Raw genomic sequence first — 121,896 nt, 5'->3', positions numbered from 1 at the left:
GTGAAGTCCTGGAGAAACTAATGCATAATGCAATAGTTGCTTTGTCCATCTTTTATATACAGTCTGTTTCCACATGTATGACAAGACTGAAAGACGCAGTCTGTGACAGTGTAACTGAGGACTCTCTCTTACTCAGCTTGCACATTTTAGTTTATTTCATATTCCAAATTCTATTATATTAAGTATGTGTTCACTTGCAATTGATTTAGCTAAGGTTTTGCTTGTTTTTTGACACTCTACACAGGACTTTGACTTGACAAATGTCTAACAGTTCCTAAATTTTATAGTGCTGGGCTAAATCAATTGCACTTGTTGCAAAGATGTTTCTTTTGTTTGTTTTACAGATATTAGCATACTTTCATAACATGATTTGTCTTTACAGGAAGCCAATTAGTTGAATGAATGAGTTAGTAACTAATCAGTAATGTTAATGGAAGCCCGTTTCCGCCACTAAAAAAAAAAAGTATCCATAACTCGAAGTTTCGAATTATTAACTTGAAATTTCGAGAAAAGTAACTTGAAATTTCAAGTTAGCGCTGCCAATCAGTAATCTACGTGAATAAGATCATTTCCTTGTTACCTGGAAGCTGAAGCCCTCGGCTACAAATGCTACAGCTAAGCTGCCAGTATTACAGCCAGTTATTAATGGACAAATTGCTGAGTATTTTCAGTGTGGCTTCAGAATGATGATGAAATCCTTGTGTTATTAGCTGAATCACATGGCGTTACTATCAGCAAACGTACTCTCGAAAGCGCCAGTTTATTGCGCTCCGGTTTTGAGTGTGCATTCCTCTGCGCCACACTCTTCCGGGTAACAAGAAAATGATGTCATTCACATAGATTACTGACTGGCAGAGCTAACTCGAAATTTCAAGTTACTTTTCTCAAAATTTCAAGTCACTAAGTCAAAATTTCTAGTTACTTTTTTTCAAAATTTTGAGCTAATAAGTTGAAATTTCGAGTTATGGATACTTTTTTTTCTTTTTTAGTGGCGGAAACGGGCTTCCATAAATTTCTGCTAATCCTATCGTTGACATCGAAGCCAGAATATTCTAAACCACGAAATATTTAGTGTCCAATTATACTTGCGTAATAAGGTGACAGAAGGGTAGCGCTATCTCATACGTAGTAATTTCAATAAAAATATAAACATTTTATAGTGATTTTCATGTAATATTGACTTTTTTAATTCAAAATGCATCTATAGGATCTCAGAGCCTTTTCTTCTGGACAGCACATAGAAAAGAAATGACACCATTTCCTGTGCATATGTGCTCTTTTTTTATTGCAATATCTGCATGTTGACACTTACACTCACACACGCACACACAGTCACGATGCCAATGGTCAAACGAAACAAGAACGTTCTACTTTGAAGCACTGAAAACATGACATGAGAAAACAAACGTAGCAAAATAACCAGCAGCTGTCTACACTTCACATGCACAGACTGAAACGCACACGCACAATCCCATTCGACACTCCACACTCCACGCACACACGCGCACGACTTCCCACAAAGGACCACCAAGAGACGTACTAAAGGTTTGGATGTTCAGAGTGCAGGATATATTTATAGACTTTTTTTTTTAACACTGATGATGCCAGAACTATAAGAGCTAAACTGAACTGTACTGTACACAACACAGACAGGCCGGCCATCAATCCAACATTTACTTTCACTATTACACTAATCTGCTAAAGTCAACATCTCCAGAGCAACAGGGAAGAAGAGTGATACTGATACAGTTTAGACTTAAGTTCATGATATACTTCGTTATGTCTATGTATACTATTTACAGAACATAAACATACTTTATATTTAAAGGGATTACATTTACACATGGAACAGCTTCTTTTTTAAACTGCTATTAAATATTCACTAAAAGCCTCTTTGTGATCACATCTTGATATTCGAAAGGCTTCGGCATTTCTGCATGTGCTCCGTTGATACTGCTTGTGAGGATACACATCATAATAACAATAATTACCTGCAGCCAGACGAGATATGCAACAAATACAACAAAGACTATAGCTTAAAAACATAGATGACTTAAATTCTTAACTCTTCTTTTTTTTCTTTTTATACACACAATTCACATAACAGTACTTTTTTTTTTACAATGATCTATTGTTTTTTTCAGGTTTTAGTTTTTTACAGATAACAGATTTTTAACAGTACAACTTCCAGTGTTTTACTCTGATATGTCAATATGTGTACTTGATGATGAGAATGCCGAGTAGGAGGGAAGTGATTCCGTGGTATTGCCTACAGAAACATGCCGAGTTAAAGAGGAACCCGTTTGTTCCTCTCTTGGACCAGGTGTGTAGTTACATAGATAAATGCATCGATGGATTGGAGGAAGATCTCTTCTTTTCCTGCTCTTCTTCCTTATTTCTGGGTGGCGTCATGTGTTTGGTTTGCTCCTCTCGTTCGCTCTACTCATAGAAGCTCCGATCACTACAAAAGGGAAGAATGGGAAAAGAAGGCAAGCTGTCTTACAGGTTGGTTTGCATCCGTCAACACACTTCCCATTTTAGACTGAACCGTTATAGCAACCCCCACCATAACACTGGAGTCTTTGTTTGGTAAAAGATAAATGAACAGGCTTGAACAGAGTACTAAACAACAAACTGTCAGTGAAAGATGGCGGCAGCGTACGCTGCTTTATCTTCTTTCTCAGCTTCCTTGTAAAGACTGTAATTTACAAAATAAACATCATAATGTATTCGATAAGCTGAGATGATAAACCCAAGAGGACAGTGTTTACTGAGGTCATAGATTAAGTGACTTTTATACAAGCTGATGTCTTTTTGCGAGCAGAAGAGGCATCCCCGCTTTCCATTAAAAACAATGGAGGTTTAAGCCATTAGCGTCACTTTTATGACCAGTTCCCTCCACATTTATCAACCTTTTTAGACTATTGCCCTTTTGATCGCGTGTGTGTGCTGCTGAGTAGATTGGCTCAGCCTCAGTCCTCAGAAACACCAAATAAGTAATTGTAACTGTAAGTGGCTGTCAAATCCAGTCCTTAATTCACTGAGGTCTAAGTCATTGTCAGTGATGACCCTGACCCCAATTTTAACCCTGTGCTTTCAGAACAAGTCTTTGCCATCAAGGAACAAAACAAGGTACCTTGTGGTTTTCTGTAGAACACAGGATTAGGGTTTGGAGCTAGAGTTAAGGTCATCACCAATGAGACCTTAAACCTCAGATAGCCATAAAAAGAAGCAGGACAAAGAGGCTTGATCCTCTCTGGTCACTCCACCTAGTCTGTTTTCCACAAGTGACAGTCCTAATGCATTTGTACAGTAAATTTACCCCCAAATTTGTGCCTTAACTACTTTAAAGTTTGCCAAAACTACTAATGTAACCCTCTGAGATTTAGGTCATCAAAAGGGGCTAACCCTAACGGTAGCCATATCCTAAGCCTATATTGTGGAAAAAGGCAAAACAGACATTTGTTTTTCTCAAAAATATTTTTTTTAGATTTTTTTTTTTCCATTTTACTAATAAACAAAAGTAGATTTATAAAGAATAACATGACTCATAGGATAAGAGACAGGGTTGGGGTTATAGTTGGGATCAGGGGTACAATGTGGAACCGGTGGATTGGCAAAAAACTTTTTAATCAAATATTGATCCCTGCTTGTGTTAAATTTGTGTTACTCACTGAAGTTATATATACTTTTCAGAAAATCTAAAATGATAGGTTATACTGTAGAAGGCTGAAAACATGTAACTCAGATGCATATAATGTAGCATGACCTGATTAGTATATTATCTGCAAGGAAACGTTAGCACCATCCAGCTATACTAACAAGCTGTAGCATAACAAGCTTCACTATACAATAATCAAATGTTTTACTTGGGAATAGATTAACTGCCAAATCTTTTACCAAATCCGGTCTTTTACTCTTCGTAACAGACCGTATCAGTAAGCTAATGTTAGCTTTGTTCATTAGCGATGAAAACGTTACATGAGTTATGGATTTAAACATTGAGTATTAATTCATGTCATACACATTAATTCAATTTTGTCAAACAACCCAGTCTAAACTTAATGTGAACCTAAAAAGGCCTGCTCTGCTCTCAAATCACAACTAACAGTTAAGTTCAAAATATAAAAACTAAAACATGCTAATAATCTTAAACTCTGATGAATCAAAGATTAATAAGCATGAACTAAGGCACCATGGGGTGGTGAAATAAAATAAAGGGTGAGTAAAACTTCGTGCATGACATTTAGAATGTCATGTTAGGCTGATGAGATAATGTTTATATATGTGGATAATAAAAATAACATGCTGATGATATAATGAAAGAAAAATCTGGGACATTTTTAGTTAAACTACTTCATTAACAATAAATCCTTTCTTTTAAAAATTATAACCTTTAATTCATTACAAATAATAATCACTGGGAGCTCTCTTCTATATCTTTCTATATGTTATGTCTATATGCTTTTTTGATTTTACAATAAACTTAGTATAGCCAATTTCAGCTAAAAATAAACTATAAATGCTAATGTGAATGTTGTAATATCTGGCTAAAGGTGTGTTAGCATTTACCATTTCTATGTAATTATCAAACTGATGCCTGACAAAAAGCAATATTCAAGTTAAGAAGCTGTCAAATGCTTCATTTCATTAGTATAAATGCTAATATCTTACTAGCAAGCTACAGCTTCACATTCTAGCCTCATCTCTTTGTTGTTCACCTTACCAGGACATAGCGAGAGCGACCAACAGCTTATATTCGGATTTGGTCACCTTCATTCAACCTGGTGATTGCAAAATAAAGCCATTAGTGTTAGTAAGTGTTGAAAACCAAGTCGCTGATTGTTAGCCTTTTTTTGTGCTATTGGCACAATAGAAGCATCTACTATATCTGCTATATCTGGGAATACAAGATTGAACCTTTTTAAAACAATTGTGTTCTTGGGTATTGTAAATGAGATGTGTTAAGTGTACTCTTTCAGTGATGCTACCAACATCCTGATACTCCTGTTTAAAAAAGGGGTAAACATATGAAATGAAAGCAGATAATGATAATGATAAAGATAATGATAAAAATAAGAAGGTTTAAGCTGATGAAAGTTAATGAAATTATTGCAGAGCAGTTGTACTTACGCCCCCTCGTCTCTAAGCAGAGACAAGAATTTGGTCACTCTGTAATCTGGATCCATCTAGAGACAACAAAATAAAGACAGAGAGAAACTGAAGAGTGGTAGAAATAGAAGGAAAAAGTTCACACTGAGTCATACAGTCACACCAGATATTTCCTAATGACATTAGGCAGTGACACTAGGATGCTCCATTACATCCATAGAACTCTTGCTAAGGCTCTTGTCACTATGCTAGTCAATTCTAGCTAACCCTTGCTTGTATTTGTAATAACCTGATAAATACTGAACAGTTATAGTAGTTTTGGGCCACAGATTGTCTCCAGCAATGTCATCATTTGGAAAATATAGCGGACAAAGTAATTTAGATGGGTACACAAGGCCTCCTCAAGGTCTAGTAAATGGACCGGTTAGAGTTTCTATTGCTAGTTCCCAAATTACTGCCTATCACCAAGCAAACTTTAAACCATCAGTCATCTTGTCTGTCACACTACAGTTCACACACAACACTTTTTCCATCTGTCGCCTTGCTTCTGTACCTGCATTGACATCTCGATGAGCACGAGGAGTTTCTTAATGCCGATCCAGACCCGCTTTCCTTTGAGTTGATGTGCGATGCTGGCCCGCTCTTTGTCTGTGAAGCTTCCCAGTAGCTGCAAAGACAACAAAGCCGATTCAAGCAGCACTTAAAGCCTCTGGTATAAGCTGTGGAAAAACATGCTTTTAATTCAGCTTTAGCAGCTAGCCTTTTATTTTCAGTTAAATCATTTTTTCACAAGATTACATGTTTTTGTATATGCACGCATTTATGCTCTTGGGAATGGGGTGGTTATGCATAATTCAGCACCTTCATCTCTGAGTGCTAGCTTAAGTGCACAATTGTGATTATTTTTATCTTTAAGCATTCAAACGTGCATGCATGCCTATTCTAAAATAAGCGTGATTTTTTTCTGTTGTCTGTACTGTATGTTGTGGCCATTTGTGTGTCTGAAAAGATGGGGCCATCTTACCTCTAAGGCATCGATTAGCTGGTCCCCAGTAGAGATGTTGGGGATGTGGATGGTGGTGCTAAAAGCATCTAACATCTCCATCTCCTGTAGGACGTCCTTCCTGCTGGTGGTGCCAATGATGAGCAGCTTCCGGCCCTGCAGGAGGTTTAAATGACTCATTTCTGTATATTGCTGATTACACCACAAATTACAGCAAATTATCCAGTGATTTTCTCTGCTGATGAATGATTAATTTCTTCATTAAAGGTCTTACAAGCCCAGTGTGGATTTTATTTTTACAGGAGGTTTTTCTGGTTATTAAAAAGTAAGTAAATGTACTACCATACCTCATGTCACAAAACCTTTCAGAAAAACAACATATTCTGGTAAAAACAAACAGTGTTATGTCCATCATTGCCTACAGACACTTTGTAACCTACAGCAGTCAGACAACAGGACTGAAAATATATGACAGAAAGCTACGGCTCGTTTAGGTTTAACCTGTATAAGCTAAAATCATAATAATGTTGAAGGTATCTTGTAAAAATGATAAAAAGCTTCTTACTACATTAAAAAAAATAAACTGGGACTGTTAGTATTTTATGTTAAGGAACAGGAAAAGTAACTAAGTAAAAAATAAAAAATCCAAAACATGGAATTCATGGGTAACACCTCATTATAACACACATTAGTTAAACATTTGGGATGTATATTTATCTGTTCTTTGCTAAGCTGTAACCTAGCTTAGCTTAGCAAAGCCTAATAATGGGGGAAATTAGCTAGCACTTCTTTTGAAAACTAATCAAATCCACATGCCAGTACTACTCTTACTAACTGGCAAACGAACTTTAGAAGGATAAGTGGCATAAGGTGGTGTAACCTACCTACTGGACAGAGACGGACTCAATTTTACTGCCTGTTTTTGAGTATTTATGCTAAACTAAGGAAATTAGCTAGCTAGCTGAAGATACAGAAGAACTCCTTTACCTGTATGCACGAAAGTAACTAATTTTAGCGAATCGCTGACATTGGATTTGCTTTATATTTTTCTTATTATCACCAGAATATCATAGAAAGACCAGAACTATGTATGGGGAAACATACATGTTGGTGCCACAGTCAAAACTAGTTTTTCCTACAAAGACAAAGACTATAGACAATAGAGATAATGTCACTCCATTTTTTATAAAACTAGAGATCTCGATATTGTAGTATTGCAATGAATAAATATTGCGACATTTGATTCACAGCTTATTTATTTGCTAGAACAAGTGGAAAAGAATCACAAGTAAGAGCAGTTTTGTTTGTTCTATTTTTTTCAAACTAATAATAGTAATAATACACATTTGGTGCCTTAGTGAAATAGTTTGGGGGTTTTTCTGGTGGGTTTTGGCTTGCATCTCCTTACACTAAAGCTGCTGAAAAAAATAGGCTTGTTGAAATCTCAGGGAGTTTTAAGTTATCCACAGAAGGATATGGTAGCTAATCACAGAGCTAAAACATATAGACATACATATACATCATATATTTGTTCACAACATTAAAGTGTATATACAGCTTTAGATGAACTCTGACCTTGGGTGGAGCTTTCTTGAGTAGCACCAGCAGAGCCTGAAGGACCAGATTTGAGAAACGCGGACCGATGGGCACATAGTCCAGCAGACGCTCAATGTCATCCACCACAACACAGCTCAGCTGAGACTTATAAGCATCATCAAAGACCTGAAACAAAGACAGGAAGAGTGAAGACAGAAAGGTATTAATGCATGAGAAATGACAATAAAACCTACAATTTTAAATGTAAACATCTGATTATTTAATGAACTGGCGTAAAGTCAAAAAGACACTGCTGCATTTACCTTTTTGATTGCCTGGCACTTGGAGATCTCTGAGTGTCCAATCATCTTGTCTGGAGAGCAAATCTTAATGAAGGGAAACTGTGAGTCCTCTGCAATCTTAGCTGCCAGGGCTGTCTTTCCACTGTGGGGTGGGCCTGTTTGAATGTAAAGGGGAAGGTACAGTTTCCTGCTGATGGATGGACATTTTTCTATTAATACTCCTCACAGGGGTACTAGCTGGATGTGTTTCTGACTTCTTACCCTCCAGTAAAACAGCAACAAGTGGTGTGCGGTCACTGTTCTTGGTCTGCTGTACCAGCAGCTCTCCATCATCCAGAACATGAGTGACTGGGTCGCCCCATTTGATGATGCCATTCATGATATAGCTGGAGTAGTCTTCCTGGTTGGTACCAAATGCCTTAGAACATTTAAAGAAGAGGTATTAGGAACATCGTTTAGCCGTTTTCATATCACTGGATTAAACTGTATTCATAACATAAGATCATGACATCATCTCTGAAAACAGCAGAGACATACTGGTTTGATGTCATTGTTGAGGGATCCCATGAAGTCATCTCTGGTGACCTGCAGCTTCTCTGCCCTTTCCATGTCCACCTCAACCGTAGAGGTAGCCTGGAGATGAAATCATCACATTTAAATTATGACAAATTAATGGGGCAATATCAACTCAATCCCCTGTCATTACTAATCTGAAATATCTACCAAAAACAAAAGTCAGTAAGTTTCAGATTACCATAAAATCAACTAAAGAAAGCAGAAGAGCTACAGTACAGCTGTTGATTTACTCGTTGGTCTATGCTCCTACCCTCATCTATGGCCTTGAGCTGTGGGTAGTAGACGAAAGAATGAGGTCACTGAAATTAACCTCCAATGAAGTGTGTCTGGGCTCTCCCTTAGAGACAGTAATATATATGCGTTGGGTGATATAAACAATGCATTGATGCCCTAAAGCAGGGATGTCGAACTCCAGGCCTTGAGGGTCGGTGTCCTGGAGGTTTTAGATGTGTCCTTGATCCAACACAGCTGATTTAAATGGCTAAATGACCTCCTCAACATGTCTTGAAGTTCTCCAGAGGTCTGGTAATGAACTAACCATTTGATTCAGGTATGTTGACCCAGGGTGAGATCTAAAACCTGCAGGACACCGGCCCTCGAGGCCTGGAGTTCAACACCCCTGCCCTAAAGTGTGTCAGTTGCTGTGGTTTGCAGTAAACTGCATTTCTTGAACAGAGACGCACAGCAGCAAATCAGTAATTAAAATGAACTGATGAGAAAGTTGATCTCCATGATCATAACTACCTAAATTGGCAGAAAGCATATTTGTGCCATCCATTAACTTGGAGGAGGCGGGGTTTATGACCTATACTGCTGCCAGGCACCAGGGGGCTATAGAGACATCTTTGCTTCAGTTTTGGGGAGATGCTATGTTGTCCATGATTTTTACAGTCATTGGTATTTAAATCTGATATCTGATCTGTGTTTTAGACAAAAACTATGGTGTTTCTGCTTCGTCACTACACTAACACAGCGCTACAGTGGGATGCAAAAGTTTGGGCAACCTTGTTAATAGTCATTATTTTCCTGTATAAATCGTTAGTTGTTACAATAAAAAATGTCAGTTAAATATATCATATAGGAGACACACACAGTGATATTTGAGAAGTGAAATGAAGTTTATTGGATTTACAGAAAGTGTGCAATAATTGTTTAAACAAAATCAGGCAGGTGCATAAATTTGGGCACTGTTGTCATTTTATTGATTCCAAAACCTTTAAAACTAATTCTTGGAACTCAAATTGGCTTGGTAAGCTCAGTGACCCCTGACCTACATACACAGGTGAATCCAATAATGAGAAAGAGTATTTAAGGGGGTCAATTGTAAGTTTTGTGGAATTAACGGGATTATTTTATATAACCATCATCTTATCATTGCATTAATTATCATTTCATCCAAGCATTTATTGAAGTTGCTGGCGTTATGTTATAATTTATATTATAGGGGTTATCATAATCAAATATTAACATGTTTATTACAGGTGCAGTATAACTACTTTAAAATGATTGAGTTAAATATATATATATCATAACTCATATGCTGAGTATATTGTTACAGTAAAAAGTAGCTGAGCAAAGGCCTGAATGTATTCAGCTTCTTGTTGCATTTGAGTTTGCCTAGTTACAGGTGACGGAAGGATGTCCAGCCCATGGTGACCTCAAAGGCCTTAGATCATCACCATATTCTTAAGAGTATGCCACAAGGAGGAACCTCTATGTTGCAGTTAATTCTTAAAATACATGAATGTTCTGTACATGCAAATTATGTGCTTGTAAACGCAAGAAGGGGCGTTACAATACCCTGATGTTATAAAAGCAATCTAGAGTGTATTTTGGGTAGAGATGTACAACTGTTTTGCAGTTTGCACCTCTCCACGCTGCGTGCATTCATTAAAATCAATTGTTTGATTGACCTCTTCTGGACCATCATTGTTTTACTCTCATCCTCAATTTCGGACTCGTAACATTTGGTGCATTGGCCGAGGGTTGAGTAGAGAGAGTTGGAGGTTGAGACTGAGAGGGTCCGAGGCGCTCGAACGAGCAGACACGAGTCAGTGGTCGAAGTGAGTGGACATAAGCCGGCTTATTCAAAGGTAAGGCACTACCTGTTGAATTATTTCCAAACAGTGCTGAATTGGACTCTGACAAAATTGAAAGTCTACTCACTGAAAATTACTGGCAAGGGTCTGTTTTGATTTCGGTGAAAATCTCATGAGAATTGAAGTTGAAGTAATGATAATGTAAGGTTAAGTGACAGTACTGATTAAAGGAAATGCAGTTGGACTGCTAAGGAAAGAGAATTTAAAGTAGTTGGACTACTGAATTTAGGATATAGGTCATTTGAAATCTGTATATGGTCATACAGTTATAATTGAATATAAAGCTGGGCTTGGACATCAATACAGTCGGTTTTGTGGTTTCATAGGATGTCTTTAAAATACAAGTAAATTTCTGTAGAACGGAACTGTGGGATGTTCCAGTAAGTGCATTGTCGGAAGGTGACGCTTCCAATTTGTCGGTGACGATCGACATCTTCCTCTGGGAGGGATAGTTCACTTGGCAAGTGTGGAGAACAACGACGCTCCTAAATAGCCAGTGGTTGGACCACTTCACCGTTTGGAACGGTTTATGCACTTTTTTGGGTAGCAAAGCTTGGAGCTTGGGCGTTGGACGCTTTTAAATTCATTTAGGATATTTAGGGATTAGAGCAGATACAGTTTGGAACTGAGACTGTCATTGATGATCAAAAACTTGGAGTTTCTCCCTTGGAGGGTTAATTAAATTTTGTCTAAATTATGTAGGTTGTGCAATTTAAGGCCTTGTAAATATTATTTAATTTATCAGACGTCTCTGTGTTATAATTTCTATGTTTGTATATAGGCTCTGTCTGCCACGGGCACTGCAGCAGGCTGTTTATTTTGAGAGTGTGTCTGTGTTTATGTAAATGAGATGCCTGTGACATATTTAGAGTGACATTTCCTGTTTACTAATGAGTGGCTAATGACTGACTGCAGAGCCTGGGTTAAGGACGACTTATATTGGTGTTTTAAGGGAAGAATTGTTTTTATTTCTACTTTGTTGGCATTACGGTTGTTAATTATGATGACTACTTTATGATACATGTAGAATTGGAGTATGGGTTTTGCTTTACACGTCCTTGAACGACGTAATACTTGTTGAGAGTAATAGGACTCATGTTTTATTGACTCTTTGTAATCACACCGTGTTTTTTGACCAACATTTTATAACAGTTTGTGTAAATACACATGTTGGATTCAGGGTATTGTGTAATGATTGTGTGACTGATGCTACAAAACTGACCTAAAGAATGGTGATGTGTGTGGAGAAGCGGGGTGTGAGACGATGAGAGGTTTCAGTTTTCTTTTTCTTTTTTCTTTTGACTTGCTCTTTCTGATTATGAAAGGCATGTTTAAAATACTCGTATGAAAGCGTATTTCGAGTGATTTTAATTGTGTGAATGCTGTCAGTATTTGATTTGAGTGACTGGGTGATTTGTCTGAGTAAGTGAAAAGGGGAAGTCTGAGAGAGAGAAAGGCAGTGCGTGTGAGACGATTTATGGCGTCTGAAAGAGGTTAGAGCATTTAAAAGGTGTGTATGGAATAAAGGAGTGTGAAATATATTTCTTGTGTGATGAAAAGTAGGATGTGCTAAAGTTTGAAAGTGATTTTAATTCAAGAAATGCATGAGTGATGGTATGAGAGGTTGAGTGTCTTTTTCTCTCAGTTCAAAACACATAAGCATATACACTTGGTTAATTGTTTGGATGTGTGAAAGAGCTCGGTTTAAATGTGTGTGAGGGAAATGAAGGTGTATTGTTTTTAGACCAAGACTTAGTAAAACTAAAGAGGGTTTGTAGACTGTAAATATGAAAAAACAAGTGTTTGATTAATCGGTAGAAACAGGAAAGAGAAATAGGAAATACTGTGCTGCTGTGTGTGTGACAGGAAGGTGTGTGTGTGACTGATGATGTCAGGGGAGCACCCAGAGAAATGGACAGAGTTAAATTCTAAGAAGATGAAGCAAATGAAGCCTTTAAGGAAAAATGCATATATTACTAATTATATGGTTTAGTGTGTCAATACAGGTGGGCGTCTTTCAACTTTGCAACCTTGAGTTCAGCAGCAGAAAAGTAGATTAAAAGAATTGGGAGAATAAGCCAGTTTTTGGCTCGAAATTGTGCGGCTGGATCTCTCACTTTGTCCCTGAAGCGGAGAAGAACTTCAAAGGACAGTTAATCGCCTGATGAAGACCGATAGAACATCGTGGACTTGAATACAGCAGGCAAACGACAGTGCCACTGATCCATTAACACTGATGACGACTGACGACCAGCAGCAGCATGTAAGAGTAATGTAACATGTACTGTGAAAATACAGGCTGGGCAGTTGAACAGTGGGATAAAGAATTGTGGAAGAGCACTGGACATTGAGTGATATTTTGCCATGCTGGGACTTAATCTGAAAGAAAGACTGTAAAGAAACAGAGAAGAAGACAGCAGCTGAGTTGAGACTGTGTTTGCTGGAGCTTTGAAGCCCGAACAGGACATTGTGCAGAGAGGACCAGTGAGAGATGAAGCTGGACGAGTTTGACTGCGAGAATATAGGATATAATTGGATTGAAAATTGAAACCTGAACTCATGAATTGTTTAGGGATGTCCACCATAGCATAACAAAGAGGTAAACATTAGAAAAGGTAAGAATAATGAAAGAAATAATTGTTATTACCTTAATGAATAGAAAACACACATACAAATTGTTACATGTGAGATTATTTTTGAAATGAATCAGAAGTGAGATAGTTTGAATCTAAAGCTCAGTGGTGAAATGCATAAATTAAATATGAATATATAGGATGCAATGAAGAAACAGCTTACACGTAGTGTACATTAACATGAATACATAGAAATGCAATGAGAAACTCAATGAATTAATTTAATGAAGAAGCAGTTTACACCCAATTAACATAAAATGCAGGGAAGAACACGCTTACATGCCTGGCATAATTGGTGTTTCTGACCAGAGACAGAGAAATGGGTTATTTAACCACTGGTGATAATAATGAAAATGTCTTAGTTTTGTTATTTTCAGGAGTAAAGCAGACTTGGACCGGCTCTCCACAGCAGCAGTCGGAAGAAAGTTAGAGGTTAACATCTATGGATAAGTTAAGGCAAGTTTCTGGTTGAATTGTTCACAGCATGATGTGTCCAGGAACCTGAAAAGCAAGCCCCAGCTCCTGGCTGAAGACCAGGAGGGCGGTAATTTAAGGTGGGAAATCAAAATGTGGGTTAGTAACTCGGGGAAAAAGAAAACTGACTGCTTAACTGGAGAGTTGGGAAGAAGTCTGGGAGACTGTGAAGTCATAGATGCAAAATAACATATACCCATACACACACAAACAGAAAATGCATTAACCTTATAAAGACAAGCTCCTGAAGCTTAATGAACAGATATTGATTAAAAACCTGGCTAAGAACATAAGCATATGCAATGAAGATCTGCTTGCTGCTTGTATGAGTGAGAGAATGGTGTGAATGGTTCATAAAATAGATGGAAAAACAAAAGAAAAGTGTCTATAAGAGTGACTCAGGAGTGCTCTTGCACTGAGTGATCAAAACAAGTGATTAGTATAGAAAGAAAATGAAAATAATTCAATAATGTGATAAAGTTTAAACATGTATTTCTTTTGCCAAGTTAAATTGTTGAGATATGGCTGAGTATGGAAAAAGTTTGAGAGCTCGTGTGAATGTGGACAGAGGAGCTTGCTGTGTGTGTGTGATTGAGGCCTTAAAGGAGGGGTAGATTGTTCAGAGGTGCAAATTTGATTAAGAGGTTTATAAATTAGTGTTGACATATTGTGAGAACGTGCTTATATGTTAAGGTTGAATGTGAGTTTGGTAAAGTGCTTAAAGGGGGATCTCGTGTACAAAACGGTGTAGCTTTTTTACGTTTTGGGTGTGTTCTATGGGTGAAATTTAAGATTGTTGAAGATTTTTGAGGTTGTTGTTTTATTTTTAAAGAGGGAGTGTTAATAAACATGGACATGTTTAAGGGGTTTTGTAACAGTGCACTTATAAAGAAAAACCTGTCAGGTGATTTTGTTTTGTACTTTGATGAGCTAATACTCAGCTCTCTTTTTTCTCATTTTTGTTGTAAGCAGGCCTGCAAAAGAGTGGATAACAGCGCTGACAAAGTAAAAGGATTGCCGCGAGCCAATCCAGTCTAAAAGCAGAAAGAACTATTTTCTTAAAAACAAAGTAAAACAGATAAATGAGTTGATGTTGCTGAGAGTGAAGACTGAATATTTGCGAGATAGTCTCCACTGTCAGCAATACCTGATGGTAATGCGTGTGAGTGAATGTGTGGGAATGGACAGGTGAATGGACGGACGAGGCAGACCATAGGTTGGACCGACTGGACACTGACAAAAGACTGGACTAAGGTTGGACATATGACTGATAATTGTTCTGTTTTAACTTTTTTATATTACAGGTTGGATGAAGTGGAGAAACTGAGTATAAAAGGTGATGTTCTGGTTAACACACAGGCTTTTGTTTATAGGATGTTTCAAGGATGTAGGCTGTGGATGGAGCCAAGAAAGGATTTGACATGATGATTAATTTGATTTCATTCCTTAAATACAGGTTTGAAGCTCCGGAGCATTTATACATAATATGATAGGACTAAACTTTTCTTTTAATTCCCTAAGCTCGAGTGAAGGATTTTGAGTTTGTAACACATGAGATGTGTCACAAAAAGGGGGTGTTAATATATGCGATTAGCTACATGAAATGTGCTCTTTTAGGGTTACTAAGCAAATGCCTACGTGACCTTTACCTAATAACCTTTGTGATGATAAACTTGTTTACCGACTTGCTCTCTTGTAGAACATACAGATTTAGAAAAGGGGAACCTCAGCTCTGAGTTCTGACAATAACTCTGTTAAGTTGACAGGAAACACGTCGAGACAGCAATATAGGGCAAATGTATTAGAGCTTGTAATTAAATGTGGGACTTGAAAAGAGGAAGCAAATTTGGTACAGGACGTACTTGAGATGATCAGACGAGAGAAAGGAGAAGAACAGAGCACAAATACACCGAGTTGTTTATATTACAAAGAAGATCAAAAGCTTGTTAGACACAGGTTATAATGGAAGCATAAAAGGGATGAGAGGAACTTTACATAACATAGAAATCCTGCAACAATTCGTAAATTGCCCAAACACAGTGTTCAGACCGGATATGCGCTACCCGTTAAAGGGGGCGAAGAAATCAGGCCTAAGTTTGAAAAATGAAATGGGTTAACTCGATAGAGGATGTTTCCAAAGGTAGAGAAAATAATGTAGGACCTTTTACCAGGAGAAAGCTAATTGTATCTTTTACACTTTACAGTGTGCATTGAGGGAAGTCAGGAATAGTTTAAATTAGGATTGAAAAAATTAAACTAGGTGAAAAGGGGGTGTAGCAAGTAGATTTAGGGCAGTTCACAGCCTGGCGTAAACGCAAGGTGCTGTCACACAGCTTAAGTTATTTGGTTGATTTATTTCATGACAAAATAATAAGGAAATATTAAAATATACAACACGTTGAGAAGATCTCTTATGTTATATTTTAGTGTTTAACATGGAAGATGCCTCTCTGGAGCTTCTCTCCTGATGCTACTCCACCAAAAGAAGTTTATTTATAGAGACTATGTCAGCTCCCAAACAGACAATAATAAACCAAGACTAGCAAAAAACAATGTAAATATAAAGAATAAGAAATAAAGAACAATACAGAATCCAAATCTGAACCAAAGAACAAAATAGTGAAATGTGGATTATTGGGTTTTTCTCTGTATATATGAAGTATTTGTAATGTGTATCTGCTAATGAAGGCTTGTAGAGGCCAGTTTGTATTCACAAACAAGTGCTCAGCCAGACTGAAAAACAGGAAGCTTTAGTGCACAAGGCATATTAATAAATATAGACACAAAAAGAGGAACTCCCCATATAAACAATGTTCAAAAATGTGTGAAGTATAAAGTACCGAAATAACACTATATAAGTCACAGTTGATGATTCTAATGTTAGAGAGCTCTTGCAACTGGCGTCTGAGCTGTGCAGAGGTCTCTCTTAAGACAGGTACTTATGTAGGTTAGCATGAGGTTGAGTTAATTTTATACACAATGCATAATTGTGCTTGTTTAGAGTTGATGTTCTATCCAAGAGGGTTTTAAGCTTCACTGGTGAGAGTGTCCAGGTGATACATGTTGAGGGAAGATGAGAACATAGCAGGTGAATTGCATGCACGCTTACAAACACACATGATTTAAATATAGGCCAGGCCAAAGGCCTGGACTTGATGCAGCTTTCAACTTTACAGCTCCTAACTTGCAGGAATGGCGGGGAGTGTAATGAATGAATGCAAAACATGCTTACAGACACAATCATGACAGGGGTTTATTTTACAGGGTAAAGGTGGACCACAGGTTGCTTTGTTTCTGCTTAGCAACTACTGAGGTAAATGGTGTTAAAGATAAATATGCAATAAGTGAACAGGAAATGTGTGAGGGTGAGCCGGGTGAAACAAAATGTTGTAGATAATGGAAACTTGTCTAACGGGCATTAACAGTAACCTTTGCATGTTATGTATATGCTTGAGGCCAAAAGAGGCGTAAATCCAGATAGAAAACTTTGAAGTGTGCTTTTTAGCGGAGATTTAGGCTGACATGGGGATGGTGTGCATTTTACTTGGGTTGTGTTTAATAAGACTAAAAGCGTTGCTCACACACATAAAGAGTATTGAGATTAAATAAAGTTAATATAATGGATAGAGCCCAGAACAGGATAATACATAAGTAAAATCAAATGCAATGTATGATTTCACTTTTATTGGGAAAATAATTAGCCAAGAAATGTGTATTGAATTCTCCACATACTTTGAAACTGCGCAACTCTGAGTGGGCAATGTAATGAAGCAACTGTTACATATTTGCATTAAACTAGCCAACATAGACTCACCACCACATGATGTTGCCCTGCAGCGGGGGCAGAAAATCATTTGCAAACCAGGGATCTTATGTTGATTATCATATTCTTACTTATGTACACACACACACTCAGAAGAGAAAAATTTCAAAACAAAACAAAAAACAACTTCGCTTAACCTGTCAAGCACAGGAGTAAAATAAAAATCTTTTTGGGCTCTGTTAAAATTTCTTTAGTAAAAGTGTAAAAGGCCAAACCTAGGAAGTTCCGCAAACAGGAAAGTTCCTTGAGTATCAGGAGTTAATAGTCAGGAAACATTTCTCACATTAACGCCTTATATCTGACAAATCATTGACTCATAGATGCAGATAGACATACAAGTGCACATACATCCAGATGTGCATTTAGACATTAAAAGTGTAGAGGCATGTACACACAGATTGGCAAACCGGTACAGAGTCTAACTGAAGAGCTTAACAAAGTAGACGTGGCAGTAGGGTTTGTGATTTGGCCTGATATGATATTGGGAACCAACTTTGAATAATGACAGGAACCTGAGATGAACACAGTAAGTTAGTAAGGTGTAGCAGAGAAAGGTTGTTTGTTTTCTATCCCTTACAGGAGAAGATTTCCACTAGAGAGGGACCCAGAAAAGGAGCGGAGATTACCTAAGCATGAAGTGTTTTCAAGTGGGGGCTGGTGTTTTATTGCTGGACCACCTAGAGGACATGAGGTTGTTGTCGGATTTGCTGAGTCAGGGGGCGGCTAGAGAGGGTCAGAGCGAAGGTAGTGGACCTGGGAATGGTGTAGTGACGTCTTTGGAAGACGTCAAAAGGGGGAATTGTGGAATTACAGGGATTATTTTATATAACCATCATCTTATCATTGCATTAATTATCATTTCATCCAAGCATTTATTGAAGTTGCTGGCGTTATGTTATAATTTATATTATAGGGGTTATCATAATCAAATATTAACATGTTTATTACAGGTGCAGTATAACTACTTTAAAATGATTGAGTTAAATATATATATATCATAACTCATATGCTGAGTATATTGTTACAGTAAAAAGTAGCTGAGCAAAGGCCTGAATGTATTCAGCTTCTTGTTGCATTTGAGTTTGCCTAGTTACAGGTGACGGAAGGATGTCCAGCCCATGGTGACCTCAAAGGCCTTAGATCATCACCATATTCTTAAGAGTATGCCACAAGGAGGAACCTCTATGTTGCAGTTAATTCTTAAAATACATGAATGTTCTGTACATGCAAATTATGTGCTTGTAAACGCAAGAAGGGGCGTTACAATACCCTGATGTTATAAAAGCAATCTAGAGTGTATTTTGGGTAGAGATGTACAACTGTTTTGCAGTTTGCACCTCTCCACGCTGCGTGCATTCATTAAAATCAATTGTTTGATTGACCTCTTCTGGACCATCATTGTTTTACTCTCATCCTCAATTTCGGACTCGTAACAGTTTCCCTCCTCTTTTAATTTTCTCTTAAGAGTAGCAACATGGGGGTCTCAAATCAACTCTCAAATGACCTGAAGACAAAGATTGTTCACCATCATGGTTTAGGGGAAGGATACAGAAAGCTGTCTGAGAGATTTAAGCTGTCTGTTTCCACGGTTAGCAACATATTGAGAAAATGGAAGACCACAGGCTCAGTTCAAGTTAAGGCTCGAAGTGGCAGACTAAGAAAAATCTCAGATAGACAGAAGCGACGAATGGTGAGAACAGTCAGAGTCAACCCACAGACCAGCACCAAAGACCTACAACATCATCTTGCAGCAGATGGAGTCACTGTGCATCGTTCAACCATTCGGCGCACTTTACACAAGGAGATGCTGTATGTGAGAGTGATGCAGAGGAAGCCTTTTCTCCGCCCACAGCACAGAGCCGCTTGAGGTTTGCTAAAGCACATTTGGATAAGCCAGCTTCATTCTGGAGTAAGGTGCTGTGGACTGATGAAACTAACATTGAGTTATTTGGTCATGACAAGGGGCGTTATGCATGGAGGAAAAAGAACACAGCATTCCAAGAAAAACACCTGCTACCTACAGTAAAATATGGTGGTGGTTCCATCATGCTGTGGGGCTGTGTGGCCAGTGCACGGACTGGGAATCTTGTCAAAGTTGAGGGACACATGGATTCCACTCAGTATCAGCAGATTCTGGAGACCAATGTCCAGGAATCAGTGACAAAGCTGAAGCTGCGCCAGGGCTGGATCTTTCAACAAGACAACGACCCGAAACACTGCTCAAAATCCACTAAGACATTTATGCAGAGGAACAAGTACAACGTTCTGGAATGGCCATCTCAGTCCCAGACCTGAATATTATTGAAAATCTGTGGTGTGAGTTAAAGAGAGCTGTCCATGCTCAGAAGCCATCAAACCTGAATGAACTAGAGATGTTTTGTGAAGAGGAATGGTCCAAAATACCTTCAACCACAATCCAGACTCTCATTGGAAGCTACAGGAAGCATTTAGAGGCTGTAATTTCTGCAAAAGGCAGATCTACTAAATATTGATTTCATTTCTTTTTTTGTGGTGCCCAAATGTATGCACCTGCCTGATTTTGTTTAAATAATTATTGCACACTTTCTGTAAATCCAATAAACTTCATTTCACTTCTCAAATATCACTGTGTGTGTCTCCTATATGATATACAGGGAGTGCAGAATTATTATGCAGAATGCAGAATGCAGAATTAAATGAGTATTTTGTCCACATCATCCTCTTCATGCATGTTGTCTTACTCCAAGCTGTATAGGCTCGAAAGCCTACTACCAATTAAGCATATTAGGTGATGTGCATCTCTGTAATGAGAAGGGGTGTGGTCTAATGACATCAACACCCTATATCAGGTGTGCATAATTATTAGGCAACTTCCTTTCCTTTGGCAAAATGGGTCAAAAGAAGGACTTGACAGGCTCAGAAAAGTCAAAAATAGTGAGATATCTTGCAGAGGGATGCAGCAGTCTTAAAATTGCAAAGCTTCTGAAGCGTGATCATCGAACAATCAAGCGTTTCATTCAAAATGGTCAACAGGGTCGCAAGAAGCGTGTGGAAAAACCAAGGCGCAAAATAACTGCCCATGAACTAAGAAAAGTCAAGCGTGCAGCTGCCAAGATGCCACTTGCCACCAGTTTGGCCATATTTCAGAGCTGCAACATCACTGGAGTGCCCAAAAGCACAAGGTGTGCAATACTCAGAGACATGGCCAAGGTAAGAAAGGCTGAAAGACGACCACCACTGAACAAGACACACAAGCTGAAACGTCAAGACTGGGCCAAGAAATATCTCAAGACTGATTTTTCTAAGGTTTTATGGACTGAAGAAATGAGAGTGAGTGTTGATGGGCCAGATGGATGGGCCCGTGGCTGGATTGGTAAAGGGCAGAGAGCTCCAGTCCGACTCAGACGCCAGCAAGGTGGAGGTGGAGTACTGGTTTGGGCTGGTATCATCAAAGATGAGCTTGTGGGGCCTTTTCGGGTTGAGGATGGAGTCAAGCTCAACTCCCAGTCCTACTGCCAGTTTCTGGAAGACACCTTCTTCAAGCAGTGGTACAGGAAGAAGTCTGCATCCTTCAAGAAAAACATGATTTTCATGCAGGACAATGCTCCATCACACGCGTCCAAGTACTCCACAGCGTGGCTGGCAAGAAAGGGTATAAAAGAAGAAAAACTAATGACATGGCCTCCTTGTTCACCTGATCTGAACCCCATTGAGAACCTGTGGTCCATCATCAAATGTGAGATTTACAAGGAGGGAAAACAGTACACCTCTCTGAACAGTGTCTGGGAGGCTGTGGTTGCTGCTGCACGCAATGTTGATGGTGAACAGATCAAAACACTGACAGGATCCATGGATGGCAGGCTTTTGAGTGTCCTTGCAAAGAAAGGTGGCTATATTGGTCGCTGATTTGTTTTTGTTTTGTTTTTGAATGTCAGAAATGTATATTTGTGAATGTGGAGATGTTATATTGGTTTCACTGGTAAAAATAAATAATTGAAATGGGTATATATTTGTTTTTTGTTAAGTTGCCTAATAATTATGCACAGTAAGTGTCACCTGCACACACAGATATCCCCCTAAAATAGCTAAAACTAAAAACAAACTAAAAACTACTTCCAAAAACATTCAGCTTTGATATTAATGAGTTTTTTGGGTTCATTGAGAACATGGTTGTTTTTCAATAATAAAATTATTCCTCAAAAATACAACTTGCCTAATAATTCTGCACTCCCTGTATTTAACTGACATTTTTTATTGTAACAACCAACGATTTATACAAGAAAATAATGACTATTAACAAGGTTGCCCAAACTTTTGCATCCCACTGTATGTATGCTTTGTGTATTAGGAAGTGCCTAGTGACCTTGATATGTCGGTTCATGGCGGTTGACTGCGCTGCCCTGACCAGACCCTCCAGCTCTGCACCGCTGTAGTTCTTAGTTTCTGCTGCCAGTTCCTTGACGTCGACATCAGAAGCGAGAATGTTGAAGCTTCGCATCTTGTTTGTGTGGATGTTTAGGATCTGGACGCGGCCCTTTTCATCAGGAAGACCTAGAGATTAGAATGAGGGTTAAAAAAAGAGTAGGAAAGATCATTAGTATACAGGCTTCTATTCAAAAACATTCAAAAATAGGAATATATATGGCAAAAAAATTATGTATACTGATGAACAAAAAACAAGGTAAAAGTACTGTCTGTGAGCTTCCAACTAGCACTAGCCGTAGACAGTATAAAAGATGGATATAGCTTCTGGGTATTAAAACGTAAGACAACATTCAAATCCCTTAAATGTGCATTATTTATTGCCACCAGGGAGCAATGTCTGAGGTTACAAGAACTGCAAGTCTTTGGGAGAATGACCTTCTTTCTTAACTCTCTAAAGACCTTCCTACTGAGTTCATGGTCTTAGGCACTCATACTGAATAAAAGATTAAGTCGGTTTTGTAAGTCTTGGTCATACTCTTGTTACATCCAAGATGACAACAGTAACAATAGTCATTTCGAGGCTTGAGAAAGGGTCATCAAAAACCATTGGGTGACAGTAGCTACTGTCTCTGGGCACTAGCTTGCTTAATGTGCTAACATTAGCTAGTTAACAGAAATGCTTATACTTATGCCCCAAACATCATACTTTTTACGGTGCTGACTGAATGGCACCGTATGGGTACTACCGAGTACCAATTCACACTAAATCCATTGGTATCAGATTTTAGCAGCAGAGAGTTTGTATTTTGCAATTGCTCAATAAAAAAAAAGAAAAACATTTTAGCAGCAGAGTACATGTGAGTTAAAGGAAGAAAGAAAGGAAGACCATGTAACATCACTCCAGGGCAAGCTTACACTTTTCAAAACCCAGTGTGTAGTGCAAAATACGAAAGCTGACCATGGCAACACATCTAATCTGCGGAAACACCTGGCCAAAGACAAAATACATCTTACAGCGTGTACTGTATTTGATAGCCTCAAAGCCGAGTTCACCGAAGGACCTGCTGCTAACTGTAGTATTTCTGATGCTAACTAGATTTATAAAGAGGGGTGGCTTGTCTAGTAGGATCAGGACCATGAGCTATAGACCGGAGAAACAGGGACTACTTTTTCTGGATAAAGTTGATCCATTTGGCATAGTGCACACTGCGTTCTGTGGATGCGGATTGTTCAGAGTAACAAAGACGCTGTTTTTGGGAAGAGGAGCTGCGGTTGGATTTTCAAAATGTTATTCAATTAAATGGAAAAAAAGATTATGTTAATGTCCCATGCCTCTACATACCATCAGGAGAAAGCCAGGACAGTAGATTTATTTAAAGAAGAAGAAAAAAAAGAAAAAAAGAAACATTTTTTCCAATTGTGACCTCTCAGACTCATCATCCAGGAAACACTGATTTTCCTGCCACAATATGTACTTTGCACTGTGACGTCTTATAGGCCAAGTATAATAAAATGTGTTTGTGTCATTCAGAAGCTTAAAGTGGGTTGCCTTATTTTCCATTTACCTAAATGATTGGATAAGCCCGGGTTTACAGTAATACCACTACTGCAGCCACAAACTACAAACTCTGAAATAATCCACGTGTAATCCAGTTTATATGCCAGAAAAATATCACCATGGTTCTGCTGTGGAAATGATGCTATTTGGATTTAGCTGACATTTTAATGGTTTGGATTAATGGTGCCCCACCTTATAGCAAGCCATTCAAATGAGCACACTGCATCACATTGTATTCCACGTGTGCCTGAGACTTGTACCCAAATGAGGATCAAGTCTTTAGAGAGAAAATGCAATCTCACCGATTTCCATTTTCACCTCAAACCTGCCGGGTCTCATCAGGGCGTCATCGATCAAGTCAGGCCTGTTGGTCATACCTGGAGAGAAGGAGCGAAGGCATGATAACTGTGAACCCAGAAGTATTCATGCTGTTAAAGATGCTACACTGCATTAACTAAATTTATTGTTTAATATGGATAAAATGGTTTTCCCAGCTTTCATGGAAATAAAAAAAATGATTGTTGTTGACTCATATAGGCCTCTTATGTGTTCAAACATAAGGGACTCCTGCTCTCCAACCATTACATATATTTTAAAGCTAGTGATGACAAACAATGGGTTCAGTCATTTCCTCTGATACTACTTACCAATGACCAAGATGTTGTTAAGCTGCTCCACGCCGTCAATCTTGGACAGAAGCTGGTTGACAACAGTGTCGTGCACGCCTGTGCTGCTGGCACCTGTTCCTCTCTGCTTGCAGATGGCGTCCAACTCATCAAAGATGATGATGTGAAGGCCGCTGTTAGCGCCCAGCTGAAAGTCAGAATAACTTTGTAAGTTGTGTATTTATTTTTAGCTTAATACAAGTACAGAAAAAAACACCAAGTATTACTTACCCTCTTCTGTTCCTCCTCAGCCTCGGCAAACAGTTTGCGGATGTTAGCCTCAGATTCTCCCACGTACTTGTTCAGGATCTCTGGGCCGTTGACGACCTTCGGCTCCCGGGCGTTGAGCATCTTGCCAATTTGTCTGGCCATCAGCGTTTTACCACATCCTGGTGGTCCAAACAGCAAGATGCCCTTCACGTGCTTGCAGCCTGGAAGAAGGAAAGTGTGGAGGCATGATGAATGTTAAAGGGACAAAGACAGAGAGGAAGAAGGAATTAAGAAGAATCAGAAAGAAGAAAGGGGAGACGTAAAAAAAGAAAGAGATGGGGCAGGAAAGACAAGGGGAACGACACTGAAGATGTCAGATGATGCCAGACATGCTACGAAATTGTCTAATGTGTTCAGTGCCACAAGGAGGAAGACTAAATTCATAAAATGAGCTGTAAAATCAATATAAATGCTTATTTTCAGTGTGTATCATGAATAAAAAAAGGGTATGGTACAGGTACTGTGGCTTTGTTCTTTCACTGTGTTATTGCAGTATATATTACTTTTTATTAGCATGGGGAATACACACAGTGCATACAACATGCTGCGGTTTTCCCAGCAATGTTTGATCCATAACAACTCACAAGCTGCTTATGTTGTATTTGTTAGGTCTTGCAGAAACAATAGAAACAGATACATTTTCTCACCATCAGCCCGTTAAGGAATGGGGAACAGAGGGTAAGACACAAGAAATACTCCAAGGAAGACAATCACTCTAGCTTAGTACAAATGAGAGAATGGTTTCTCACCCATCTGCTCCACAATGTCAGGGGGAAAGACTCGGGAGGCAAAGGCTCTGCGGAAAATGTCTGAGAATTCCTTGTCCAGACCACCAATTCCCATCTTCTCAAAGTTCCAGTCTGGGTTGATGATTGTCTGTCGTGCCTCCTTGGTCTTTGCCTTGCCTGTTAAAAGATAAAGAGGATGAATCTCAGATATAAGGAAAAGTCAGTGAGGAAAAAAGCATTTAAGCTTTTCTTGGACTTTTACTTGCTGGGCAGAGGTGCTGCATAGAAAATGCTTTTTTCTGAGAATGTGTTCTTGCTGCCATCTTGTGGAGCATTTGTAATTATACCAACATGAATTGTTAGTGCAGCTTGAATTTGCCTGTGTTTTTAGACAGCACTAATCTCTTGAATCTCTTGAAACTCTTTAGAACAGTTCTAAAATAATGCTAATAAAAAAAAGCTTTTTCTTCATGCTTGCTATGAGCAGACTACAAGACAGAACGTACCGACTAGTGTGAGGGATGAATTCTCAGCCTTCTCAAAAATCACCTGGCTGTTGCCCACCATCAGACCGATGTCGATCTGTCAGAGATGAGAGTTAGAGTCAATACTTCTTATGTGAAATTGGGACATTATAGGTAGCATAAGGATTAGCTTGTATTTTAGTCACATGCTAAATAATCATAGTTTCACAAACTAGAAGATGTTGCCTTTCTGCCACTACATTTTAGCCATTCAGTTCTTCTATAATATGTTTTTCACTGGGGTATGCCAAGTAGGTGAGAACTGAGAAAGATATAAATGTGAATGTAACCCCAACCCTACCCGTTAGCTTAACTTTTAAATCCATCAGGTCATTGGTGACTCATCTAGAGTTGGGGTTGGGGTAGGGTTAATGTCCACTGTTTTTAAACAATTTTGCCTATAAAGCATGTGGCTTAAATGTCTGAGATCTAAGTTGTCATCAGTGATGCTAACCCTATGCTATCAGAACATGTTATTTAAACTCTTTTTTAAAACTCCTGAGTTTTAGGGTTACAGTTGGACGTTAGGACTGGGGCTGTTACTGATCACAATGCAGACCTCAGAAGTTTAAACAGCTGTATTTAGATAGGTATGAGGACATCTGCCAGGATAAAATCTTAATGTGTTGTATTTATTTACTTTTCAAATCTGTGGTGATTATTGACACAATTTGCCATCCATTACCCAGAGATCACTCTTCTTCCATTTATCTTCTACATTTTCTGATAATATATCCCTGCCTGTCCTCCCATTAAAACATTAGCTGGGAGAGATCTCCTGAATGTCAGTATTCTGTGATATCCGGTGGATACAACATAAGAGCATAAAAGCACAGATACAGACAGATAAATACAGCAATTACAGCGCATAAAAGAGATAATACAGACAATAAGTGGATTACGCTTCACACGAATCCAAACAGGAAGCCAAAGTCAAAGAAAAAAAGTCCCTATTCTTTGTTATGTTGAGTTACATGCTTGATAAAGGTCTAATCATAAGGTAAATTCATGTCCCTGCTTAGTGTATACCAAAGCAAGCGTTAGCTAACAGGCTTAGCTTAGCGACCATAGTCTATCAGTAACATAGGACAACGTTAACAGTTCAGATCATAGGGAACTTTACTAAGTTTCATTTTTGAACTTGCTAGGAATTCTGTGGTTGTTGTACAGGTTTCCCACCAACCTGCCCCAGTGATTACATCTCTTTTGACTTTCACCTTTGGGCACTATCAAAACAACTTTTTTAAAAAGATGTACCTCCAAAAACACATGTAGTAAATGTGCTAAAGGTAGAATCCATACAGCAGCTGTCTTGTGTCATCAGCAACTTCTTGGTTGCACTGGTGCATTCTTTTGGAGTCATTGTGGTAACATTTATTACAACATATCTTCATATCAAATTGTTTCCTCTCAGAGTCAAATCTTTAGCTTTGACTCTCCAGCCCTAGTAGCTACACTTTATCTCAAAGACATGGAGACATGATATAGAATCAGCTGGATTCATGCATGTTTTGCTTTGCCTCCCTCCCTTTATTCCCAAACAGTCATGACATATGGCTGCTCCTCTCTGAGCCTGGATCTACTGAAGGTTTCTTCCTGTTAAAAGGGAGATTTTCCTTCCCACTGTCTCCAAATGCTTGCTCAAAGGAGGTCATCTGATTGTTGGGGTTGCTTTGTATTACTGTAGGGTCCTTACCTTACGGTACAAAAAACACCTTGACATAACTGCTGTTATGATTTGGTATTATATAAATAAATGTCATGTATATTCACTCAGAGTCTTATGACATCTAAAAACATCACATTACAAAAACCCTGTTGATGACAAAGGTCAAATTACCTTGTCGCATTTTATTTTCTTTTTTTTTGTATTTCCAAATAACAACAGTGGAAGCTCATTTTCTTCCTAAATCACCTGGTCTATGAGTACAGCTACTATGGCAGCGGTAAGTTCCAATCTGGGAATGATCGCAGGTTTGAGTTTATTAATTGCTTAACTCTTCAAGGATCTTTGTGTCCCATCCAAGCCTCATTCAAGTAAGCTTGCAGGATTAGCTTTGATGGGCATGACATTGAAAAACAAATGGAGCTCACATCAAAAAATGAGCGCTGGTGAGTGCCTGGTGAGTGTTTTGTCTCTTAAATTCAATTTAAATTGAAACAGGTCTGTTTCAGTATAACATTGTATGGCTGGAGATCTTTCAACAGGTCTGGCATCCCCATTAAAGTCCAGATACTTGTTCTTCTTTATTATCGTCTCTTTAGGTACTGGAAGGAGAATGGTTCTGCTTTTACTGAGCCAGGTGTTTGACTTGAAATGATTGTTACCACACAGAGTTAATAGGTGCAAATTTCATCCACTACTTATTTAAGAAGATGTCCAGTTAAAAATGATTTAATGCGTTTCTATTCTTTTCATCCACATTGTCTTGTGCACATCGCAGGGAAAAGGTCTGCACACTGTAAACAGGGGAGGATATGACACCAGAGATGTATAAAAGCATCTTCTACTTTTCTAACACACACTTGTGATCGCCACAAGAATCTGAGAAGAATCTGGGTGAGTTGTATGGCTTTGGAATATACTTCAGTCACTATCTTGGGGCGGTAGGTGCAGCTTTGGGGTAGTAGGTGCAGCTTTGGGGCAGTAGGTGCAGTAGGTCAGAGTGTTGTTGGGGAAGAAAGTCGACCCAATATTGCCTCAGTGTGTCACGAGTGTGAACAGGTGAATGTCACTTGTAGTTTAAGACATTTTCCACCCAAAAAGTCTAGAAAACTAAAAAAAAAAGAAATGCACTACATTTAATTCAATAAGCCAATAGGCTTGTTGAATTAAAAAATGCACATTGTACATCCTCCATGAACTTTTGATACATTTCCCAGAAACTGCTGTTCTGCAGAAATACTTTAACTTTAAAGCTTTGTTTAGCACTTTGTTTTCTCTTAGTGAGATCCTGTTTCATTTCATGCAGGGTTTGGAATATCATGCAAATCTTTATATCCCTAAATAGCCGGTCCTGCTGTTACAGTTTCCAGCTGAAGTTGTTACTTCTGAGCTTTTAGAATAGCTTTTTCAGAACGTTTTGGTGTAAGCCTGGCAGCTTGTGGCAGTTATTCAACCTTTGACTTTTTTTGCAGTAGTAATACAAGACCAGGAAGATTGTGATGGCCTCAGTGAACACAGTGAATCAACACTCTTTATATGTGAAATACAGCTTTGAGGTGTAACATTTCTCTCTAATGTGTTTACAAAGGAAACTCAACAATTCATTTTGACACCTTATCCAATGCTGTCGCTGCAGGGTTTGACTACAGCTTGACGAGATGAAGTCCCACATCTTTCTTGGAAATAAAGTTAGAAGGGATTTCTTTGCATAATTTCTAAACAGCACAGCTGATTAAAACAACAAACTTTGCACTTCTTCATGCTTTCAGTCTCTGCACAATTCAAATTGTCTATTCTATTTGTCTAACTATATTTGTGCACATGTCTGTGAAGGTTCTCAGTCATCCAGGTCATCGTAGTCAAAGGAGTTTGCAAAGAAAAGCGTCTGGACTTCTTTAAGTTGCTTGAAGATGTTTCACCTCTCATCCGAGAAGCTTCTTCAGTTCTAAGGTCAAATGGCCGAGAGTCCCAGATTTAAACCCAGTGGGAGTATCCCCCCAAAAGAGGGACAAAGGACCCCCTGGTGATCCTCTAATCACATAAATATATTTGTGCACAGTTTATTAGGGTAAAAGTATGCAAAAAAAAAATCATCATCCCAAAAACATAACCTCCTTTGTAGAGGAGGTAATATTATGAGTAGGGCTTCATTTCTCAAATGCAAATCAATTTCAAGCTTCCTCCCTGGAGTTTAATTATGAAAGCGTAATGCGTTAGTCCAGCACAAACAACAAAGTCCCGCAGGTGCCAGGACTGACTCACAACGAGACTCCCATCCCCACCAAGCGAGCCATAACTGCAGGCACTTCCAGTAACAACCAGGCTATTACCACTCAGTTCCTGTTTTTACCAATAAGCGATTTCCAAGCTGTATAACTCAGAGCCTCTACATCAAAACCCTGATTTACTTTACTTTCCCTGGGATAATTTGGCTGATCTTGTTATTGTGACTCAGTACCTTTTGCTGTTTCTTTCCAGACGCTGGTTCTCCTTTGAGGATGCTGGCATCCATGGCCTCAATATCCTTTACCACCAAGCCAAACAGCTTGTCACAAAAACTAAATACTAGCTGAAAGACAGAAAAGCAGGATGATGGTACATCAAAAGTAAATATCGATATGTGTCAGTCTGACACTTTGAGGTCTGGGAATAAAAACCTGCTGGGTGACAGAAAAAGCCTGGTTGTTGAACTGCTGGATGAACTCGGTGGCCATCTTGTCCGAGTCGTAGGGAGAAGAGTCAGTACTCTTCTTTTGCAGGAAGTCGATTTCGATTGTCATGGCGCCAATGCACTGCTTGGACTTGTCAAAATTGTAGTTGGACACTGATTGGACAAACAAGGCTACAATTACCATCATATTTAGGTTAATGGGTCAAAATCTGCATTGGATTTTTAAAACAAACCCCAGAATATAATGACTCTAGAAGTAAAAGCTGTCACTGGTAACACATCACATGTATGTAACACATGAGGATATAAATGAACAACTAATAATAAACCATTACAGTATAGATTCTAATAGATTTTTTTTTAAAAAAGAGGAATAATTTGCAGTATTTGACATTATTAATAGTTTGCAAAGCCCCATCCTAAAGGGAAACTGTCCAATTTTAGCTGACTGTAGCAATTAAGCTACATGCTTAGGCATTAAAGCCAAAGTGGCCTGCACAAGAAATTAAAGCAAAGATTTTAAAATGTATTTGTCTTATAATTCTGAAATATGGGAAAAAAGCATAAGAAGCTAATGAAAGTTTTTCATTTATTTTTTGTTCCACAGTTCTTAACTGTTTAGCTGCAGTGATCTTTAACAAGCTAATAGGCTAATGCTACTATATAAATGCCTCAGTGATTTCTAGAATTACATAATAATAATAATGATAATAAATGCAAGAATATCTGTAACAATCTAATAGGACAACTGCTATTACATTAGCATTATTAGCTCTGGGAGCTCCAGGAGCTTTTAAAGGATGTGTAACATCACAGGCAGCTTAAGGTATAGCATGCATAATACTGTCAATTATTTTGCAGTGGATTTTTTTTCTGTCTTTTGCCTGAATTGCAGTGCAGACATCACCCTGTCCTGCACTTTATTGGATGTGCCTGAGATTACTTACATTACCTGAGAAAAGTCTGCAAAACCAACTTAGTTCATTTGAAAATGCAATCATGTATGTAATCTTAGTGCCTAACATATTATATTTGAATATAATTGAGTCCATTCTTTTCTTCATTATAGTTTTACACTAATGATTAGCTGCCTGTCTCTGTGGCATTGAAAAGTCAGTATTTATCACAGAAAGTAAACTGTCCCAATTTATGAGTGCATCTATGTGCAGCAGCTGAAAGCTTGACAACAGTAACTACAGTGGCTTTGAAAATCAGCAGCCAAATAAGTGCATTTCATACCTTCCACCTCCTGGCCTATGGAGAGACCGGCCCATTTCCTCTACAGGAGAGAAAAAACAAAGAAGAAAAGCCTGAGCATGTGGCTAACACGTACTTAACAAGTCTGTCAGGTTTTGCATGTGTGTACCTGTGGCAGGCTGAAGGCGATGCTTCCTGCAGCCACAGTGTGATGGGTCTTGACTGTAAACACATACTTGTGGTTGGGTGTGGTCTTCACACTCACATGTCTGTGGAGAGAGATTGGATTACAATTTTTATCTTACATGTTTGTATTTATTACTCAAGTTGAAGCTGAAGGTGTGTTTAAGGTTATTTTTATTTTTTGAGATAGCAAAAGAATGGAGCCTCCAAGCATGGAGGATCCCAGCACTGCCACCTCACATGAACTTGTTAACAGTCAGACATTAAACAGTGCTGCTACGACTTTGGGCAGGTTGGAGTTTCTCTTTCTCCCGCAGCAGGTAGAACTGTGGGCGGAGCTGTATTTCCCGTGCTTGCTCACGCACTCCTGTTTGTCATTCTCCTTCATCATGACGAGATATTTAAGCAGTGGCTGTGGCAGCAGTTCTCTACAAGATCATTGTCTCCACTACAGGGATAACCGCACTCCTTCAAACCTCAGCCTGCTCACCTTCAGTCAACCCTCTCCTGTGCCCTTGGTGCTCACTTATACAAGCAAGCCTCTATTACAGTGACTACTGGCTGACATATTGCATCCCTTTATACCGTCTATTGCTAAGAGCAATCTGCCCTCTTAGTCTATTGTAAATAAATAAAGGTTGCAGATGCTGAAATATGCAATTATTGTATATGTCAAAAAGCATACTATGATTCAGCTTATTTGTATGTGGTTTGTGATTTTATTTTTAATTTATTGCTTCTGCTGTTTGTCCTGAACTGATCTGCTTACTCTCACTTTAAAATGCCAAATGCAGCAAGAATCACATGACAGGCGAAGGCTCGAAATGCTTATCAAGAAATGCAAAAACTAATTAGATTCCCCACTGATATAAAACTGTGTGTTAAGTACAAAACAATGCAAACACACACAAAAAATGAATATAAAGAGATCCTTAGGAGAGGACTGTGAAGAATGTCACAATGCCACCCAACAAGACTGAGGTGAATGTGACAATGAGAGACAAAATTATGCACGAAACAATGCAGCTGTATCTGTTGTATTTGACACTCGACATTCCCACTGTTGTGGATTTCACTGGCAGTAATTACAAACTCCAAAATACAAAGAAAACCTCCCCTAGTTTCATTAAGTGGTCAACAATAACTGACAGAGAAGAACTTGGAATGGGGGCCATAAATCAGGGAGCATCACCAGCTCCAGCGCTCTAGGCCTTTACCCTCCATGTGGTCACACTTTGTAGGTATCTCTTGCTAGAGCAGCGTTATTGGTTCACCAGACACAACCAACAAATGGGAAGAGTCTTTCATGTACTACAGATTCTTCATTGTTTTACTTATGAAGCCCTGTGACAGACTGGCGACATGTCTAAGACAACTAGGATAGGCTCCAGCCCCCCCAGCGACCCTGAAAAAGGATAAGGGGAAGCGGATGGATGGATGGATGGATGGATGGATGGATTGAGGATCACATCAGATTTGACCCTTTTTAAAAGCAACACAATGAACTGTGTATTAGATGTGTAGATTAGGGTTAGGGTTAGGATTCACACCTATGATAACCTCAGAAGCTCAGGGATAGCCGTAAAGTGGAGACCTGTACAGGATGTGGCCCACCTCTTGCCCCATGGCAGACAACAGAATCTTCAGTTTGACCTGAGTGCAGATTTTCATCAGATTCCTGCAGCTTTACTTATCATTGTTACATAATAAAGTGAAATGATAATCATCCACTGCAAGTCACTCCATCAGATCTCTGACTGTTGTCTCCAGGATGAATAATGGGTGATAAGGTGGGTGGTCAGGTGGGTATTTGGATAACTGATTGGAGAGATGCCCAGGTGTGTGCTCAGATTGATAAATGCAACGATGATTAGGTAATAGGAAGTACTCACTGTCCTGACTGCAGATCCTTCTCACTCACCACGGCACAGTTAGTCAGCGACAGCTCGTCTGTCGGGCATCGTGCCGCTTGCATGGTCTGCAGAGAGAAAGACAGCAGAGGAGGGACAGAGACGCAAAGAAACACAAATGTTTGAGAGATACTGGGAATGACCACACATATTTTATTCCAGTACACTTTTTTATATTCTTTTAACATGTGATTGTTATAAGACTTTCCTCCTAGCAGGCACTCTGAGCCTGTGAAATGTCATGTAAGGAAGAAAAATAAACATAATGTATTATAAACTGAACTTTTGAAATATAGGACACTGCCATGATATTTTTCTATTCAGTTGTAACATTATTGACATGATAGCTCAAGTAGATGCATTCCACCTGTTAGAAACAAAGTGGTCCAACCTGAGATACCCAAACAAACAACCTTTATTTGTCACGTACACAATCATACAGAGTACAACATGCAGTGAAATGCTTGTGTCCAAGCTGCAAACGCAGCCACGCAGGGCTTGTTTTTTTTTTTTTAGCCTGGGGGATCCAGCCAGGACCCTTACTGGATACCGGGCGGGAATTGAACTTGCAACTTGTAACTATCACTCCAAACGGTGTGTAGTCTTACCACTACACTATCCAGCTGCTGAGACACGAGGTTAATACCAGGTTGGACAGCCCCTTTGCCTTCAGAACTACCTTAATTCTTCATGGCACAGATTCATTGTCATGTTCAAAAACAACATTCTCAGATGATTTGAGCTTTGTGACGTGAGACATCATCCTGCTGGAAGCAGCCATCAGATGATGGGTCCACTGTTTTCATAAAGGTGTGGACATGGTCAGCAACAATACTCGGGTAGACCGTAGTGTTTAACTGATGCTTATTTGGTCCTCAGGGGCCCAAAGCCCCCACATCATTACAGCCTGAACTGTTGGTGCAAACCAGGACGGCTGGATCCTTGTAATCACACGTTTACACCGATTTCTGAATTCCCCATCTGAACATAACAGCAGAAATCGAGACTCATCAGATCATTTTCTATTGCCCAGTTGTGAGCCTGTATAAACTGCAGCTTCATTTTCCTCTTCTTGGCTGACAGGAGTGAGGAGGAGACAGAGTATAGGGAACTGTTGGACCACACTGTGCAGTGGGGTGGTACCTCCTCCAAAATGTGGCAGAGACAAAGGAAATGGTGATAAATTTTAGGACAAAGTGAACACATTTCCATTCTGGGAGAAGACGTAGCATTAATGGAGAGCTACAGATACATGAGCATTCACCTCAACGAATCACTGGACTGTAAATGTAATACTGAGGACAGACAGAGCAGACTCCACTTCTTGAGGAAGCGCAGATCCTGCTATCTGTTGGCTTGCTCTTATATGAGCCCGTACAGTTAGTTAATGAGTGAAGGATGTTCAACAAACAGTTAAAGTGTACAATAAGAGATTGCTGGTGTTTTCTTAAGTTGCAATGCATCTGACTTCTCACATTTCACCACAGACATCATTTAAATGTCACAGCCTAGCTAAGTGTTGTTGCTGACCATGTCAATTCCTTTCTGACTAGAGTGTACCCATTTTCTGATGGATGCTTCCAGCTGGACAACACACCTTCCCACAAAGCTCCAATCATCTCAAACTAGTTCTCACTCAAACAGTGAATTCGAGCCTCTGCAGTTATGAAATCCCCGTATTCTGTAGAACACCTTCAGGATGTGGTAGAATGAGAAATTGGGATTTGCAACCAACAAATGAGCACACACTTTTCTTTTTGTCTCATTTTTCATCACAATATTTATGTCAGCCATTTGAAACTCATCATCACGTTGTCTCATCATCTTCTAAGGGTCTCCCACTGCTTTACATTCAGTCCATGTCAAATCTCAACCAACCTCCAGACTCAAGAGAGGAATTTTCTGAGTATGAATCTCTTCTTTCAGTTCATCCACTTTTCCACTGACACAGCATCAGTCCTGCTCACAGAAGCAGAGAACACACTGACACGATCTCATTTGAACACAAATTGAAATCCTTTGCAGAGCAACCACGTCTGCCACACAGAACAAAAGTAGGCAGATAGGGAAATTCCATTGCACATTGCTGCAGCATGACCACATAAGGTGGTAGCCATGGTTACTGCATTAAGTGACGAGGGAGAGCCTCTGGTGATAAATGAGTATTGCTTTTGTGCTATGTGAATCCCTCGGTGGCAGCACAGGCTACAGATCTGCACTCACTGTGAACACATGCTTTTGCTTTTACTGAAGCTCTTCATTCATAGAAGTTTGTGACGTATGCTGAGGAAACTTGGTCCTTTGAAGCAAATATCCCAGTTTCAGTGGTGAGGTCTTATGTTCAGATGTCTATGGGTGCCATATTTTGTGCACAGCAATGGGTACCTGGTACATTTTAAGCTGCAGAAGATTTAAGGAGACACCTTTGTCATCCATCGCCTCTTGGCGCTTGGATCAATTTTGGTTGTTTTTTGCCAACTGCAGTTAACAAGGAGGCTGATAAATCTGAAAAAGAGAATTCAGGTGGGTGGGTGCTATGCTGCTAGCAATGTAATGTGAGCAGCTGCAGGGACCCAGTGGAGAGAAATGAAACACCGAGCGTGACGTGAGCTGCATTTTATTGCATTGTTCCAATTTTCCTTTAATGTAAGAAGTGATATAATCAAGTGGCACAAAGAACATAAGCAATATTAGCATTTCAAAATTTCAAAGACTTTCACTGGCAAATAAATCACATTTATGCAAATGGGTAGACTGTACTGCCAAAAATCTTAAACTCTGGCCATGATTTCATTTGGATGATTTGTTAACAGTAAGCATTTTCCTAATTTCACATTTTCCTAAAAAGGGAAAAGTTGAATTAATAATTTACTGTCATAGGAGCATAAATAGTGTCCTCTGGTTACAGGCAGAGATGAGTAGTAACGTGTTACAAGTAACGCTTTACTGTAATTGGACTACTTTTTTTAAGTAATGCGTAAAGTAAGGGATTACTATTGCAAAAAAGTAATTAGATTACTGTTACTTTCCCGTAAGCAGACGGCGTTACAGCATTACTAAACCGTGATTTTGTTTGTGAGAGTGTCTCATGACAATGACGTACGAGCGTGCGACATCTTGTCCAGATCAACAATGGATAATAGTTGATAATAGGAGTGCGTGAGAGAGTACGACCATGCAGCGTTTAAAACTTGGAAGTACTGACATTATTTTAACTTTTAGCCTGTAAAAAGTGACAAAAACATTAGCGTCTGCTGTACACTCTGTGTGAGAAGAAAACTTCTTTGTACACCGAAAAATTAAACTTCAAATCTGAGCAAGCACCGAGCATGCTGCCACAGGAATGTGAAATTCATATAGAAACCCCCACTGTGATGACCGCTGTGGCACCGGGCAAACCTCCACTGGCCCCACTCCTGCTAAACAGGTGACAACAGATTTAAGAGCGACAGGACTTCGTGCTGCTGAGTCTTTGATTAAATTTATTTTCTGCTGTTTTTTACTCGCATCTATTTGAAAGAGTGAGTGTAAACACAAAAACATTATTTTATTTTATATGTTTCAGTTTCAGTTTCAATTTTATTTCTATAGCACATTTAAAAGACCCAGGTACGCTGGAATATGCAGAAAATAGGTTTAAATGTTAAACAAATTTCTTCAAGTCAAAGACAGCTGCATATAATTTCAGTTTTGCTTGGTCAGCTCAATAATTTGCTTAATACATTTGGTTTAAAAATGTTAAAACATGATGGCGAAAATGTGAAATTTGATACTTGACCAATCAAAGACTGAGGCCACTGTGCCTATAGCTGTCTTTGGCTGTCTGTGAGTACACCAGGACTTTGGTCTCAATGGATGGACATAAAAGTAGTTCTACACCCCAGTTCTGAATTGTACGGAAGAGGATTAGGACCAATAGAAAAAAAAAGTGTGTGTGTGTGTTGGGGGGTCAGAATTGTGAGGAAAATCAGATTTCTGACATTAATCTCAAAATTCTGGCTTTTTTCTCTGAATTCTGAAAAATAAAATCCAACCCCCCATTTCTCTTTCCATAGTTCCAAGTTCTCTTCTGTAAAACTGTTTTGCAGCAGGCTGGGAAGCAGATACAGTTGGGTATTGTCAGCATAGTGCGTGAGTAAATCAATCGACCAACCTTTGGAAGCTTTATATGTTAGGAAGAAAAGAGGACCCAGCAAAGATCCTTGGGGTGTCCCAGAGAAAATAAAGTGAAGTTTGGCAAAGGTTTAACCATATTAGCCTACTACAAGAGAATTTGATGGCTCACTATGTCAGTGGTCAATAATTGATGTAATAATCAGGCATTCATGATAGTCATCCATACAGCATTTACATATGTGGACATGGCAAAAAATGACAGAGGGTTGTTAATTTGGCTCATCTGAAAGATTGAAAACAACCTCAGAGTAAAAACATCTTAAACTGGCGTCTTCATCGTCCATAATTAGTTATATTCCAGTATCATAAATGACAGATAAAAATAAAAGGTACCCCTGACTATATATAGTGCAGGAGATGTGAAGCGGATGCTTTCACAACACAGAGAAAAAGTGAGACTGCTGTAAATCTTTTTCGGTAAATGAAGCCTGGAACACTTACTGATGAGTTACCAGCTGCCCTAAATTTCAATGAAATGCTTCATAATTAATGCTCTAGAGATGGAATTCCTGCCACTGCTTGCAGCAGCATATTTAGGAGTCAGGTAAGAGTCACTTAAATTTCTGTAACTTGTTTTTACATTCACCACTTATGCATCTGGCAATTAAGACCTGGCATCAAAAAAGAGCAGCATGCAGCTCGAGTGTTTAGCCTCTTCATCTGGAAAATAGCTGTCAACAGAAAATTGTTGCACTGGCAAAATTCCATATTCAGATCACTGAGTAACAAAACAATCTTTGCCTTAATCTCTTCTCCAAAATTCTACCAAATCCATCTTTAATCTCAACGAGATTTAGGTTCAAGCAGAAATATGACCTCACAGTTAATCGCAATATGGATTACAACGTTTACATGCTCTTTTCGACTCTTTCACATCCACTAGAAAATATAGACAGGCGACATGTTGCTACAATGGTCCGAGTCCACTTAGAGGGAAGCGTCACTGCAAATCCAAGCTTGTCTTGAGCCACCTCTATCCCATGACAGACTTTTCAACCCTTACTAAGATGCATTAGCTTGCATTTTTTTTTAGTTTGTCATTTTCTGTATCTGAATGTGTGTAATACTGCAAAACTGCACATTCTTTGTGTCTTTAAATGACAGCAACATAAGAAAGAGAAAACACATCTTTTAATATTAACTGTTTGTTGCATCTAAAACAAATGAAATGCATTAGATGTAGCAAGATACCAGTAGAAGAGGCAAACGCTGCAGTGTTGGCACTGTGCCCACCTGCACCCCAGTAGTCTGAGCAGACAGAGGTGATTCAGAGCAAGACCGCTGTGTCCAAAACCCTTAAAGGGGCATCTAACATCATAAAAATAAATGACCTCTGTTTGTTTCTAGTGATTTCTATGGTTTGTTGTCATGTTTTAAAACTTACATAGCACCAGTGAGTGTAGCTTTATCGCATATTGTACACTGTAGTGCTCAAATATAAAGAGGTACATGCAGAAAAACCCACAAAACACAAAACTGTGCATACTGTAGTTTTTAATCAAAGCTAATCAAATGTATTTATGAATATTTTTGAGGATTTCTGCTGGTCTGTTGACTTAATGCTACATTTCAATTTACTACTATTTCAAAAGAAATAAGAAACACTAACTCTGTCACCTTTGCTGATGTTAATAATATAGATAGATTCAATAAATGCAAATATTTAAGGCATATAAATTATACATGATGTTTAAGGCCTCGATAAAAAAAAGAAAGTTATGATAATATGGTAGCTCTGGATGAACCTTCCTCGCGCTGCCCTACTTGTTGATATAATCTATTCCATTAGTTCAATGGAAAAACATGGCTTTCCCCCTTTTGATTCAACAAGTCAAAGATGCCGCTGCTATAAATCCACGTGGAACATTTTTTGTTCTATTCAAAACATTTTAAGTATATTATGAGCTTTTTTATTGACTGTGTTTTGTTCCAGGCCCTATGTGGACACAATAACTAAAGCAATGGGAAGTTTTTTTCTTTTAAATGCCAAAATAAAAAATGTAATGCTACACTGCTGCAGCTGCAGTTGTAGTTCATAAAACTAAACTCTGAGCTCAAAGATACTGTAAGCTTTGTGAAGCCAAGAAGAAAAGACAGTTCTCACTCCCGAGGCGTTCCTGAGGAACGCGAAAGGTGACCTTCCATGTTCTTATGCTACACACCGGGTTATGGATGAAATCCAGGAGAATGACGCTCCTGCGGTAATACACGTTCCAGCCATGTATTCCAGCCCGAACCCTAACCTTATCCCTAACCGTAACCAGCACTTTAATGACATTAGATTGTGTTTTCCAAAGCGATTTAAGTAAAATGAACGTACATGTGTAGATTCATTCCAAATGGTTCTCATGTTTCCTCATTTTTGCGATCTCATAATATAGGCACATGTTGGGTGCCCGGAAGCGTAATATACTGACGATTTGTCACCTAGCATAAAATGTTACGCTTTGGGAGTGAGAACGTGTTGAGATGAAACACAAAGCTGGGTGAAAACCTTTGGTGGGGAGGTAAAAAGAGTATTTCATTTTTTTACAGTTATTATTTATTTCTACAATAACTCAGATGTCCGAACTTGTTCAAATGCAGGCGCACTTTACATGCCATACATGTGATGATATAGTATACTGTTTGTAATTTCTTAGATTTTCTTAGATTTCAAAAGCTGCTCTTTTAAGTACAAGTAAGCCTAGACTATCCTCACTAGTTCAAATGTGCACAGAGGAAGCACGATGCATTAGAGTTCATTTGCAAATCATCACAGAGCAACATCTAATCATGGGGGATCAGAGAAAGCCATTTTCTAGTTAGAAGGAATGAAAATGAATTAACTTTCTGGAGTAGAGTACAAATAATGACAGACACTTTGCGGTAATGCTGATGCTTTTAGCAGTGGCAAAGAAATTGATGCATGTGATGCCGTAAAAAGCAAAAACACTTGGAACACAAATACTGTACAAGCTTGCCAACTGCATCTCATCTAGGCTAACCTAGAAAACATCTGTACACAGTGAATATTAAGCAGACTATTTATAACCAAAGGCCATGCCTCTGATCTAATTCATTTTTTAAAGGCTGTCTGTCAAACATTTGTGATAAAATTCACGATGATTAGAAGAGGTGAGTGGGTTGTCTTATGCATACTTCGACATATAAAGTGGAGGTAAATGTGGGATGTGTTGGCCACTTGTTTTAGGTGTGATATCTTCAGGGGTTTCCAAGTCTTTTGCCCAAATTATACTAAAGATCATCTTTAGTCATCTTTATATTCAGAAATTGAAATTCATATGACAGCCAAAGGGACATGAGCCTTAAGAAGACCTTTTAGGTGTAGTAAAGCTAACAAGCTATTAAATGACATAGCTGTACAGTGTTTTCTAAAGTTACAGGAAATGGGAAGTGAAAGCTGTTTTCAAAGGAGTCGCCCCCTGCTGGCCAATAAATTGAATACAGGTTTAAAGTGCTTCACTGTTCAGACCTGGAAACTGCATCCCTCTAATGTGCACAATCTGTAAAATGGAACAATATTTTTACATTTTTGTTTTCTTTAAATTACAGATATTTATCACACGTGCACTGCAGCCCTCAGCTGTTCAAGAAATCTCCCAAACAAGCTGCATGTCAGAATGCACATGTCCAGCTCCCTCGCATATTTGGACATTACCCAGGCTTTAACCTGCCAGTTTCCTAGTACAAAATCTGCATGGTGGCTGAGTGTGCTGACATATAAATCGTTCCAACAGTCCTCAAATCTTTCCATTGAGAGAGAGCAACTGCTTTCAATAGCCTGTTGTGATTACACTAACATTGTCTGAAAGTTAATTTATGAAAACAACAAAACATTCTTCCAAATGAAAAACAGTTATAAAGTGTTGCTGTGATACCCAAAATAAAAACCAGAGTCCATGTATCACATTTCCTCATTGTGTAAGAGTCTTTCTGCATAGGCATACTCACCATTTGCTTTTTGACCTGATGGCCAAATGATTAAGGTGCATTAGGGGTAGTACTAAGCTGTCACTGCAGTACTTCACGGGCCTATTTATGAGAAAAAATGAATCAAATGTGAAAAAGCAACTCCGAGCAGGACATATCAGGCCATCCTCATTTGGATTAATTTGGATTTTGCACTGCAGGCTGTTTTTCACAATCCACTAAATCACTCTGATGAAGACCCTGGATGCACATTTGCAAAGTAAAATTTATTTCTTGCTTTGGAGAACATGAATGTCTGCAGGGATCGCCAAAGTCATTAGGACTTATCCAGGAAATTACAACCAGCTAATGGTAGCAGGTTCCTTATTATCTCTGTTCACATACTGCATCATGAACATCGCAGCAGAAAAATGTGTTTAAGACAAAATGTCCAGAGGAAAAAGAAAACCGCCACTCCTGGTGCTTCCCCTTGTTAGTGTTCTCAGTTTTACAACATTCAAGCGTACCCAGAAAACTGACAGATGTCCTGAGTATATATAGCTACCATATTCTCATGACTCACCCTGTCTAAAGGGTTTGTAAGCTATAATCCATGTTTATGTATTATTATTATGGTTAAAGCATAGCAAGTATTGTGATGTATAAAGCTTTACACAACACAATACCTTGAAAAGAACCCCTTTTGATGTCCATCTCCAGCACAACCTTTTGTCTTTTAGCTCTTTTGACACCTACAGTGCATTTCAAGTACCTCTTCTAGCTTTTGCACTTTGGCCCAAAGTCAGTGTTTATATTTTATTTTCATTCTGCTGACAGAACAACACAATCAGCAACTGATTTAGTAGAAGTCATACCTCTCACTCATTAGTTTCTAACCAACCTGGCCTGCCCATATCACCTGTAGTACTGGCAGCTACCCAGTCATTCCACGGATGGACAGACTCCAACTCTACCTATGAGTTGGAACAGTAAGAAAAACTTGTTCATATGTCACTGCACTGAGCTCAACAATATGCTAAGTCTAAGATCATAGTCATTAAAAGCTTCTGATGAAATGATACATTAATCATAGCTAAAGCCAAAAAGCTCTTCATAAATGTTAAGGAATGACAACTGTTCACTTTAGGATTTTTGGTGTCAGCAAAGTTACCTAAGATGCTGTAAAGCTTGGATCCACCTTACTGTATTATATATTTCTGCAAACTATCTGCCTGCTGAATCAAAATGGTAAGTTCCTAATGAAACGCATCCATTTTGTTCTGGAGACTTGCAGTTTCACAGGGGAGTTGATTAATGGATGCTCAGGAGCTAGCATTTCCTTCCAATCAACATGTGACACCAGCTTGAGTTTGCACTGCAATGCTGCCAAAGACTCAGTGGTTGCCGGTGGTTGCCTCACATCTCTTGAGGTTCAAGCCAGGTATCCAGACACCAGCGGGATGCTGACAGCAGTGACACATGCAACCTATGGAACCGACTCTTCGGTCAGAGAGTGAGCAGAAAATAGCAGATATATCCCACATAAAAGAAGATGGCAGCTCTCTTTGAGAGTTATATACCCATACATACCTTGAAAAATATTACGACCTTGTGGGCGCCAGTGGAGGCAAGCAGAGAGGAAGGACAGAAGACAGCATTTGAGAAGGAGGGGGACTCAGAGCAGCAAGCTGCCGAAGCTAGGTGCGAAGCTGTGGTGGCTGCAGACAGGTGCACTTAAACTGCATTCACATGTATGGAATGACTCATGCATGTACATATGCAGATTACCTGGGGTGGTGAGGGGTTAGAAGTGCATACGGGCCAGAGTTGGGGTTCGCTTAGACTCAATTACAAATGTTTGTAATGCTTCTTGGAACTTTTTCCTAATAAATAAACCCCAAGTCTGGTGGGTTCATCCACAAAATGTTATGCATGTCACAGGACAACATGTCTTCCACACACTGGAGGCAAAGTGCCAACTGCAACACTGTGGTGAGAGATGATGGACAGAGAAAGAAGTCAGCCATTTTTTCCCCTGATGTGTGAATATTAATTTATAATGGATGGATTGTGACATGGCATTAATGTAATCATACTGGTAATGAAAACTTTCACTGCAGTGTGTGGAATGAAAACAACTTCACATCCAATTTAGTCAATAAACAGGTCAATCATGAAGCAAAATTTTGGAAAATGTAACATCTGAAAATTTGATTAGAATTCCTCCAAAGCGATTGCTTTGTTCTGTTATGGCTGCTAGCACTGTTAGCATCAGTTAGCATTAGACAACAGACAAGATATATCACAGGAAGGGTACCAAAGCCACAAGAAAACAGATTAACAGGTCTTTAACAAGCATCATTTGTCTTTAATTTTGCTCCACGTCATCAGTAAACCTGTGTTTGCCTCAGTGAAGCTCTGACCCTCCTATGACAGCTCTTTTAACACAGCAGGAACAGCAAAGGGATACAACCTGCACAAAAACATGTGAATAACTTTAAAGGAAGAAACCTTGCGAGAGCACATAGGATGGAAAACACAATATCATTTGATTTCATACCAGCTCTATCTATCTATCTATCTATCTATCTATCTATCTATCTATCTATCTATCTATCTATCTATCTATCTATCTATCTATCTATCTATCAAAAGCCTTAAGCTTCATTGTCAGTCTCTAACTCTCACTGTGAGACAGAGACTGACAGACTGACTTTGGTCTCAGTAAGTATAATGAATTTTGGACCTCGCATCTGATTGATTTAGCATCATTAAAAGATCAAATCTTATGGGATTTTTTAACTCAAAGTCTCCACTCTATCCCAACGATGTTCTATCAGGTTGAAGTCACATTTCTGTGCAGGTCAGTCAAGTTCTACTAATCCATGTCTGTATGGACCTTGCTTTGTGTACAGTCATGTTGGAACAAGAAGGGTCCATCCCCAAACTGGTCCACAAAGCTGGGAGCATGTAATTGTCCAAAATGTCTTGGTATACTAAAGCATTAAGAGTTCCTTTCACTGGAACTAAGGGACAAACCCAACTCCTGAAAAACAACCATAACCACCCACGCCATAATCCCCCCTTCACCAAACTTTACACTTGGAACAGTGCAATCAAACAAGAACCGTTCTCCTGGCAACTACCAAATCCAGACTTGTACATCTGTCAGACAGAGAAGCATGATTCGTCACTCGTCAAGTATATAACAGGTATTATTTACTTATATATAGTTTTGTATATAGTAAAATTCCCCTCTCGCCTCTGAAGGCAGTCTAGCCTTCAAGCTCAGGTTCTCTACCAGAGGCCTGGGAGTTTGAGGGTCCTGTGCAGTATCTTAGCTGTTCCTAGGACTGCGCTCTTCTGGACAGAGATCTCTGACGAAGGAGCGAAGGATCCCAAATAAAATAAAATTATATAGTATTTTCTAGATGACTGCTTCTTGTTGATTGTTATCCAATTACACTGCTTGAAAAATAATGTTTTGGTGCTGACCGTAACAGTCTGTTAAATTGCTCAAACCAAGAATTGGCAGAACACAATGACTTGCCTCTAGGCAACAGCCAAAGTCACTCGTGGGCTCACATGAACACTACCAGCCATAGCCAAGGCTAAGTTGGTAGGTATGGTTGGTGCAATCAACCCATCAGTTAGAATCAGGCTTATCAAACCACTTGGTGAAATCTGTCCCTGGAATCTCTTGTTTGTACTAGTACAAGACTAGAGACCTTCCAATATTTCGACCTGAAACCATATATATAGATATTAAATACCAGGAAGACCTAAACTGTCTCTTCAAAGAAGCTAGTATGGGAGAAAGATAAATGAATTCAAGAATCCTATTTTCACTCACTGAGATTTTGTCATATCAAATAATTGGGGACAAAAAAACCTCCAATTTGATATTAATATTAATTTCAATTGCACAGATCTGACTCAGGTCCCTGATATCCCCCCAACTGCTTAGAATCAAGTGTGAAGACTTCTGATATGAGCAGGTTTGCTCCCACAGTTCAAGAACATAACATTTTCAGGTGAAAAAGAAGAGATAGTGAGTACTTCTGCTGACAGTATGATTGTCCTCCCCGCTTCTTCCCTTCTTTACACTTTTACACAGTACTCTTTTGTGATACTTCAACCTCAGCTACTTACAGTGTTGGGGATTATCGGAACACATGTACCGGCGTTATGTATTTAAAATCCAAAATATGAGTAACTGTATACTGTTACAGTTACCATTTAAAAAGGTGGTATTCAGAATACAGATACTTTGTTGAAATAAATAGATTACACGGTGGTCCTTCCCTGTTTCATATGTTAGGCTGTACCTTCTCTATTTTTGGTAATTCCACGCTGGTGGAAACCCAAACAAAACACGCAATAAGAGGCTGCCTGGGGCTCAATCTTGTGGCCCATGTCATCTCTACTTGCGGCCTGCATAATGACGTGAACAAATATTTTTTAAAATTATTATTCAAATAATGATTTAATATGAAGGCAACAGGCAGAGTGTTACAGGCATAGGCCTAAAGAATGTAGCCTCATGGGCAGTGTAGTCCGTGCTGCAGGGAGAATGGACTGCCATACCCGTTATGTGTCTGTGAACGCGAGGAGGGAGAAAAAGGAGTCGAAAAGTCCGAGTTGTCACCGAGCAGAAACGGGAGCTGGAAGCATGCAAATATAATAATAACCACTGCAGCCAAAAAGAGTGCCTGATGAGCCCAGTTGTAAGTAAGCTATTAAGACTCGACTGTACACTGTGTTCGTGTTTTCCTTCAGCCTTTCAACGCCTCTCTCTGTCTCTCGCTAGCAAAGTTGACCCAGACAACAAAGTAAAGCTAGTTTTCGGCTACGAGCCCGACACAGAACCCGACATATTAGCCAGAGGTCCCATTACTATGGTTCGGAGCTGCGGACCTGTTTTATAGTTTTGTCTACTGATGTGATGTTATTGTTTGAAACTTCTGTTTTTTTCAAAGTCCCTTTTGGGTGGCTGACTCTCTGTATTTGTTGTAAGTCAAAGTAAAATGTACAAATAAAGTACAGAAACAATTTCTCATTCAGTCTCTGGTCCATTTTTCTGCTGCCAAAACAATGTTTCTATCATCTTTATAAGTGTAACCTGTTAGACTGACGTGAAGAAAAAATGAATCCATGACTTTCTGTTAAATGACTTTGATTTCACTGCACTTCCCTCATCTAATAACTCTGCATTCACTCCAGCATACATCACAACTGTGACAAAAATTCTTTGGTGACTAATTATTTAATAACCCAGATTTTTCTCCATGTTTTTAATAAAGCCAAGTTAGTCTCACAGCACTTTTGTCTTGTTTGAATTAATAATCTGCCTGTGTCTCTCCCATGAGACAACTAGCCAATTGGCTGCCTCCAGTTTCCTTGATTTTTTTTATTCAGAAAGCGTTCTTCTCTTTTGGCAATGTGCCGTGGAAGCAGGGAGTGGCTGAATAACTATGCGGTCACTCCCTCCATCTCCCTCTCATTCTAAATATTCTTCTAATCCCAGCATCCCATTAAATTATTCATCCAGTCAGATGTCTTCTCTGGCAGTCGATGGGTAATGAAGCTGCAACTGCAGTGCCCAAGATAGTGACTCATTAGATAGCTTCGCATCTGCTGTTCCCTGTTGAGCTTGGCTAAGCTATACACTTTCCCACTCAGGGTTTTTCTGTACTTATCAAATAGCACATGTGTCTGAGACATTATCGTATTTTGTGTCCAAAGGTTCTAACCCCATTGGTCATATCTTTCATCCACATCTTCTAGTTAGCTTAATTTTAAGGAAAATCCAATCTGTGAACTTTAAATTGACTTGTTATTACAGTTTTATTTTTTTCCTTTACCCTTATATGTTGTTCCTCTTTTAAATTCATCTAAAAATAAATTCCAAAAGCTGAACAGATGTTGATAATCCTGTTGCCCTAAGCAGTTTACACAGTAAGTTTCATCCAGATTGATTAATTAGAGAAGTTAGAGTATTTATGTATGTATGTTCTCTATGATCAAATAATAAGATATATACTCTCTGTCCCAGCCATCAGAGGGCTAGACGCAGGGTGCAAAACAGGTAGCTAGTCTGTGTTCTTCCATTACAGACCCTAGCCCTAGTTATGATCTTTAATCTTCAGTCTTAATCATTTAAGCTTATCCCTATAAACCTGTCGGTTCAGTCAACAGTACTTCAGAAAAAAAAATCAATGTCAAACAAATTTGTTACATTTGCTTCCCTGTAAGTGAATCAGATGGATATTTCTTTCCATTCAAGTGAAAGACATATCAGTGAAGCCCAGCAGTTAATTCCATCAGCCCTGCAAGCATTTTAAACCTTTACTTGTGTTTTGGAATTCATCATATACACAACACACTTGCATAAGCTCAACCATACAAAATCAAATCAACAAAACTCTTGATTATTTCCTGCCTGGCATCTTAATCCAACACACACAAATTCAATATTTGCTATCGGCCATCTCTGACCGAATCAGGAAATGAATAAGCTGCATATGAGAGCCAGCTCACTTTCCCATTTAAATAAGTAAGTAATTCTTTAAAGATGGTATTAAATCAAGAAGGCTTTGGGGCAATCAGTGCTTTAATTTTTCATTAGCTGTCAGATTTTAATTGTTACATGTGTGTCTGGGGACACTTTAAGATACGAGTTCAATAGAAACTTGAAACAAAACATTATTAGATATTCTTTATGCATAGTATGCGGTTAGAGTTATAAAGTTTTTAAAAGTTATAAAATGTAACTGTTATGTAAAATAAAAATACATCTTAGCAGCAAAGGACTATTGGACTACATGGCTATAATGCGTAGCTGCCATGTTTAGGTTAGGGGCTATTTTGAGTCAGTAACCAATTACTCATCCAGAGTGCTGATTAATCTTTTGCTCTCACTAACATGCTGAAAAATCATCTGTGTTATAAGTAAACAGAGACACAGGCAGAGACAGATGTCCTCACTTCCACACTCCTGCACACATTTATAAAAATGTTCTCAAGCGTTATACTTGAACTCAGTGTTAAGGTTGCTCCCATTTGGTGTAATTGATTTGTAAAAGATGCTTCAGATTTTATGAAGGTTTGTCAGCAATACAATACACTGAGTCTAACATGTTAAAAATGTAATAATAAAACAAAACTTGTCCCACAGTCACTTGTATTTTTACCGGTAATTATGGTGCAGGAAGCCGCTACAGTTCCCCTAAGACAATATTGCCACATAAACTCTGATATAGGAGGAGAAGAAGTCAAAAAATGTTTTTTCCACAAACTCTCAGGTTTTGAAACTGTTCTAGCATCTCTCTCTGTCATTAAAATGACATTAAAACGGACATCCTTGTGCCTTCAACCCAGCTGTGGTACAAAAATCAAGAGGTGTACGACCGGTTGAAGTGCCACAAAACCTGTGTTGTGCAAGTATGTGCCATTAGACACCATACTTGTAAGGTTATAAGGGTTGGGTACAATAACCTCAATTTTATCTGAATTTAGAAGCAGGAAATTTCTGGAAATTTCTGCCACTTGTATCGGCAATCTCTGTTTACTTTAAGTGAAAGTTAAGGAACGTGTATTGACAAGTAAATCATCAGCTTTGCTTTGCTTTTACCACAGCAGACCGATACAGTGTCCACATCACCGCTGATGCCTCATCAATCCATCAGTCAATCTCTAGCTCCTCTCTCCATTCACTAATGAACAAGACCCTGACATCTTTAAACTTCTTCACTTGGAGCCGTAACTCATTCCTGACCCAGAGTGAAGCTCTACATTTTTCTGGTTGAGGACAACGACCTTAGACTCGGAAACATGTCTGCAAAATTGCCCTAGTGCATGCTGGAGGTCACTAGCTGGTGAAGCAAGAAGAACTACATGTCCACATGTACGAATAACAGAGACATGAGCCTGAGGCCACCGAAGCAGAAACCTTCTCCTACTTGACTGTGCCAAGAAATTGTACCCATAAAAGTTATAAACAGAATTGGTGGCAAATGGCAATCCTATGGAGTGTAGCTCTCACTTTACTACCAGCAATGCAAACCAATCTCACTACGGTGTTACAGGGACCTTATGGCCAGTATAGGCCAGTCACCCTGACTCCCATAGGATACTCCAAGGGACATGGTCAGTTGCCTTTTCCAAGTCCACAAAACACATGAAGAGTAGTTGGGTAAACCCCCATGCACTTTCTCATAACCTTGAGAGAATTAGTCCAGTGTCCCACAAGTAGGACGGAAACTGCTCTGCTCTTCCTGGATCCAAGGTTCCACTAGTGGACAGACTATAGTGGCATAGAGCTTCCTGGAGAGACTGAGGAGTGTGATTTCTCTGAAACTGGAGCATTCTTGAAAATGGGGGACCAAATCACCTGGTCTGCCAGTGCATAGGCAATGTTCCCGAATTCCACACAGTGCTGCAGAGGTGTGTCATCCAAGACAGCCCTACAACATCCAGAGCACTGTTTCCTGGCGAGGGAACAGTGAATCTCTTTCCTCCCCAGAGACCCTGTCAGCATAGAAGTTTTTGACCATTTTAGTGACCTCACCCACAGTGATGGGTGAGTCTAAGCATTTCTCCCTAGACTCAGCTTCTACTACACAAGATGTGTTCGTGGAATTGAGGAGATCATCAAAGCTTCATCCCCTTTCTGAGTCGCCTGACAGTATCGCAGAATTGCCTCAAGGCCAACCAGAAGTCCTGCTCACAGTCCTGCTTTAGCTGCCTTTCACTTGGCCTGTCCTACAAAAGTCCCACAAGCCAGCCAAGTTATATAGGGCTCCTTTAGCTTGATAGTTCCCTTCATCTCTGGCATCCACCATCTGGTTCAGGTATTAGCACTACAACAGGCACCAACCACCTTGCAGCCACAGCACCTTGGTTTGAAACACAGTCCACTTGGACTCAATGTTTCCAGCCACCCTTAAGCTACTTTGAAGCTCTGCTGGTGGTGGAAATTGAAGCTCTTGCAGACAAGGGCCTTGGCCAGATGCTCCCAACTCAGCCTAACCACATGTTTGGATACACCAAACATGTTCAGCATCCTCCCTTGTTACCTGACCCAACTCACAACCAGGTGCTAATAAGCTGACAGCTCTGGTCCTCTTTTCACTCGAGTGTCTAAGACATACAGCTACAGGTCTGATGATTGCTAAACTGTTCATCAACCTGTGACCTGGGGTGTCATGGTGAAAAGTGGACTTGTGTACAGCCTTATACTCAAACATGGTATTTGTTGTTGCCCATTCAAGCATTTACGTCTGTCCTTCAGTAATTTAAAACTATATCTCTCATAAATCATGATTTTTAAAGTCTTCCACTAATCCTAAACAGCCACGTATTTCTTTCTTATTTGATACACTATTATAGCAAATTATACCTTGTAACCCTTTTCCTTACTGTGTACCAAACTCTGGGTTGTTTGGGGTGTGGGGCCTATCCCTCTTATTATAGTACAAAGAGCTGGGTCCACCTGAACCAGTCCTCAAACTGGTGCATCACAAACCCAACCCAGAATTACAGATACACTCACATCATATTGTATCTAAAGTTCATTAAATTTCATCACAGGTTTGGACTCATTGCTCCTACGTGGACTTTACAGTAACTGTTACACACAAATTTTAAATTAATTTTTAATTACACTTTGGTAAATAATTATATTGATGATAACAGACAGTAATGAACCCTTAGTAATGTTGCAGTTTATATTTGGGTCATTATAAATTATTATATGAAGATAAGACAAATGAGAGTGTTACCCTTTGATGCACGATGATGATAACTAGTTTCAGTCTGCCACAAACCTTTTCGATGGCTACTGGAAAAACAGAACAATGGCATGACCACAGATGACGCACAGATGGATGATAAGAGTTAAATATTCCAGCAGTTACTGCAGTGCAATTATTTTTTTCAGTTCCACCTGGGTATACTTGTCCACCTGCGTATTTCCTGGTGTGTATTTATGTTTCTCACCGTTTGCACTGTTGTGCATCCATTTATCAGCTGTGAGGTTTAATGTGAGTGTCTGTGTGTTGCTGTGTTTGCTGCCCCACAGCAGAAAGCAACTATCTAAATATAGCTGCAGCTCAGGGCTCACAGAGGAAGGCCCTCCACACATCCAGGGATTAACCATTACTCTGTCTGACTCACACAAAGACACACACTTAGACACTCCCACTCTAATCACAAACGTACAAGTATTTGATGCACGCACAGTATGCATAGAGGAGACATACACATATGTGGCTGTCACACTGAAGGACTGACATTAAGTAATTTTATAATTTAGTTAATTAATATGTAGATAAAATTAAAAATATTCCAATATTCAAAACATCTGGACATCACCTTAGTATATTTAATAATGCTAGAAGGAAAATACACTTTCTGTCAGTTCTTCTGATACATGTGTATCAGGACATAATAAAAATAATTTGGTCTTAAAATAGCAGATGACCAATTACTCAGTCTCATAATTTATTTAATATAAACTAAGTCAAAATGCAAAAGCTGTGTATGAAAAACCAAGTACACCCTATGGTTCAGTAGCTTGTAGAACCACCTTTAGCAACAATAACTTGAAATGATTGTTTTCTGTGTGTTTTTATTGGTTTCTTTTATCAGGGTATCACTGTGGGGGAAGGTTGGCCCATTCTTCTTTATGATATTGCTTCACATCATTGAAGTTTGAGAGTGTTTATTTACGCACAGCTCTCCTAAAGCCTCACCACTGCACTTCAATCAGTTTGAAGTCTTGACTTTACTGGCTCGTTGTAACACCGTGATTTTTTTTTCTTTTTTAGACATTCTATTGTGCATTTGCTGCTGTGTTTGTCCAGCTGCATGACCCCAGTTTTAGCCAAGCTTTAGATGTCAGACAGATGGGCTCACATTTGACTCTAGTATACTGTGGAGGAGTCCTGTGACTGGAAAACAAGCCCAAATCATCACCCCTCCACCACCGTGCTTGACAGTTAGGATGAGGTGTTTGAATTCATGCTATTATGCGTTATGGCCAAAAATTCAGTTGAATTTAATTTTTATTTATATTGCACCAAATCACAACAACAGTTGCCTCAAGGTACTTAAGATAGTAATAATAATACAGAGAAAACCCCAATAATCAGATGACCCCCTTTGAGCAAACACTTGGCAACAGTGGGAAGGAAAACAGGAAGAACCAGAACCTAATTCCTATAGAACAGTAAAGGTTTACTTAGTTTTTTGCACACTGTTAAAAAGATAATAACATAGTGTAATATATCATATTCTAGACTTTATCTGAGCTTGTATTTACCTAATATTAAAACCTCCTAATGACCCGATTATGTTTTATTATGTCCTGAGACATAAAATCTTAGACTTGAATTAAGGTGTAGTTTTGTTTTACTATGACTGTACATATGATGATGTAACATCAAATGTTTTAAATATACGGCAGTGTTTTGTTAAGTGCTGTAAATGAGACTGTAAGCTGCTGACAACGTAACTGTTACAGGCAAGCTGTTAGCATTTTCCCAACGAGCATTACTGTCTGGCCTAAACCTCACTGAAACCACATTAATATGAGTTTCTATTTGAATTAGCATGAAATTCTATCATCATGAGTAGATTTAGAAATTCAATTGTGATCATTACTAAAAATAGATTATTACAGAGATTCGGTTGGGAAAATATGTGGCCTCATTAAAACGCTGCTTTCTTATCAATTGTAGAAGGGTTTACAGTGTTTCCCAAATTACTTTCGATGTCATTACATTCAGAAGAAGAGTTTAATTTTGAATAGGTATCTTTCATTCTTATTGATTTCCACTTCCATCAACATAATTTGCTAATTTAACTCTATCTCCATGACATGGCTCCACAAGAAGAATGGCCAGGAATGAATAATTTTATTGCAAGACTTGACAAGATGTAAAATGGTGAAAGATCCAGGAATAACCAAGATGTACAAAATGAGTGATAGTTCTACTAATCAGAAATGCAGTTCCCATCCCAGATTAATGCTACAGACTCTGAAAGGCGAGTTCCTTGGCAGCGGGATCATCTGGATATGGATGGTATCCCAGATGGATGTCCTCGTTTGCTGTTTGGCACAAAATGTCAAGATTAAAATTTGTTAAGAATATGATAAGAACTGGTGACTACAGAGAGCACAATCCTCTAAGAGATGTGATCAAAATGTGTTTGTTGTCTGTTTGGCTTTGTTCATCACAGTGCTTCCCAAATGATGTACCATAAGGAAAGTTTGGGTGTGCCTTGTGATTTTGTTTGGACCATGCATTGCTAATTCAGTGTACAACTGCACAAAAAGTACTACATGGTAAATTGACTTGTTCTTATATAGTGCTTTTCCACAATACTTGAGCACTCAAAGCACTTCTGACGACTGCATCGGGAGCAGTTTGGGCTGCAGCAGACTGGAGCAGCCAAAGATCAAACCACCAACATTCCAATTAAAAGATAACCTGCTCTACCTCCTGACACATTTTTGCCAAACAAGCTAAAGGAGCAAGTCCAATAACTGTCTGAAGAAGTCATCAAACGGTAACATTGTGCCAAACAAGCTGAAGAAGGTCCTTTTAATGCCAAACATCTGCTCTGAGAGAAACCTGGCCTACTTTAAAAGACCACTGGGTCTGAATCAGAGGCAGCAAGAATATTTGTTGGACTGAGTGAAGGTGTTAATGAGGCCAAGCAGGCGAGTTATACGCAAATGGAGTTTGTTGCAAAGGGGGAAAATGCAGGCACAGAGAGGCTTCATGGAACACACGCTTTCAATGAGAAGAAAAACTTGCATGGCTTGGACTCCACACAGTAAAGAAATAGACACAGAGGTTATTTATAGTTGGCACATCCGATGTTAAGACTCCCAGTCTCTACCGTCCTGAAATAAAAACATCCTTCCAGTGTAAACTGTCAAAATGGTACAAGAACTACTACAGAATAACACAACACAAGTTGAAAAGTAAGACTTCAGACCAACACAGTACCTATTTTATGTAAAAGGCAGAGTAACACAACCCCTCTAGCAACAACCCATCTCCGTGAAGCAGAACACCTTTCTCCTATCCTCGACACAGAGGAAGACTGATTCAGGTATTCAAAATAAAAATAAAATAAAATATTGCGCTGCATTTTTAATGTGGTAAGTCTATGATTTTAGTACCTTAAGGTTCAAATTGCAACTAATGCATTTACTGTAAGGTGATGCGGTGATATTGCACAGCAACGTCTTTTGCGTTGCTCCTTGTAAGTAGAAGAAAGAGAGGAGATCGACAGGGTGCCGTATCTGTTTTGTTTAAAGTGGGCCAAAGGTTGTAAAGCATAACTGTTTGATCAGTAACCTAAAAAAACCCCAGATGAAGACATTTTGTGCAGAATGTGACAGAGAGAGGCTTTGAGGATCCCACCTTAATGATGTCTGCTGCTTTGGAAACTGGGTGTGTGAGTGCTAAAAAAGAGTTGGGAGCAGAGGAACGAATAACAGACTGTTGGGAAATGTCTTCTGAGCAGAAGATGAGTGGGGGAAATTATGAAGGAAACAAACAGCTGATTAGGTTGAGAAGGAGAAGGAGACCACTGGGAAGGAGATGCACATAATAGATGAGCTGTCATCTTCCTTAGCCCACTCACTTGTTCAACTGCACTAGTAGGTGTGCGTTTCTTTCCTCCCTTCGTTGACTGGAATCAATTCAGCTATTGATTCTGACACAATCAAATCAGTGGAGCTGTCCTTGAGAGCACCTACTCAGCGCAGGCTGGAAAGCTCGAATCAGCACTGGCAGCAACAGCTAGATTTTCAATTACATACGCAAAATCATGTGTGAAGGGTTAAATTGAGTTTGGTGCTTCAAATCATCCGTCCAATTTCTTAACCATTCCAACTGGAGCATATCCCAGCTAACAGAGGCACAATACACCCCCATCCACACCTACGGCTAATTTAGAAGCAACTATTAAGCTAACAAAGATGAGAAAACCAAAGCACTGGAGGAAACCCACGCAGGCACAGACAGAACACGCCAGCCTTACACAGAGAGGCCCCAAGATCCGTGCTCTTTTAACCACTGCACTGCTGCGCTGCCTGATGATACGTGCAACCTAAGTGTTACAGTATCACCCTGACAAATAGCTTCCATAGCATGAACATTACATGTCCAGGTCAGGGCTGATTCAGGATCAGCTGTAAGAAAAGCAAAACACAGCCAGACGATTCTAACACACACTAGCTCAAAACACGAAGCACTCCGAGAGCGCAATCCTTTCCCAAGGCAGCTGACTCTCTGGGCAGGATTGTATTTTTTAACAATAATAGTCCTGTATTTTCTTTACATTTATATTCATATTTTGTTTATAATGCAATGAAAATCAGATAAGAGTAGCATGACAGATATTTCCTTTGATTGCACAAAGGGTAAGTGATGGATAACAGCTCGTTTTATAAGATTTTTTGAAAGTTTGACCTTAAAGACCTTGAAGATGAGGTCAGAGGTCCAAAGTCCCCATATATCAGTCCCTATATGCCTATATGTTGTCAGTAGAAACAATGGTGGGAAGACAAATGGTTTTAAATATCTCTATATAGCATATTATCACTTTGACCGTCAGATCAATCTGCTGACCTTGAGGTCAAAGGTCTAAGTTATAAGGCTTTTTATCAGTTTTTGACCAGTAAATCAATAAATACGTTGACCTTGAAGACCACGGTGGATGTCAAATTCTAATCAGCTGTTAGCATGACTCCACTCTACGCACCTCCGGTTTTATCAGAATTAATTGAAAACATTTCGAGCTATCGTGTTTATAGACAGAATGACACGCACGCAAACACTATCAAAAACCGAACCTCATTGGCAGATGTAAAATGTTTCACCCACTTACTTTTGCGCTTGTATTGTAAAACTGACAACAGTCACATATCATGCTTGGATTAAAATTTCCCTGATAACGCTTTTCCATCACTTTTATGTCTTGGTGAACTCTTGGCCCATGCTCATAATCGCCTACATTTAGTTTAAAAAAAGTCGAGATGAGAAGGTAAAAAGTGCATCGTCAGCGACGTTCTGGTCCTCATTAGCTGATATGCTTTGAGGATTTTATCCACAAGCTCAGCATAATTCTCTGCTCTGTGATTGCCAAGAAAATTCTGGACAACTCGCACCACTGCGTTCCCCGTGCTGCTGATTCACTGAACTCCTCGTGAAGCATCAGTTTGCCAACAAAAACACCGCCCTTAGATGTGGCGTCACTTTTCACGAGACCAAACTTATTTCTTAAATTCTGAAACTCATTGACATTTCTGTCCAGTCATCCTAGTTGTCCAATCCTTGGAACATAAAAGTTAAAAATCAAAAATGGGACAGTAAATCAAGCAGTATGGTGCATTTACAGTAACTTTGGCTTTAAGTCTTGAGCTCATGCTCTCTAATCCAGAAGGCTTTATGAGGACCAGATGGCTGGTGAAACTGAATAGTGAGCCAAAGGTCATTAGTTCAATCGGCAAAGGGAACCCAGGTGTCTTATTAAACCTTTTCCTTCCCTCCAACCAATAACCTGACTCGCTGCAAAGTGGCAGGAAAGCTGTTAGGAGGCAAAGGCAGAATATTCCCGCATGAATTCTGATTTCAGTTTAGCATTTAACCTCAGATCAATAGTCACTTACTGCCTCATCATACTGCCCAGGGTCGACACATCTTGTTCTTAAAGGTGATGTAAGGTTTATTATAAGCACTTTGACTGTGGTTATTTATTATTAGTGTGATGCACAACTCTGGGTCCTGCTGCTGACTGGTATTGCTGATAGTGAACCCAGAGGAAAGGCTCCAATGAACAGCTGTTCATTCATTCCTGAAACCTGTTACAGGTTCTGTTTACAAGCTGTGTTTTATGGAGATTAAAAAAAAAAAGTGGGCAAACTCAATAGGTTAAAACATAATGTGGGTTTTGTTGTGATTTTGGAGGTCTGGTGTGGATGCATAAACTAAAGCTGTACGATATGGACAAAGGTATTGAGCCACACTTTTTTTTAATCTTTACACACCTGATCTGTATTGTCAGGCTAGCAGCGGTGTAAACACTGTATCAGTCCGTGACCATAACTTGCTTGAAGCAAGAAACAGCCCAGCCAGGGTTCAGCATCACAGCAGGAAAATCATAGTGGTATCTTTTTTTGTCATCACCCATCTAGAGCAAAGCCAACACAGTGTCAGAAACAGGAGATGAATGCTGGGTTTTTACATATATGCTAACTCGTGCCGACATCTCGTACATTAAAGATTTTTCTCTACTGCCTTCTAACCTCAGAGCTGGAAACACACAAAAAAAGAGAGAGGGATGCACTTAAAAAAATAAAAAATTGCTTGCTGAGTCAGCGACTACACAAGTGTTCCACCTTAAGGTGTACATTTTGCTGGATGACTGTGCACACTGTAAACTGCTTTCATAGGCTTTCTGAATGTTTTGCAGACAAAACCTTTAATGGTTTCTGGCTGATGATAAACAGGAGACGTAGCATTCATGGAGTCCTGGACAACAATCCATCGGAAAATTCAAAAATGCTACAGGCAGCATTTTTCCACCCTTACCAGCAAAGAATCAGAGAAAAGCTGAACCAAGAAAACGTATGAGCTGATGTGTTGCAGTGACAACAGTGATAACAGTGTTGACTGTGTGATCTTCCTACAATATGGTCCCGGTGTATGGTTACCATAGTAAACATGTGAGATGTTAGAGGGCATAAGCGTTCTTGTTTTTCTTGACTAAACATATCCATATCTTGAGTTTGCATGTACTTATTTTGATGTATTTATTTGTATCTTGGTCACCACTGAAATAAATGTGAAGGCTCTTAGCAGACTTAGCAAGTTTCTTTGATAATTTCATGCATGCTAGCTTAACAGATCTAAGACCCTCTACACCTCACTGGAAGCCGTAAACCACTATAATATTCATCTGCATTGTTTTGGTTGATTAATCACTGTGTGGTAATACACTTTAGAACAGGATTCTCTCGTTGAGACTGAGGTTGATGCCATGACCGTTTCAGTTTGGGGAACTGTTTGCTTTGTCCTGATATCCTCTGACAGATGACTTTATCCCCTGAAACAGTGCAAACTGTGCTGGGCACTTCCGAATGAAGGGCATACGAGTGAGTGTGTTTTGCACTGCCAGCTGGGGACATGAAAAATCATGCCGGTGGACACTTCTGACAAGCTGGGTGACCAGGAGGGAGGACGTGCCATCACACACACACACACACACACACACACACACACACTGCAAGCAGACTTGGGGAAATGTGATACAGTATTAAGTGTGGTGAAGGGAAACATGATAAGCTTTGTATTCATTTGTGGAACATGCTCTAATGCAAATACACTGCTCAGTACTACAACAAAGAGGTAGAACATAATTAATGCACAGTAATGATTAGAATGTAATATAGACAGCAGTATGTTTTCAGTATTAGAGCATGATCTTTGTTTTCCTTTTATCTTGTAAAACTAAAGTCAAAAAACCTTGAAAAATTTAAAATTGTTCTGATCTGAACTTGAGGCACAACTTATATACAGATTGGAAGCATTAGATTTTTGTGAATAAAAACATGCACTGTAAAAAGATGATGATGCTTCTAAACAAGAAAAGAAAGAAAGAAAAGATTCTGGGTTCAAATGATTCTCACTAGAAGACAGCAGCAGGGAGCATTTCATGGTTTCCAGGAGTTGAAGCTTTATCAGCATCTAGCTGTGTGTGTGTGTGTGTGTGAGGTACAATAGTATTTTATATCATTGTATAATCAACTCAGAGTGCACTTGTTGCCAAATGCAGTGATCTGATTGGTCAGATCTGTTTATTGATCTGATTAAATAAAACTGCAAATTGGTCCTTCAAAGTTATGCGTTCAGTGTAAACGGCTGATAAAGAACAGGTGAGTCCACAAAAAAAATTTAATGCACAAAATATTTATACAAATTTTATGTGTCAGGCCTGTGAAGGCCTTAAGGTTGTTTTTTTTACACTGAAATGTAAGCTAATTCTTCGAGGCTCGAGAAAGGAAGACATTTTTTCCTGGTGTCAGAGAGCTAGTTTCAATCTTTTAGCGTAATTTTAAGGATGTAACACCCTTAAGACATCTTTATGCACTTCTTTTAGAAAATAAAATAACTGGAAACATCAAAAACTCAGACAGATGCAATGTTGTTTTGTCAGTTTACTTGGAGAACTGAGGTTAGCACAATTAGCTTGCTAGCTAATGTGAAATAAGAAGCTGCTTGTTCTCTTAACAGATGTTTTTTTAAAAGTATTGTTTCATAAAAAACAGCTGAGAATATGGAAATTAAACTAGCCTCTGTTGTCAGGGTAAACTCCAAAGAAGCTGTTTGACAATGAAAGGTTTAAAAACACGTAGCCAGCGCTAACAAAGTCAGAACTTCTCTAGGTGTTAAAAAAACTTAAGAAGCTTTGATTTCAGCTCCCTCTAAAAATGTCTTAGAAGAATTTCCATCTTGAATTTGAATGTTTTTTATGTTCTTTATGGCCTTTCAGCTACATTTGTATTAGTTTGCTTTGGTTTTGAGTCTTTGTGCAGTTTTACGGATCCTTTGTGCTCATTTTATGTCTCTATAGTCGTATAGACTTGAATAGTTTCTATGAGCCTCTTTGTGATGATCTTCCACGTCTTTTTGTTCCTTTATGGTCTTTTTGTCTCTGTGCAAACCGCAGTCTTTGGCCACACGATTATTGTTAAATAATGCATGGGTCTAACTCATGTTAATTTGTTAAAATATAGTACTATGAATTGTTGTTATATGTAGCAATATAATGACAAAAACACGTTAATAACACATAGGCAGATTTCTCATCTAAATCATGGTAAAAAATAAAACATGTGGTCATTTCAGTGCAGTGTTGACTGAGCTCCCTTGAATGCTAAACCTCATAAATCAGGCATCAGTCGGACTGTAAAGACACGATGGTGGTTTGAGTGTTAAAGATAAAATGGTTATGTCATAGCCTGTCATGGCTCAGCAGGATCGGACTGATAGAGGATAACAAAAGCTGGAGCTATCAGGAAACGGTCCCACTGACGGAGGAGGTGCTTCCACTTTAAGTGTGATATAGCAGTCATGTTTTCCACTGACACATGAAATCCAGGCACAAGCAGCTTGAGGCTCGTTGGATAACAGCACCAAGCTAACGCTGTGTGCATGTGCTGCTCTCCATATTTAGCTTGCAGAGAGGTGATCAAGAGGTTATGTTAAAATACACTGAATATACCAGCACAAGGCACACCCTCAATCAGAAGCACACTCGGTTTTACTGTAAAAAAAAAAAGTTGTAGTGTGGAATGCTAAGGGTGTTAGCACCTTGCATCATGACTCGGCAGACCACTTGCTCTGTTGTGCTGATGAGTCTGTCTTCAACTCAAATTAATACAAGCTCTGCCCTGGAACTGAAGCTGCACTGCACCATTTACAGGATGACGTGGTAGGATGGGCTTTTTTCAGAAAGCCATTGTGTCGTAGACTTTGTAAGTGACTTGTTGGTTTGATCCATTTGCTTTCTGGCCGATGGTGACATGAGAAGATTTAAACCTTCCTCATATTTGTGTAGTATATAGCGAACAGCTGATGTGCTTAGCTCAGCACAAAGCTTGGATACAGAGTTGGAAAAATGAGAATTGTCATTTTAAGAAGAATTTTGTGCCAGGCTTTTTGACATTACACAAAGGTGTTAACTGTACTAATTAAAGTTTTGCACCTAAATAAAGCTGGACCTTCACTAATGCAGTTGATAACACCACTGTTTACCTAAGATTTCATGTTGAAACAGCAGAACCTGAGACATCTCCAGGCAATAACTAATAAAGGGGACTTATTTTGTTAATTTCCAGTTCCATATTTTATCATCTGTGTCTACAGAAGTTGCTTATTTATCTCACTGAGGAGTCATGTGACCGCTAACCATGTGACATTATCTTGGCCGCCATATTGGATGTGTGACAATCATGTAGGGTGAAGTGCACAAAGCCCCAGAGTCACGCAGACCTACAGACTGGTGCACGACCATCTGGTTACCACTGTTGGTGAGGCAAAAACCTCTCTGCAACTGCTTTGGGTCACTAGCAGACTGTACCAGTCTGCTGGTACAGTCTGGTATAGTCTGCTAGCAGTCTGCTACACTCTTTGCAGCTGATTTCACCAAGGGACAACTGGTGACCTCCAGGAACCACTCGCCAATCAGATACACATTTCCCCTTGTAACTAGTAGTTGTATCACATCCTATATGGCGGACAGCTCTTGTGTAAAGTCCACATAATGTTACATGAAAAACCTCTATACTGGGATGCGATGCTGCTCCTCCGTTCATTGTTTCCTGTAACGCAGGTGTTGTGCTCGGTCATGGACACGTAACAGCTTAAGAGAGCACAAACAAATAGTCATTACTGGCTTTTAAAGTCCACTTAAAGTTTGCCTGAACTGAACATGTGTAAGTTAGCATTGTAGTGTAGTATCTTTTGAAAAGGTCTTTGCAGTTACAAAAAAATGACAGACACGCATGTATCTAGTGATAAAATTCTGTCACTCTGAGACAAACAGACTTACATGATGCCAGATGTGAAATTTATCTCAAACTGGAGAGCTGGTGGGACAGAGTCATTGCAAATAAGCTGTGGAACACTGAGAATAAGGAGTGAAACTCAGTTAAATGAATTTGATTGTTTGCGTTTTTTATGACACTGCTGATCTTAATTTCACAAAAATTAACTTGAATTATTTTTTGTAACTGAAACTGAGCGGTGCCTGCTCAGGGCAGGTAGAAAATTTTCCGATTGGGAGGGGGGAAATTAATGATGCATTCGCAGCATGTGGGAGAAAAAATCCCTCAAAGTTAATTACATGCTGACAGCTTAATATTGCCATGGCAATTTACCCTCGATGGTTACGATAAAACCATTTTAACCATCGTACGTGGAAAAACATGTGACACATCGAGTATATTCGATATATTGCCCATATCCTATATCCACCATTTAACAGTGTAGTCTTGGCACTTTGTTTTTACATAGTGAAAACAAATGTGATAAAATGTTATCTGGTAAGCTTTAGAGAAGATCTTAGTCTGACTTGATTCCCATTAGACAGAGCCAGGCTAACCATGTCCACTGTTTGCCTGTTTTATGCTAAGCTAAGCTGAGCAGCTGCTGGAGGTAGCATCATATTTACCACACAGACACAACAGTGATATCAGGTGTCAATATGTTTCTCGAGAGTCACACATAGAGTCATGAGGTAAAACAGGGATGGAATAATGATATATATATATATCGGCAAAAACGAGAACATCTGTCAACTGTCGACATTTATCTGTTGTGTGGGCTAAAAGTTCACAAGCCCTGCAAACAGTATTGTTTGTTTATAAAGATTTCTTTGTTGGCCGAGGACAAAGGGGTAATAAACTACAACAAAGACACAGAGGTGTTGGTGCTAGCTTACCCAGAATTTCTCAGTATATGCCACCCTACTGACCAGGTTGCTATTTACTGCATTTACTGTTTCACATCTGAAGAACTGTGTTTCGATGGCAGGGCTGTGCCTCTGTTGCATAATAAAGGCAGCAGTCTGGGGGTATAACTCCTACTGCAGTATCAGTCCTGGTGTTATTGGCAGGTGTGACGCTAATAATTCCGATGACCTGTATAACCGGGGCTGTGTAAGAATGACAGCGGGCTACTAGGGCAGGCTGAGGCCGGTTACCTGACATCATCCTCCCTCTGCTTCGACAGGTTGCACGCAACCTACATATGCACACAGCCCACCAGTCAGCCGTGCTGCTCTGCTGCTTCACACCGCATCCAGCGCTCCCTAACGCCAAACACACACACACACACACACACTGGAGCACGTAAGGCTGTTTTCACCCGTGTCACCAAACCACCACTCTGCGCGTCCCACACAACACCGTGCACCCTTCCACGCATCCACGAAGCTTCTCAGTGGTCGCTTTTCACGCAGTCGCGTCAAGGACAAGCAGAGCCCAGGATTAAGCACCGAAGCAGCTGTAACGGGTGGGGGGTCTGGTGGCGAACACACTGTCCTGTCGCAAATTGCTGCACAAGCCACGCGTTATTATACTGTGTGAAATAAACACCAGAGTCCGCAGTCGCGGTGACATTCAGGTCCTCCGTGTACCGAGACCCCTGACAGTCCGCACATACGGCTCGCCCGACATTTTGCGCTGCGGGTGCGCTTCTTTCATTACCAGCCACAAGCCGGAGTGAGAGCGATTTGTTAAAGGAATAAACGCAGCACACGGAGCTTACCCGGGTCGCCATCTTCACGGTTGCGGTAGATCAGGGGGTCGCAGTTTGACTCAGCGGCACACAGGACAGCAGGGACGGTCAGGGCGAAAGGATCGACAGCAGATGGGCTTATAAGCTGCGGCGCACTCGGCTCTGATTGGCTGATTCGAGCGGAAGCGGAGGGGGACGTCACCCTACTCGTCTGGATCTTTGAGCCCCTCCACGAGGCAAAAGTGGGTCTACATTGTTAAGAGTGGAATCCCGGTGGATAGCGTTTGCATATTTGGCACGTGCACAGATATTAGACATTTTTTTTTCCTTTTTATAATAACAACAATGTGAAATCTCTAAATTCTAAAGAGACTTTCAGTGCAGTAAGTGTCATCACACATTTGGTGTCCTGCCTCTATTTATCGGCTTTTTTTGTTTGGTAAATGAAGCCAGAGTCTCAGATTTCTGCATGTCAGCACCACGGACAGCGCTCTGCTCCACACGCTGCTGAACTGCACCACCCCACGGCTGAACTAATTCAGCACCACGGACAGCAGCGCTCCGAGAGCAGCGATGTCCAGGCTGTATGTTTGTTTGATGGCTTAAAGGTCCTGATAGCAGCTGAGACTTGCTATAGCGTACAAAGTTAGAGGAGGAAGAAGCAGGAAACTGAAGAAAGTCTCAGCCAAACTGCAACGATGATCGGCTAACTTCTGTGTTTACATTAAAGAATCAAATTGACACAGCAGATAAGACTCTAACATAAACTGGACATTAATGTAGGTTTTTTTTTTTTGTAAAAAAAGATTATTTTTACTCTAATATTATTCCTGCAGATCACTTAGCTAACTAACAACAGCACATTGAAATGTAAAATTTAAAAGCATCTATTCTATTCTATAAGTGGATGGCACAACACAGAAGAGCAACCTCATCAGGCCAGGACTCTGCAGTTTATTTACACCTACAGGCCAGTGGACACTCTTTCAATGATGAGGATGTACACATCCTGGACAGGGAGGAAGGCTGGTTTGAGTGCGGAGTCAAGGAGGCCATTTACGTGAAAAGGGAAAGACCATCTCTGAATCGAGGAGGGGGCCTAAGGGTACATCTGTCACCATCTTACAATGCTGTGATTGCAGCCATTCCCCAACTCTCTGTGAATGGTACTCATGGCCATTGATCAGTGTTCTTTGATCAGTGGGTTTTGGTCAGTGATTGTTGATCAATGGTCATGGGAATTTGCATAATTATGATTAAGGAACTGACCTCCCAGCCCATTGTTCCTTCAGTGGGCTGGTTTCAGTCATTATGCAAATGTACTGTTTATAAGGTTTGGGGAAACCTGCAGTCAGCTGAGACTGAAGAAGTCACTTGGATGAGTGACGAAACGTTTCTCCCACAAACGCTACGTCCAGATGAACAGATTCAACTTTTGGAGACATCTATTCTATTTTATCAAAAGTTGGGAAGTTGTGTAAAATGTAAATAAAAACAGAATACAATGATTTGCAGATCTCACAAACCCAAAATCTGATGACAGAAAGCAAAGAAACCACCTGGGAAGGGACCATTGATGCTCAAAGGTGTATATACAGATTTCACAGCAACATCTGCTCCCATCCAGTGACACCTCTTTAAGGGAAGGCCTTGAATATTTCAGTAAGACGATGCTAAACCACACACTGCATCTATCACAGCAGCATGGAACAGCCTGCCTGCAATGCAGACTTTTCACCAACTCAAAATATTTGAAGCGTCATAAAACAAAAAATACAGAAAGCAGAGCCAAGACTGCTGAGCAGCTAGAATCTTCCATCAGACAAGAACGGCACAACATTCCTCTCCAGCAGCTTCTTTCCACAGTTCCCAGGAGTGTATGTGCTGTTGTTGAAAGAAGAAGTGATGCTGCACAGTGGTAAACATGACCCTGTCCCAGCTTTTTGAGACATGTTGTTGATGCAATCATATTCAAGGTGATGTCTCATAAAAACCATTAAAACCTTTAAGGGAAGAAGTAGAAGATTGTTACTGCACTTTAATTACTTCATTTCAATCTTTACATTTCCAAAATTTTGAGTTAAATGGTCTGATTCTTATATAGCGCTTTTCTACTCTCCCGGAGTACTCAAAGCACTCTATACAACATGTCACATTCACCCCCACTTATAAAGCCAAGTGCAACTGATAAGCATTCACACACAGTCACACTCTGATGAACGCATCGGAGGGCAATTTGGGGTTAATATCTTGCCCAAGGATATTTGGCTTGCAGACTGGGGGAGCCAGGAATCGAACCACCAACCTTCCAATCAGTAGCTGATCTGCTCTACCGCCTGAGCCACAGTCACCTCACAGCCACAGCTTGACTCTAACTTTGATCAAACATGCATAACTTCTTTAGCTGTTGAGGTGGAAGGTTAGCTGACAGAGTTCAGGTAAGTTCAGTTTAAATGTACAGAATTAGACTCGTCTATATGCACCAGTGTTTGATTCAGATTCAGACAACTCCACACTTTATTTAGTTATGGTGATTTATTGTTAAAAAAATGTAATCACAAAGTTATTCCTGCTACAGTGGTGCAACTACACTGGGAAAAGCAACTGATTGGTTTCCTTTGTTTTCCAAGGATTCAAAGGCAGGTCAGAGGTTACATCAATAAGCTGACTCATGTACAGTCATATTGTGTCATTTGAGGTCTGCTCTGTAAGTCTGCCTCGTGCTTCTCTTTCCTGGCCTTCAGCCATCACGTCTGTTTCTTAGTCATTTTCTCATCATGCAGGTTTTAAGGACCAGTTTGGGCCTCCATCCTGGTGGTGTGAAAAGTCGTTCTTCAAAGAGGGTTGGATGGTTTGCCTCTCTGGTTCCTGTAAGCACAGAGGAAAAGTAAACTCTCACGAGTAACAGCTCACCTGCCCTCACAATCCAGTCGTCACGTGTAAATGAAAAGGGACCAGCACCTACCTGCATCTCGCCTGCCTGACCATTCTCCACTGCCCTTCATCTCACTTCCTGTTGATTATCTTGGCCTGCCTGCTACCCCACCATCACCACCTTTAAGAAACAAACTATATTTCCATTTAGGCTCTTGTAAAATAATCTATAGACTTGCTATACTCACCAGACCTAAAGGCCTCTTTCTGTGAATTTCATAGCCTCTTTAATAAAGGTTGCAAATGGTCCCTGGTGTCAAATCAGGATTAAAATCAGGATGCTCTGCTGTGTCTCTTTCTTAGACAAGTCTCTGGTAATACCTCGGGTCTTTTGTCCCTTCAGTTTAGTGTGATGGGTCTGTAGAAGGACTGTATGCACTATATGCTCAAAAGCCTAGCAGCAGTTTTTTTTTTGTTTCTCGCTTTTTATCAGAATATAGAGGTTAGTATGATCAGTTTTTCAATTGAATATAAACTCATCAGAAACTAAGATTAAAGTTCAAGTATTTGTGTGTTTAGCATTATCAGTAAGTTTCTCTTCATGTCAGATGTATAGAGCAGAATGATCAATGAATTGAGGGATTTGGTATTAAAATTTTTATCACCAACTAAAATTAAATCTGCTCTTAATGACTCTCGAGGGTCAGGTTAGGGAGCTAGTGAGTAATTGCATTTTTTCAAAAATTATTATGATGCTCTTCCTCCCTGCTCCTCTTCAGCTGCCTCAAATGTGCAGCTTCAGAGACTCTCTGCTGCCTTTCTGTGGTCCGAGTAAGCACTGTCTCAATATCAGTCATAACACCTGAACAAAATACAGAACACCATGCTTGTAAAGATTTTTATATAAAGTACCTGTAACAGTTGATCAAAGTATTCTTATTTCTCACATACATATTCATACATCCACATAGTAACAGATTGCAGCATCAGCACTCTAGTAACACTAGTAGCCTTGACTTTGTTCACCAAAGATTCTTGTTTACACAATATGATTCACAAATGAAAAGGAAGGAAAACCGACTTCATCATTAGAAGCATATGTCACACAATAGTTTTTTTGTTTTGTTTTTTGTTGTTTTTTTGTCTTGTATGTCTCGCAAGATAAAATATGGCACATGGTTATGAGTTAATCAATGATGAGAACATGAATCGGAGGGGGTGTTATCAACTCATACGTTCCCTCTCCAATGCAAGAAAAAGGTTCATTCAGAGGACAGCTTTCCTTTACCTTCGGTTTTCTCTTTCTTTGTTGTCCCTGCACAGCTGACAGGCCTGGAGCAGGAGGAAAGTGGTCATAAATATTTTGGTAATTTTACACATTAAGAATCATCACTCCTAACATCAGTGTCAAAATCTGACACTACAAGGGTACTGAATAAAGAAAATAGAATATGCAGTGTATCAGAGAACGAGTAGCGCTGACCGTTTGTGAAAAATCACGGCTTGTTTAATGATTGTTCACTCACAGCTTAGGAACTGTAATGCAGCACAAGAGGTCTCAAGCTTTGGGTTTGTTCACAATGTGGAAAGACACATTTCCAGAGTTTAAGGTGGTTCCTTATCGGTGCCATTCCATGAGAAATGAGTTAAGCTATGTTTCTCATCGCTAACGTAAGATACAATCATTAGCTTAACCAACAGTAGTTACCCAAAAGGCCAAGCAGCTAATTATTTTAATAATGCAGTGCCCCTTTTATCACAATCACATCCACTTAGTTGTATATACACTATCTGTGACTTTGATGCTATCAGAGTTTAAGCTAGTGTTAGCAGTATTGTCCATTAGATCCACTAACATTTACTGTAGCAACCCTAGCTAGCATCACCCAAGATAACGTCACATTTAACAGGCATCTTACTGTCCTAGCATTAAAAGAAGAAAAAATAAGAGTCCTATTGACATTATTCCCTATAAGGTATGAATTGAACAGACCAATGTTTTTATTCGGTGACGAAGCTAACTTTTTGCTTGTTAGCTTTAGCCTTTGTCTTCAAGCATGAAGTTGTTTGTAGCAACCAGTTGCTTCATTAAAAGCCTTTTCATATCTCTCTAATAAATTAATAACTTTTTGTATCCGCTTGAGTGTGCCTGTTCTCAAAACTCTTGATAAATGTTCATCTACTTCACCCTTTCTTTTGGTGTGTTTTGCTGAACATACTTTGGTTAAAGGTTGTTTTGTAAGAGACTACCAGTGACGAACAAACACTGGCAACCACAGTGACAGCTAATCCCCATTTAACAGGGCAATGGGTGTTGGACAGTTACATCTCATTAGTAAACCTGTTGTCTTGCTTTCCCAGTTTCAATTTAGCTGTTTATTAGCAACCATATATGCACACTTTATCCATTAAGTGTGGGCAATTAGGGTTTCTTTTAAAAAAATATTAGCCACTAAATCAATAGCTCGCTTCAGCTACTGGTTTATTATAGTGACACAAACAAGGCAAATGCTATTGTTAGCATTCACAAGTCACCTGTGCATTGTACAGACAGAATTCATTCCAACAAGTAATTTTGACATGACGCAGCTATAGATAATAAAAAAATAATTTAGAGAATATTTTAGCTAATGTTTATGTCAAATAGCCATCAAGTTAGTTAGCCTTTGACTGTTGTTCTTTAAGCCAGTAACCTTTGTTAGCTAGAAATGAGAAATTTGTTTTATGGAATTCTTTTAATTAAATGATTAATTATTTATTTTTGGATCAATTACAATCTAAGATTTGCCACCACACCTGCTGCCCTTATCACTGTAAGATTAGACAACCAAAGGCTTGGCCTGTGTTGTGGGGCTTAGCAAACCTTTAACCTTTAATTCTAAAACCGTGTCATTCTTCTATTAAATCTGTTAGATACTGAAAGTACTGACATGAATTAAAATTGCAAATTCTTGTATAACATTAACTTATTACAGTTCACATACATCTTGTTATGGAGTTGATGATTTGTAACCATTTGACCTGTCTTTTATCCTTTTGCCTGCAGAGAAAGGTCCTTTTGGATCGTCAAGTACAAGAAATTGCAAACAGGATTATTCAACAGTCATCTTGTGAATGCTTTTGAGGAATATGCTACTTGTCTACTATTCAACCCATCAGAAACAGCTAGGAGGAAGGTCATGTAAACAAGCATGTTTGCCATGGATTCATTCTTAGAGTGCATATTTGTCTCATGAGGTCTGACTCTGGATCAAGGCTACATGTTTTTCTTCAGAGCATGAAAGCGCTGCAGCCCAGTTGGTTATCATCTTAGCATGAAACATCTCCTGCTTTGTGAAGACACGAGTCTGGAAAGAGGCATGACATTCTGTTTGATTTAAAATCCATTTCCTCATTTTTAAAAGCAAAGTCTTCATTTCTGTGTTTGTTTTGTTTTTTTCATATTACAAGGGAAGGCCAAATATTATTATACACAAATTAAACTGAATGTTGAACGCTCCAGTGTTGGATGACTCCAATTTTGGCATATATTTTGCAAAGTGACACAAACAACTTCTCTGTATATTGAATTTACAAGCTTTCCATTTTGGCATCTATTCCTTACTATGTAAAGAAAGTCTTTTTTCTGGTCTACATCTCGGATGTACAATGCAGCAATATCATGAAAAAGCTTACTCATGACAACTTTATAGTCTTTCTTGGCTCATGTTATTTTGTTTTCTTTTTCTTTTTGTATGAAATAATGAGTCTTAGAATGATATGGCACAAGATCTCCGCCCTGCCGAGAGGGCGCAGGTTTTCAAAAACTGAAAACATCTTATTGGCTACTGTTAGACTTAGAGATATGACATCATCAAGGATAACACTCTCACCTCAGGGGGACATGTATAAGATCAGTATATCCATTTAGCCATCATAATGTTTTGAAGGACTACCCTTACAAGGATCCTGTAATGGACCATCAAAGTTTTCAATAAATTTATTGGTGACACAGACTGAAATCTCTTCTATAATCTCTCTTGTCATTCTGGAGGAGCTTTCCAAAACTGAATCATAATACCTTTGAGCTTCTTCATAAAATTCAGTTTTGGGCTTGAAACTTCTAAACAGAAAGAGCCATACAATCTGAAGATGTGGGGTCTTTAAAGGTGGACTTTAGGTGATTTAGGAAGAAAAAAAGCACCAGATATATGGATGGAAATTGTTTGATTTAGACAGGAAGTCTAGAGATTTTAGTCTGCCTTTTGTAAGTCTTCAGTCTGAAAATGTGGCTGCTTACCAAAAGTCAGAACTATTGTACTCTTTACCCTCTGAGGCCTAAGTAATCACCCTATACTATCAGAATATGTAATATTTGTTCATTTTTTCTAAGGCCTAGCAATAACGGGACAAAGAACATATCGGTTCTAATTGACACATCAAAATGTGTTTACATTTGTTCAAAAAAACCCTTATTTTCTTGTCTACAAAACTTAGGGTTTGGGGCTTAGATCTCAGATAGTTAATGTACAATAGGTTGCTGTAGAGCCACATGGGGTAGGATTAGGGGTGAGATGCATTTTAGCAACATGCTCAACAGGTATAGTTGCAGAAACGAGATGAAATTAGCTTCTAGATCAATTCTTACTATGATCACATTTACGTTTGATCCAAAATGTAAAACATTTTGTTTTTACAGTTCATTAGTTCTCAGTTTTCTCTTTGGACAAACCAAATAAGTGACCAAAGAGACATAGAGGCTAATCTCGGTGGGCTCTTTTAGGCCTCTGTGTACATGAATACCAAAAATCTGTTTTAAGGGCAAATGCTTGACCTTGCGTTGACTGATAGATTTGTAGTAATGGCATGTCCACTTCTAACCTTTCACATATTGCCCTCATTGGATCGTCCTTGCGCCCGGATGTCACATCGCTCAGTCTAGCTTTCAGCAGTTCAGCATAGCAACTGCTCAGTCTCTTTTGTAACATGAGGCATGGCGTGCCCAACACAAAGCAGCATGCTAGGAAACCTATAGAAGCACACATGCATGTCAAACAACTCCGTGAATAAGTAAGCCATCAGGTCAGTGGACCAGAGAGTCTCTAAATATGGGACAACTGGACTGAACTGCACCAGACAAGACATGACTGGTTCAGACCAGACCGGAGCGATCGAAATGAGAGAGAGAGAATCTGTGTTGATTTATTTCGTCCATGTTGCTGTGGAGAGCCATGAGCAGAGGAAAGAGGGGTGGGTGTTGGGACTTCAAACAGCAGCCGAGGTCTCTGGTACCAAGTGGTGACAGCAACATCAAAGTTTTGTTTTGGAAGAAAAGTCACATCTACGATTGTTGTGTCTGGCTCTGCACTTCCACAGCTGGAGCATACTCACATTTACTTTTGATTGTGTAGTCATTGGCTGAGAAAGCGATCACATGATCTGCTATAAGAACATATCCCCCATGACCCATCACCACCAGTCATTCATACAGTGTGATGCACCCAACACAAGTGTAGTCTTTTAAAAGTATTCTTTCTTTCTTTCTTTCTTTCTTTCTTTCTTTCTTTCTTTCTTTCTTTCTTTCTTTCTTTCTGTTGTCAGCACCAATATGGACTGCAGGAGAAAGTGCAGGGTAAGAGAAATAAATGAGCTCGTTCCCTGTGTAAAATGTGCCCTGGAGGGGTCAGTATTGCATTTTCCCACGTATTTGTAAATGTAAACAGCTTACACAAGGGCTTGTTTAATAATTATTCATCTGTCCCAAAAGGATTAGCATGTCATACTCTTAAAAATAGACAAATGGTCTCCTAATTCCCAGAATATTTGACTGGATAAACCCAATTCCTTTAAAACTACAGTACTTTATATAATATGCGGATGCATGAATCCACTACAGTACAATAAATAGGAGGGCCAATTAAACAATCTGGTTGACTTGATCTCATCCACTCTATGCAAGTTAATACTCTTTATGTTATGCAAATGGACCTTGCAGAACCATTTTTGATGAGTGCAGTAAAGCTTGGGAAGGACTTTAGGAATAAGGTAAAGCGGAGTTGGCAATAAGCAAGTGGTCATGTGCAAGGACATATGAAGTGACCTCATGCAATGTGGTTCAATTCTCTATAGATAAAAATGCCTCAATGCTAAATATATACTGTATACATATACAGTATATATATATATATATTTATATATCCACCCTCAGTAACTAAATCTGTGTTGTCTGGCGTCTCTAAACCCATTTATGTTTGTATTCATTTTCACAATAAAACTTAGTCTGCACTTTATTTCTTAACATAAAGGCCAGACTGACAAATCGCTTTACACCCAAGGTAAAAGGTAAATCCAGTGGATCTCTTGCTCTCTCTATCATGCTGTTAATGTCTTGTCATGATCTCTGCTAGCCATGCTTTTGATAAAATATGGCTTTCCTTGTCTACATTGTCAGATAAATTGTTGCTGGGAATCTGAACAGTTGTATCTCAGCTTTAAAACTTGTTACCCTGAGCTCAGGGACCTGGATGCTGAATGCCAACAAGTAGCCTGTTAATCTTGGGAATCTAATCAGATCCAGTCGATGTGACTGGCGGTTTGAGAAACACCTCAGCAATCCTGATTTTATCTGCTTTTTTTAACTGCAGCCTTTGGGTAAATTTATCATCAACACTATGTTTCATGCAAGAAGATCAATCTTCTACATTGGAAAAATTGGTTAATAATCACCAGTAGAGACGCCAGACAGCATTACAGCTCAAAGGTAACGTTACACTGCATTGCATTAGTCTTCCTGTCCTCAACCTATTCACCGTCTATCCTTCCATCCTTCCCCCCCTCCCAGCGCCCTCTTATCGGTCAAGGCCTATGAGGAGCTTGGTCTTCTCTTCCTCTTTCTTGCTCTCATTTTTCAGATCAGCAAACACCTGGGTAAAGAAGTGTGGGTCGGTGTTGATCTGGAGCATCTTGCCACTCATGCGGTTGATGATGTCCAGGCAGCGGTCCCAGAAGGCTTCTTTCTCTGCTTCCACCAGGAAGGGCTTCAGTGGGTAGGAGATCTCATTGCCCATGTAGGAGTAGGACAGGTAGAGGCAGGTAAGCAGTGAGGCCTGCAGCTCGCGCTCTGAAGCCACCTCAGCTGAGACCACATCGCGGCACAGCATGTAGAGGAAGACCACATTGGCTGGAGTAATGAAGCCCTGATCCTGCCAGCCCTGAAGAAGGAGGGAGCGGTCCACACTGCGTAGCCAAAGCACTGGATCTGTCGGGGATAGACGCTTTAATCTGTAACACCGACGGCACAGGAACTCACCCAGGCTGCGCATAAGTTCACTCGTGGACGCCTGTGTTTAGGAGGGAAGGAGAGAAGACTTGATCAAATTATGCATGGATGAGTTTTTAGTTTTTCTTTTACTATAGAGTGAAGGTTACCTGAACAATGACACGTTTTGGCGTTCCAGCTGCAGTGGAAGGCTGGATGCCAGAACCTGTGAGGGAATTCTTTTTGGCAACGACAGTAGCTACGTTAGCCAAGGTTTTGGAGGCGGGCAGGTGGGAGGAGGTAGTGGTAGTGGTGGCTGCTGGGTCCTGGCTGGATGAATAGGATGAGAGGTTAGCACAGGACTGAGACTTCTTGAGCTTCAGGCTATTGGAGGCTGAGTTGGTGGTGGCGGCTGCATGACCATCCGGAGAGCTTCCTTTCCCTCCATCCCCGCTGTCTGACTGTAATTTCTTGGACCCCTTCCTCTTTGCTGATACAGCCACTATACGTTTCCATGGGAGCACACTGATGATTGAGGGGCGTTTTAGGGACTTTGCTGCTGCAGCAGCGGCATCCTTGGCATTCTTGCTGTTCTGGACGGCGGTGTAGTGGCCCACCGTGGCCGGCCCATCCTCAAACAAGGCTGCCTTCCGGTAGCTAGGAGACAGCGATAACACTGTACCCATGATGTCTGGTTAGAGTTAGCAGCAGAGACAGGGTGCAGTGGAAAGTAGTGGGGGAAAGCTTTTTGACTAGTCTAGACAAAAAGCTTGGAAAGGGTCAGCGTCTCACTTCTGGAAGAGGTTGAACCTGTGCGCAAACAACAGAAAAAGCAGCAGTATTCAATATTAGATAGATTTCATTTCAACTGATGAAGTTGAATCAGTCTTCTCTCAGTAGAGAATGAGATGTATATGTGGATTGGTTTATCAAAGCAAAGAATAGACCTAGACGCTAGAACTTAACACTCCACTAGCTGATGAATATTGAATATGAATGATGAATATTTTTTGCCTGTTTGCAAGACCAGAAGTAAAGACAGACACTGACTCAAAAGAGAATATTTATGATTGGGATGGTGAACTTTCCCCTAAAGCGTTCAGTCTATTGCCTTCCTCTGCTAAGAGAGTTTCCTCACTATGAATTCGACCATCCAGTTAGATAATTTCATGAGGTTGCTGCTGTCAGCCTTGTCAAACATGAAAAATGAGCTACAGTCTCTGAAAAAAGATCCTGGGATGAAAGAAAGGCCCGTAGTAAGTGTAGTATGAGTTAAGTTTTTCTTTTTACTATTTTAAATGCTACAATTCTCACACCTGAGCTTTGGCTTGTTTTGGTGAGGAGAGAATGAGGAAAACCAAGAAATATTGTTAAAATCTCTAAGTTAAATGTGTTGGGTTATACACAAACTAGTTTTCCAAGGGCAGTATGAACTGAAGACTACAACCATGACAAGATATCCAGATGAAACACCCCACATGGCTGTTGGACTTTCAGATAGGACTTTTCACAGTTTTCTAGCACAGGACTATCTCAACGGAGTTTTTACTTCTCCTTTTGAAAAAAGAGTAAAGCGAGAAGCCATTGTGTTCCCATTGAGGTTGACTAGTGTCTGCTCCAGTCAACCATGAAATGTGGTTAAAAGGCTCTGCAAAATGTAAGCAAACAGACTTTGAACTAAGTGTGAGGCAAAAATTTTCAAGGCCAGAAAGGACCTCACACACTTTGGTGCTCAAGGTCTTCATACTAGTCCAGAAATAACCCCTTGCCTTCTTTTAACCATAAAAAGTGACAAATTTGGTTGAGAGTCCAAAGATATTTTGATATCTTTAAGATCGGAAGACATTCTATTTGTTTTAGTGAGGGAAAATAGGAAAACTTGGAAAATGTTTGGGAAAACCCATCAAGATATACTTTCTATTTGTTCCTCTTGGGTTTCCAAGTAAGGAAGACCTTGAATATGATTTTAAAAAGTGAGATTAGTTTTCGAGACCAGAAAGGACACTCTGGTTCCTACTTCGTGATATCAAACGCAAATCAGATGAAAATGGCCCAAACAACAGTTCTCAAGGTCTTCTTGCTAGTTATTCCTCCAAGGCCCCCAGCTTGGCTAAGGTAGTTTGCTTAAAATTTTTAACTAGGAAGTCAAATTCTTGACATTTCAGTAACTCTTTTGCAAACAGCATCCAGACAAGCAGTGCCTTTTTGTTTTCTTTTGATGGAGGAAGAATCCAAGCTCCTGGAGAAAACCCAGTGGACAAACATAGTTTTCAAGCCACAGGAAAATTTTGTTGTGATGCAACACTGCTAGCTGCCTCACCCGCCTACTCTGCAGTAGCATACAATAAATATCAATCATATCAGTGTTTACAAATCAACACATCTATCATTGGTGATCATTGGTGAAAAACCTGGAATTTTATCTGCTAGACCATGAGAAACAACCTGCAACCGCCCAGATAGACATTTACACAGTGAATCTACTGCCCACTTGTAACAATGACAACTGAAGAAGCTCCTGCCTGAAGGAAGAGCCTGCAAATGCAGATGAAAGCAGGTCACGAGACCAGCTTCCCCCTTTCAGAACACGTCAATAGGAGGATTTTAGGTTAGGTGGTGGGAGTGTTTTTTTAACTGCGCAAATCTCTGCTTCCAAGGTCCACATTGAGCTGTTGGCACTGTATGTTCTTTAGTGAAGAAAAGCACCCCATTGCTTATGGTTACAGCAATATACCAATGAGTGAAAGAGTCAGCCAACTGCATTAGGTGTCTGTGCAGAAACTTCATAATAAATCGTGCAGCCACACAAATAGCTGGCATTCCATCACAGCAGTCATGTATAAATGGCCGCACCGCCCCACATAAAGCTGCATATAGACGGCACTGGTAGCCCCAGCATGGGCCTACCAGTGTTCACCAGCATTATATAAGAACCGAGATAAGGCCACGGAGGCAGGGAAAAGAAATGTGCGCAAGCATCCATCTTAGCTTCAAAATGGAAGCCTTGAACACCCCCCCACCCCCGAACACCATCAACACCGCCAACACCAGGCAGCATCAGAAACACACACCGAGAGGCATCCACGGCCCTTAACATTAGGGAAAAAAAAAATGTTTTTTTCTCTTTTTTTGAGCAGGGTTACTGTGTACTGTGTACTGACTGATTCTGCGTTTATCTGAGAGTTATTTGGGCGTCTTTAATATTTCATTACCTGACAAGGATGGTGTTACAGGGAAAAAACATGTATCCTACCTTCTAATTAATCTTCTCTTCTTGTGAAATCCATGTATCCCACCTTGACCTCCCCCCTACCCTCGCTGCTGGGTAAGATCAAAATGTGAAAAAGCTTTCCGCCCACGGTATCCACAACCGCCGGCACGAGCTCGTCCAGCCAAACGGGTCTCGCTCGAACACCGACAGGTCTGCTGCCCGCGCCCCTTCCCTTCAGAGCCTCATTCAGAAAGAGTCTCTCGCTCCTCTGCGGGAATACACACGCAAAGCAAATATGTGCCGCACTCCTTCGCTCGCAGCGAGTGGAGAGATGTCTTCCATTGAGAAGCCCAAAAACCTACACGGTGGAGGCTGTTTGATGCTCACAGCCCTGCCAGACATGAATCAAACAGCACGCCGGCCCGCTGGTCTAAAAACCTACATTAACACAAAAAAGCGGCGACACAGAGAGAGGGGGACAGAAAAACATGGCCACGATAAAGTCCAAAAATAGACGGCAGCTTATTCCCCCAGTAAAGCAGCAAAGCAAAGAGAGAGAGCGAGACAGAGAGAGAGAGAGATGCGGGCATCAGCACTTATTCGGGTTGGATGTGGGAGAGAAACGGCGCTCTCTCATTGGCTGCTGCCCGGATGCTGCTGCCGCCGCTGAAGCCATTGGCCGCCCGCGGGCTCCAACCTATCGCTCTCCGAGGTGCTGAAGCAGCCGGCCAAACGTGTCGAAGCTGCTGCTGCTGTGCTGTGGTGGTGAAGGTGGAGGAGGGAGGCTGCTGAGGATCAGCGCAATGATTTTTGTGAATCACTTCATCACAGCGAGTGAGGCCGAGCCCCGTTAACACCGTGTTTGCTAACAAAAAATAGCAGCTTCACGGGCGAATCCCCCCCCCCCCCACACACACACACACACACAGAGTCATTTTTCAGATCTTTCAGATGAAAGTCTGGCAGAAAACTACAAATGTTTTTATTTTTAATCAAATGCCACTTTTATAGTTGCTGGCAGTTTCAGTGACATCACATCTATTTTCTTAGCCTCTCGTGCAGTTTATGGACATTGCGGAGAGGCTGTGTACCTCATTGGTCCTCCCATTACAGGGCTAATACTGGGGGAAATACTACGTAGTAGAAAAGTCCTAAATAAGAACAAGTCTGTTTACCATTTAGTCAGCTGACTCAGTCTTAACCAGCTCCTCTCTCAGAAAAAGGGCAATGTTAAAAATCCATTTTCTCCTTACATTCACAATCTACATAAATGTAGCGCCCTGGGACTATATTTTCTATTTAACAGGTAACATGAATACATTCTTAAAGAGACAGAAAGCTACATACATGTTCCCAGTGTGTCTGCGCAGGTTGTCGGCTGTCCAGGTCAGGGCTTTTTTGAGTGGTTGAAAAAAGGAAGTCAAATGGACTTCATCCAAGAGGCTTCTTCAGTTCTAAAACCAATTGGTGGAGAGTCCCAGGTATTTAACCCCTAGTAGGGATTGTTCCCATTGTTCCGTGGGTCACTAACCCTATTGATCATGTGAGTCATCACATGAGCCAAGGCGTGAAAAAAGGCGTGGATCTTTATCATCACCGGGATTAAGGGTGAAACACCAGTAATGAGATGAGATCTTGCCCCACCTCATCCTGCGCCTGGGAAGGGACCTCAGGACTCCTTAGGTGTTTTGTCCTTGTGTGAAATCTCCACTCCGATCCTGAAACCACGACTCCTACATTCCTGCTTTCTGAGCCTTTTTATTCGTAAGCTGTCTGACATCACTACAACAGCAGGGATGACGTCTGACAATCAGAACCTGGTTAGAAAGCTGAAGCTGGCTTGGTTCATACAGATATTGCTGGTACATTTATTTATTTAGTTTTTGTAATAAAAACCACAAAGACCGTGCTCTTTCCAACTGTGTTACATTGCCCACCCCTTGATTGAATCACAGCAATCTGGCAGACGGCTCAGAACAATCAAAGCCCACACGCACAGACTGAAAAACAATTGCTTCCTCAGAGCAATGCCCTTCATCACACCCCTCCTGCTCATCAAAGCACTGATTACCAGAAATACCCCCCCCCCCCCCCCCCCCCCCCCACACACACACACACACACACACACGCACACACACGCACACACACATTGCACTTACACATACAGATCTGACGCCCCTGCTCTTTTTGGCTAAAGAAAAGTGTTTGCTTAAAATGTCATTGAACACTTGAGTGACATTAAAAGACAATTAAAATTGGAAACTATTAAGAAAATAAACATTGACTTCATGGAAATTAGAATCCCTTAAGGGCCTGTCAGCACAATTATTCAAAGAAGAAGCCGTTATTTTGATGAAGTTAGTGAACAGCAAAATGCTTTTTTTAAAAAAAGGAAAACTAGTGTAACTCTGAAAGGAGATAATGAAACAATAATAAGTTTGTCAGTTCAGCCAATCACTACCCAGATATTTCCAAAATGTACTTAGTTATGACATTATTTCAAAAATGACAACCAGCACTGATCAGGAGGAGTATCACAAACCCTTTTGCAGGCACTTCTCTGACACTCTGCAGGAGACACCAAAACCCGATGCTTCCCGCAGTCTCTCTCCAGATGAAAGTCAGTGTAAAATCAGCCTGTACAGCTGCTTTCCAACAGCATTAACACTTTTTCATCCACGATCCAGACTCCATAAAAAGGCAGTGAGCTGGAAAATGGATTTATCTGAATGGCTCTCTTCCCAAATACAGCTCTACCCACGGGCAACGGAGGCCACTGAGTGGGACACGAGGAGGGACTTTTGTAAAGCTTCTTAAAGAGGAAGCTTTATCTAAATTCTGCAAAGAATAAGATACACAGTGAGGCACAGCTGATGGGTGACTGTATGAATATATGACGAATAAATCAATATTCAGATTTATGGATCAGATGCTTAATGATTTTCAATTTTCTTAAAGGTACAATAAAGCACAGTAGGGATACATTATTGATCAGCAATCAGTGCTTTGCTGTTGACCTTATGCTTTGTGGCATGATGCATTCAGGATGCCGAAACAAAGCAGTATTCAGGCCCGACCCTGAGGATGACACACAGGCAGCTGTATGCACAATTACATTACATTTTCTTCAAGCAGCTCTAATTTCAACCTCTGACTTTCAAACTGTCTTGGGTAAAATTCAAAAACATGTAATAGGCCATGAACATAAGACAAGATGATGTGCAGTAAATAAGCAGTAATTTGGAAAAATTAACTAGCAGTAGTTCTTATTTTCATTGTAGTTTTCTTCCTATAAATTTTACTGCATTCAGTTATTAATGACATAACTTAAGGCATATTTGTGTGATTTAGTTTGGTTGAGTTTGTTCAGCATGAAGGTTTCCTGTGAATGTTTTATCATTTTTGAAATAACACATACACAACAACAATAATAATAAATGATGTTTTTTTTTAAATTATTATTTGTTATTATCACTTAGAGTAAATTACAGCAATCAGGCACAAACTGAGTGTGAGCAGCACAGGAGCTGGTGGCATCAACAGACTGAGTAAACAGATCAGGAAGGCTTTTCAAAATTTTAACATTTGATTGTTTTGCTTTGTTGAAATAGAAATATTTATATTTAACTTATTATTGTTTTTATTATTTATTATTTCAGGTGTAATTCTTTAATTTTGTGTGTGGTATAGTATCTTAAAGGGTCAAGGCACCCCTCCAGTATTTTTTTTTTAAATATTGTAATTTTCTTACTACATAAAAGAGGAAAAATTAAATTTTGGACTTTTAACTGTTTAGGTTTTACAGCTTTATTTTATTTTTATTTTTACTGATATGACACCAAAGTAATCAGGTAATAGATAATAGATAAAAAAAAAAAAACTTAGATGAAAGAGAAAAGTTCCTGTTTTTTCACTTTTTCACAGTGACTTAAAAAACCCCCCAACTTTCAATTTTACAGGCGAGTCACTGAGCTACACCTTCCAGAACTTTTTCTAAAATTTGACACATTTATTTCCATACAGTTTCTTTGTCATGTAGAAACACTGAGATGCTCTGTAGAAATTATACTTCTTATTATTTTAATGCACCTCAGGGCTTAAATATGCAATTAAACCTCTTTACACTGACAGAAGATCAAAGTGGGATTTGTGTGGTCCATGAAGAAAAATGAGTTTGACATCCTCCTTTCATGAATTTTAATAGACTCGTGTCTAATCTTATTGATTACCCATATTATTTCAATTCTTTAAAGCTGACAGGACTTTTATTGTATTTATTTTATTATTTATTTATTGTTTTAGTATTTTTCAGTCAAAAACTACATAACCCGTCATGCAATCCGGGCCAGTACATGTCAACTTCCGGGTGGCGGGGCGTAAAGCCGGAATGTTTTGATTTTGAAGTCTTCTCCAACTTTAGCCGGATTGTTTCAAAGAGTAATTGTAAACGGACAGCCTCCACAGACTGTTGATGGACGCTCTGCACAGACACCGCTCACTGTATAAAGGAACGACTGCGCCATGGAAAGAAACATATCGCAAGGTAATTACGAGGTGTCGGTGAGCTAGTTAGCTAGCATGTTGCTAACTTTTTCAGGCAATGACTCTAACACTGCAGTGCGTTATTTTCTTGTGCTTTTAAGCGCTGTGTAGACAGGCTAAAAAACAGTCGGGCCAGGCTGCTGGAGAAATACCGGCAGATGGGAGAGAGCCAGCAGTGTAGCAGCTCCGGGGCCTCCATCATCGTCCAGGAGGTGATGGAGGAGGAGTGGAGCGCGCTGCAGTCCGAGGACCAGAGACTGCCCTCACTGTGGGGACCTGCGGGCATGGCAGAGGTCTGTCTCTCCCAGCATATCCTCATTTCTTATTAGGAATGTCTTCTGCGTTTGGAATTCGTTTGTCTCTCATTCTTTGGTCACTTTTAGCTGTTAATTTAGATAAAAATCTGTACAATGTGAAAACTGCTTTGGCGTTCACACTGTGCTGGATCTGCAAGCTTGATTACAATCAGTGATAGCAGATCAGAGCTTAGTTGGTGTAATCTGACTGAGAACTGGTCTGACACCTTTCCTTACAGATGTTGGGTGTTATGAGGGAGTACGATGAACTGGCGGTGCTCGAGGAAATCCAACAGGAGCTCATGTCTGAAGGTAACACAGGTGTTTTCAGTGGAGATCCAGCCTGTGTGATCCTGTTGATTCTGAGCCTCTGTGTTTCTCTGTGCTGCAGAGATGTCCATTATTGAAGAGTACGAGAAGAACCAGCTGTTTGAGCAGCAGTACATATCATCTGTCGTGGAAGGAATGGATGAGATGCGTATTATTTGCCCCATATGTCACACGTGAGTTTGGAAATCAATTGCTTTAAACATGTGACAGCAACAATTGTTTCTCATTTTGTGATTTCTAACTGGGATTTAAAGCGGTCGACTTGCCTTAAAATGTTTTCTGTCAAAGCGGTCGCACACACAGTTTCTTCTTTGTCACAAATAGAATCTGAAGGCCATTACACACCGAGTAGTCATGAAACACTGACATGAAATTCAGAATTTTTGGCATCTTGTCAGTCTTGCTTCAACCTGAGCTTGCTTCTTAATCTTACAGGAACAACCTGAACATCAACAGCTTCTTTATCTCCTGCCCCTGTGGAGTTTATATCAACACTAAGGTTTGTCTGCTGAACTCTAATCTATTAAAAATTGAAGTCTTTGGAAATAAAAACTCATTATGAAGGCTTCACTAGCTTTAGAAATCATAGTTGGTTGGCACTCTATTATTGTTCATGATAGCCTTATTTTTATCAGTTTGCATCATAAATTCAGTCTTTGTTCTCCTCCTTAATAATTTGATACAGTTTTGTAGGCCTGTGTGTTCTTCACCTATCCCAGCAGCTGTCTAACTTTGATGTTTAGATTTTGGCTAAAATGTCCCAAAAGTGACGACCTGCTCCTCTCTGTGTGTACGAGCTGTGTCAGGCTGATTGTCTTAGTGAGGAGATTCCCTCACAGTGCACTCCCTAGCCTGTTAATCCTAACCACAACAATTATGGTCGCATGAAAAAGAACAGGCCATTATAAAAAATAATCGGGTCCTTAGCAGCTTTTAAAATGAGCTAAATTCAAATACAGAACCTTGCAAAAGCACCTTTAGCTGCAATAACCTGAAGCATTTCCTGTATTACCACCAGCCTCTCACATCATTGTGAAGGAATTTTGCTCTTTTAAGTTTCTACCACAACATTTCAGTATTTTTTTCTTCTTCTGAGCCCTTCTGTTGTTGTTGCTGTTCTTGGATCATTTTCCTGTTGCATGATCCAGTTTCAGCCCAGCTTTAGCTGTTGGACTCATGTCCTCACGTTTGACTCTTTGGTATACAGATGTGTGACTCTGTTACTGCAAGGTGCCCAAATCATGACCCCTCCTCCACCGTGCTTCACAGCTGTTATGAGGTGTGGTTTTCTCCAAAAGGGGTGCTGTGCTTTATGGCCAAACATCTCCACTTGTAGTATCCAAAGGACATTGTTCTTTTGGTTTTCCTTGTAGTTCCTTCATATGCAGCCTTCCAGACCTAAGCTGAGCTGCTGTGTTCTTTTTAGAGACTTGGCAAACCTGCTGAGGACCAGATGTTTTATTTGAAAACTTAGAATTTTCTTATTAGAATGACTGTACAGTCCTTTAAAGTGTCTTTTCAAGGAAACACATCTTGATTTGAATAAAATAAAAATAGTTTATGTAGCTAAAATATGCTGAAAGCCTGTAAAGGCAAAGAAAGAGGAGAGAAAGTGGAAAAATGATGAAATGTCTGCATTGTCCTTAGAAGCAGAGCATCACTCCTGATGTCCTGCAGCATCTTCTGGAGTCCAGGGTGTCGGAGCACATGGAAGACTGTCTCCACAACCCCGTGTTCTCTGTAGCTCCTAACACAGAAGGCTCTCCCAACCTCATGATAAGCTGCAAGGTATGATGCCCGTTCATCCACACAGCTCGCACGTCAAGTGTCATTAACGTCTCAGAGTTTGAGGTGCTGTCGGTCTAAAACATCCAGATGTTCTCGTTTGCTCTGACTTCAGGTTTGTGACTACCTATCCATCGTCCTGTGAACGCAGACGGCTGTCATGAGTGACTCCACTCGTGAGATTTGATTTTGAGTTTTTTGTGCTCTTTGTATATTTTATTAAATAAAGGCAATTTTGTATATTTAACGGATGATGATGTTTCTTTTCTTTACTTTTTAGCGTTCTAGCTCAGTAGTGGAGTGGAGCTCTGACTTTCTCACTTTATCTCAGTAATGATTAAAAAAAATCAAGAATAAAACAAACAATATACACAATATATCAGACGCTCGTCTGGGTTTACACAGCATATTATAAATGGCAAAGCTGTTACTACTAAACTTCACCACAAACTAGGAGCAAAACAGAAACAGTGTTGGTTTTCTAAACAATAATCGTGCTTGAGTTTTAAATATTTTTTTTCTTTCATGCTTGTATAACAAAATGACTGGGTTTAAATCAGAAGTTAGTCAAACTGGTCTCTGCATATACAGCTACCATTGGAAAAACCCAGAAACTATTCTAATAGTCAAACCACGTCTTTATTGATATACTCGGATGGCAAAACTCACCGTTAAGGGTAAAGCAGAGGCTGTTTAATGTTGTCTTTATGGGGAAAAAGTTAATATTTGCACCTTTACTGTATGTAAAGGATGTAGCTACATTCTGCTTACTCACTGCTTTGCAAAGTCCCTTTGTAAAACCTGAGTGGTGTAGGTTTTTTGTGTAAATGATTGCACTGCACAGTACCATCATTTAGAACATATAAAGTTTCATTTCATTCAGTATGAGTAAAAAACTGAAAATTGAGCCCATCAGCAAAGTGTTTATTGAGGACACTACTGTAACACGTGATGTGTTTTTTGCACAAGAGAAAGGGGTTTAAAGACCCTTCACATTGGTTTGAGAACTGGAATATGTGTCCATCTTTAATATACAGTCTTTCCCTTGCTGTGTTAAAAACCCATTCCTCAGCATTTTTAAAAAACTTGTCACAGAAATGGCCTCATTGAACCTCTGCAGCCCCAGTCATTAACGCTCTGCATTAATGACAGTACCATCATTTAGAACATATAAAGTTTCATTTCATTCAGTATGAGTAAAAAACTGAAAATTGAGCCCATCAGTCATTAACGCTCTGCATTAATGACTGGAGGAAACATGTATGTTAAAAATTGTCCAAACATAATTGACAGTTAATACTGTGCATTGCTGTTAGAGCTTAATATGCCGTGAAACTTTTCCAAGCGCCGTTTCCCAGCGTAGTACTGGACGCGACCTGTAGAGGGAGACATTGTTCCGACCCTGTGAACGACCTGACCGGAAAACCACCAGCAAAGTGGAGCGGAGGCAGGCAGAGGAAAGATGGCAGCCGCGGCAGTGGCTGAGTTTCAGAGAGCACAGTCTCTTCTTGGAACAGACCGGAATGCCTCTATTGATATCTTACATTCAATAGGTAAATATATTCCGCAAAACTTGGCGCTAGAGAGAAAGTTATTTTACGAGTAGACACAGAGCCTTTACTTTGCTCCATCAGTCCTGGAGCAGCTCAGCTAGCCAGGCTTGCTCTTTGCTCGCTAGGTAGCGGCTAAGCTAACGCGAGCTAGCTAGCTCAGTGCTGCCCGTGTCTTTTTGCCGACTGCTTTGCACAGTGAGTCAGCAGCAGCGGGCTAGCCGGCTAGCAATATACCGGCTAGCTTATCAGACAAGCTAATGTTAGCTACCCCTGCTCATTCATTTGACAGTGACTTGGGTGACAGCTGGCTAGTTAATGTTAGCTAGCAGCCAGTGTTGTTAGCAGCTATCCCTTGTCTGGTCAGATGACAGGCCGACAAAGAAACTTACTTAAAAAACGAGTTTGTTGCCTAATATCACCGTCTTAATCATAACGCATGTCAGTGCAGGGTTGTGATTCTTTCTGTCCTTTGTAAAGGCTTAGTGGTTTAGTCGCCAATGCTGTTTATTGTTTCACTGTGACAGCTCCGGTATTTCGCAGCTTCTGGAGCCTCTTGGCTGCTCGCCATCCACCTCATTCCGCTCATGACAGTTATGTCTTGTAGCGTTAAGAGACGGAAGTGGTAATGGGACATCTGCATTTTCACTGTTTGTATATCGCGGTGATTCACGTTAACACGGATCAGATGACATCATCATTATGTGTGTTGTAGTGAAGCGGGACATCCAGGACAGCGATGAGGAGGCGGTGCGTGTCAAAGAACAGAGCATCCTGGAGCTGGGGGGGCTGCTGGCGAAGACGGGACAGGCCGCAGGTAAACACAACGCAGTGCCCTGATTTTTAACACGCTGTTTATGATTTGTTTACATACGCTGTGAATGTTGAGCACCTAGACCAATAGGAAACCAGTTTTAACCAACTCTTGTTTGGGCATCTTGATGAAACCTGTGAGCAAACTCCTGAAAAACCTGAGTCACATGAAATATTAGGGCTATGGTCCATGCTAGATCAAGTACGTTTGTTCTGGTCTAGGGTTTTGGTTGAATCATCAGGTTTGCTAAGAAAGGTTCATAAGTGAGTGAATGAAGTGAACCAGAAGTTAGGAAAGGTGTTTCATTGCTTCCTTCATTACCCCCTTTAGTTATGGATTCACTGGACCACTGAAAGGCAAAGAGACTGGATGAAAAATTAGATTTTTGCCCTGTCAGTGTGAGCAGGACTGGAATGACCAACATGTTTACAGGCTTTCAGGCTGACATGTGCAGATGCCAGATCTCTGGACATAATGGTGTCACACAGTTCACAGCTAGGTTTAATAAAACTTGCTGTTCAGGGAAGCAAATAGGCAACACTACTGAAGCTTGATTTAGGCTTCTGCGGGAAAAAATGGGTTCCAATTTTGATGTAAGCTGTGATGTAGATCTGATGCAGAAGTATAATATATAAGTGACGAAGATGATCATGTCAATGAGTTCTGTCACTTCCTAGTATACTGACAGGCCTGTGTCTCGAACACCCACAGCTGAATTCTGAGCCTTAGTGAAATCAGCTTGCTATGAAATTGTTTGGTATTGTATTAAATATGATGGTGGTGGGCTCAGTAATGTAGATCCACCTGCTGCGGACGCAGCAACTGAAAGAAACTTCATTTGAAATGATGAAAGGGAAATTTTGCCATGTTTTATAGTGATCATTAATTAACTGACTGCTGAGATAATGAAAACCTTTATAAGGAAAAAAGTTCATGTGGATAATGATAGCAGAAAAGAGATTACGTGAGCAGCATTTCTTAATACAGCTGTTTGATTTGACTGCTAATGAAGTGGTATTTTTCAATTTCCTTGTTTGTGTAACCAGAATAAAACACTGACTATGATAATATGGGCATCGAAACTGTGCTTTTTGTAGTTCGACATTGGGACAAAGTAGTTTGAACACTTCAGACCCACAACATCAGAATTCACTGTCCCTTCTGTAAGCTCAGGTAGATTCTGTGAGGCTTTCTTTGCCTAAAGCCTTCAAGGAGAACCTAAAATCTCCTTCACATCTGTCCTTAACTCCATGACGTTTTCACAATGAGGTCAACATAAGGTGACTGATTTTTGCCATGAAATCTGCCATGAGTGATCCTGGGAAGAGCATATGGAAGAGGCAAATGAAAGGAAACGTGCCAGGAGCTAGTAGAGAAGTGAGCCAGTAGAGGTGGGCTGCAGAGGCTTTGCAGGGTGCTCACTCTGCAAAGTCCTAAACCAACTGGGCCTAACAGGAGTGGCTAGGAAGAGCGCCTTCTGGTCTGTATGTGAAGCCACAGAGAAGGCCACAAGGTGGCTGTGGATGAAGAGGACTGATCCATGGGTGGCTGCTGCTGGGATGCAGGCTGAGGTCTCATCAACCTTTGCTGGGTCGCCTGGGTGTAGGTGTCCGATGTTGAAAGACCCGAAAGACCCAATGACCTCACAGGTTACATCACTGATGATGCGTCCAAGCACATCCAAAGATGTATCTTGCACAGGTTTCTTTTTCCAGGCTCAGAGCAGCTTTTGGCCAAAAATTTGTCCACTTTAATTTTATTTCTGACCTTTTCCTGAACATAAATGTCTGTTAAACTTTAGAAAATAAAACTGGAAATAATCAGACTTTTACTCTTTTGGTTTAGCCTAAAATGTTTTTTGGTCGCTGCAACTTTTGGGACTTTTTCTACTGAATAAAACAAACAAACCAGAGCTTGCTACCAGGTAGGTGGTAGCTGGTGGAAGTTAACGGGAAGGCTCCAGTTGCCTTTGGCTGAACAGTTTGTTCCTCTTGTGCTTGAAGTGGTATAAATCTTTCAAACAACAGAACAGACATGTGTAGAATAACTGTCAGGGACGACTGCTGAGGACTTTAAAGGATCAAGTTTGTGTTTTTATTGGCAGCAGTGAATGACACAGGCCATTCTTTTAAATTGTCGGTTGAGTCCAAAGACAGAAAACATTGAGGTTCGTGACTTACAGATGAATCATAAGACATGTGGCTTTATTGAAATCTAAAAGTAACAGACTTGGTTTTTTCCTCCATCACTGAGAAAACAGTTTGAAGTTGTCTTTTTCTGAAATTGCATAATTTCAGAAAAAGACAAAAAATAATCATTTTTTTCTATTTATCCTCTTCTCAGAGCTCGGGGGGCTGCTAAAATATGTCCGGCCCTTCCTCAACTCCATCTCCAAGGCCAAGGCAGCCCGGCTGGTCCGCTCCCTGCTGGACCTGTTCCTGGACATGGAGGCTGCCACGGGTCAGGAGGTAGAGCTCTGCCTTGAATGCATAGAGTGGGCCAAGGCTGAGAAGAGGACCTTCCTCAGACAGGCGCTAGAGGTGAGATGTGCTGCTCTTATGCCTCAACTGCACTGATCACTTTGTTCAGTAGCCAGGTCTTTACCTTTCACGTTTATTTGGGCGAGCAGTAACGCTCTGTGAACAGGCGGATGTGTTTAGTTCCCCTTTTTATTGGAGTCTAGTCTTTTCTTGTGGGAAAGAAAAAGTGAGAAGGAAAAACTCCCTTTTAACAGGAAGAAGACCAGGATCAGGATTGGAAGACACCCAGAGAGTAATAATAATAACTTAATTTGTACTTAATTAGCACTTTATTTTTTTACTCATGTGAACCTAATAATAACATATAACTGAGCTACAAACTAAATCTCAATAATCTGGATAGTGAGCAGCAAAGAAACCCAGCTCACCACCCTTTATATACCCCAGGATGTTCTTATCAGCAGAAATTAACAGTTTATCAGGTTTACATTCAGGGGGAGAAATAACCTCTCCTCTCTCCTCAGGCTCGACTCATCTCACTGTACTTCGACACAAAGTGCTACCAGGAGGCTCTGCAGCTTGGTGGGTGAAAATCTCCTCACATTTCAGTTTTTAACTTGCCTGACAAGACAAACCTTGTGTGTACAACTTGCAGAAAACATATTAGTGTACTATAAAACAATTTTTTAAAATAGTTTTAGTCCTTATTTAAGGACTCCAGGTTTTCCACCTGTCTGAAGAATAATCTCACGCTGAGATCTGACTCTACTGCATGTCTTCTTTCTCCAGGCTCCCAGTTGCTGCAGGAGCTCAAGAAGATGGATGATAAGGCCCTGCTAGTGGAGGTTCAGCTGCTGGAGAGTAAGACGTACCACGCCCTCAGTAACCTGCCCAAGGCCCGCGCAGCCCTCACGTCTGCTAGGACAACCGCCAATGCCATCTACTGCCCACCCAAACTACAAGCAGCTTTAGACATGCAGTCAGGTACCCTTCGTAAAAGCAAGAAACAAATTGAAATGCGCGTCTGTGCAGCGTTGCCAGCTTGACATTTGTGTGCGCTAACGTGTTTCCAGGGATCATTCACGCAGCGGAGGAGAAAGACTGGAAGACGGCTTACTCCTACTTCTACGAGGCCTTCGAGGGCTACGACTCCATCGACAGCCCCCGAGCCATCACAGCCCTCAAATACATGCTGCTCTGCAAAATCATGCTCAATGCGTAAGTGCTCTACATCACTGGGGCCTTTAGAAGTTAATACAGCTACTGGAAATACAAAACTGTTTCCAAAGGAGTCGCCATGCTGTGTCTGACATATCTGCTTCTCTGCCTCAGGCCAGAAGATGTCCAGGCCCTCATTAGCGGCAAGCTAGCTCTGCGGTATGCCGGCAGACAGGTATCACTCTTTGTTTCAACTTTTTATTTTACTTAAAAACTTTAAAAATACAATAGACTTTGCCTGGAACTATTATTTCTATCCTAGCCAGACTTCAAAAAGGATGTGGAGCTTTGGATTGCTCTGTGCATGGTCCTGTAATCCAGATAAAGATGGACTTAAGTGATGGGCTAGCATTGCTTAAGTCTGCTTTTGGATTACTTTCTTTTGGAGCCAGAAGTGACCCAGTTAACCGTGTTTGTGGTTGTAGCACAAACACATACCTACTCATTAGTGCCAAGTAAAGACTGTAGAATACTAGAAAGGCACTCACCAAATCTGAAGCACTGACTCTTCCACACAGCACGCCAAATTATTTAGAATGGATCATAGTATTAAAAATGTTCCAAAAGGCCTCAACACAGCAAACATGCTGGAGAGGTCCAGTTCAGTGACTCCTTTTAGTGAAGGTGAAGCCAAGCAGACAGGTGTCTGCTACAGCTGCCTGAGTGAGCACACCTGTAGGTCATAGTGGGAGCACCCCCTAACTTTGATCCTCTTTAAAAACCAGGCTGTAAATAAGTCTGGTATTTGTAGCATCCACATGTTGCTGCTTAATCTCACCCCAGCTGAACACCTGTTGGAGGTTTTGGACTCACGCGTTAACACAACAGCAAATGAGGGAATGTGTTTTGTAAGCATGACGTTCCATCCCTCCAGCAGAGTTACAGAGACGTGATCCTCTCTTTGCACCATGAGCTGCATAATATGCTGTGTGAGAATGGGCAGCCGTGGCAACAGTAACCATTTTCCCCAAATGGACGGCTTTCTGCAGGATTTACTGTATATTTGTGAACACTTGGTTGTTTTTTGTCCAGTATCTGTCAGTAAAAGCTGTTCAGTCATGTTGACTCTGCTGTTATCCATCCCTCTCTTTCTCTCCCACAGACAGACTCGCTGAAATGTGTGGCACAAGCCAGCAAGAACCGGTCGCTGGCAGACTTTGAAAAGGTGAGTGTATGTAGAGTTTGATGACTTTTTTCTTGACATTGTGGTTAGTAGACTGGTTTGTGTGGATCACATTTTCAGTTGTAATAATATTTGAACCCCTGTCATTTGTGATGAAAAATGGCCTCTTCTTCCCCTCCCCAGGCACTAACAGAGTACAAAGCAGAGCTGCGGGATGATCCCATCATCAGCACCCACCTGACCAAGCTGTATGATAACCTGCTGGAGCAGAACCTCATCAGGGTCATCGAGCCATTCTCCAGGGTCCAGGTAATCCTCTCCAGTCACTTCTGACGGATATGAACATGGCTCATGTGGAATAACCAGCTACCTGTGTAATCCTGTGTAGTGTGCTGATTACTGCTTTGTGTTAATAAGCACTTGCTCATATTCTCTTCTCTGACAGATAGCACACATTTCCTCCCTCATCAAACTCCCTAAGGTAAGCTTTTGCTCTTGCTGGTTAGTATTTCATTTTCATTATGCACGAGTTGCCTGCTTTAAGTATTTCCAAAAGGTTTATATTGTGATAGCTGCACTCATGCTGTGTCTTGCAGGGAGACGTGGAGAGGAAATTATCACAAATGATCTTGGATTCGAAGTTTCATGGTACGTGTGGGTGTTTTTTTTTCACTGAATACTTGGATTGTGTATATGATATGGATGTGTAATGTGTTAGGAATGAAAGGATGTCACAGAGTTTGATGGAAATAAAAACGATCAACCTACACAGGGCTGAATTTAAAGACACACAAGTAAAAAAAAAAATGATGGAGTGGGCTGGTCCAATTTGCCAAAATGTCACAATAGCAGCTCAGAATGGTACTGTAGATGATGGATGTTGTGCTGGGGAATCTCCTCCCAGATCTGGGCCAGGGCATCACTGAGCTCCTGGACAGTCTGACATGTAACCTAGCCCACAACATAATATCCCAGAGGTGTTCTGTTGGATTTAAATCCACTGACTGGCCTCCATCCTGGCCTGACTTAATCAGGCCAGGATGGAGGCCAGTCAGTGGTATCAATTCCTTCATCTGTCAGGAACTTCCTGCATCCTCTCGATGTGTAAGGCTGGGCATTGTCGTGCACCAAAAGGAACCCAGGACCAGCACGGGAGTAGGGTCTTACAATGGGTCCAAGGATTTCATCCTAATACCTGATAGCAGTCAGGGTGTCTGTAGAGCGGTTTCTGATTGTTTGGTCACACACATTCACACCTGTGGCTGCTGGAGGTCACTTTGTAGCTCTGGCAGTGCTCATCCTGTTCCGGCTTGCACAAACCAGCAGATACTGATCCTGCCGATGTGCTGAGGGTCTGCTACGTCCCCGTCCAGCTCTCCTAGAGTAACTGTCTGTGTCCTGCAGTCTCCACAGTCTTGTGTTCTTGAGACTGTCCTGGGACACAGCAAACCTTCTGACAATGACACGCATCGTATTTATGTACCATCCTGGAGTAGTTGAACTACCTCTGTAGGTAGGGTTCAGGTATCACCCCATGCTACCAGTGGTGATGGTCACCCTAGCCAAATGCAAAACTAGTGAAAGATGAGGAAGGGAAAAATGTCAGTGTTCTCCAGCTTTAAGACCATTCCTGTTTTGGAGGTTGTCTCATTGTTGCTGTTAATCAGCTGAAACTGATTAACAACCTCCTCTGCTACTTCACTGACTACATCAATGTCCCACAAGTTTAACTGACTTGATGCTAAGTGTTCTTTCATTCTTTGAGCGAAGTATATAAAGTGGATATCCGATACACTAAGTTTTCTTTGTTTAAGCAAAGCCCTTGGAACAATATTTTAAGCTACAGGTAAAGTAGCTAAATAACTGTTGACCTCCACATTTTTGCATATGTTTAAAAAATATATAACAACTAAAGGACTTTTAAGAAAGTTTAAAAAGACCCCCCCCCCCCCCCAAAACTGTCAAACATTAATTATCCCCGATCAAAGGTCTTTTTTTAAAAATAGAATTTAAGTGTGCAGTATGGTTTATAATGTTATAATGTCAGTCCCAAGCCTGATGCAGGTCTTTCTATACATGACTGTGGAGTGTGTACGAGTGTTTTCCTCTTTTAAATATTGATGTTTTGTGGCTCTTTCCTGCTTTCACTCCTTCCTACTCCACAGGTATTTTGGACCAAGGTGAAGGCGTGCTGATTGTGTTTGATGAGCCGGTGGTGGATAAGACGTACGAGGCGGCACTAGAGACCATTCAGAACATGAGCAAAGTGGTGGATTCGCTCTACAACAAAGCCAAGAAGCTTACATAAGGTGAGTCTGATTGAGATCATTCACATGCACTGTAGGAAGATGCCTTTTACTTCATTCCAGCAGTCTTGAGTAGTGATGGAGTAATTACACAATAAAGTGAGTTATGCTCCAAAGTATGAATTTTATTTTAATTTCTAAATATTTTGAATCCATGAATCAGTAAAATGTGTGTCTGGCTCTGCAGATCTTACAGGAGGCCAAGAACAATCCTGTAAAAATGAAACCTCAGAGCTTATTTGTTTTTATTAAGCAGTGACTCTGACCTGTTTACTGTTAAATATAGAAAACCTCCGTCAGCCTGTTTGTTACTGAATTAAAGATCAGAACCAGGTGTTCAGTTTGGCGCCGCTGCCGTCTCTTTCTGTCACATAACTCGTGTTCACCTGCCAACTGTGAGTCTGGGTGTGGTGTTTGCCTTCAGCGTGATCATTATTGACTCACAGCGAGTTGAATGTCCTGTAGTTAGCGGTTTAGTGTGAGTGTTTACTGCTTCACCTCCATCTCATCGCTGTAAACTGAGCCTCTTTGGAGTTTTGGACTGATGGACGACTAGATGAGATTTAAAGGTTTCAAAATGTGTTTTGACAGGTGAGGTTGGGAATCGTTTCAGTGAATAGTTCTCCAGGATTTAATGATTTCATCATTCATAGCTGATAAAAATTGATTGAATGATTAATTAATGTTTTGTGGGTTTTTCCACCAGTATTGACTGATATGTGACGCAGCAGGAGAAAACACGGCTAAAGTCAAATTTTTTTTTATGGTTTCTTTTTTTTATGTTTCCTAAAATTAAAAAAACATTTAGATTAACAGAAAAACAAGTTTCATTTATGCCTTTCAAAACACTTTGACCATGAAGATGTCAAAAGAGTCCATTCTTTGAGTTATTGTAGTTTAGTAATAATACAAACAGGTAAATAGTTGACTTATAGAACGATTGTAAATATTTAAACTTGTTATTAAAAACTGCTGAAAAGCAAAAGTCACCAGTGTCACTAACTGCAGATTTATGCTTCTGCAGAAAATCTATACCTCAAGCACCTTGAGACAACTGTTGTTGTGATTTGGTGCTATATAAATAAAGTTTTGTTTTGTTGTGAAAACACATCACAGTGAAGTAGACTACAACTATTGTTGTGTTGATTATTCGTGTGTATTACCGGCTACTTTTTCACTGCAGTTTTTGAATTTATCACGAAGAGGATAAAAATCACTGTGTCGGTATGAAGAATAATGATCCTAGCACTGATAAAGAATAACAAATGTCAGCAAATTCCTGGAGGGAGATTCGGATTACAAAATATTTGAAGGTCTGCTTGTTCTTGGTTGCATCTTTGCTTGGCTGTGTGGTGTGTGTGCATCCAGGATTCTGGTTCTGTATCTTTAGCTGGGTTTTTGTGTACTGGGTCACATGTGTTTGACAGGTTGAGCACAACTCCTGCTGTAACAGGTCAAGACATTTTATAAATCAATTTATCATTGGCGCAATAATATTTAGATTAGAGGTTAAAAAGTGACAAAGTATACACATGTGTACATCCTCAATCCTTGGAAGTAGCTGTCTGATCCCTCCATCGCCCGATCTGCCCAATCCAATGTTCAAACAAACGTAGCACAGAAAAAAGAAGAGCGTTTTCTGTCTGCTCTGTAAATCAGAAGAAGCTAGCCTGGCTCCGAGTGTGGTGTCAGTTCTCTGGTGTGTCCCGCTGCCTGTAAGGTAAACATAAACTAACCTCATCCTGGTGTCTGTTGATCATTTTTTTTCTGTCTTGTTTCTCTTTATGGTTCTCCTCAGAGTGACACCATCTGTCCTCCTGTCTGGAGTGACGTGGGCCAGTCAGACCTCCGTCGATTGCTTCACTTCAACCCGGGAGGGACGAGGGGAGAAGGATGAGGAGATCACAAAACACTCAACAACCCAGCAAGCAAAACAACCAGCTGCCCCACTGAAGATGACCCAACAGAACAGCAAACTGACAGGGTGGACTGCCCGCTCCTCCTGGTCCTCCCTCAGCCCTCTGCTCTCCCGCCCCTCCTGTCACTGTCTCTTCCTTCCAATCTAATTGGGGTTGATCAGACACAAAGTGCTCCTCCCTATGGACAAATCCAGGCACTGCGCCCTTCTTCTTTTCTCCCACCAATGATTTTTACTGTATGTAAAATTGGATGAGCCTCCTTTTCCTTTTTATTTTTGTTTAGTTTTTTTTGTTATTTTGGTTCCTGTTTCTCTCTGCGCTGGCCATCAGGGAATCTTGTAAAATACCAGTAAAGAATACATATACAGCACTTATACATAAATGTATTATAAACAGACACACACACACACACAAACATGTTTGATCTGTTCTCAGAGTGTAAAAAAGGGTGAAGGTGGGTTGGTTGGTTGGTAGGTCTGAATTCTACCTGCTCTGTTCAATTTTCCAGCCGGCCCTGAAACCGAACATTTGAATTTTATCTGTTGTTGTGAAAAATGGACCCCGTGTTGTCCACAGGACATCAAAACAGCCCCTCTTTCCTTCCCACAACTTTTGCCACCCTCTCCCTTTAACGTTTTCACCCTAAGTGTGCTCACTCGCTCACTCACAAGGCATTCTGGGATTTGTGGACCATACAGGGAATTGCTCTTCTGTCCACTCGGGACCATGCCACAGGAAAAGGGGAGAACAGTCATCACACCATGCTGGGGTCTCCAATACCCCCTCCTCTTTCCTCCCCTCTGCACTCCCACCTCCTGTTTGTATATAACATTGCCAAGCGCCTCTGTTCATCCCAGGCCTGATGATGTATTCACACTGTTCCCCTTTTTTATAATCCATAAGAACAGAGTATACCTTGCCACTGAGAGCTCGGTCAGTCACATGAAGAGCTTTTGAGGCTTAAGATGTGACTGGATGGTGAACTCTGTGTTCTGAGATATGATGAGTCGGTTGTGCAGAAAAGGGCAGGCTTTGCTGAAGAAAATAAAGCTGTACATTTCTGGGAACTTAATTTTGCAAGGACTCAAAGGTTTACCATATATGACATAGAGAAAGAAAAATGCTAATAAAAAAAGTCAAACCTGCAAGCGGTGTGCTTTTACAACACTGGGAATAATTATCCGTTAACTCTTTATTGTTACAGCAAGTTTGGTAGTAGGTTGAAAATGACATTTAACTTGTTTACTTGCCTGTAGTAAAGTAACTCAACCAATGATATTGGTAAGAACACAGTTCAGTTAATTATAAGGCGAGTCTGCTGAGCATCTTTTGGGTGAGCCATGTGAAAGCTAGCATGTGAAGAAGGCTATACAATCAAAGGCAGTGGTTACAATAATTGGTTTTACTAAGACTAATAGTTAGCTGCCAAACTGTTAATGAAATGGATGAAAATTATTTCTAAAATGAGTACGTGGCTGAATGATAATGATGAATAACTTGGTAAAAATGGTGTTTCTTGCAACAAAGGACTTTTAGCTAAAGCAGTGTTTAAATGTATTCTAATAAAGAAATGTATAATTAGCTAAAGGTAGCTGATACATTGATGGCAATGAATATGGAAATGGCTACAGTTGCTACAATTCAGGTTGAATGTGTTTATGAGCAGTTAGAGAAAAGTCGATGCAAGCTCAAGTATATTTCTATTACTAAGAAAACCAGTAAATGGTTAAAATGTGTTCCTTAAAGCAAAGAATGGTTAACCAAGAAACATATATACGAATAGCTACAGTAACAGTTTCAGGTTGGCAAACATGCATTCTAAGGGCGATAGTTAGCTAAAAGTAAAGACTAACTTGCTAACAAAGTTAGCTAAAAAGAAACAAGTATGTGGTTTAAAGGTGTTCCTAAAAAGGGAGCTTCTCAATTAAAAGTGTTAAACCTGTGAACAAATCGTGCGATTATTGATTAGAGGTAAGAACAGTTCTATTGCATCAGGCCGGTTGTCCGACTGGTTAATGAAAGCGGTTTCATTAAAAAACCCTGTAGTGTCAACAGCGACGCCTGGTGGTGAGATTGTGTTATTAGATCAAAGAGCCTGTGAGGGAGATGGAAATTTGCGTATGCAAAAAGCCAAATTAGTATTCAGTTTGTAACAAACTCCCTCTGTTACTGCAAACTATAGCACTTTATACTGTTTCTCTTCCAACTGAGGTACTGCAAGGAAGCTTTACTTCACCATTATCCTCCTGTATTGTCTCTCGGGAATGTCACATGCACTCAAAATTTATAATAGGTTTATTGATGGCCGTTTCTCTCCCCCCAACCCAGGCAGAGCAGAAGCCCGGGGGCCCACGTCGACACATGTAAAAGAAGAAGACGCCAAGCCTTGATTAACTGTAAATAACTTCCAACGTGTTCTTAAACAGCACCTGGCTCTATTTGCATTTAAATGGGAGGCAGCACTTTTACGTTAATGCGTTAACACTCCTTATCACAACACCATTACGCATAGTTTGATTAGTAGCTACATATTTTCTGCTCTGCTCACGGTCCTCTATGCTAACTCTTGAATATATTTCGAGGTAGATAAAATAAAGACTTCTGAGTAAGTCCTGCCAGCTGTTTACGCGCTCTGGTGAAGGCCCTAGGAGAGGCTTACTGGAGGTTTATGTGGGGAAAAGAAGGGAGCCAGACAGGCGACAGCGCTGTCTTGGCCTCAGGGCAGAGGCAGGGAACGAGCAGGCGAGCCAATGAGAAGGAGACATCCACTCCTCTCTGTCCTGCCCGGCTTGGCTCAGTTCGGCGCGCCCTGTAATTAGGAGCTCTAGTTGGGTTGGGCGCCGCCACGGTGGACAGCCTGGCTGCTGCGTCAAGGGAGTTTGGGAACGCAAGCTTCAGACTGTGTGAGGAGTTTCTAAACAGTCCTGCTTCGGAGCTCAGAGCAAACCCGATCGGAGACGACAACAGCGAGATAAACGCCTGAAAATGAACGGGCAGTCCTCACCTGTCTTCGAGGAGAAGAAGCCCTCCATCCCCGTGGCCGGTGGCTCCATCTCGGCTTCCAAGGATTCCCCGACCATGCCGGAGTCCTCCTCCACAGATATGGGCTTCTATAGCGGCCAGAGCGCGCTCCACGGCTCGCAGGATTTCTACCCGGCACAGCAGCCGTACTCCGCTCAGCACATGAACCCGTACGCATACCACCACTACAGCCTGAACGGGATGGGTCCCGGCGGTGCCTACCCCGTTGGGAAGGCAGAGTACCCTTACCCCCATGCAGCGTACAGGGAGCACGGAGCATTCAACAGAGAGGTTCAGCCAAGTCTGCAGGACAGCGGTAAGTTCACCCGTAACGGAAAGTTTTAAAAAAATATGAGCCCAAATGAGAGAAAAAATAAATAAATATCCAAACGCCTCCTCTGTGATAAGCACTGTTGCGTAAGCTGCTCTCCATCTTTGTCAAAGCCGCACTGACCACCTGAGGCTGATGTATGGCAAGAGCTCATGTCTAGCCACATGAACCCAATAATTGCGCATGAGTTTTACGCACGAGAAAAAAATGAAGTTATTTTTGTTTTTCATTTTTCCACTGCGTCCAACTCTCCACACATCACATTTCGTAGAGATTTGGAAGCTTTCAACGGATTCTCAAATAACTTTCTATTGTTCATCACGAGAAAATGATTAAGCAGGAGCAAAATCCCACAGACAATGGTGCTGGGCACAGGGGAGAGGCGCTGGCTATCACTTTGTTTAGAAATAACCTTGTGACAGTCTCTGCGTAAAGAAAGAAAGAAGACTCACAAAGATATTGTGAAAAGTAACTGTTCTTCAACTCTAAAAGTAATTTTTTCTACAAAGTAAAAAACAAAACAACCATGTTCATATGCAGCTGATGGAGTGCTACAGTTGGTGTTACCTTGTTTTAAAAGTCCCAAACGCTTTAAAAAAGGAAAGACAAATCTATAAAAAATCTAAGCTTTAACGTCAATAAACATATCAATGAGAAGCTTGTCTGGGACATCATAAACAATTAAGGCATCAGTTTAGTTTCTATGAAGCAGGATGACGTGTTGGGTAAATATTCCTCGAAGAAACCGGGATCATCACCGGTGAGCTTCAGTCACTGCGAACAGAGCCTCGGTGCAAAACGCTCCTGTTTATAATCACTGCTTTGAACCTGATTCAGATCGTATTTTGATAGGGAAATGGCGAGCAGGCCGAAGGCCTTTGGATAGGAGCCACGTTCCAGGTCTAATCAGTGACTTTTCAACCTCACCGGTATCAGCAGCGAACGACTCATTTGTTAACACGCAACCGGTTCACTGTGGGCTCAACGTGCTGATCCCGTGTCGGTATTACAGCACAGCAACGTCAACATTTTCAACAACAACCATAAAGCGGGTTCTCTGTAACTTCCCTTTGAGTGCAAAAAGAAAAAAAACAAAGATTTCTCTTTGGGCTCCTTTTTAGAGCTTGGAAGGTGTGCCGGCGCTAACTACAGGGGAAAAAACAAGCTTGACAGACTGGTGTACTGTTTTTGGCATTCCAGTTGGGAGTTGACTCCTGGAAACGGCCCCGGGGGACTTTGGCCCACAGCCACGTACATCAGGTGTCACGACTTGTCAGTCAGCCTTGGCCTTTGAATCATTCAATGTGCATGGTTCCTTATCACGCAAAGCCTGTCGCCACGCCCAGACAAATAAATAAACAAACAAAGGTGCAAATATGTAAACCCTATCATACGTAACCGAACGATTAATGAATTTGAACATACCCCAGAAATGTAGACCTTTTTTTTAAAGTATAAACTGGTTCTTTAAATACATTTTATTCTCCGTTTATAAATCCTTTAAATTCTCTTTATAAAGTACTGAGTCTAGCACAGGACTTTTTAAACGACCACAGTGTGTGGGTTTAATATAGAATATAAAAGTTTAGTATAGAATAACTCCCACTTTGGCTACAAAACCTGCAAGAAAAACACTGGAGTGGAATGTAATGAGTCTCTTTTGGAACTCGTACACGTGAAAAGCAATTTCAAAATGATGTTTGTAAGCCTATTATAATTAAAATAGCTTGTAAAAAAACTGCCAATATAGACTGCTTTGTAAATAGATGACTTTCAGATTAAGGCATGTATGCAGTGCTTTACTATTGTTAAAAAGCTGCTTTATTCAATGCATTTGTACAAATCACACACACTGATGATGCAATGGGGATTTAGCATTCATTATTACTACTCACTTGCCGAACACTGTAGACCGGAGGAGCCGAAGATCAATTTGCTGACTTTCTTATTACTAAAGAACTCACACCATGTCCTGGGCCAGAGCCGCCCAATGTGTTCTTCAAATACAAACAACGAGGGGTTGTATATATAAAGAAAGACCCCAAAAAAAGGATACAAGAATAACAACAGGACAAATGAGCGGCGATGTATACAGTCAGGCCTCCAGGCTACATGAAAAGCACCTATAAATCTCTGTCTCCCTCCCCAGCTGTGGGAGACACTCAGACCAAAATTATAAGCTCAGAGTGCTGGCGGAATTTCTTTGAAATTTCGGGGTTTGCAGTGGCTCTGGCTATTTTTGTGCTACAAGTTCTCTGCACCAACTGCCCTGTAGTAAAACAATGCAAGTTTAGTTCATTGTATGAGAAAAGTAGGTGTAAAAATGAAATACGTCAGTTAAAATATTGCAGAATTTTTACTTCTTTTTTTCTCCTGCAGTGAAAGAAGAACCAGACATGGAAGTTAGGCTGGTCAACGGGAAGCCAAAGAAGGTACGCAAGCCCCGGACCATCTACTCCAGCTACCAGCTGGCAGTTCTGCAGAGGAGATTCCAGACAGCCCAGTATCTGGCCCTGCCAGAGCGGGCCGAGCTGGCCGCACAGCTGGGCCTCACACAGACGCAGGTGAGACTTTATGGGTGATAACTTTGCAGTTCAGGCATGACTTGCAGAATTTAAAAGCATCAGAAGTACCGGCTGAAGTGGAAGCACTGAAAGGATGTGAAGTGTCCTGTGAAATGGATGCACTGATAGTATTTCACATTCAAATTTGGCTTCCTGAGGTCATTTTATATGTAAGCCAGGAGCTAAAATGAAAAGGCCCTAAAGCAGTGGAACTGTCAGCAGAGACGTGAGAGATGAAAGCAGCTGAATGGACAGCGGAGGTGTAAACGATCAAAGACGCTGGCTTTTTAGCAGCGATGTCAACTGAACTGCAAAGATCCACAGCGTTTAATGTGGAGATGCAGAAGCAGCACAGAAAGCTGAGGTGTTTGAGGTGTACTCTAACGTTTCAGAGGTTTCAAAACTTGAAGATAAAGATGCTACAATATATAAAATTTACAAAAAACAGAACTGGGATTACCCCAAAATAAAATGTGAAATGCATAAAAAATCATGCATTAAAAAACCCAGATGAAAATAGAGGAGAACACATATACACCACACTGAATGTCTGACCTCAACTGCAGCAAGTGCTGCAAGTTGTTGCAGTGTGTCAGTCTGGTTTTTGCTGTCGTAATCTCCGTGCCCTGATGATTTACTACCAGACGAATTATCTGTGCTTGAGTGATAAAAGACAAAACTTGAGGTGTGGGTTGTTTTATCACAGCTGTTGTAAATCATTGCTCTGCGTTATGCTCGGGTAACATTCCCAAGCTTTAAGCAAACACAGACATGAGCGCAGTCCCCTTCAGCTTGAAAAAGCATGAAATATGATTTGAAGCATTCACTGACAAATAAAAGAATAATAGGCTTAATAATCTCTTTAAAGTCCACATAAAACAAGAATTAATATGCCTCATTCTTTTTTAAACCTTATTTATTGTTTAAAAACTAGCTGTATCAAGGTTTATTTGGTAACAGCGGTTTAATGGGTGCATTTGAGAAATGACTTCAAGATGAAATTAAGGCAATGATACAGCCAGTGGGTTTTCAAAAAAATTATATAAAGCTGTATTTCTTTAAAATATCGGCTAATGAAATATGACAGATATTACAATAGACTTGGAATACTTTTTCTTGGCCACATAATGGATATAACTCAGTTTTTGCCTTCTCAGTAGCTAAATGCTACATAGCGTTTACTAGCTAGTTGCTAAACTTATCTGTAAGTCATTTAATTAAGACAAATTGCATGAAATTAGATTATTTAAGCTTTTTACTGCATGTTTTGGCTAGAAAGCATGAGAAAAAAATCACATTTACACATTCTACTTAATTGGCAAAACTGTGCTAAAAAGAAAGAAGAAAATAGGTACATTAAAAACTATGGCGCTAAGCTAACCAGGTGCTGGCTTTAGCTATAGCGTTAGCATAGAAAGTTGAGAGTAAAATAAGTTCACCTTCAAACTCTCCCTTTTCTGCTTGTGGCTTAGATTAACACTGTAATGCACCCATATCTCTGACTAATCTTACCAGTCAGTTTTTATTATGTGTAACATAGGCGGCTGGTTTTGACAAATATGAATAGAATTTTCTCATGTGAGTTTTCCACCATGTTGGAAACCGGACATGGAGAAAAAATGTGTATTCCACAACTAGTTGTAGAGTGGTTAATGGAGGCTGGTGGCTGTCGCAAGGTGTATGCACTTAAAACCACCTTGTGATTGCTTTGGTCATGAGCAGATTGCCACAGTCATCTGTAGTTCTTGTGGAAGATGCTAACTTAGTTGTCTGCAAACACTCACTGCTAGTCGGGTGGAAATAAAAGTTTCACCTTCAGAATAAAAGTTGAACCCTCCCGCTACAGCAAACGTGTTTAAAAAGCCACAAAAACTGCTACTGAGGCAACTTCAATAGCTCTGTTTCTGTCGTAGTTATTTTGATGCTTTTTTAAAAAGCATAAAATAGATGATTTTGAATGTGAAGGTAAAAAAAAATCCAAATCAAGGCACCACCTTTATGGTATCAATCCTAGTGAAATTCCAAACAAGAAGCGAAATAAGGATATTTTACTATTTCAGACTTTATAGTTACAAACTATGTAGTTACAATATGTCACACACAAGTGGCCAAAAACCAAATCATAATATTTAAGTTGCTTCAAAATTTTATGTTCTTCCTTTCAGGTCAAAATCTGGTTCCAGAACCGTCGCTCAAAGTTTAAGAAGCTCTACAAGAACGGGGAGTTTCCACTCGGTGATATTCCTCTTGAACACAGTCCAGACGCCAGCGATTCCATGGCCTGCAACTCTCCTCCATCCCCAGCTGTGTGGGAAAACAACAACAGCAGCAACGGTAACAATAACAGCAGCAACCACAGCAGCGGGAGCAGCAACAACCCAAACGTCAGCAACGGTAGCATCAAAAATAGTGCAATGCTGGATCCTACCAGTAGGGGGCAGGTTCCCTATCAGCCTCCGGTGGATTCTTCACCCGCCTATATGGGGGAGTACACACACCAGAACTGGTACCAACAGCAGGGTGCACACTTAGGTCTCTCACAGTCAGGCCAAGTGCACCACGCGCCACCAACTGCTCCGTCGGCCACACAGAGCATGGGAGCCGTCTACTGATGTAGAAAAATGGACAACATTTCGACTGGAGTCCCGGGCTTCACCTGGGGCTTTTTTTTTGGATGATTCTGAGCTGTGCTGTGTGCAGAAACACCTGACAGTGATCATCAAATACAAGTCATAACTGCAAAAAGCCAAAACACATGTTGTCACACAGGCTGCAAATGTGGATTGAAAACAAGTGTCGGCCTCATTTACCCTCCACCACTCACAAGGTGAACTCACAACACTGTGGGAGACCGGGGTGATTAGAGTGGGTTTTTTAGTGCAGAGATATTTGATATCACTGATAACAGTTCATGTTTTGTTTATAAATATTTGAATTATGAATATATTTATGCAGAAAAATATAGAAATGCTCAGTATTTCCCTCACACGTTTCTTCTTTCTGTAAGGGGCCAGAGTTAGACAGACTTAAACTGCACTCCTCCACTAAAACTGGTAATACTACTGAAAGTCGCCCATCAAAAGAAAGCCTGCCACGCTATTTCAGCGCAGGGCTTGGAATTTATATAAATAAGAATATGACAGCTTGATGACCATCACACCCATAACATATTAACACAAGAGCCTAACCAGAGGAGAAAAATTACCAGCATGTAATTTCACATTTGCTGGAATGAAACTTGTTTTCCTCTGTGGAACAACAAAGCGGACTTAGCAACACAAGCAAACAGGTGGTTTTGGTTTGTGTGGAAGTGAAGAGAAAAGCTTGTGCTCTCAGTTTAGAGGTTTGGCTTAGACTAAAAGTGATTCCCCCCCCTTCAGATAGTGCCACACTTCTTGTTCCAGTATTTACACTAAGGGTTAGGCAGGTTAACCAGCTGCTGGTTGTAGCTACAAAGTTAGCATTTGAACATGAGTATAAGCAGTGTAATAAACTCATCCCTGGGGCTAGTGGCTAAAAGCCAGAATAGCTGCTTCTAGCCAATTACGCCAGAACCTTTATGCCTTTTGTCCTTTGATAGTTGCGCTATCATATAGCCACTGTAAGACATTATATAGTTAGTTAGAAACAAAGCTAAACGAGCTGAAAAATGTTTTAAAAACACTTAAAGATGCTCTTTTAAAAAGCATCTCGTATTCAGTTCGCCCCATAATTCCAGTGCATGGCATGATGCACTCCGCCATATTGGATGTGAAATCTATATAATCCCCATCTGGCAGTCAACAGGTGAAATTGGTCACAAATGGGGCGCTGCATCAAAAACCACTTGTAATTGCTCCGATCACTAGCAGAGTGCCGCAACTGCCTGTAGTTTGCATAGGAGACGTGGACTTCTTTGCAAATCATCCATGGGATAAAAGATGGTGTAGCTACTGTGATGCTACCTGTTGGTTTCTGAACTGCCTCACTAGGCTTCAGCCTTGAGGTGAATGTTTCTGCCGTTGCCGTCTTGGCGGCAAGAAACTGAATGTGAGAAGAAGGGGTTAGCGAGGGGAAAATACCAGGGTTAATCCTCAGTTTTGAAACATGGTATGATGAAACAGGATTTTGTTTTTTCCAAAATAGCTCTTAACTCAGGATGACCCAAACTAAGTGACTCAGACAATGAACTCAGCAGGAAATTGTTTACAGAGGCTAAGTTAGAAAACGTTTTTGGAACAACAGCTATCACCATCTAGTGGCCTAGATAGGATTAAGGTACATCTGCACTGGCTTTATTTTTCTGACCCGCAAGCTATGTCAACTTTCTTTTGCTATTTGTGCACATACTCTTTACTTGATAACTACTTTCCAAGTCAACTACTTGACAAGTAGTTATCAAACCTTAAAAAAGGGTGATACAATCCACAAATGGAGAATATTTAGCTTCACAGTAAAGGCTATGTCAGTACTGCAGCCATCACATTTGAAAAGGCAGTTTTCACTATGAAGGCAAATGTTCTCTACTTTGGTGGTTTGCATCACCCCTTTTCAGTTTTCCTTACTGCTAAACTAGTAGTTAGTGAGTGTTTGCTGAGAAGTCGTCCAAACAAACTATGGGCGAACATGCTAATCTGCTAACAATCAATGCAATTACAAGGAGGCGTTTTGTGCTGCACCATATACTTCTTTGCGATCAATTTCACCTTAGGCGTGCCAGCAACCATTTGCCAGCTGGTGGAGGGTGGTTACCAGGGGGTCAGTAACCAGTCTCTTGGGGTCTGGGGCCTTAAGCTTTATTTAGATTTTTGCATTCATTCTATAGAAAGTCTGTGATCTAGCCTACGCATTTATAACTGTGTGTAGTGAGCCTTTGTTGCTCTGGAGTACCACTGCCAAAACGTTATTTGGAAGTAGAGTTTCTCTCCTCAAGTTGATCCATTTTATTTCAGAACTGTCTCTTCGACAGAAGAGAAAGTAGCTGGAAGCACAGAGGAGGAATCGGTGATACTGCTCTTAAGTGTCAGTGCAGGTGGTGCTGATCCGAAACATAGTTGTATTTATAAGGAAGTACACATCCGATTATGGCGTAAGCTGCGGTGTGGGGTTTCAAAAAGTTTATAAGAACATATAAGTAGAACTAATCTAAGTTAAGCTAGGCTAAGCTAACTAGCTGCTAACTGTTTCTACACAGTGAACACATATACTTGAGCGGAGTTCGACTCCTCTGCTAGAATCGTCCACTCCTGGTCACAGAATATGTGTTGCATATCCAAAGACAGACATATTATTCAGTTAATCTGTTTTTAATAATAAATGCCTCCAACAGGGATTTGGTGCACAGCTACAAAAAGTTGAAGGGCAGCTGAGCCTGAGCCAAGCTGTAAAAATGCTAATGCTTAAAATGCAACCTAAAAGTGCCATAATTCACCACATTGTAGTGTAAATTCCCACATCTTTTAAACATCATGCCCAGACTTTCTTTGAATCTTAAACCGAGATAACCCTGATTATATCACTTTAGTTATTTCCTCACACTTTTAAAGCCTTTCGGTCTTTTTGCTAGCTCAGTAGTACTTTTTTTTGATTTTAAAAAACAAAGCAAAACAAAAACCCCTGTCCTTTCACTTCCTAGCAAGTTGGTGCTAAAACATTTTAAAAACAAGTTGTTTATAATCTTTCAACAAGTGTGCTGTGCTCAGGTTTTTTATTTATAGTGTCAAGTATAGATATGAAGTAGCACAACAGTTTGTGCCTTTGGAGCTTTTTTTTCCTGTAAAGTTGAAAAAGCAAAGCAAAAATAAAATGTACTATTTTGTGTATTTCAATCAGCTGCTGGTGTTTTCATTTCTACCCGTGTTTACGCGTGAATACACCAAACACACAAAGGCATTGTGCTGACGGTGCGCTCTTGGTGTGCCTCTCGGAGTGAGTCAGACAGCAGATACAGGTTGCGCCCATCTATATATTTTACACACACAAACATGCAGGGTGCGTGTAAAGGAGGCTGTGGGAGGTGACAGCGCAGCAGACACTCTGGAGTCTCTGGATGCTAATAACACACCGCTGACACTGAGAGAGACGGGTGTACGCCGCTTTCATGCGGCACACACTTGAAAAGGGGAGGAGAAATGTTTGTGTAGCAGTGTTAGTGTGTGTGTGTGTGTCTGTTACAAACAAGCTACAGTTAACCAACCAAACCCATGGCTTCGCCAACAAAAAGAGGGTGTGACAAGGAAGAAGAACATAGACTTGCATGCTTTCAAACAATGTTACTAGGTAGAGTGAAAATATTACATTGTGTCCTTGTCTGAAACCATGACATTTAAAGGAATGCTCTGCATTGTTAGATGAGATAATTGCATGTACCACAAATCTTGGCATACGTTGACTTAAAGTAAGTTATGCAGAGCAATTTAACCTCCCACGAAATAAAGCAATCTTCCTCCATCGTTCAACACCATTAATTAAAATGCATTTCTTGATTTTATGATGCCTGTCTTGCCTTCTGTTGTGCTCAGCATTGGTATCTTCATATTTCTGCACTCCTTCCTGGTTACCGAAAGCTTAGATTTTATTACTTCTAAAGTCACATTGAGGAAAATGTTAGAACTATAGTCTAAAATAGCTCAGTACACATAAAGCCTCAACATATACATCAGGAGCAACTGTGACTACATATTTTCCTCTGGGATTAATAAAGTATTCTGACTCTGGTTTATCACTAGCACAAAGTGCATTCATCTGCATACAGGCCAATCTAACCAAATACAAAAAGTGCTAACTGAAGTAACACACTTAATATATCTGTGGTCTTACAGTTTTGTGTGTGTGTATGTGCTTTTAAGTATGGAAGCCCGTTTCTGCCACAAAAAAAAGTATCCATAACTCGAAATTTTGAGTTAGCTCTGCCAATCAGTAATCTACGTAAATGACGTCATTTTCTTGTTACCTGGATGGCGCAGAGGAATTCACACTCAAAACCAGATCGCAACAAATTGGCGCTATCGAGAGTACGTGGCTGATAGTAACACCATGTGATTCAGCTAATAACACAAGGATTTCATCATTTGTGAAGCCACACTGAAAATACTCAGCAATTTGTGCATTCGTGACTGGCTGTGATACTGGTAGCTTAGCTGTAGTATTTGTAGCTGAGGGCTTCAGCTTCCGGGTAACAAGGAAATGATCTCATTCACTTAGATTACTGATTTGCAGCGCTAACTCGAAATTTCAAGTTACTTTTCTCGAAATTTCGAGTTATGGACACTTTTTTTTTTGTGTGTGTGGCAGAAACGCTCTTCCATAATTATGCCATGTTTAACACATCCCAACAAATATGTTGTACGTCCCTGCTATGTGGACGCTAATCCTGGATACCAAGTCACAGGCTCATGTTAGCAGTTTCTGGTTATTCTCAACGCTCAACAACCGCTAATCTGCCCTTCTGTACTTGCTGTTTGTTCTCTAATGTGAACCATTCAAATTCTCATGCATTTTATCACATCTTCATGTAAACATATAACAAATGACACCTGAATTGCTGTAAAGTAACACTGAAAGCTCAAAAACTTGGATCAGGCATTCCTTTGGCCAATAACGTTTGTTTTCAAGATTTTATTGAAGAAATCTCATACCTTGCTAAGGCAGAGGAAAATGTGAGAACTATACTTAGATGTCTACATTTGCTTGACATGTTCCCCTGAATCCATAAGTGTGCAGGGTGTGGACCCTAAACCATAGATCCACTAAAACACCTTCCATGTTTGCTGAGGTTCTTACCTTCCTGTGCTGAGCCCTCAGCTTCCAGGTGTCAGGTAGGAATGTACCTGAACATCACAGGGAGACAGACAGTAAAGGCAAACAGAGACTTGTATAAACCTGTGACTGGTACTCCATTGTGGGTTTTTGCCTGACAGATTATAGTTTTAACAAATAATCTTCAGCTTATATTCATGCAACCAAAGACAACCATGCCAAGTTACAACTCTTTTATGTCATGACTGAATCCTCTGAGTTTTACAAGCACGTTCACTCACTTGGCGAAAATGAACATCTTATTATATCAATGTGAAAAAGTTGCACAGTGTGTTTGGAGGGTTAGCCGAGGTGGCAGTTAGAAAATTCTTGAACATTTGCAGGTGGGCTGAAAAGGTGAGAAGAGGTGATGACATAAGCCAATGCAAGCCAAGTTGAAAAAATCAGCGGCGGAAGAAAGGTTTATGACAGCTTCTTGACAGACTGGAAGCTGACATTACTTTTCTTTCCCTGCCTCGAGGTATAATTTGTGCGCCGACCTTGGACGAATATGTGGTTTTGAAATCTGATACTAAAACCACCACCTTTATTCTATCTGTGTCAATTTTGAGATATTGCCTTTTATGTTATGACAATAATCAAACACACAACAAACCAAATAATAACAGATAATGCAGAGAATTTCTGATATTGATATTGCTTGATATTGTAAGGCAAAGACCCTACAATAGTGCAAACAAACAGAACTGCAGCACACAGCAAGAAGGCCCTCTGTTTGAAAATGCCAGCCAGCTGGAGTATACATGTTCTTTGTGCCAACCTGGGTTCCAACAGGTTTTTCCCGCCACATTGCAAAGACATTATTAGTGTTGTTAATGATTAATAATTAAATGCAACTGTCAGAGTGTGGTTGCCTCTTTGTGCTAGCATTCTGATGCACTTGTGTGAAATTCCTTGAAATAGGATAGGCTGGCTTCCTCATGCGCCCACACAACTATAAGTTTTGGAATTTCGATATGGGCCAATGTATTTGGAAGAAAAAAATAAGTTCTATAAAAATAGGAAACCAATATGGTTTCCTATTTTTCTTGACCAAAGAATACTGGATTTAGGCAAAAATAAAATGTGTACACTGTATGAGGGTTTGCCATTGCTTTATCCAAGCCAGCCTTGTTCCAGTGTTTGTCACGCAAACAAAAGCATATTTGTATTTGGTGTTGATGTACCATTGCTTCTTGGCAGTAAAGCTTATACCGTTGGAAAACCTGTTAATTAACGCTTACTTGCAACCACATTTGTACCAAAAATGTGTTTGTGGGTTGAGCAGCAGAATTGATTAAATGGGTTGTGGGTTACCAGACAGGTTATTCTGCTACTGACTTGTTTGTTTTTTGCTTACTGGATTAGATCATTTAAGTCTGATGAAACAAGACATACTGAGAGTTTAACAATTAAAAAAACAGGGAGCTCAGCATGTGGAAGAATCATACACAACAGCCTGATACCGCCTCATCATGCTGGTCACCAGCTTGGTCACATTTTAAAATATGGGATGTTATCTGACAACAATGTGCGACCAAGCTGGTGACCACCAAGAGGAGGTGGTTGTGTTAGTAACTCTGGCATGAACAGCTGTTCAGGTTGAGGGAGCAAGCATTATTATCTTGGAGATCAGAGTTTGGTTGCAGGCTGTGTTAATATGTTCATTGCCACTGGTTGCAGAATTTCATCTTAATATCTCTGTGCATTGATAATAACATTAATAAGAAGTCTGTCTTTCTAATGAAGGAGATGCTCTGCCACACCATCATGTAGCCTCCACCAAAAGCTGTTACCCTATTGGTGCTCCAATCTCATAGTGTTCTCCACATCTTCTGCACTGAGAACTGCCTTAGGTTGAATCTGACCTCATCACTGAACATGAAGTTCTTCCACATGTTTAGGTTCCAGTGCACATGTTGCCAACCCCAGCACAAATTGGCCTAATGGTGAAGGGCAGTCATGACAGGCCTGCTGGCAGCCCCATGAGACCAGGGATTTGCTGTGTGCATCCTGTTCAAGATTGTCTGGATAAAGGCCACATAGTCCTGTAAACCTTGACTCCAAATCTGTAGAAGACTGCCTACAATCCCTAAATGCTGACAGGGAGAGGAAACGGTCTTCTTGTGGTGTCATCACCTGGGAATCTTAACTTTGGAGCCTGTCTTTGAAATCTGATTATATTAAACTTGGCCTTCAATTTGGTGATGGTACTAGGGCTCACTCTAAAGAATGCTGTTATTAGTTTTGTGGAACAGCAGCTTCAAGTCAACCTGTGGGATGTTTCCTACTCCCTATGGTGCGCTTTGAGCAGACACAAGTTCAAACCAAGAGTCAGAATAAGCTGTTTGGTCCAAGTTTTTCTTTGGCACAGCCCACACACTCAACTCTGCTACTTAACCCACAAATGCATTTTCCTTGTAAATGTGGCACCATTTAAGGGGAAATAAATAGGCATTCCAATAGTATAAGAATTATTGCTATGAAGCATTGTTACAACAAAGATATATCAACCAAACAGAATGTCCTTCGTTTTTGTGCTGTGTTATTTTTGGGATTTTTTTGTATAACTTCAGAGCTATGCACTTCACCAGTGACATCGGAAAAAAAAGGATTCTTAGCTCCAAGTAATGCATATCTGTTGCTTATATCTCATAAATGTCATTATTATTTTCATTTATTATGTTTCTGTAATGAATATGCACTTAGAATTCAAAGAATAGAAATGGCTAGTGCAGGGTTTTACATTGGTTTATTGTGCATTCACCTATTTGTAATTGCTCCAAAAGTGAAAAGGTAATTATCATAAACAAACCCCTATGCACCAAACATTTTAGTGGTAACTGTTACTTCACGGATGTTCAATGTGATAGAAAGAGAATTTTTGACTCTATTGTGCTTGGGAGTTCCTGTCACTGTCTAAGCTAGTTTTGCTATTGTCTGACCATATTGTTGTAGCTATTCTGTAGTGTTTGCATTTCAATTAGCCATTGAAAGGTTTACAGTGCTTAGAACTTAATTTCATCAGTGTGAAAAGTCAGTTAATATGTCAGCTAAAATATATAAGTTAAAAAGATTTATTTAGTTCATGTTACAGTACTTTGAATCAGAAGAGAAGTCTAACAGTTTAAACACTGTGGTCCTGAGACCAAGTGTATTCATGAATAGAAAGGCCTCGGTCATACTCCACTGCAGACATAGAAATGAACCCAACCCGAAAACTGAGCAGTCATTCCTGTCAAACTTCTTCAAACTCTGCATGCTTGGTTCTTTGTCAGGTAAATTCTCTGCAGACAAGCCAACACGATCACAAAAAACAGGCAGGCATGTGGATGTCCACATCACGCTCGCTAGCAAGTGATGAAAGTAATGTCACTCAGATCCAAGTTGACCCCAGCAGACGCAGAAAGTATCATCCCAAATAGAATGTAGATTTGGTAGCACTGACTGTAACTGAAAGTGAGCACAGATGAGTGAAGTCGGGAGCTGTGTCTTCTCTTTATTTTTTTCCCACTATTTTCTTGTTTCTATTATGTCACTGTTTAAGGGCACAGCACATTAAACAATTACATTTCCCATCTTTCCCCAAACTTCCAACCTATCTACATAATGTATCCTGCACTGTAAATGCATTGTTCTTATGTAACTGATTTTAGTCTCTGTAACTCTGTTATTTTATCTGTACTTTTTGCCACATCCTGAGCACTATAGTAAGTAAAGTTCTGTGGTACAGTGAATGGTTACCGTCAGAGCTTGATTTAGCAGAATTTGTGGTCATTATTTCATTATTTCAGTAATTTTATATTTAGAAATGTAATCCACTAAAAAATATTTTTTTTAGTTGACACTACATTTTTGATACAGGAAATGTAGGAGATGATTTAAACCCCTGGATGACGCGACTGTCTGATATCAGTCGATATGATTGTGCATCAGTGTCAGGCTTATGCATAGTGCATTACAGAAACCTTGAGATGTGCATACACTCACATGAAGCCACATTCCCATACACTTGGGCAAAAACAGCCAAAGTTCTGCAGTATCTCAGTTGCACTTAAAATCTAAGCATACATGTGTTTCTGCACTGCATGGGTCAACTTTAACAAGCAAATAAAAAGTGACCCCTGCTGCTTATGACTTGTTTTAATTAATGTGTGTTTTTCTCATCTTGCTTCCTCAATATGTCTCATTCATGAATCCCCCTCTTTATTTGCTTTCTACTCTCTAAGGGGTCACATGCTGTCATCTGCCCAGTAGCAAGTTGTGAAGGACTTAGTTTTATAGGTTTTACTTTTTCGTCCTCACGCAAGAAGGAAAATTTCCTTCCTTTATTTCCTATTCATCCTGCACGTGCCTGATGTCTTCTTATACCATAATGTACTGTGGAATACCATGTTGTGAATGTATATGAACATTTGGATGGGAAATTTCTTAAATATAAATAAAAGTTGATGATAAAAACACTTGATAACAAGTCCAGATAATAAGTAAGTTGCTAGATATGTGACTGCCTTGTTAGGCTTTTAGCATCCAGCTAGGAAGTAGCAGTTTATCTAACTTGCTGTTGACCCATCTGCTTATTTATGATTCACTTTGTTACAATATTTTGTAGCCACACAAATGGCTGGTGCTAGTCATTAGCTAGGTGAGTCACATATCCATTAGTAGATTTCTTGAGTTCCAACATTTAAGCTTGTGAGAGGACAAGCATACTGAGAATTTATGTGCTGATTGTTTTCTGTTCACTCACTCTAAGGTTGTGCTTTACAAGTATTTGCATTCTATATTTGTATGGTTAGGTTGCATCAAAGTCCACAATATACGTGGAAAAATTAACTCTCTTAAGTATATTAGTAATCTGCCAGTTAGCTTTAATTATTCATGCCAGAATTATAAATCATTCTAGCTCACCTAACCTGATCTTAACCATAACTCAGAGTATACAAAGTATATATCTTTTTTCATCTTTAAAAATTTGTCCTCCCAGGTCTTGGCAATCAGAGGACAGAAAATAATTATTCTAAATAACATCAAAAATATCAGAGGCTCCTCACGTTTCCCCCCAAAACATACTTTCTGCTTGGCTTCTAAACAGAGTGTAAAGGTACAGAAGGGGATTAGGGCCACTGGGGGAAAAAACACATTAATGCAGGAGGTGTCTTTTGGTGTGTTTTTTTTTAAAATCAAGAATTCCAAGATAAAAGAAAAAGCTTTTTTCTTTTTCCAGTGCCCCTAATCCCCTTCTGTATAAATGTCTTTACACACCAGACGCCTGAAATCTGTGCAACTATTTTCTGCATTAAATTTTTTTTTCAGACTCATTTGTTCTTACTGTTTCATTTCACTGGATGATTTTGCAGCATAATTTTTTTTAACCAAGTTCAATTTTCCATTTTTTGAGGTTCCAAATGAACCGATTTGACCAGTCAGACAACTGCAGTTGGCAACAAGTGCATTTGTAGCTCAACACATCCTCCAGTACTGAATATACAATGAAATGGAAATAATAAGATACACAGACACACAGCTAGATGCTGCTTTGGGTCTGCCTCCTCAGGTGTGGTCCAGACTCTGCCAACAAGAGCTCAAACTGCCTCACTGACATCCTGAAATATGTATGAAATCGATCCTGATACAACTTCAACTTCTGGATCAAACCATGAACTTCCCCCTGCGTGTTCAGTTTAATGCCAGTTTGCATGTATTTATTGTGGGTATTTTTCAGTTTTCTAAATGAGCAAGGAGGAAACAAAGAATGTCTTTAGGTGTTCCTCCTCCCTTTCCCCCCTGAAGAGTGTATTGAGTTTATGTTGGTCTGGACCTGTGTGAGATTAAAGGATTGTTACCATCCTCAGCCCTCCTTTCCTTATAAATGTGACATACCACATTGTAGCTGAAAGTGTATCAACAAAAGCACTCAGTCATTTTACAGAAGGTTCGAATCCTCTTGTGTACTGACTGTATTCAAAAACAATGTGAACATGCTTTTTAAACATAATCCTCATAGTTTTGTCTGTTATTAAGGGAATAAGAAAAGGACTTTAGGAAATATCAGAAATGCTCCTGTGCTGTGTTTTATCAACAGCAGCTGGCAGGCTAAGCCTGGAGGCTTGGAGAATAAAAGGCAAAGTCAGCACACAGGATCTGTACCTACATGTCATGAGCAGACAGCAGTTGTTAGTGGTATTGAAGAGTTAGGAAAACAGCAGCATCTCACTGGACCCAAGTGATATTTGCAGGTATGTGGAAGCAAGGCTTCACATGTAGTGCAGGGAACAGACTAGAATGACCAAAGTGAAACTAAGGTTCAGTTTAATTAAAATAATTCAAAGAGTGTATATAAAGATCAATCTTAGTCCTTAAAGTCATCATCATCCCCTCAAAAGTATTTTCTTAATCAACAACCATCATATCTGCATATCTAAATGGCTAAATAGGTCTCCCTCCAGTGACTTCCAAAATACTAAATGATTGTTTGTAGAAATGACACAACCCAACAAAGTTCAGGAACATCTATCTGGCCACAAATGGTAAAGATCTTTTCTGAAAACAGCAACATGAATATGAAGTGATGTATATTGAAAGTGACATGTGAAACAAACCCAATGAGTTATGAAATGAACACAGTATAATAGGAAAACTCAAAGAATTCAGAATCATAATATATGTATTATGCTAACTGTCCATTGTTGCAGTCCTAGCAATGAGACGAGCATGGCTATGCTCAGAACTCCTAATGATTGCACTTGTTCTTAAAATGGCAAGGAAAGACATCCATCAAACAGTCAGGTATCTTTCATCATGCTAGCATAATGTTTGTTTTGGAACAAATTTTCAACGTGACTTATAAATACACGTTTATTCAGTCAAAATGTTTTTTGTGTTCGTGCTTTTCAAAATCGCCTTTTTGTTAAAAGGTTTTGGGGAAAACTGTGTTGGAAACACATAACAAACAAAAGACTTTTACCCAGGAAACTGGGATTTGTACCTTATACTTGTGACCATTATTTTAGAGTTAGCTGATTTATTAGGAGATGTGATCAAAAAGTAGTGAGAGGAGCTCAATCTTGATATAAATCTGGCCAGTCTCATGTTCAAGTTGATCTTCTCAGGTATGTCCACACAGCTTCCACATAGCTGTTTGTTTTTTAGATCACCTGTTGGTAGTCCCCTTTAAACAGTTTCAAACACACCCAATTTCATGAGGAGAATTATTTAGTATAAGAGCTATGTCAGCTGTGACTAAGCAGTTTTTTGACGTTTTTAATTAAAAAGTGCAGAGTTTCATAGTTTTAAGGCAGCACAACAGTTGAGCAGCTAGACCAGAAGAATGCTTCTCTTCTTCTTTTTCTCCAGCATTCATGTGGTTGTGCACCGTGAGATCATTCCCCAGGGTTACTGTTAATGGAGAGCTCTATTGGGAGGCTATCGACATTCAGAGGAAACAATGAAAACTGAGTTGAGGGACCATAGCTTTGCCATACTGCACTGGTGCAGGGGGACACAACAGAACTTCGAAGTCCAAAAAGAACAGCTGCATACAAGGCGAAGATGATGGCCAAATCTAAATCAGGTAAGGCATTTGATAAATACAGAGCTTTTCTAATTTACAATTGAAAACACAGACTTGTCTTACAGACTTGTCTTAGTTACCATGGTGACGATAAACTAATAAATGACCTGTTGCCTGAGGATGAGTGGGTTTTATCGACATCTGGTCTTTTTAAGCCCCTAAAGCAATCAACTGAAACAGACTCTTTTTGAAAAATGTGAATAGTTGTTTATGTGTGTCACGTAGAATGATACTTTTCTTTGTTCCCTGATTGCTAAGAACTGAGAGGCCAATTTAATCAAAACAAAAATTTCAAAAATTACATTTTGATTGCCAGAGGTTAGAGTTAGTGTTGATGAATTGGTCCTCGAAGGGTTAAAGGTCTCTGCCCCCGCTCTGCTCTATCTGCTATTGTGTATGTGTGGCCCTTTGGTTCTCTCTCAGTTTTTCTTGCTTCCTTCATTTGCCAACACTTCAGCAGACACCGTTATGTTGCCATGGTTCCTCAGCCTCCAGGAGGCTTCCATCAGTTCATTAGGACAATCCGACATGTCTGAAGTATTCCATAAAACTCTATGGTGTGAACTCTGCCAGGGGCAACAGGATGCTGCTCTTGGTAGCAGATTAAATACATTGAGGTCTCCTAAAAATTTCCAGTGTGGGGGCTTTCTTTTGTTCCAATGGCTGTTTGATGGTTGGGAGAAAACTACACAACAAAAGACGTGTAACTTCCACTCCTCTTCCACACGAACCGAGATCTTTTAATGTAAATAAGTCCATTAGACTTCTGGCATGAACAATGAATAATGCTCAGGTACTCTAATATGTGTTTACTGTTAAAAAGACAGCAGTCAACTGTCTCCATTTAAGAGGAAGAGGAAGAAAATTGTCCAGTGGTGTAAAATAATTTACTGTTGCAGTTAAATCTCTTCCTGAAAATCAAGCCACTTCATGCCCAGGTGCAAATAACTCCTTTCTCTGATTCTTCATTTAATGGCACGAAGGGTGCAGTGTCATTAATAACAGATTATATTTTCCTGTCCCAACCCAAAATTAGACATTTAGAAGCACTATACAAATACATATAGGGAATGATTTCAAGTTTGTTATTATCAACCTTAACTATTTATATGATGTGATAGAAACAGATGGTTTACAGTGGACGACTCAGTTTAATTCGTTTTAATGATTTGAAAGTATTTCTATTGCCTCATTTCACAACAATGGCACTTCACTGTGTTTTCTATTGTAACGCAAAGACCCTGTGATATTCTAAGATCTGATGACAGTCTGTGAGGAACAGTAGAAAGGAAGAGCACAGCTCAACTGTAACATAAGAGATATTTAGTAGTAGGCAGTTTGAAGGAAAGAGGACAGGATAAAAAAAGAGCAGTGGCCTCCTATTATGTCACCTTGGCACAACTTTAAATTTCACAGCTAATGTGTCATTTGAACAGAATCTTTGGTTTATATGAAAAAATTAGTAATTTCTTCTTCACACTATTTGTAAAAACACGTTTAAAACACAGGTCAATCTGAAGAATAATCTTCCTCTGAAGCCGCTGGTCTCACAGTGAGAGACCACAGCATTCAGCTTAACTGGACTTTCACTACATAAATGTTAGTTTTAGAAGCAAAGTATTGTTGTTGTGTGTCATTAATAAATGCCTCACATATTAATAATGTGTGGAAAAACAGAAATAATGTCATATTGTTAAAAATCTAGAGAGAAGAATAATGAAGTTCTTGAAATGATTTTACATTCACAAACATTTTTAATTTTTTTTTACCCTGTCATTATGGGATAATGTGATTATAATTTTGAGGTAAAAATGAATGTAATGCATTTTTGAGTAAAGCTGTAACATGACAAAACGTGGAACAAGTGAAGCGCTGTGAATACTTTGTGGATATACTGTAGCTGCCTCTTCCTGACATGTCTTCCTGTTAAAAGGGAGTTCTTCTTTCCCACCATCACCAAGTGCTCACAGAGGACTGTGAGCTCATTGGAGTTCTCCTAATTTAATAATGTTGGGTCTTTACTATATGAAGACCCTTGAGAGGATTGTTGTTGTGAACAGGCATTTCATACAGTAAATAAACTTGCATTGGACTGAATTTGGCCAATTGAATTACTATGTTACAACAATGAAATGTACTACCTCATAATGCCTCTTCCTGTCTTCTTGATTTTTTGCATATTGTTTGCAAAAACATTTTTAGTATTTGATAAAAATAACTTGAGTAAATACAAAAATGCAGTTCTTAAGTGATAATTTAATTTATGAAAGGATAAAACCCTACCTGGCCTTACTGTATGTGAAAAAAATGTAATTGCCCCCTAAACGTAATAACTGCTTGTAACACCCTTGGCGGCAAAAACTGCAATCAAGTGCTTGCGATAACTGGCAAGGAGTCACATCTCTGTGGAGGAATTTTGGTCCTCTCTTTTTTAATTCAATCACACTGTTCATCACAAACAGCCAGTTTAAGGTTATAACATCAAAGCATCTGAATCTAATTTAAGTCCTGACTTTGACTAGGCAACCAATCAGAGTTGGACTTACTGGTGTGTTTCAGATCAACATCCTGCTGCATAACCTGCGTGCACTTGAGTTTCAGGGCACAAAATGATGGTCGGACATTTTTCTTCAGGGTTTTCTGCTACAGAGCAGAATTCATAGTTCCATTAGTTACGGAAAGTCATCCAGGCACTAAAGCAGTGAAGCAGCCTCAAAGTCTTGGGAATCATCAAGACTTTGGCCAGCAGTGTTTTTTCCTTGGATCTTTCCCATGGCTGCCATTTTTGCCCAGTCTCCTTATTGCAGAGTCATGAAAACAGATCTTAACTGGGACAAGTGAGACCTGCAGTTCTTTAGATGTTGTTCTGGGTCCTTTTGTGACCTCCTGGATGAATCACCAATGCGCTCTTGGGACTATTTTGGTCGGCCGGCCACTACTGCGAAGGTTCAGCACTGTTGCAAGTTTTGTCCATAGTCCATAATGACCATAGTTTACTGGAGTCCAAAGCCTTAGAAATAGCTTTCCAGCTGCTTCCAGAATGATAGATGACTGGTAGACGTTGTTTCTCAGTTGTTCTTAGGTTTTGTCTTCTAGATCGTGGAATGATGAGTTGCTTTATGAAATTGTTTAGCTTTTGTCAGACAGGTTTTATTTAAGAGATTTCTTCATTCAGCATATCTGGCAGTAAATAGTGAGGCTAGTGAAATTAAATTCAGCATTCCAAAAAAATGTTATTTATCTCAGTTAATTAATAATTCAACAGAGAGGGTAGTTAGTTTTTCCACACAGGGCCAGATAAGTTTGTAGTTTATTTCTCGTTATAAATGAAACTTCTACAGTATTTCTTCATCTTACTTCGTCTAATATTAAAATGTATTTGATGATCTGAAACGTGTGAGAAATATGCAAACAAACTAAGAACTTAGGAAGTTTATGACGGTACTGTAGCGAATTGCTTTTTCTGGTCCGAAGAAAACATGAAACTAATGTTTTCATGCAAATCTTCAAAAAACATTCAGCTAATCAATTTGATGTGAAAGGATTAGGCATCAGTAATCCAGTTTGATGCAGTCCACTACTTCCTAGACTTCTCCCTCAAGGGCTGGAGGCAGAAGGATATTCCCTTGACTGACAATTACAGATAATTACAGCGTCAGAGTGAAAGCTTTATTTAACAAGCTGTGTTCTAAATTACCTATAATTGACGTGGTCATTTTATAAAATCATTGACAATGTTTGACGACTCTTTTTGCATTTCCAGATGTTTGCAGGGGTGAAAGACGTGACTTGCTTCTTCTGATTTACGACTTTAAAGAAAATGGCTTTGGGCCACAGGGACGCACAAAGAACTTAAACTGAGGAGGGGATGTGTTATTTTAGCAACAAGTTACTGTCGCCAGAATTCGATATTCTATTAAAGGTGCAAAGACAAATTACGTCCACCTTTGAATTTAAGTTAAATAAACAAAATCAGCGATCACTAGGTTTGATTTATTTCAGATAACAAAGGCTGACCTAAATCTTCTATTGGCAAAATGTTAATTTGGGATTTTAAGAGGTCGTTGAGTTGAAAAAAAAAAGTTTGGAATTTAAAGTTGAAACTTATGGAGACGGTCTTTGTAATTCATTGCAGAAATAAAATGAAAAGTTCATAAAAATGTAAATCAGCCTGTTATTTTCCACCAAACACCCCAATCCCACTAAAGCTTTCTGAGGAAAGAAGTGAACAATGAGTTGAATGGAGAGGAGCATGAAGCCCAATTATTTTAATTTAGTCAATTTTTTACTTATGTGGATTATAAAAATGAAAAAACAGTGAGCCAAAAAAAAAAAGAAAAGAAATGAAAGGGTTTGAGAAACACAGTAAAATGACTGTTTATACTGACACTATATACTATATAAGTGCTATTAGTACTTTTTTTTATATTTGCCTTTTGCACTGGATCCTACACAGAACACAAACACACAAATGTCAGCATCACAAGAACGTTTGTTTTCATCTGCATTTTAATTTGATCTGTCTTTAACATTAAAAAACCAAAGTGTTCATTAAAAAACATTTACGAGGACGCCCTCTTTTTACACATGTACCTGCCCAAGTGTAAACGCAAATAAAAGGCAAAGAGAAAGAGAAGCCTCCTGAAATGTCCAGAAGCAGTGTTGGCATTAGCTTTGAGTTATAGCGTTAACTTGTAGCTTTATCAAAATGTTTTAGCAGGCAGAGCTGCTCTGGAGGCAGAACTAGGCTTTTTTTTTTAACTTAGGTAAGGTTATTTTTAAAAAAATATATTTAAAGCTAAATTCCTCCTCGTACAAATGAAAAGCTGAGTTCTACTGCTACTGTAAAGCTACATTTGACATTTACCATATTTATACTGTAACTGAGACTTCCTGGACCTGTGGTCACCAGTACAAATGCAGTCTCGCTTTGAATCGGAGTCGGACATGCGGAGTTTGATATTAGGCAACTGGCAAAGTAAACACCAAAAACATGACAGTGAAACACTTCAAACAGGTATACACAGTGCTATGGCTTTGTGTAAGTACCGAACACTTACTGCTCAGCCTGGTAGATCTGATGATTCACTCCTCATAGCTGAGTCTCGGAGAAGTTTATCAATATTCATATCTTGCTAGTTATATTTTACAAATGAGACCTGAGCCACTTTGTCGATCCCTTATTCCAAGGTTTATCAGACA

The 121,896-nt window shown here is 40.0% G+C and overlaps 6 protein-coding genes across 8 annotated transcripts in view; 3 read left to right on the top strand and 3 right to left on the bottom strand.

Moving 5' to 3' along the window:
* Positions 1–1,257: 1,257 nt before the first annotated feature.
* Positions 1,258–63,924, bottom strand: LOC100697603 (vesicle-fusing ATPase). Of its 2 annotated transcripts, XM_025906705.1 has the most exons (21): positions 63,775–63,912; positions 43,013–43,030; positions 33,317–33,402; positions 31,411–31,510; positions 31,284–31,323; positions 30,031–30,197; positions 29,832–29,942; positions 25,690–25,765; positions 25,205–25,360; positions 24,417–24,616; positions 24,168–24,333; positions 23,823–23,897; positions 21,901–22,088; positions 8,491–8,586; positions 8,215–8,371; positions 7,975–8,108; positions 7,691–7,837; positions 6,137–6,271; positions 5,666–5,779; positions 5,134–5,189; positions 1,258–2,461 (listed from the first exon to the last, which is right to left on the bottom strand). In XM_025906705.1, the coding sequence occupies exons 1-21, from the start codon at positions 63,784–63,786 to the stop codon at positions 2,440–2,442; spliced, it is 2,256 nt and encodes a 751-aa protein (XP_025762490.1). In that variant the 5' UTR covers positions 63,787–63,912; the 3' UTR covers positions 1,258–2,439. The 2 variants fall into 2 exon arrangements, with proteins under 2 accessions (XP_025762490.1, XP_005468636.1); XM_005468579.4 differs by lacking the exon at positions 43,013–43,030 and having other exon boundaries at positions 63,775–63,924.
* A 3,578-nt stretch (positions 63,925–67,502) lies between these two features.
* On the bottom strand, positions 67,503–77,674 carry LOC100704251 (cyclin-dependent kinase 5 activator 1). Its single transcript, XM_003446404.5, has 3 exons — positions 77,109–77,674; positions 74,026–74,665; positions 67,503–73,937 (listed from the first exon to the last, which is right to left on the bottom strand). The coding sequence occupies exons 2-3, from the start codon at positions 74,539–74,541 to the stop codon at positions 73,446–73,448; spliced, it is 1,008 nt and encodes a 335-aa protein (XP_003446452.1). The 5' UTR covers positions 74,542–74,665; positions 77,109–77,674; the 3' UTR covers positions 67,503–73,445.
* A 3,739-nt stretch (positions 77,675–81,413) lies between these two features.
* On the top strand, positions 81,414–84,270 carry rpain (RPA interacting protein). 2 transcript variants are annotated; one of them, XM_005468580.4, is made up of 7 exons: positions 81,414–81,609; positions 81,710–81,901; positions 82,144–82,216; positions 82,296–82,407; positions 82,670–82,733; positions 83,885–84,022; positions 84,135–84,270. In XM_005468580.4, exons 1-7 carry the CDS (start codon positions 81,538–81,540, stop codon positions 84,162–84,164), a joined length of 681 nt encoding a protein of 226 aa, XP_005468637.1. In that variant the 5' UTR covers positions 81,414–81,537; the 3' UTR covers positions 84,165–84,270. The 2 variants fall into 2 exon arrangements, with proteins under 2 accessions (XP_005468637.1, XP_003446451.1); XM_003446403.5 differs by having other exon boundaries at positions 81,415–81,609; positions 83,882–84,022.
* Positions 84,271–85,414: 1,144 nt separating this feature from the next.
* On the top strand, positions 85,415–96,754 carry LOC100703712 (26S proteasome non-ATPase regulatory subunit 11A). The gene is made up of 13 exons (XM_003446402.5): positions 85,415–85,572; positions 86,285–86,386; positions 88,727–88,923; positions 89,388–89,445; positions 89,653–89,847; positions 89,937–90,081; positions 90,196–90,256; positions 91,184–91,246; positions 91,388–91,513; positions 91,650–91,685; positions 91,801–91,852; positions 93,370–93,513; positions 95,309–96,754. Exons 1-12 carry the CDS (start codon positions 85,482–85,484, stop codon positions 93,510–93,512), a joined length of 1,269 nt encoding a protein of 422 aa, XP_003446450.1. The 5' UTR covers positions 85,415–85,481; the 3' UTR covers position 93,513; positions 95,309–96,754.
* A 1,032-nt stretch (positions 96,755–97,786) lies between these two features.
* Positions 97,787–113,584, top strand: LOC100697339 (homeobox protein Dlx3b-like). The gene is made up of 3 exons (XM_005468581.4): positions 97,787–98,766; positions 101,161–101,345; positions 103,511–113,584. The coding sequence occupies exons 1-3, from the start codon at positions 98,415–98,417 to the stop codon at positions 103,955–103,957; spliced, it is 984 nt and encodes a 327-aa protein (XP_005468638.1). The 5' UTR covers positions 97,787–98,414; the 3' UTR covers positions 103,958–113,584.
* Positions 113,585–118,586: 5,002 nt separating this feature from the next.
* Positions 118,587–121,896, bottom strand: part of LOC100703437 (homeobox protein Dlx4a) — a 15,290-nt gene continuing 11,980 nt past the window's right edge. Inside the window, exon 3 of the mRNA XM_003446401.5 lies at positions 118,587–121,896. This exon is cut by the window's right edge and continues 519 nt beyond it. The gene's annotated coding sequence lies outside the window, so the exon portion shown is untranslated.

The sequence above is a fragment of the Oreochromis niloticus genome, linkage group LG4, assembly GCF_001858045.2.
Source record: "Oreochromis niloticus isolate F11D_XX linkage group LG4, O_niloticus_UMD_NMBU, whole genome shotgun sequence".
Taxonomy (NCBI): Eukaryota; Metazoa; Chordata; class Actinopteri; order Cichliformes; family Cichlidae; genus Oreochromis; species Oreochromis niloticus.
The sequence above is the reverse complement of the archived record's forward strand: the minus strand, read 5'-3'. Positions and strand labels throughout refer to the sequence as shown.

Coding starts and splice junctions, on each gene's coding strand:
- rpain (XM_003446403.5), top strand. CDS start 81,538: ATGGACGCTCTGCACAGACACCGCTCACTGTATAAAGGAACGACTGCG. Junction 81,610..81,709: donor GGAAAGAAACATATCGCAAG/GTAATTACGAGG, acceptor TGTGCTTTTAAG/CGCTGTGTAGACAGGCTAAA. Junction 81,902..82,143: donor GACCTGCGGGCATGGCAGAG/GTCTGTCTCTCC, acceptor CTTTCCTTACAG/ATGTTGGGTGTTATGAGGGA.
- LOC100704251 (XM_003446404.5), bottom strand. CDS start 74,541: ATGGGTACAGTGTTATCGCTGTCTCCTAGCTACCGGAAGGCAGCCTTG. Junction 73,938..74,025: donor CAAAACGTGTCATTGTTCAG/GTAACCTTCACT, acceptor TCCTAAACACAG/GCGTCCACGAGTGAACTTAT.
- LOC100703712 (XM_003446402.5), top strand. CDS start 85,482: ATGGCAGCCGCGGCAGTGGCTGAGTTTCAGAGAGCACAGTCTCTTCTT. Junction 85,573..86,284: donor TGATATCTTACATTCAATAG/GTAAATATATTC, acceptor TGTGTGTTGTAG/TGAAGCGGGACATCCAGGAC. Junction 89,446..89,652: donor CCAGGAGGCTCTGCAGCTTG/GTGGGTGAAAAT, acceptor TTCTTTCTCCAG/GCTCCCAGTTGCTGCAGGAG.
- LOC100697603 (XM_025906705.1), bottom strand. Junction 30,198..31,283: donor CATAGGCCAGGAGGTGGAAG/GTATGAAATGCA, acceptor TTGTCCAATCAG/TGTCCAACTACAATTTTGAC. Junction 5,190..5,665: donor TCATCGAGATGTCAATGCAG/GTACAGAAGCAA, acceptor TGTTGTCTCTAG/ATGGATCCAGATTACAGAGT.
- LOC100697339 (XM_005468581.4), top strand. CDS start 98,415: ATGAACGGGCAGTCCTCACCTGTCTTCGAGGAGAAGAAGCCCTCCATC. Junction 98,767..101,160: donor GCCAAGTCTGCAGGACAGCG/GTAAGTTCACCC, acceptor TTTCTCCTGCAG/TGAAAGAAGAACCAGACATG. Junction 101,346..103,510: donor TGGGCCTCACACAGACGCAG/GTGAGACTTTAT, acceptor TCTTCCTTTCAG/GTCAAAATCTGGTTCCAGAA.